General features: G+C 44.8%; 9 protein-coding genes across 15 annotated transcripts in view; 7 read left to right on the plus strand and 2 right to left on the minus strand.

The window, feature by feature from the left end:
- Positions 1–2,342: 2,342 nt before the first annotated feature.
- On the minus strand, positions 2,343–8,393 carry LOC139573132 (retinol dehydrogenase 12). Its single transcript, XM_071396265.1, has 7 exons — positions 7,922–8,393; positions 6,649–6,783; positions 6,210–6,401; positions 5,717–5,878; positions 5,508–5,627; positions 5,153–5,357; positions 2,343–4,870 (listed from the first exon to the last, which is right to left on the minus strand). The coding sequence occupies exons 1-7, from the start codon at positions 7,986–7,988 to the stop codon at positions 4,765–4,767; spliced, it is 987 nt and encodes a 328-aa protein (XP_071252366.1). The 5' UTR covers positions 7,989–8,393; the 3' UTR covers positions 2,343–4,764.
- Positions 8,394–12,039: 3,646 nt separating this feature from the next.
- Positions 12,040–32,711, plus strand: pogzb (pogo transposable element derived with ZNF domain b). Of its 2 annotated transcripts, XM_071396261.1 has the most exons (20): positions 12,040–12,172; positions 13,227–13,342; positions 15,393–15,545; positions 15,983–16,185; positions 16,299–16,398; positions 16,589–16,834; positions 16,936–17,049; positions 17,174–17,250; positions 17,368–17,609; positions 17,830–17,975; positions 18,110–18,210; positions 23,006–23,152; positions 23,683–23,817; positions 24,282–24,499; positions 24,833–24,973; positions 25,085–25,144; positions 25,244–25,356; positions 27,512–29,164; positions 29,490–29,526; positions 29,669–32,711. In XM_071396261.1, the coding sequence occupies exons 2-20, from the start codon at positions 13,231–13,233 to the stop codon at positions 31,434–31,436; spliced, it is 5,766 nt and encodes a 1,921-aa protein (XP_071252362.1). In that variant the 5' UTR covers positions 12,040–12,172; positions 13,227–13,230; the 3' UTR covers positions 31,437–32,711. The 2 variants fall into 2 exon arrangements, with proteins under 2 accessions (XP_071252362.1, XP_071252363.1); XM_071396262.1 differs by lacking the exons at positions 12,040–12,172; positions 13,227–13,342; positions 15,393–15,545; ... (1 more) ...; positions 16,299–16,398; positions 16,589–16,834 and having other exon boundaries at positions 17,174–17,246.
- A 602-nt stretch (positions 32,712–33,313) lies between these two features.
- selenbp1 (selenium binding protein 1) lies at positions 33,314–41,055 on the plus strand. The gene is made up of 12 exons (XM_071396263.1): positions 33,314–33,438; positions 35,825–35,881; positions 36,366–36,478; positions 36,647–36,832; positions 37,181–37,301; positions 37,880–38,062; positions 38,147–38,328; positions 38,432–38,510; positions 38,671–38,792; positions 39,124–39,216; positions 39,346–39,464; positions 39,913–41,055. The coding sequence occupies exons 1-12, from the start codon at positions 33,435–33,437 to the stop codon at positions 40,073–40,075; spliced, it is 1,422 nt and encodes a 473-aa protein (XP_071252364.1). The 5' UTR covers positions 33,314–33,434; the 3' UTR covers positions 40,076–41,055.
- A 1,061-nt stretch (positions 41,056–42,116) lies between these two features.
- pi4kb (phosphatidylinositol 4-kinase, catalytic, beta) lies at positions 42,117–58,064 on the plus strand. 3 transcript variants are annotated; one of them, XM_071396268.1, is made up of 14 exons: positions 42,135–42,271; positions 44,908–45,075; positions 45,820–46,556; positions 46,664–47,032; positions 52,794–53,021; positions 53,106–53,333; positions 53,434–53,543; positions 53,925–54,029; positions 54,157–54,280; positions 54,432–54,545; positions 55,155–55,306; positions 55,667–55,799; positions 56,116–56,236; positions 56,461–58,064. In XM_071396268.1, the coding sequence occupies exons 3-14, from the start codon at positions 45,843–45,845 to the stop codon at positions 56,640–56,642; spliced, it is 2,580 nt and encodes an 859-aa protein (XP_071252369.1). In that variant the 5' UTR covers positions 42,135–42,271; positions 44,908–45,075; positions 45,820–45,842; the 3' UTR covers positions 56,643–58,064. The 3 variants fall into 3 exon arrangements, with proteins under 3 accessions (XP_071252368.1, XP_071252370.1, XP_071252369.1); XM_071396267.1 differs by lacking the exon at positions 44,908–45,075 and having other exon boundaries at positions 42,117–42,271; XM_071396269.1 differs by lacking the exons at positions 44,908–45,075; positions 56,116–56,236; positions 56,461–58,064 and adding an exon at positions 55,953–56,107 and having other exon boundaries at positions 42,117–42,271.
- A 197-nt stretch (positions 58,065–58,261) lies between these two features.
- Positions 58,262–72,151, plus strand: myo1eb (myosin IEb). Its single transcript, XM_071396266.1, has 27 exons — positions 58,262–58,495; positions 60,975–61,112; positions 61,572–61,661; positions 62,501–62,595; positions 62,745–62,832; positions 62,939–63,028; positions 63,260–63,391; positions 63,474–63,608; positions 63,689–63,821; positions 63,930–64,126; positions 64,564–64,644; positions 65,338–65,424; positions 65,525–65,611; positions 65,758–65,925; positions 66,157–66,242; positions 66,343–66,424; positions 66,975–67,180; positions 67,409–67,553; positions 67,666–67,780; positions 68,151–68,320; positions 68,549–68,694; positions 68,801–68,947; positions 69,790–69,947; positions 70,058–70,132; positions 70,219–70,429; positions 70,599–70,774; positions 71,055–72,151. Exons 1-27 carry the CDS (start codon positions 58,493–58,495, stop codon positions 71,129–71,131), a joined length of 3,318 nt encoding a protein of 1,105 aa, XP_071252367.1. The 5' UTR covers positions 58,262–58,492; the 3' UTR covers positions 71,132–72,151.
- Positions 72,152–72,897: 746 nt separating this feature from the next.
- prune (prune exopolyphosphatase) lies at positions 72,898–82,363 on the plus strand. The gene is made up of 8 exons (XM_071396270.1): positions 72,898–73,164; positions 76,065–76,169; positions 76,273–76,475; positions 76,654–76,838; positions 76,951–77,109; positions 77,269–77,363; positions 80,372–80,530; positions 80,696–82,363. Exons 1-8 carry the CDS (start codon positions 73,075–73,077, stop codon positions 81,080–81,082), a joined length of 1,383 nt encoding a protein of 460 aa, XP_071252371.1. The 5' UTR covers positions 72,898–73,074; the 3' UTR covers positions 81,083–82,363.
- A 1,199-nt stretch (positions 82,364–83,562) lies between these two features.
- On the plus strand, positions 83,563–94,133 carry bnipl (BCL2 interacting protein like). Of its 4 annotated transcripts, none has more exons than XM_071396271.1 (10): positions 83,563–83,782; positions 87,493–87,573; positions 87,757–87,815; positions 87,908–88,165; positions 88,605–88,802; positions 90,079–90,181; positions 90,266–90,397; positions 92,417–92,503; positions 92,679–92,777; positions 92,888–94,133. In XM_071396271.1, exons 1-10 carry the CDS (start codon positions 83,739–83,741, stop codon positions 92,910–92,912), a joined length of 1,086 nt encoding a protein of 361 aa, XP_071252372.1. In that variant the 5' UTR covers positions 83,563–83,738; the 3' UTR covers positions 92,913–94,133. The 4 variants fall into 4 exon arrangements, with proteins under 4 accessions (XP_071252372.1, XP_071252374.1, XP_071252375.1 ...); XM_071396273.1 differs by lacking the exon at positions 83,563–83,782 and adding an exon at positions 84,177–84,317; XM_071396274.1 differs by lacking the exon at positions 83,563–83,782 and adding an exon at positions 84,883–84,957.
- Positions 94,134–97,894: 3,761 nt separating this feature from the next.
- cdc42se1 (CDC42 small effector 1) lies at positions 97,895–106,932 on the minus strand. Its single transcript, XM_071396275.1, has 5 exons — positions 106,743–106,932; positions 103,817–104,155; positions 102,011–102,115; positions 100,679–100,761; positions 97,895–100,343 (listed from the first exon to the last, which is right to left on the minus strand). The coding sequence occupies exons 2-4, from the start codon at positions 103,868–103,870 to the stop codon at positions 100,693–100,695; spliced, it is 228 nt and encodes a 75-aa protein (XP_071252376.1). The 5' UTR covers positions 103,871–104,155; positions 106,743–106,932; the 3' UTR covers positions 97,895–100,343; positions 100,679–100,692.
- A 2,840-nt stretch (positions 106,933–109,772) lies between these two features.
- The window catches only part of nek11 (NIMA-related kinase 11), a 77,118-nt gene continuing 45,071 nt past the window's right edge, over positions 109,773–141,819 (plus strand). Inside the window, exons 1-6 of the mRNA XM_071396301.1 lie at positions 109,773–109,862; positions 110,095–110,309; positions 128,788–128,953; positions 136,787–136,905; positions 137,122–137,186; positions 138,561–138,687. Of these exons, the coding sequence (XP_071252402.1) occupies positions 110,125–110,309; positions 128,788–128,953; positions 136,787–136,905; positions 137,122–137,186; positions 138,561–138,687 (662 nt within the window). The 5' untranslated portion in view covers positions 109,773–109,862; positions 110,095–110,124. The remainder of the gene's footprint in view (positions 109,863–110,094; positions 110,310–128,787; positions 128,954–136,786; positions 136,906–137,121; positions 137,187–138,560; positions 138,688–141,819) is intronic.

Here is a 141,819-nt window from a genome sequence, read left to right on the forward strand (position 1 = left end):
CTAAATCAACCATTTATCGGATCATCAAGAACTTCAAGGAGAGTGGTTCAATTGTTGTGAAGAAGGCTTCAGGGCACCCAAGAAAGTCCAGCAAGCGCCAGGACCGTCTCCTAAAAATTATTCAGCTGCGGGATCGGGGCACCACCAGTACATAGCTTGCTCAGGAATGGCAGCAAGCAGGTCTGAGTGCATCTGCACGCATAGTGAGGCAAAGACTTTTAGAGGATGGCCTGGTGTCTAGAAGGGCAGCAAAGAAGCCACTTCTCTCCAGGAAAAACATCAGGGACAGACTGATATTCTGCAAAAGGTACAGGGATTGGACTGCTGAGGACTGGGGTAAAGTCCTTTTCTCTGATGAATCCCCTTTCCGATTGTTTGAGGCATCCGGCAAAAAGCTTGTTTGGAGAAGACAAGGTGAGCGCTACCATCAGTCCTGTGTCATGCCAACAGTAAAGCATCCTGAGACCATTCATGTGTGGGGTTGCTTCTCAGCCAAGGGAGTGGGCTCACTCACAATTTTGCCTAAGAACACAGCCATGAATAAAGAATGGTACCAACACATCCTCCGAGAGCAACTTCTCCCAACCATCCAGGAACAGTTTGGTGACGTGACGAACAATGCCTTTTCCAGCATGATGGAACACCTTGCCATAAGGCAAAAGTGATAACTAAGTGGCTCGGGGAACAAAACATCGATATTTTGGGTCCATGGCCAGGAAACTCCCCAGACCTTAATCCCACTGAGAACTTGTGGTCAATCCTCAAGTGGACAAACAAAAACCCACAAATTCTGACAAACTCCAAGCATTGATTATGCAAGAATGGGCTGCCATCAGTCAGGATATGGCCCAGAAGTTAATTGACAGCATGCCAGGGCGGATTGTAGAGGTCTTGAAAAAGAAGGGTCAACACTGCAAATATTGACTCTTTGCATCAACTTCATGTAATTGTCAATAAAAGCCTTTGACACTTATGAAATGCTTGTAATTAGACTTCAGTATTCCAAAGTAACATCTGACAACAATATCTAAAGACACTGAAGCAGCAAACTTTGTGGAAATTAATATTTGTGTAATTCTCAAACCTTTTGGCCACGACTATATACTGAACCATTAGGCCTATAAAGACAGCATGTCTGCTGAACCATTAGGTCTATAAGGACAGCATGTCTGCTGAACCATTAGGTCTATAAGGACAGCATGTCTACTGAACCATAAGGTATATAAGGACAGCATGTCTACTGAACCATTAGGTCTATAAGGACAGCATGTCTACTGAACCATTAGGCCTATAAGGACAGCATGTCTACGGAACCATTAGGCCTATAAGGACAGCATGTCTACTGAACCATTAGGCCTATAACCACAGCATGTCTATTGAACCATTAGGCCTATAACCACAGCATGTCTGCTGAACCATTAGGCCTATAGCCACAGCATGTCTACTGAACCAGTAGGTATATAAGGACAGCATGTTTACTGAACCATAAGGTATATAAGGACAGCATGTCTACTGAACCATTAGGTATATAGAGACAGCATGTCTACTGAACCATTAGGTCTATAAGGACAGCATGTCTACTGAACCATTAGGTCTATAAGGACAGCATGTCTACTGAACCATTAGGCCTATAACCACAGCATGTCTACTGAACCATTAGGCCTATAACCACAGCATGTCTACTGAACCATTAGGCCTATAACCACAGCATGTCTACTGAACCATTAGGCCTATAACCACAGCATGTCTACTGAACCATTAGGTCTATAAGGACAGCATGTTTGACTCCTAACATTATTATAAACCCTTATAGTAGAGTCTATTAGACACTATGAATGTCATATACTTATGGTGGTATAGTGTGTGTCTCAGCTTCTTTATTTCAAAGCACTTGTTGTAAAATAATTTCTCTGACACTGATATTTTTAGACAACCATAGCTTATGAAATTAACCCCCTTTCCCACAATACAAAACAATTTCACACTATTTATGGGTCTCTGGATGTAAACTGCTTGGAACAATATTGGCTATTGACAAATTATATTTGAGAGGTTGTCACCATTGTAAAAATATGATTCATTGGGAACATGAAAGGACACCTGACTAGTATGTTTAAAACAATTCAGTTATTACTCAGTATCAGCAATCCTGGAAAAGGCTGTAGAGTGCTGACTGCGTGGTAAGTGGACTATGCTGCTCTTTAGTGGCTCAATTATAATGGACACATTACCCTCTGCTGGTTACTCCTGCTCACTGCATGCCAGAAAACCTTTACAGATGGAAAAAGAGAATCACATTTATACAGTTTGATGCAAACACACATTTTTGTTATTCAAATGACTACAGAAACAAAGCTCAGATTTTATTTGAGATAGTCCTTGTTGCTACTTTGCAAAATGACCTTGAAGATGATCCTTCCTTGAAAAACAGAACGACCATCAGTAGTTTCCCATTTCAGGAGTGAATTCCAAAAGACAACTACTCTTTACAGAGAACATTTAGTATAAACATGCTTTTACAGTGCCCTCGGGAAATAACCAGGTGAATACTTGGCAATAATTACCTGCAATCTCTAATGATGAAATATACTATTTACCTGCTTATTTCATAAACATGACACTCTAAAGTGTTAAACTGCAGTAAATGCATGATCACCAGTGTAATATTCATCCCAATGTACTAAGCTACCAAGTACAACACTCTCAACTGACATTCATATTGTCAGGCAGAGGCATAATGCCCACAGGCGGCACAGGGGCACGTGCCCCTTCAGATGTGTCCTATTTTTATAAATTAAAAAATAAATAGCCTCCTAGCAATTTTATGAAGTTGGCTTTAGCTAGCCCAGATAGGTTCCCAATCTCCCAACCTCATAACTAGCTATAAAGAAGCCATCTCAGGCTAACAAGTTAGAGTAGCTAGCTTGTCTAACTATCTTAGCTGGCATGCCTGCTGGCAAGGTTGGTAGACTTTAGAAAAGTGAGGAATTATTAAATGTACTGAATAAGACTCACATTCCTTTCAATCTTTTACCCAGATTTTTAGCAGAGATGTAGAGAAGAATATTTTGTTCCTTTAAAAAAAGAACCCCCAGTCAGGTGGATACAGACAGTTCAAAAAGTATGCTGAGATATGCAGAAAAATATACATATTTTTAACATAAAATTAAACATAATGATCATGGCTCTAGATTGCAGGAAAAAGCTGTTTCAGGTGTTTAAAAATTGCTAAATTATCCAACCACCCCGCCAGCCATCCTCACATACTTTGTGCCCCCTCAGATTTTTGGGGTACATGACGCCCCTGTTAAACCTCAGATTTTTGGGGTACATGACCCCCGTTAAACCTCAGATTTTTGGGGTACATGACGCCCCTGTTAACAGGGGCCAGAATTCTACAAGAATGACTGGCGATGGATGCTCCAAAAAATGTATTGGATATCTGATCTCCAGCATAGTGAGGTGAAAGGACTTTTTGTCCTGAGTTGAGTTCCTACAGGTCTGTTAGTCTTTCAGTCTGCAATCTCCAAGGTAAGCATGGACGCCCCAACCTGGTAACTATACATCACCCATGAATGTCTTTTTGAAGACTCCTTACAGGTTTTTCTATATTGAGAGGTCAGAGAAGGCTTGAGGATTCCTTGGTACCTGTCGTCCAATCTGTTGATGCTGTTTGTCAGAGAGGGTTGGGGCTGTCCTAAGTTCATGAGTTCCCTGTTTTCAGATGGAGGGGATTGTTCAGTCTTTCTCTATGGTTTGAAGATGGAGGGGGATGTTCAGTCTTTCTCAATAGTTTGATGGTGGAGGGGGTTGTACAGTCTTTCTCTATGGTTTGAAGGTGGAGGGGGTTGTTCAGTCTTTCTCTATAGTTTTCATGTGGTGGGGGTTGTTCAGTCTTTCTCTATGGTTTGAAGGTGGAGGGGGTTGTTCAGTCTTTCTCTATGGTTTGAAGGTGGAGGGGGTTGTACACTCTTTCTCTATGGTTTGAAGGTGGAGGGGGTTGTTCAGTCTTTCTCTATAGTTTGAAGGTGGAGGGAGTTGTTCAGTCTTTCTCTATGGTTTGAAGGTGGAGGGGGTTGTTCAGTCTTTCTCTATGGTTTGAAGGTGGAGGGGGTTGTTCAGTCTTTCTCTATAGTTTGAAGGTGGAGGGGGTTGGTCAGTCTTTCTCTATAGTTTGAAGGTGGAGGGGGTTGTTCAGTCTTTCTCTATGGTTTTCAGATGGAGGGGGTTGTTCAGTCTTTCTCTATGGTTTTCATGTGGTGGGGGTTGTTCAGTCTTTCTCTATGGTTTGAAGGTGGAGGGGGTTGTACACTCTTTCTCTATGGTTTGAAGGTGGAGGGGGTTGTACACTCTTTCTCTATGGTTTGAAGGTGGAGGGGGTTGTTCAGTCTTTCTCTATAGTTTGAAGGTGGTGGGGGTTGTACACTCTTTCTCTATGGTTTGAAGGTGGAGGGGGTTGTTCAGTCTTTCTCTATAGTTTGAAGGTGGTGGGGGTTGTACACTCTTTCTCTATGGTTTTCAGATGGAGGGTGTTGTACAGTCTTTCTCTATAGTTTTCATGTGGTGGGGGTTGTTCAGTCTTTCTCTATGGTTTGAAGGTGGAGGGGGTTGTTCAGTCTTTCTCTATAGTTTTCAGGTGGAGGGGGTTGTTCAGTCTTTCTCTATAGTTTTCAGGTGGAGGGGGTTGTTCAGTTTTTCTCTATAGTTTTCAGGTGGAGGGGGTTGTTCAGTCTTTCTCTATAGTTTTCAGGTGGAGGGGGTTGTTCAGTCTTTTTCTATGTAACCCACCAGACGGGCACTCTCCTTCCAAAGCCTCTTGGCCACCGCATCATCCCTCCCCTCTGGGGCGGTCTCCGTCATGGCACAGTCACTGAGACACACACACACACACACACACACACACACACACACACACACACACACACACACACACACACACACACACACACACACACACACACACACACACACACACACACACACACACACACACACACACACACACACACACACACAGACACACAGACACACACACACACACACACCAATAACACTTTACAAACCGGAGCTAAACAACCTTGGCAACAATTGAAAACAATAAAATACTTGATGTCCATGTCCTATCCAGCACTACTTTCACCACAGAGCTTACCTGAAGTAGCTGCCAGACTTGTGCTCCAGCCCTGGGGTGACAGCACAGTAGATGGAGGTCTGGGCACCCTGGGTGGGGGTCTTCATGAGGAGCACGGAGGGGGCTGACAGGATGGCCCTCAGCATGGGGAACCAGGTCTCCACGTGGCGAGTCAGCTCTGTCCTGATCACCCCGGGATGCAGGCTGTAGGACGTCACCCCCGTACCTACCAGGGGATCAGATCCCAGTGTTTTACACCTCTACACTGTGTCTGGGAAAAGTCCTATCTGACAGTGAATTAAAACTCTTATTGGTGACAATATTGTTGTAATAAATGTGTACAAGGCCAAAGACAACCGAGGGTATTTCTGTTTACCTTTCAACCTTCTGGCCAGCTCTCTGGAGAATAGCACGTTGGCCAGCTTGCTCTGCCTGTAACTGACCAGGGAGTTGTACGGCCTCTTGGCAAAGAAGAGATCATCAAACTGGATCTTACCTGGATGTAGGGAAATATACATTGTTTTTTTACATTGCATGGCACCTATATTATGGAAAGGCAGAAAAATGTCCAATAGACCTGTTTACCCCCTTTGTGTGCAATGCTAGACACATTGACCACACGGCTAGGGGCGGAGCTCTTGAGCTTCCCCAGAAGGAGATTGGTCAGCAGAAAGTGTCCGAGGTGATTGACAGCCAGTTGTGTCTCGAAGCCGTCCTCTGTTAGCCACTTAGGGCACATCATCACACCTGATGGAGACAACCATCATGATGAAGCGCTATATAACTGGAATCAACCATCCTTATCAGTCATAACGCCATAGAGCCAGCTTCCCATTCTAGGCTCGTATTAACAAAGCGTCTCAGAGTAGGAGTGTTAATCTAGGATCAGGTCCCCCCGATCCATGTAATCTTATTCGTTATGATCTAAAAGAAGAAGAAAAAATATCCCAGATCAGCACTTTTCCCTCTGAGACGTTTTGTGAATCTGGGCCCAGACATGGCTGTTCCAGTGGTTGCTGAAGCCATAGAGCCAGCTTTCCATCCAGACATGGCTGTTCCATTTGTTGCTGATGCTCACCGGCGTTGTTGATGAGTATATCTAGGCGATCCTCACTGGCAGTGAACTCTTTGGCCAACTCTCTGACAGAGTACATAGAGGCCAGGTCCAGGTGCCGCACTACGATGTTGCTGTTCCCCGTGGCCTGACGAATCTCGTCCGCCGCCCTCGCAGCCCGTGTCAGGTCCCGGCATGCCATCACCACCCGCGCCCCTGCAGCACCCCAAAGTCAGTTAGAGAAGGCACAAACACACAACACACGCCATCCCCCCACAGAGCACATCCTGTCCAAAGAGGAGGGTACCCTGCTCCCAGTATTACAACCATTTCCTGGGATGGGATGGTCGAAGGCAGCAATATAACACCCTGCCTTAAAGTAGGTCAAACTGTGTCTGTACAGTATGACACACACATACTTGTGACATTGTGTACATAGCTACATAATGTGATTGTGCCATACCTCTACGTGCCATGTCACGGCACGTTTCCTTGCCAATACCGGTGTTGGCACCGGTGACCAACACCGTCTTGCCGCGTAATTGGACTGAAGATTGACACACACCCCCAGCAATCCATTTTCTCAACAGAAAAACGCCTGGCGGTGCAACAAACAACATGGAAAGAATTGATTCCCTCCCACATTATCACTTGAAAGCTATACACTTAGAAAAAAAGGTGCTATCTAAAACCTAAAAGGGTTCTTCGGTTCTTCTTCCAGGTAGAACCATTTGGGTTCCATTTAGAACCCTTTCCACAGAGAGTTCTACATGGAACCCAAAAGTGTTCTACCTAAAACCTAAAAGGGTTCTACATGGAACCAAAAATAGTTATCCTTTGGGGACAGCCGAAGAACCATTTTGGAACCCTTTTTTCTAAGAGTGTAGTGGGTTAATTTGAGAGCAAAATATTATGGTGACCAGGAATATGGACTAGAACTCTGACAGTGAAGCTCTGGTGTCTGAGCTGATGATGTGTTTTTGGAGGAGGCAATGTAGGACTCTTAAAATCACATTTTTCTGGGTGGACTGACAGAAACTCTGAGCATTTTAACATGCCCCTGGAATGTATGAATAGGAGTTAACTGTGCACTTGATATTAAGACCTGTGATATGTTTGTAATAAAGAACTGTTAAAAAACATTGAATAACATCAAGATAACATCTTAATAACAGATGTCTGCAAAGAGAGCATAAATATATGTTGGCAAATTTAGTAAGTGTTCTTCACAAATTAGAATTAACACAACCAATTTTGTCTTGTTTAATATTCAATAGGAGTTAACTGTGCACTTGATATTAAGACCTGTGATATGTTTGTGATAAAGAACTGTTAAAAAACATTGAATAACATCAAGATAACATCTTAATAACAGATGTCTGCAAAGAGAGCATAAATATATGTTGGCAAATTTAGTAAGTGTTCTTCACAAATTAGAATTAACACAACCAATTTTGTCTTGTTTAATATTCAAAATAACAACAAAGTTATCGCTCTCTCTAATAAAACAATAATAAGTGAGACAAAAAGACAAACCAAGTTGAATGATGATAGAGAATGAAAATTATCTTTAGAGCCTTTTCTTTAAACCGTTAAATCGATTTCATATTCTGAGTGATTTCCTTGCCCCGCCTTCACATTTAATTCAAAGACTATTCTATGTTTTTTTACTTGGTTATTTCATTGTAACAAACACGCTTCAAATAGTACAATGAAAAACAAAGGCCATGACTTACAGATCACTGTGACCGCTATGACAGCGCCATACTTAACCGGCGCAGACGGATCAACTTCATCCCACATTTTATCCGTAGCCTAGGCAAAAACCTGCCAGACTTTAGGTGGACGGACCGAATACCGTCCGCCTTGGGAGTCACCTCGTTCTAATCGAGGAATATTACGATGTTTTGTCGGCTATGATGCTCTCATCTGAGAGCGAGGCTATTCATAGGTTTAAAGCAATTTAAGTAGAGGGATTTAGCGTCTGTCTTCAGATTACGAAGAGATTACAATCGTATTCTCTAATGTATCATGGGCAATACGAGAGCAGCAGTTGTGTCGAAATACAAAGTGTTATGTTACATCTCTAGGTGTGAACTGAGTGAGCCCAGTCCAGCGAATGAAAACGCTGCAAACAAACGTAAACATACCAATGCAAATGAATAGACAGAATTGTTTAACAATGCATTTTACGAGAATACAATTCCTAGAACGTGATCTGGCATAAAAACTATATCCATGTCATGCAATTTAGGCTAATCTGCTGCCTACAATGATAAACTTTGACATCACAATGACGGGCTAATATCCTTATGTTTATAGGCTGCTGTGATAGTTGTTTGGTTAGGTTATTTGAGGTAAGACCTATTGCTGCATAACACATATCCTTTTTGAAATGTAGAGGGACCAGAGGGAGATAGCATGCCTACTGCGCTGCACTGATGGGTTTTGTTTGCTACCTAACAGTAATATTACTGGTCAATTCAGTGTTACAATAGCCTAAACCTATAACCTAAGATAATAAAATAAAACAATATATATACACATTTCCAAATACAGTACCAGTCAAAAGTTTGGACACACCTGTCACGTTCCTGACCTATTTTTATGTTATTTTGATTATGTTTAGTTGGTCAGGGCGTGAGTTGGGGTGGGCATTGTATGTTGTGTGTGTTTTGGTTAGTCTATGGGTGTTGTATGTGTATGGGATAGAGTATTGTTAGGTTGTCTAGTCATGTCTATGGCTGCCTAGATTGGGTCTCAATCAGAGACAGCTGTCATTCATTTGTCTCTGATTGGGAGCCATATTTAAGGTAGCCATAGGCAGTAGGCTTTTGTGGGTAGTTGTCTTGTTTAACGTTTGTTGCTTGTCTGTGCACTTGCGTTATTTAGCTTCACGATCATTTTTTGTTTGTTTGTATAGTGTTTTCGTTTCATGTTCATCTTCGTTCGTTTATTAAAAGAAGATGGCTTATTTTCCTCATGCTGCGTTTTGGTCCGAATCTCTTCCACACGATCGTGACACACACCTAGTCATTCCAGGGTTTTTTCTTTATTTTTACTATTTTCTACATTGTAGAATAATAGTGAAGGCATCAAAACTATGAAATGACACATATGGAATCATGTAGTAACCAAAAAAGTTAAACAAATCAAAATATATTTTATATTTAAGATTCTTCAAAGTAGCCACCATTTGCCTTGATGACAGCCTAGGCCTATAGCCTATAAGCAGTCTTTTTGTAACATTGGTTTGTTGAGTGGAATACATGTACATGAATCCAAAAGTGAATAAATTATCCTGGATGATGACCCCGTCTTCCGATTTGGTCCTGCCGTACATACCTACACGTACGCTATGGTCACAAGACGCAGGCCTCCTAATTGTCCCTAGAATTTCTAAGCAAACAGCTGGAGGCAGGGCTTTCTCCTATAGAGCTCCATTTTTATGGAATGGTCTGCCTACCCATGTGAGAGACGCAGACTCGGTCTCAACCTTTAAGTCTTTATTGAAGACTCATCTCTTCAGTAGGTCCTATGATTGAGTGTAGTCTGGCCCAGGAGTGTGAAGGTGAACGGAAAGGCACTGGAGCAACGAACCGCCCTTGCTGTCTCTGCCTGGCCGGTTCCCCTCTCTCCACTGGGATTCTCTGCCTCTAACCCTATTACAGGGGCTGAGTCACTGGCTTACTGGTGCTCTTCCATGCCGTCCCTAGGAGGGGTGCATCACTTGAGTGGGTTGAGTCCCTGACGTGGTCTTCCTGTCCGGGTTAGCGCCCCCCCTTGGGTTGTGCCGTGGCGGATATCTTTGTGGGCTATACTCGGCCTTGTTTCAGGATGGTAAGTTGGTGGTTGAAGATATCCCTCTAGTGGTGTGGGGGCTGTGCTTTGGCAAAGTGGGTGGGGTTATATCCTGCCTGTTTGGCCCTGTCCGGGGGTATCATTGGATGGGGCCACAGTGTCTCCTGACCCCTCCTGTCTCAGCCTCCAGTGTTTATGCTGCAGTAGTTTATGTGTCGGGGGGCTAGGGTCAGTCTGTTATATCTGGAGTATTTCTCCTGTCTTATCTGGTGTCCTGTGTGAATTTAAGTATTCTCTCTCTAGTTCTCTCTTTCTCTCTTTCTTTCTCTTTCTTTCTCTCTCTCGGAGGACCTGAGCCCTAGGACCATGCCTCAGGACTACCTGGCATGATGACTCCTTGCTGTCCCCAGTCCACCTGGCCGTGCTGCTGCTCCAGTTTCAACTGTTCTGCCTGCGGCTATGGAACCCTGACCTGTTCACCGGACGTGCTACCTGTCCCAGACCTGCTGTTTTCAACTCTCTAGAGACAGCAGGAGCGGTAGAGGTGCTGTCCTGTTGCACCCTCGACAACTACTGTGATTATTATTATTTGACCATGCTGGTCATTTCTGAACATTTGAACATCTTGGCCATGTTCTGTTATAATCTCCACCCGGCACAGCCAGAAGAGCACTGGCCACCCCTCATAGCCTGGTTCCGCTCTAGGTTTCTTCCTAGGTTTTGGCCTTTCTAGGGAGTTTTTCCTAGCCACCGTGCTTCTACACCTGCATTGCTTGCTGTTTGGGGTTTTAGGCTGGGTTTCTGTACAGCATTTTGAGATATCAGCTGATGTAAGAAGGGCTATATGAATACATTTGATTTGGCTTGATTCTCTCTTTCACACACACACACACACACATTACATTGTTATGTCATTTTCTTGTGTTACTTTTAGATTATTATGACGTTTTTTTCAATTAGGTTTATTTCGTAAATATTTTTTGAACTGCATTGTTGGTAAGTAAGCATTTCACAGTAAGGTCTACACCTGTTGTTTTCGGCGCATGTGACAAATAAAACATTATTTGATTTGACACACGCAGTTCACTCTGTAAAAATGTAATGTGAGAACATAAAATTGCAATGTGAGTATGTAACATTAATCAGCACATCAATAGTTAGTTCTTGAGAACCCAGCTTTTTAGTTCTCAATTGAAAGTATGGACCACAGCTGGATCAATGAACTACAATCCTGTCACTGTTTTAAAGTTTAGAAACGTTAATAATCTTCACTTCCGATAGGCCTACAGTTTAGGAATCCTTTGTAACTTAACTTTCACATCAGGGTGGAAGAATCTTTTAAATACAAAATATACACTTACTGTATGCATTTTAGCAAAGTTGCATCATTTTTGCACACTGCACATTTTCAAAAACACAGCCCCCAGCCAAAGTACAAAACTTCCTCCCCTGTTCCGCGCCATTGGAAATTGGAGGGGAGGAAGTGTAGTCTCGGTTTGAGGCAATGTTCTTTCCTAAACTGCACAGTAAATGTAGCTTTTGTATTTGAACAATTATGTCTTGCTTACATGAAAGTAAAATTCCAAATGTTTCCAAAATTGTATCGCGTGTGAGGTGTATTTGCATTTAGACAGCATTTTGTTAGGGTCCGAGTGTCTGGGCATTTTTCTCACAAGGCGAAAGAGTAAGTCCAATGGCTCAATGTAATGCAATGGAATTTGAGTCATGAATAAGGGTTAATCAATAGCATCATGATATAACAAAATGGCTGCTTGCAGCTTCAATTAATTTGCCTTTAGTGAGTGTATGGATATTAGTATTGACATATATTTGGTTGAAATTAATACTATTTCATTTATTTGAGTATTAATGACCGTGTTAGAAATTAATTGAATTGAATTAATTACGTTTTTAATGTATTTTATGAAAACAACGCAGTTTTAGGGCAACCCTATTTCCTGAAAATTTGCTCCGCCTCTCTTCTTTACATTGATGGAAGCCAATCACAGTGCAGATTTTAAAGCGGAAATGACGCAAAACTTTGTTTTGACCAATGTAATTTGCTGAAAGAGGTAAACGTTTGTCTCCTTCTTGCGGATTAATATGCCTCCAATGGGGAACATGTAGCCCGCGAAGAATTTCTGTGTGTTCTAGTTTATTAGCGTTCTGTCTTCGTATTGGAAAGGGTAAGTATTTAACTGTAATAGTTTATGGTTTTACTTTTAGTTTGTGTGTCACAAATAATATATATTTTTGTGCCGTAAATATACCTAATATGCACGCTAAACGTTACAGTGGAAAGGCATCAATAGCGTAGCCTACACGTTTTGAGTCAGTAGTAACATTACGCCGACGCAGAATGTATTTTATCTTATCTCTTTGGAATGCGACTATTGCATTACGAGATCATGTCTTCTGCAATACATGTATATAACTTGTTAGACTCACGGAACGAACAGCTGTTTTATTTGAGTCATGCACCTCAAATCTGTCATGCATGTAGAGAACTATTTTTGTCCCCCGCCCCTTTCGTAAATTTCCTAGTGGTTGCCAGGGACATTTAGCGAGAAATTATATCACAATGAGCCAGAGAAGAATAATAGATGAAATCAATTATGTATATATATTTAAAAAAAATACTTTAATATATATTTTTATATCTTTAGAAATTCATTTTCATAAGATTATTTAAATCCTGGACAGATTTTCTATATTTCTGAAACCCAAGTCTCTGAGTCACATTGTCATCATTCAATCATTAGGCTTTGTTTTCTTCAATACTGTAGATTACATCAGGTAGCCGGCAGGTAGCCTAGTGGTTAGAGCGTTGGACTAGTAACCGGAAGGTTGCAAGATCGAATCCCTGAGCTGACAAGGTACAAATCTGTCGTTCTGCCCCTGAACAAGGCAGTTAACCCACTGTTCCTAGGCTGTCATTGAAAATAAGATTTTCTTCTTAACTGACTTGCCTAGTTAAATAACGTTTTTTTTAAAAGTACAATATAATAAATGTATGAAATAAATTAACTTTATAGTTTCATACAAGTTACACAATCACGTGACAGTTATAAAACACTGATATTTACTCAAGCAACAATGGCCTTTTTTTAATGTATGGTGTTCTGACACTGTTCATAGTTCTCTAGCGATAGATCTACACTAATGAGTGTACACTTACTAGACATTTTAACCATTCAGTGTGTTGTAGTTGTTTTATTAGACATTATTTGATCCGTTCAGCAATATGGATGGCGATTTATTCATGGAGTGTGAGGAGGAGGAGTTGGAGCCATGGCAACAGATGTATGATGACGTGGAGGAGGAGTTGGAATTCATAGAGGGCGACAACGACAACGGTGAGCATGCCCATTGGCCAACTATTGCCACAGAGACAGACTGGCACACCCTTTTGACTGTCAACTTGGTGACGGACTGATCACTGCGTCCCTTGTCGTGGTCTGAACATATATGAATAGTCAATGACCCAGTCATATAGTCTGTTAGCATAAGACACGCGTCAAACTCATTCCACGGAGAGCCGAGTATCTGCATGTTTTCGCTCCTCCCTTGTACTTGATTGATCAAATCAAATTTTATTTGTCACATGCGCCGAATACAACAGGTGTAGACCTTACAGTGAAATACTTACTTACAAGTCCTTAACCAACGATGCAGTTAAAAAAAAATACCTACAAAATAAAAATGAAGAAAAAAGTAAGAGATAAGAAAAACAAATAATTAAAGAGCAGCAGTGAATAACAATAGCGGGGCTATATACAGGGGGTACCGGTACAGAGTCAATGTGCAGGGGCACCGGTGTCGAGGTAACAGATAATTATGTACATGCAGGTAGGGTTGTTAAAGTGGCTATGCATAGATAATAACAGAGTAGCAGCGGGGGGTGCAGTAGTCTGGGTAGCCATTTGATTAGCTGTTCAGGAGTCTTATGGCTTGGGGGTAGAAGCTGTTTAGAAGCCTCTTGGACCTAGACTTGGCGCTCCGGTACCGCTTGCTGTGCGGTAGCAGAGAGAACAGTCTATGACTAGGGTGGCTGGAGTATTTGACGATTTTTAGGGCCTTCCTCTGACACCGCCTGGTAAATAGATCCTGGATGGCAGGAAGCTTGGCTGGGCTGTACGCACTACCCTCTGAAGTGCCTTGTGGTCGGAGGCCAAGCAGTTGCCATACCAGGCAGTGATGCAAAAATGTTGAGGATCAGCGTGGCGGATGTGTTGTTATCTACCCTTACAACCTGGGGGCGGCCCGTCAGGAAGTCTAGGATCCAGTTGCAGAGGGAGCTGTTTAGTCCCAGGGTCCTTAGCTTAGGGTCCTTAGCTTAGTGATGAGTTTTGAGGGCACTATGGTGTTGAACGCTGAGCTGTAGTCAATGAATAACATTCTCACATAGGTGTTCCTTTTGTCTAGATGGGAAAGGGCAGTGTGGAGTGCAATAGAGATTGCATCATCTGTGGATCTATTGGTGCGGTATGCAAATTGGAGTGGGTTTCTGGGATGATGGCGTTGATGTGAGCCATGACCAACTTTCAAAGCATTTCATGGCTACACATTCCCGAGTGCTACGGGTCGGTAGTCATTTAGGCAGGTTACCTTAGTGGTCTTGGGCACAGGGACTATGGTGGTCTGCTTGAAACATGTTGGTATGGGAGAGGTTGAAAATGTCGGTGAAGACACTTGCCAGTTGGTCAGGGCATGCTCGCAGTACACGTCCTGGTAATCCTGGTAAGCCTTGTGAATGTTGACCTGTTTAAAGGTCTTACTCACATCGGCTGCGGAGAGCGTGATCACAGTCTTCCGGAACAGCTGGTGCTCTTATGCATGTTTCAGTGTTATTTGCCTCGAAGCGAGCATAGAAGTGGTTTAGCTCGCCTGGTAGGCTCGTGTCACTGGGCAGCTCTCGGCTGTGCTTCCCTTTGTAGTCTATAATATTTTGCAAGCCCTGCCACATTCGACGAGTTTCGGAACAGCCGGTGTAGTACGATTCGATTTGATTGCTGAATTAAGGTCAGTAATTAGTAAGGAACTCCCCTCACCTGGTTGTCTAGGTCTTAATTGAAAGGAAACACCAAAAGCCAGCAGACACTAGGCCCTTCATGGAATGAGTGGCATAGGACTATGCTGTGAATGTAAATAAAATCAAAGTTTATTTGTCCTGTGCATAGGATACAACAAGGGTAAATAGTACAGTGAAATGCTTACTTGCAAGCTTTTCTTCAAATATGGAATATTCAATATCAATGGTAAATTAAGAAATACAGAATAGAAACTGAAAAAAAGAGCTCAGAATCAATACTAGGTCAGATCAAATAAAAACACAGGAGAATGGACGCTAATTCTCATGTAGTTCAACTGTACCTTGCTGTTTATGCCATTGTGTGTTTCCTGCAGTCTGTGAAGCCTCCTTTTTCTCCTCGACATCCCGAGAGACTCCAATTCCCAGCATACCCTCCCTCACTCCCTCAGCTGCACAGTGTGTCCCGGCAACGGTTTCCAACACATTCCCGTCCTCCTCCTCTGTCTTGCAGCGCACCACTACAGCACGTGAGTTGATGTTTTGGGGGAAGAATGGTGTCTCAAATGCATACTGCCCAAAGGTTAAAACAGCTGTCGCTACTTTCAGAAACACAGGAAAAGCTCAGGAATTAATTTTCATTATTAGATTGTACAGGAGTATTTATAAATGTGTTATACACCTCAGAATCAGAAACTAAAGAGAATGCACAAGCTGCTCCTTTTTAAAGTGGCAACACTGATTATAATATACAGTAGGCCTACCCTTAGAGCCGAGGGCTGAAGCAGTTGTAGCAGACATGAGTCCGGCTCATGGTCTCGTGATGAGGTAGCCCTGCCTACGACTTCAAAATCAGTGTTATTCTCAGCAAAGGGGGAACGTCCTCTTGGTCTAACGGTCAAGACATTGGATGGTCCCGCCCTGGACACTAACCACTAGGTTGTCCCCCTTCCTCTGTGTCCCTCAGCTCCTGTGTCGTCATCGGTGTTACCTCAATTTATGTTCCCCACGGGAGTCCCTGGTATGCCCTCTCTGGTACCATCTGGCATGGTCCAGGGACAACAGCTGATCCAGATCCAAACCCCTACAGGTCTGAGCACCATGCTACTGCCCACAGCTGTTAACCCTGGTGCCGGCCCGGCCAATGCCCAGCAGATCTACTTCACCCAGGTACGGACTGCATCAGTGCTCACGGATCTTCTCTGGCCTGCTTTGGTTCAGCTCAGCAAGGTGGAATGCATTTATAAATGTTTTTAACTTCATCTCATTACTATATCTCACAGGGTTTCCCGGTCCGAAACGTCAGGCCTGGGCAGAACCCTGTGGGGATAGTTCTGAATTTACAGCAAGGTCAGATGATTCGACCCATCACCCTACTCTCTGGTAATTTTATATCTTTCATTTCAGCATCTTTATCCAATGCTGTTTTCACAGAGCTACAATAGACATACAGGGGACCCAAACACTCATTTTTGAAAAGTCTCCAGGAAGCAAGTTATTGACAGCAGCCATTTTGGACAACATGGTGTATAGTAACACCATTTTGTTAACAGCCCCCTCTCTCCTATGGTAGGACCTGGAGGGCAGTTCTTTGCTCCGTCTATGGGGATGCCTCAGGTTGTGACCCAGCCTGCACAGATTAGGCCCACTGCTGGCCCCAGTGGTGTTTTACGGCAGGCGGTGCCCAGCACCTTTGCCACTATGCAAATCCCTGCCACCCTTACCATCCGCGGGGCCAGTCACGCCCCCCTCACCACCACGGCTAGCACCATGGGCACCCGGCCCACTCTACTCAACACTTCTTCACAGCCTCAGTTTTGTAAGTTCTTATTTTATGGGTGGGTCTAAATTCAATGAAGTACAGCTTTTGTATCTATAGTGAAATCTATTGAACATCCCCTGCTTTCCTTTGTGCTATAGTGAAATGGAACCAAGTCCCAGTCGCTCTCCAATCGCAGCTTCTGCAGATTGTCAAGAGCAACAGCCAGGCCAATGTACCCGTGGCCACGCCCCTGACACAGGGCAACACCAAAGGTACAGTAATTACATCCTTATCAGATCTATTGCTCATTGTCATATGCCCTCGCTGGTTCTAAGTGTAAAAATGTTGCTGAACAGAACATCGGGCAAATGTTTCCCTGTTCTGTTTGTTTTACAGTTGATCAGGAGGTGAAGATATGCCCCCGATGTGGAGCCCAATTCAAAATGCAAGAAGCACTTCAAGGACATATGTGTGTAAGAAGCTTAATCATATGCACCATAGAACATTCCAGATATTAAACCATGAACATTCACCACTAGTAGTGATGAGCATGATGGCAATTTAAACTGCATTGAATTTCCCCCTCATAGTTCTGCTGTCCAGACCTGGTCAATACTGCTGGGCCTTCCAGCAGCAGTGGCACTCAGAACCCCCTGCCAGAACGGGCTCCCAGCTCCAACCCAGACCCTCCGCCTAAGGTGGTTATGCTAGTGGATGATTTCTACTATGGCCACTTCGCGGGCAAACAGTCCCTGGTCGACAGCCAGCCCACCAAGCTGAACTACTCCTTCAAATGTGTCATCTGCCCCAAGAGGTCCAATAGCAACATTAGGTGAGAATGGGGTCACCTGCTCCACACACACACACACAGTATGTACACATACAGGCTGACCATAAAATGACAACATTTAGGGGCTGAAGTATCAATCAAATGTTTGCATGTGATATATTGCCACAAAAGTATCTGGACCACTTATTCAAGTGTTAGAACTATGCAAATGCAAATCTCAATTGATGGAAGGATGTTAACTGTGTGTGCGCGTGCTCGGCAGGCTGATGGACCACATGAAGCAGCACCCAGAGATGACTAAATGGGTGGACCAGCTGACCTCCTGCCAGCACTGCTTCCGCCAGTTCTCTACCAGCGCCCAGCTCCAGTACCATGTGGAGAATGCCCACGGGCTCACTCAGTCTTCCAGTACGCCCTCACATTACCATACTTACATATTCACCTGTTGTTAAATATGCATCCTGTGAGATATATTTTTTTATGATAAAACTAAGTTGCATTTGATGGATGATTTCTGATTGCTTTCTCTATTGACCGTGCAGCTTGTTGTAAGATCTGTGAGTGGGCGTTTGAGAGTGAGCCTGTGTTCCTGCATCACATGAAGAACACCCACAAACCAGGAGAGATGCCCTATATTTGCCAGGTTGGTAACCTTTTACCTCCAGTTAAACAGGATAGATGCAAATGCAAACATTTGATTGATACTTCTTCCCTTCCGGTGCTGACCGTGATGGCCGCCTCGCTTCGCGTTCCTAGGAAACTATGCAGTATTTTGTTTTTTTATGTGTTATTTCTTACATTGTTACCCCAGGAAATCTTAGGTTTTATTACATAAAGTCAGGAGGAACTATTGGATATAAGAGCAACGTCAACTCACCAACATTACGACCAGGAATACAACTTTCCCGAAGCGGGTCCTCTGTTTGGTCCACCACCCAGGACAATGGATCGGATCCCAGCCGGCGACCCAAAACAACGGCGCCGCAAAAGGGGCAGAGGAGCGGTCTTCTGGTCAGGCTCCGTAGACAGGCACATCGCGCACCGCTCCCGAGTATACTACTCGCCAATGTTCAGTCTCTTGACAACAAGGTAGACGAAATCCGAGCAAGGGTTGCCTTCCAGAGAGGCATCAGAGATTGTAACGTTCTTTCTTTCACGGAAACATGGCTCACTCGGGATACGTCATCAGAGTCGTACCGAGCCACCTGGCTTCTTCACGCATCGCGCCGACAGAAACAAACATCTCTCTGGTAAGAAGAAGGGTGGGGGTGTATGCCTTATGATTAACGAGATGTGGTGTGATCATAACAACATGCAGGAACTCAAGTCCTTTTGTTCACCTGACCTAGAATTCCTTACAATCAAATGCCGACCGCATTATCTACCAAGAAAATTCTCTTCGATCATAATCACAGTCGTGTATATCCCCCCCAAGCAGACACATCGACGGCTCTGAAAGAACTTCTTTTGACTCTATGTAAACTGGAAACCACATATCCTGAGGCTGCATTTATTGTAGCTGGGGATTTTAACAAGGCTAATCTGAAAACAAGGCTCCCTATATTTGATCAGCAAATCGAATGCGCGCCCCGGGCTGGCAAAACCCTGGATCATTGTTATTCTAACTTCTGCGACGCATATAAAGGCCTCCCTCGCCCTCCTTTTGGAAAATCTGACCACAACTCCATTTTGTTGCTCCCAGCCTATATACAGAAACTAAAACAGGAAGCGCCCGTGCTCAGGTCTGTTCAACGCTGGTGCGACCAATCGGATTCCACGCTTCAAGATTGCTTCGATCACGTGGACTGGATTATGTTCCGCATAGCGTAGGACAATAACATTGATGAATACGCTGATTCGGTGAGCGAGTTTATTAGCAAGTGCATCGTTGATGTTGTACCCACAGCGTCTATTAAAACATTCCCCAACCAGAAATCGTGGATTGATGGCAGCATTTGCGCAAAATTGAAATCAGGGCAAGGTGACCGGAAACATGACCGAATACAAACAGTGTAGCTATTCCCTCCGCAAGGCAATCAAACAAACTAAGCGTCAGTATAGAGACAAAGTAGAGTTGCAATTCAACGGCCCAGACACAAGAGGTATGTGGCAGGGTCTACAGTCAATCACTGACTACAAAAGGAAAACCAGCCCCGTCGCGGACTACGATGTCTTGTTCCCAGACAAACTAAACAACTTCTTTGCTCGCTTTGAGGACAACACTGACATGGCCCGCTACCAAAACCTGCGGGTTCTCCTTCACTGCAGCCAACGTGAGTAAAACATTTAAACGTGTTAACCTTCGCAAGGCTGCCGGCCCAGACGTCATCCCCAGCCACGTCCTCATAGCATGTGCAGACCAGCTGGCTGGTGTGTTTACGGACATATTCAATCAATCCTTATCCCGGTCTGCTGTTCCCACATGCTTCAAGAGGGCCACCATTATTCCTGTTCCCAAGAAAGCGAAGGTAACTGAGCTAAATGACTATCGCCCCGTAGCACTCACTTCCGTCATCATGAAGTGCTTTGAGAGACTAGTCAAGGACCATATCACCTCCACCCACCTGACACCCTAGACCCACTCCAATTTGTTTACCGCCCCAATAGGTCCACAGACGACGCAATCGCAATCACACTGCACACTGCCCTAACCCATCTGGACAAGAGGAATACCTATGTGAGAATGCTGTTCATCGACTACAGCTCAGCATTTAACACCATAGTACCATCCAAACTCGTCATCAAGCTCGAGTCCCTGGGTCTCGACCCCGCTCTGTGCAACTGGGTCCTGGACTTCCTGACAGGCCGCCCCCAGGTGGTGAGGGTAGGTAACAACATCTCCACCCCGCTGATCCTCAACACTTGGGCCACACAAGGGTGTGTTCTCAGCCCTCTCCTGTACTCCCTGTTCACCCATGACTGCGTGGCCATGCACGCCTCCAACTCAATCATAAAGTTTGCAGATGACACTACAGTGATAGGCTTGATTAGAGCCCTCGGAGTGTGGTGTCAGGAAAATAACCTCACACTCAATGTCAACAAAACAAAGGAGATGATCGTGGACTTCAGGAAACAGCAGAGGGAGCAGCCCCCTATCCACATCGACGGGACAGTAGTGGAGAAGGTGGAAAGTTTTAAGTTCCTCGGCGTACACATCACGGACAACCTGAAATGGTCCACCCACATAGACAGCGTGGTGAAGAAGGCGCAGCAACGCCTCTTCAACCTCAGGAGGCTGAATACATTCGGCTTGTCAACAAAAACACTCACAAACTTTTACGGATGCACAATCAAGAGCATCCTGTCGGGCTGTATCACCGCCTGGTACGGCAACTGCTCCGCCCACAACCGTAAGGCTCTCCAAAAGGGTAGTGAGGTCTGCACAGCGCATCACCGGGGGCAAACTACCTGCCCTCCAGGACGCCTACACCACCCGATGTCACAGGAAGACCAAAAAGATCATCAAGGACAACAACCACCCGAGCCACTGCTTGTTCACCCCGCTATCATCCAGAAGGCGAGGTCAGTACAGGTGCATCAAAGCGGGGACCGAGAGACTGAAAAACAGCTTCATCTCAAAGCCATCAGACTGTTAACCTTTCATGAGCCTCTACCCCGGGTCCGGGATCACCCCCCACCCCCCCACACACTGATTAGCATAGCTAGCATAGCTTCACAAGTAGATAGTAGCATCTAAATATCATTAAATCACAAGTCCAAGACACCAGATGAAAGATACAGATCTTGTGAATAAAGCCACCATTTCAGATTTTTAAAATGTCTTACAGGGAAGACAAAATATGTAAATATATTAGCTAAACACGTTAGCAAAATACACAATTTCTTTGTCCACCATTTTTTCTCTCCACCAGTAGCTATCACCAATTCGGCTAAACTAAGATATTGATAGCCAATAACCTATAAAAAAAACTCATCAGATGACAGTCTGATAACATATTTATGGTATAGGATAGGTTTTGTTAGAAAAAAGTGCATATTTCAGGTAGAAATCACAGTTTACAATTGCACCGACCATCACAACACGACTAGAATTACTATAGAGAGCAACGTGTATGACCAATTTACTCTTAATAAAACATTTCATAAGAATAGACAAAGCATAGCAATGGAAAGACCCAGATCTTGTGATTCCAGACAATATTTCAGATTTTCTAAGCGTTTTACAGCGAAAACACAATAAATCGATAAGTTAGCATACCACATGTGAAAACGTTACCAGAGCATCGATTCAAGCCAAAGAGAGCTATAACGTAATCATCGCCAAAATATATTAATTTTTTCACTAACCTTCTCAGAATTCTTCCGATGACACTCCTGTAACATCATTTTACAACATACATATACAGTTTGTTCGAAAATGTGCATATTTAGCCATACAAAACCGTGGTTACACAATGAAAATACTAGGAAATCAAGCCTCAAAATGTCGGACGTCATCTTTCAGAGTGATCTAGTTTAATCGAAAGCTAATCATATACTTGACTAAAAAATACAGGGTTGACAGGAATCGAAAGACAAATTAGTTCTTAATGCAATCGCTGATTTACATTTCCGATGTTCATCTTGCGTAAAACGCGCGAAGGGAAAGGACTGTACTTCCACGTCTTCTTGTTTTATAGTGGCTCTGATTGTGCAATCGACTCCATTCAAAGCGTGATGACGTACTGACACCCAGAGGAAGACGTAGGCAGTGTCGGTTTCTCTATAGCATCTACTGGCACCTTAAAACCGACCCCAGATCAGGGGTCAAAATTTCTGAAATCTGACTCCCTGTCAGGAAAAGTGCTGTAGAAGTAGTTCTGTACCACTCAGAGACAAAATTCCAACGGCTATAGAAACTAGAAAGTGTTTTCTATCCAATAATAACAATAATATGCATATTGTACGATCAAGAATTGAGCACGAGGCAGTTTAATTTGGAGACCAAAAAATGCTAATGCGGAACAGCACCCCCTATAGTTGCAAGAAGTTGCCATCACTAACATTGAGTGGCTGCTGCCAACATACAGACTCATCTCTAGCCACTTTAATAATGAAAAATGACTGTAATAAATGTATCACTAGCCACTTTATATAATGTTTACATACCCTACATTACTCATCTCATATGTATATACTGTACTCTATACCATCGACTGCATCTTGCCTATGCCGTTCGGCCATCGCTCATTCGCTCATATATTTTTATGTACATATTCTTATTCATTCCTTTCCACTTGTGTGTATAAGGTAGTTGTTAGATATTACTGCATGGTCGGAACTAGAAGCACAAGCATTTCGCTACACTCGCATTAACATCTGCTAACCATGTGTATGTGACAAATAACATTTGATTTGATTTGAATAAATGCTGGCCACCTTTCCATTTACTCTCAGAACCACACCTTCCTGAAATCCCATCCCTTCTTCTTTTCAAGGTGTGTCGGTACCGGTCTTCTTTCTTTTCTGATGTGTACAACCACTTCTGTACCAATCATGCAAAGACATGCAACCAGCTGTGTATCTACTGCCTGAAGGTGTTCAAGAGCCCCAACTCCTACCAGCAGCACTACATACGACACCAGGTAGAGGAACAACCCAGGCCCATTTTACGTCATTTAGCAGACGCTCTTTTCCAGAGCAATTTACAGTAGTGAGTGCATACATTTTCTCGTACTGGTCCTCCGTGGGAATCAAACCCACAACCCTGGTGTTGCAAGTGCCATGCTCTACCAACTGAGCCACACAGGACCATAAAAAAGTAAGGATCGTTCCCATTTAAAACTGTTGTAAAGAATTTACTTAAAGGAAGGTATTTTCTTAAGGTGCAAAAAAGTATTTATGGCCTGGTTTCCCACACTCATACCTAGTCTTAGATTAAACACCAATCTCAACAGAGAATCTTCATTGTAAGTGTGTATTTAGTCCAGGACTAGGATTAATCTGGGTCTGGGAAACCGGTCCCATATGTTTTATAAAGGCAGTGATACTGCAAAGTAGACGTTGCAAGAAAGAGTGTTTTGTAAACTCTTGTACAAAGACAAAAAGAGATCACAGTTTCTTCTGCAGTTTATGTATAGCCCTGAAACGCTGAACCCAACTCTTGATTTTTCAGGCCAGTAGAGCGAGTCACTGCAACAAGTGCCGTTTGCAGTTCCTCTCTGCCACGGACAGGATGGAGCACAAAACCCACAGCCACAGGACCTTCCGCAAACCCAAGCAGCTGGAGGGGCTCCAACCTGGGACTAAAGTGAGTTGATGAACAGCTTAATTTCACTGATTAGACCTTCTCTTAATTGTGCCACAAAGTGGCGTCATCCACAGAGAAATGTCTTGCCACTTTATCTACACTCTTAGTAGAAAAGGTGCTTTCAAGAACCTAAAAGGATTCTTCTGCTGTTCCCATAGGAGAACCTTTGAAGAAGCCTTTTTGGTTCCATGTAGAATCCTTACAGGGGGTTCAACATGGAACCCAAAATAAGGGTTCTACATGGAACCCAAACGGGTTCTCCTATGGGGATAGCTGAAAACCCCTTTTGGAACCCTTTTTTCTAAGAGTGTAGAGATTCAGGCAATTCACTTGTTGGACAGGACAACGGTTAACCAAAAATAAATGCATGTCCTAGACCAAGAAGGAGTTATATTAGTATAGGTATAGTATTCATAAGTAAAATGGGGTTAAAAACTGTGTTGTATTCTTGTCTGTGTACTTAGGTGACCATCAGGGCATATTCCCACCACAAGGGACAGTTGCCCAAGAATGTACCTATGGACTATAAGACGACAGGCCCCACTCCTCAGGCGGGCCAGACCTACACCAACATACAACATAAACTGCAACATCAGTCCAAACCACCTCCACAAACAACCAAAACCACCATGAGGAAATCCATCAAGCAGTTGGACCTGCTCACCAAGTTTCAGAAACGGAGGTGAATAATAGTCATATTGTTGTGCATGGACAACTACAAATCCCAGGAGGTCTTCTATCATTCATCTCAGACTTAGTTTTTGATTGAGAAGTGTGACAGTAGCGCTAGCTTGCCCTCTGAGAGCATGTATAAACATAATCATCATTTGGTGGGTGTTTGTATTTGTTATTTTTCACACATGTACAAGTGTGTATTAATACGTGTGTGTGTGAATTGGAAATCCGTTTTTTTGTTGCATATCCCAACTCTCCCTGAGACACCCTTGGAGGCCAGGGTGATGTATAAACGCATATATAGTGTCTGAAGTGTCTGACCTCTGTGTGACCTCTACAGTGTGTCTCTAGTCAAGCAGCGGTGCATGGAGTGCAGCTCAGACGTACCCAGCTTCCCCGACCACTACCCCACCTTCGTCCACTGTGCCGTGTGCCCCTACAGCACCTGCTGCTCGCGCTCCTACGCAGACCACATGATTACGTGAGTCAAGCTTCAATATAGATCATGTTTTATTAGTCAAACAAACAATGGTTCATTCATTGATCACAGATGACTTGGTCAGTTTGATAGTGTTCATTTGTCTTGTTGCAGAAATCATGCACCACGTATGAAAACCAACCGGGTCCCCCTGCACAAGCGGCCACCCCCTTGGTAATGGACACTTTTTCCTCTGTGTTGTGTTTTTGATATTTTTTGCCTTGCCAGTTACTAGGGACACGTTCCAACCTTCTCTCCCTCTGTTCCACACAGCTATTTGAAGCTGCGGTGTGAGGTCTGTGACTTCAGCTCTCAGACAGGTGACCTTATGGCCAAGCACCTGGCCCAGGACCCAAGTCACGGCTCCAGCACCTGTACACCAAACGGTAGGTGTCTTCAAGCTCCCCACAGAACTCCAAACAGATAGCCTTTGCATGTCAGTTTTACCATGGAAGGAGAGAGATGCTTTATATTTGCAGTTTAGAAAATGTTTTGAAATTGCTAGCACAATATATAAAGTGTATACTACTAAGTACAATGCATAAGCATTTAGACATTAACATTTATACACCATTAATGTTATTCATTAAACATACTATAACGTGTAACCAGGATGGCAACACCCTAACAAAATGTATCTATTCAGGGTGACATTTTGTGCAAAAGAGCCCCATGATTTGACAAAGATAACTAGTTGTGGTGGGTTGCTGTCGTTGTATTTTTCAGTTTGCTTTGTTGTTTAACTTGGCCTGATGCCAAATGTTTTATTGCACAAGGTGTTGAAGATATCTCCCCTTGTGAACACTGAAAGACATGGTAGGATTCACACCAGATGTTGTACAGTGAGAGACATGGTACACACCAGATATTGTACAGTGAGAGACATGGTTCACACCAGATATTGTACAGTGAGAGACATAGTACACACCAGATATTGTACAGTGAGAGACATGGTTCACACCAGATATTGTACAGTGAGAGACATGGTTCACACCAGATATTGTACAGTGAGAGACATGGTTCACACCAGATATTGTACAGTGAGAGACATGGTACACACCAGATATTGTACAGTGAGAGACATGGTACACACCAGATGTTGTACAGTGAGAGACATAGTACACACCAGATATTGTACAGTGAGAGACATGGTTCACACCAGATATTGTACAGTGAGAGACATGGTACACACCAGATATTGTACAGTGAGAGACATGGTTCACACCAGATATTGTACAGTGAGAGACATGGTACACACCAGATATTGTACAGTGAGAGACATGGTACACACCAGATATTGTACAGTGAGAGACATGGTTCACACCAGATATTGTACAGTGAGAGACATGGTTCACACCAGATATTGTACAGTGAGAGACATGGTTCACACCAGATATTGTACAGTGAGAGACATAGTACACACCAGATATTGTACAGTGAGAGACATGGTTCACACCAGATATTGTACAGTGAGAGACATGGTTCACACCAGATATTGTAGAGTGCCCATTAAATCCCCTCATAGGACACCAGAGGGGGCCTTCAATCATAAATATTTGTACATCTATATTGGTTAGAACAAGGCCTTATGTTCTGGTCATGCGGTCGCACTAAAGCTATTGGCCCTACCTAATGTAAATCTATTTTTACAAACTTGTAAACACAAAAAAAAAAATGAAATGGTGAGCGAGTATTGTGTGTGTGTGTCTACAGAAAGTAATGTGGCAAAAAATGAACCATACACTATTATTCACAACCACACACAACAGGTGTGTGTTACCACACATACCCCTTCTCTTCATTAATGAGGTAAAAGACCACTACATGGCTGCATCCCATGTTGCTAGTTCACCACTATAGCCGGGATCATCAACTAGATTCAGCCACGTGACGATTTGAGTTTTTCTTGAGGGGAGGGTCAGGGGGCCAAAACATAATTACAAATAATTTGTCGACTGCAAATTGACCTCAAAGCTCAAACGCATATAATATTTGACTAAAACATCATTTCAAACCTTGCTTACATTTGTATACTATCACATATCTCTCTATTATGCGTGGGAATACGTTGGAACAGAAAATGTAAATCACTTGGCGCTGATTTGCTGGTGTGTTTACAGTCTCATGTCCAACAAAGAGGCCTGCGGACTGCCACTTGTGGGACCCTGCATTACAGGAACTGACAGATTGTTGTACATCAAGACACACTCCAAAGCATGTTTTGTGCCAAAGTAAATAGTAAAATGTGTGGAGTCTAAAAATGACCCAAGTGCAGAGGAGGAATGTCTTACCAAGGAGACAGTCTGCATACCAATCTGTTTTCCTCTGCCGTTTATGTTGTCTTCAGACTACTGGCCAGTTGAGAAGGTCTTATATTTTTCCCTGTTCTCTTTCTATCCACATGGTGTTGTAAAAGTGGACTTGCGCTGACATAATAAATGGCCCAGGGTGTTTATAAAAGAAAAGTTGTGTCAACTTGGCTCTGTGGAGCAGAAGACTAACTGTTGTTCCTGTGATCCCCTTCCTTCCCCTCCCCCACAGAGTCTCTGGAGTCTGACATTGAGTTCTGCCAAGAGGAGGAGGAGGACAAATCCGGGGGGGATGTGGAAGTGGGGAGGTCTGAATGGGCGTTAATGCAGAACTGGAGAGAACCTCTGCTGAGAGGCACCGACTCCGCAACCATCCTCGACTTCACAGAGAGCTGCGGTCCTCGCCAGTCCTTAAACAAAAACAGCGATGCTGTCGACTACTTCAACATGCTCTTCCCGTACTCGCTCATGGAGCTCATCGCCAACGAGACCAACGCCAAGGCCAAGACTTGTCAGTTTCTTGGGCAGCGTGACCCGGACTGGGTCCCTGTCGCCGCTCACGAGATCAAGGGCTTCATAGGTCTCAGTATCCTCATGGGCCTTCAGAGCCTCCCAGAGCCTGCCAACTACTGGTCCTGGCAGCACTACGACAACTGCCACACCTTCTTCAGGGCCATGTCCATCAAGCGCTTCCAGCAGATCTCCAACAACATCTGGATGGGTAGTCTGCTCACCTCCATGGAGGAGGAGGAGGAGGGGGAGGGCAGTGGCAGCGACAGGCTGCGTCTCTTCAGACCTATGCTGAGCATCCTTGGCGACTCCATGTGGGAAGCCTACCAACCCAACCGATGCCTGGCCATCGACCGGGCCCTGCTGCCCAGCCTGGAGACGGAGGCCGGCCAAGCCAAAGGGAACCCCAAGGCCCAACCAGGGGTGTGGCTGCTGTGTGACTCCAAGTCGGGCTACTGCCACCGACTGCTCATCCACATGGGGAGGGAGAAGGAGAAGGAGCTGGGGTTCAGTGTAGTTCCCCCCTTAGTGGAGGGACTCCAGCAGAAACACCACCAGCTCTTCCTGGGTAGCTCACTGGCCTCTGCCCCTCTCATGCAGAAGCTCTTGGACAAGGGCATTTACGCCTCCAGCTCCTTTCCTCCACCAAGCCCCATCCTCCCCAGGGAGCTGTGGGAGCAGGGTCAGCTGGAGAAGCCTGGGGACTTCCTGCAGAGGCAGTTGGGTCCCCTGCTGGCCACCCGCTGGAAAGACACCAAGGAGATGGGCTGCCTGTCCACCAACGCCGGGCCGGGGCAGCCAGACACAGTGTGGAGGAAGTCTCAAACCAAAGTGGGTGAACTCAGCCCCATCGAGCGGCCCTTAGCCTTCCGACTTCTGCAAGAGAATATGCGAGGAGTGGACATCTGCAAACAGCTGCTTGCCTGCAACCCTCTAGGAGGGCTGCCACTAGACAAGCACTGGCGCAGTCTCTTCTGGTTCCTGGTCAACCTGAGCATAGTCAATGCCTTCATAGTGCTGCGGGAGAGCCGCAAAGAGAACCCACCATCATGGGTGCAGGGCGGACTCTTTACCCAGGCAAACTTTCGCAAGCGCTTAGGGCACCAGCTAGCCAAGTGTGCAGAGAGACAAGCACGCATCCACTCTGAGAATAAGGAGGGACTAGCGAGTGTGCGAGAGGTTGCCCTGCAAGGCAATCCAAATAAACTAAGGCACAGATTGGTTAAACTCACCGCCAAGACCAAGAGATGCAAGAACTGCAATCTGAAGAACCTGCGCCATGAGAGCGTGTTTGGATGCATCGTTTGCAAAGCCAACCTGTGCAAGCAGCCCAGCTGCTTCTGGGAATATCATGGCTTCTCACCCCACCACTCAGGTCAATCATTTATTTGATGCTTTGTAGATGCACACACAATAATATAATCTCTTGTGATACCAAAACACATACAGTATATAATCAATCCCAAGACTAGCTTCATATCTATGAGTATACAAGCGTCAAAAAAACATTGTCTGTGACTGCTTGACAGGGAAACTGTGAAGGTGAAGGATGATATTAATAATACATTATGATAGGGAAAACAAAGTCTACATAGTTCAACCTGAAACAGAAATGTTTATGTTGTAACACTTACATTTAGCTGCGTGCTCTTTCTCTTCAAATCTAAATCTCTTATCCTCTTTTTTTAAAATTTTTACAGGCTCCCCTAATGTTGGATTCATCATGGAGAACATGAGGTACTTTACGAGACACACTCCAGCCATTTCACCCTGGTTTCACACGATTTACTCCCCCCAAAATATTGTGATTAATTGAGATGTTTTATCTGTCATGCCTCAAATACCACTCATCTTTATTTCCTGCTTTGTCTTTCTGCAGAAACAACACGGGGGCAGACCGCTTTGACGACAGCAGCGAGTGGGGTCCCTTAGGGCCAGAGAGTGACCTGGACGAGGCAATGGCCCCAGTGGAGGACATGGGCTCAGACACAGACAATGAAGAAATGGAGGTTGAAGGTCTTGGCAAGGACGTTGATGAAATTGTTCATGAACGGGAGTCTAAACAGCAGCCTGCCACATCTGATCCTTCCGTCACCCCTCCGACAGTACGCCCGGTGGTAAAAGAACGAGAGGACACCCTCTCTGTGCGTCTGCTGAGGATAGTGCTGTTCGCTCTGTGCTGCGGGGAACGTCAAGCCGCCAAGCAGCTATCCACCCAGTCCAATCTCATCCGGGCCTGGCTGAAGGATAAGGAGAAGCAGCTGGAGCGTGATGGCCGGGGACCTGGCAAGGGAGAGGCGGTGGAGCGCATGGTGGAGTGGGTCATGGCCCAGCGAGAGCAGCAGCTGCCGCTCAACGAGAAGAACCTTTTTCAGAGGGCTTCTGAGATCCACAGCCAGGACGGTCACAGCAGCGCCTTCCGCATCTCTTACGACTGGGCTGTGAGCTTCATGCTACAGCATAGCCTTGGCTGGCAGGCTGTTGGGCGGACTGCCACGGTCAGCTGCCGCTTGCCACGCTCCATGGAGGACAACGCTAACTCCTTCACCAAGTTCACCCGCAAGCACATCCAGGCCCACAATCTGCCCCACACAGGCATAGCTGCCATGGACGAGCTGTCTGTCTTTGTAGACATTGAGGCGCTTGCGGATCCAGCCAAAGTGGACAAAGAAGAGGCTCTCCAGCTGGTGGGAACCAGGGAACCTCTGGTCACCATCTATCTGTCAGCGCTGGCCGATGGCACCATGCTACGCACCCTGGTCCTAATCAAGGGGCAGCTCCCCAAGATGCAGGGCACAGGCCTCCCCAACTCTGTCCTGCTGGAGGCCAAGGTAGAGGGATTCACCAGGGACGAGGAGTTGGCGCTGTGGGAGTCTCAGGTGTGGCGCCAACACATGCTGGACCAGAACAGGAGTACCAAAGGCATGCTGATCCTGGACGGCCACCGTGGACACGTGTCTAAGGACTTCCTGACCACCCTTGGTGCCACTGGCACCCTGCCGGCCGTGGTCCCCGCTGGCTGCACCTGCCGCCTCCAGCCCCTGGAGATGTGCCTGCGGCCCGTGCTGCAGAGTTTCTTGCTGGCCCGCTGGGCCCGGCTGGCTGCCGAGGGTGGGGTAGCAGGGGCCACACACAAAGACCTTGTGCAGCTGCTAGTGGCCTGGCTAGTGGAGGCCTTGTCCTACCTAGAGGAACAGCCTGATCTGCTGCGACAGTCCTTCCACCTTACTGACTTGGTCCCTGGGCAGCGGGACCAGGAAATGACCAAGACTCTGGCAGAAACCCAGTCAGAGCTGATGAGTACTCTCAGAGAGGCCCTCTTAGGTCCTGAGGTTCTGGAGCCAGAGTCAACAGCAGAGCTCGAGCAGGAAGACAGCAGGGGTACAGAGGACATGGAGGCTGGAGAAGAGAGGGTAGATGAGGAGCAAGAGGCTGGAGAAGAGAGGGTAGATGAGGAGCAAGAGGTTAAAGAAGGTAAGGTAGCTGAAGAGCAGGAAAGTGAAGAAGGAACGTTAGATGAGAATCACAAGGCAGCTATAGAAATGGACACAAGAAAGGATAACATCTTGGAAAAGGGAGAAGAAGAGATGGAGCCGCTGTCAGAGAGCCAGGAGACGGGAGGGTCCCATGAGGAGGTCTCCACTTAGTCCTTCCCTTTCACAAACTCTGAGTTGAATACTGCTCTTCGGTCCTACTCAAGAACATCTGCCGTGTCGCCTTAGGCCACACAGCCTGTGGGTCTTCCCTGCAAATGGCCACAGAAGATTACAGTGCATACTGTTAAAGTACAATTGGTCAACCTTTTAACCTTTTTTTATGTCATCAGTGTGGGGAAACTGAGTGGGGATCCCTTGTTGGACTTGACAGGTTCTATGTTTTGCTTTAATGAACACTATGACGCACAACAGACTGGATCCAAACTCCATCAACCGTAAGGCATGTTCTTGTCGTGGTAGAAATCAATTCTAAACAGATCATCAACTGAACACAAAACATTTTAAGGTGCTATACTGTACATTAATGCATTCTTAATTCAGTTTGAGAATATTTACTATGCATTGTTTAGTCTTTTCTAAAAGTTCAAGGCCTTTTTGACAGATTGGTGTTGGTTTACAAAGTTTCCCCCAACTTTTGCTTCCTTATCCCTTATTGCACTCAAATGACTTTACATACATTCTTTCCTTACCTTGAAAGTAGCCTAATCTATGGGCTAGAGAGACTCAGCCATATTGCTAGAAGGCTAGTGATGACTAGGCCTACAGCTATATAGAGTATTCAATTTATTTTAAGGACTTCTAAACAAATGTGATTTGGGTGAATTACCACGTTCTCTTGCCTGTGTCTGTCAATAGATTGTAGTACTGAGGAAGGATGGACAAGCTTGAGAAATGGTGGGAATGTTGAATTCCCTATGGAGTTACATAATATCTAATGCATTTTGCAGATGTCCAATATGTTCTTTAACAATGATCTGAACTGTACCTCATTTGTCACAGTCATGGACACACAGAGATGAAATTAAATTCATCCTTTTCTGATTTGTCTTTGGTCTGCTCAATACTTCCAAAGAGACATGGGGGATATTGGAATCGTGACAACCTCAGTCCTGAAGATTCTGAATCTCTTGTAAGAAAAACATTTCCTAATCAAATGCAGACGTGAGAGGCACAATCTGGGATATTTCCTGCAGCTCAATGGTCATTTTGATTAATGACATAGCCTACGCTTACAATTCTTGATAAAATAATACTTAAATGTTTTATGGGTTTGTACAATTATCTACTATCATATCATACGGCCTAATTCAAAATATAAGGTTGTAATACTCTACTGTTTATGTTTTTGATGTAATTTGAGTCTGTAATGTATATCTTAAAAATATGATTAAAAAAGCAGAGTCAATCTTATGGATTAAGTCCTTACATTCATAGCTGCGTCTCATTTGAAATAGTTTCTTTTTGTCTACGGACTGAAACACACTATTGTTAAAACTCCAGATTGTGGCTTTAACCTCACATTCCCCCATATCGAGTTATGCAAGAGATGACCCCTTGACACAGTTTAAGTAGGAAGGTAGCACGAGTTTAATAGACCGTATATCTAGTCAGTATGGACCATAGGAAATAAACTGTAAAACAACACTTTAAACTGCATATTTATTTTATAGTGCACTGAATGCAGAACATGTTACCTTGCTTTGCGCCAGAAACGTGTCAGATAAATGTTATGTTGCCATCAAAGCACTTGACGAAACCGGTTGTAGAAAGTCTTATCAAACTATAACAGAGGGCAGGACAATCTCGCTGGGGTATCTATCTCTTCGTTCATATATTAATGAATGAGTTCGTTTGGCATCGCCCTGTTCCCCGGTTGGGCGGGGTCTACGCATTTTAGATCAATCCATTGTCCATTGGTCGCTAAACGGAATCTCCACCACCGGGGCACCGGGCCATGCAAAACGAAATGCACTCAATACTTATTTCTACGTGCAACGTGTTAAGCTGATTAAAACACTCCCCTTTTTTCCCCTCAAGCCGTTTACCCTACAAAACCTGCACCAGGCATTGCTCCACCTCATACCAGCTGAAAGAAACTGTAGAAAGCGCGGATCCCTGTGGATACCTTGGACGAATAAAGTCTGCGAGATGGGTTTGTCTAATCTTCTTGCTTCTTCACTCATTTTCGTAACTTTTAGTAAATCTGTCAAAAAACGTTGAAATGGCTAGTGACAAAGTTAATGATTGAACGTGGACTAGAACATAATGCTAACCACTCCCATAGTGTCAACTTTTAATTAACGTAATTGTACCTTGAGCTGAATGTGTTATTGCATAATATAAATGCATATTTAAGTAAGACAACCAATGCAATATGTCAAACGAAAATTAGTGTGAGTAATTGAGCACGTACGTGCGGCAGTTCTTGTTGAAAATATGTGAATCCAAATGCCATTGCTGAATAGTCAGTTATTTTAACCGACATTTACGTATACAAATGTGTGTGTGTGTGTGTGTGTATATATATATATATATATATATATATATATATTGGCACTATTGCCTTACGAATGCAAAGGGACTGGATGAAATGGAAGTTACAGCGACATTTCAATTAGATTTAATGATGTAATGTTTCCCTTAATAAACTGCTTGCTATGTTTTTACTATAGGATACTTTGTCTTTCACACACCACTTTGAATTAATGAATGAAGTAATAATTGTTTTCAGCATGGACCTAAACACCTGGTCACACAATTGCATAGGTTTGGTGGTTTAAATCAGTGGTTCGTGGTACCCCTGGTTGGGAAACACTGGTTTAAATGATGCAGGCACTAGACTGCCAGCTTCACATTGTGTAAGTAGCCTATGCGTTTGAATGGGGTCCTGTTTATTCTCCTGTGCAGTGACGCTAAACTGGGGGGTTGGGGTTCAGTGTAAAATGGATCTTGCTCTAGTACTTGTTGCCTTGTTCATCTTAAATGATCCACTTTATCATGATGCTTCAGCAGAACCACTGAAACAACTTTCTATGCATTATTCAATTTTAATTTCTACAATTAAATGATAATGTCATTTTGACAGTTAAACTGTAGCCTATTTTCATAACAGAGAATTTGGTAGATCCAACAATGATGCAAGATGCCCATCCACATTTCTTTGGACCTGCAACAGTCAAACCCATTAAATGAACGGAAGCTGAACTTGTGGGCTTGTATATCTTAGAAGGAATTGTGTTGTGAAATGTTGGACTGGAGACTAGTTTCCTGGAAGATTGCTTGATATCTGTTGTGGTTTCCACATGTTTTTTTTCACTTTTGTTTCTTAGCTGCGACAATGGTTTAGGCCGAAACCATTGTTTGCCATGTGGAAGGAAAAAGGCACAGCTTCGATCATGACAAGCAATTGTTTATTCCAAGTAAAGGCAGCACTAAATTATGGCAGGATTTGGTACAATGTCAAAGACAACCAGCACTCTGGATCAGTCCTAAGTTCCACAGATATACGTAGACTTGATGCCATTATCTCACTTTGCTTTAGCAACAGTAGCCTTACCATTCATGCTAATGAAGCTTATCTGAGATCTATACAGTCTCTGAACCATTGTTGTCTAGACCCAGTCACCGTAGGAGTTTAGGCCCCTGAGATGGGCTTTAACCATTGTTGTTCTGTAAATCAAGGTTACTGACCCAACCCTGTCAGTCTCTTGTGAATTGATGTTTGCACTGTTGACAAGTGGATTGCTATTATTCTGTAAATCAAGACATACGTCCAAGTTGGCATAGCCTAAACCACTTCTGATTACCATGAATGTGGTGGCTGTGATTAGGGAGCAGGAACTCAGTGGGGTGTTGGCACCATAGTGGGAATGTCAATTTGTCTTTTTTTTAATATATTTTTTTGTTGTCAAATCTTACACACATAATTGGCCTAAAAATAGTTAACACTTTTTATCTGTATGACCTTGATATAGAATGTTATGATTCTGATGTATTAATGAACAGAATCTGCACACTGATATACTCTCAACAGTGCTCCGTTTATTTATTTTGACCCTATGGTCAAACATTGGCTGGGTAAATAAACTGTGCAATTTTGGGACCATGTTTTGCAGATTTGATTTGTCCTCTAACATTCACAGTCATAACATTGCATTACAGATTTGTACAGTAAAAGTGCATTTGTGTGTGTATTTACCTACGATTCTGATGGCTGCCAGTAACAGTAACCTTGGGAAAGGAAGACAAAGTGGACAAGTGAATGTCTCCTTTCACACACTCATTCTGCAACAGTTTTACAACAAAACATGTCTCTCTCCACGACTTACCTGTGATGAAACTTCTAGGTCATTTTAAACGTATGCCTAACAGCTGTATGATGAATGTATATATGACTTATAGGTGTGAACGTTTCTGTGGTTTTACCTGCCATAGATGTCCAGCAGTTATAGTAAACACAGAGATTGCTGTGTGTGGCAGTAAAGTTATTTTGAGCACTCTATGAAAAGGACACTTGCTGTTTGCTTGTGTTTTTCCAGCAACTAAATGCACAGGCTGTGGACCTGGCTACAAAAGCCCACTGGATGCCATGAAGGGTGAGTGTCGTTTTCTGGGGAACACAAGCTTAGCTCACCCCATGTGTTTTTAGGAGGGATTGACATTAAGGTCTAAAGGGCACTTGCCCATCGGACAAGTCGGGATTATTTATTTAAAAAATAAATAGTAATAAATACTTTTTGGTTGCATGAAAATGTTGTTTACACGCACAAATGCCATATATTGTCTGTATTTTACTTAAACATTGGGAGGAACCGGACATATCAGTTTTAGGCTACTGGAATTCTTTGTGGTTTGATTCTTTGTGTTTGGTTATATTCAGTAAAACAAAAAAACTCCTCCCCCGATGGGAAAACCACAAAGCAGGCTCAACTTACCCGACTGGTCAGTTGACTAGGAAATAGTGCAACCCTTAATATCAATCCCTCTTTGGGATTTGCGGATGTCATGGTCCTTGTTCTTGTGGTCAAGGAGGAGTGAATGACGGTAGTTTCTCCTGAAACGGGGATCTTGTTTTTGAAGGTCCACGTGAGGAGATTGTGTACCTGCCCTGCATTTATCGCAACACTGGCATCCAGAAGCCAGACTACCTTGCCACTGTCGACGTGGACCCCAAGTCTCCTACTTATTGTCAGGTACTGCTGATCTATATCAAACAACCGCTGCCTTGCTTTTGATTTTCACACCGGTCTTCATTAGTCACAGTGGTCGGTAGTTTAAATACTGAAGAGATGACAGTTTTATACATGATGACCTTTGACCTAGTGGATTAAAGAGTGACCTGGTAATGTCTGCGCCTACAGGTCATCCACAGACTGCCCATGCCCAACCTGAATGACGAGCTACACCACTCTGGTTGGAACGCCTGCAGCAGCTGTTTTGGCGACTCATCCAAGAAGCGCAACCGACTTATCCTGCCCTCGCTCATCTCCTCCCGGGTCTACATAGTGGACACTGGGACAGACCCCCGCGCTCCACAGATGCACAAGGTAAAGGGTCACCCTTCTACAGCAGGTGATGGGTTATAGTGATACCACACTACTCTGTGACCATGTTGCACAGCTAAGGTTATGCAACTTTATTTTTTCCTTCAGAACCTCAACAAATGAAACAGACACGTCAACACCACACAATGTCATACAGACACATCAAATCCAGTCAACAACCACACAATGTCATACAAGGAGCTCTGGCACACGACGAATCAAAAACAGACAATTGAATGTACAGATTTGGCCAAGCCTCGTACCCATCTCTCACCAACAGCCTGTAGCCATCTTCTCCAATATGCTTCCCATGCAGGTCGTAATCTAAAACAAAGGATTGCTTCCTCACAGATTGTGGAGCCCACAGATATCTTCTGGAAGACGGGCCTGGCCAACCCCCACACCACACACTGCCTGGGCAGTGGCCAGATTATGATCAGCAGCTTGGGAGATCCATCTGGCAATGGCAAAGGTAGGAGGAGACAACACGCTGCAGTAGGGGGACACAGTGTGTTCTGGGTGAAAGAAGGCAGACAACACCTGATGATTCGCTCCTTGTCCTCAGCCTCCTACAATGTATGAGACCTAGAAACACTTTACTTTGTATCATACAGATAAGGATGAATAAAACACGCCTATATTTAAGCAATAAGGCCTGGGGGGGGGGGGTGTATATGGCCAATATAACACGGCTAAGGGCTATTCGTAGTTATGACGCAACGCAGAGTGCCTGGATACAGCCCTTAGCTGTGGTATATTGGCCATATACCAAAAACCCCTGAGGTGCCAAATTGCTGTTATAAACTGGTTGCATACGTAATTAGAACAATACAAATACATTTTGTCATACCTGTGGTATACGGTCTGATATACCACAGCTTTCAGCCAGTCAGCATTTAGGGATGGAACCACCCAGTTTATAATAAGGGACTAAGAAGGCTCTACAATCCACAATGATAAAGAATACTGGGCGTGGCAAGGGAGTGTGTCATTTAGACGAGTTAATATTCATTTGGATTAGATGACTGATGCAGGATGTGTTTCTCTCAGGTGGCTTCATCTTGCTGGATGGTAAAACGTTTGAGGTGGTTGGTAACTGGGAGCTGCCTGGTGAGGCGGCACCTTTTGGTTATGACTTCTGGTACCAGCCCCGACACAACGTCATGATGAGCACCGAATGGGGAGCGCCCAAAGCCCTCGCCTACGGTTTCAACCCGGAACATGTCAAAGAAGGTGTGTAAATAGAGGTGATACGTGTGTTTGTATTACACTTGTTGAGTAGAGAACAATGTTTCAATGCTGCTGTTGTGTCTGCAGGTCTCTATGGATCGAAGATCCACGTGTGGGACTGGACCACTCACAAACGGCTACAGTCCCTGGACCTGGGGGAGGAGGGCGCCATTCCTCTGGAGATCCGCTTCCTCCACGATCCCGCCGCCACGGAGGGCTACGTCGGCTGTGCACTCCAAGGAACCGTCTTCCGTTTCTACAGGACCCCAGTGAGCAACACATTCATACATAGGACAAAATAGAATAACATGTCTGATCTCTCTTGCTTTTGTTTTTGGCTGAGTGTCTTCTAAAATGGTACTGTCTCAACAGAAAGGAGACTGGGCTGCTGAGAAGGTTATCCACGTCCCCAGTAAGAAAGTGGAGGGATGGACTTTACCAGTGATGCCAAGTGAGTGTGTGGGAAAATGTTGATGGGAGAGTACTGCAGATTAGGGATATATTTAACATTTGGAATTGGGTGTAGCTACCTGTTCCATAATCAAATGGAAATACCAAATTAAATGGGTTTTCCTGAATTTGATGGATGCTGTGTGATCTGTTCATCTCAGGTCTGATCACAGATATTCTGATCTCCCTGGACGACCGCTTCCTATACTTCAGTAACTGGCTGCATGGAGACATACGACAGTATGACATCACAAACAGGAGGAACCCACGTCTGGCTGGCCAGGTGAGATCACAAGTTTACAACATGGCTGATTTGAATTATTTTAAACCCACCAAAGATGTTTCATCTTACAGGCAATGGTCTTGGACAGAGAGGTATTAAACATGACAAGTGGATACTTAAATGAATCATCTTCATCAGTCTGCCTATGTGATGCGTACCTGTGTTAGGGTCAATCAAGTGGCCTCCTACATTTACATGTTGGTCATCTAGCAGACGCTCTTATCCAGAGCGACTTACAGTCAGTTCATTCAACTTAAGGTAGCTAGTTAGGACAGTCTCCTGAAATGGTTAAAGTTGTCCACTGACTGTTCACGTCTCCCTGTGTATTCAGCTCTTCTTGGGAGGGAGCATCCTAAACGATGGCCCTGTCAAAGTACTGGAGGACCCAGAGAATCAGAGCCAACCACCCCCACGCACAATCAAGGTATGTAAGAATAACAATCTATGCCCAAACTCACGCTCCACACACACTGGCAGAATGTCTGCAGTAGGTGTTTAGGTTGCGTTTGTAAGGCGCAGACAACGACTTGTGTGTACATGTGATCCACACCAGGGGAAGAGGATCCCAGGGAGCCCCCAGATGTTGCAGCTCAGTCTGGATGGGAAGAGACTGTACGTCACCACCTCTCTCTACAGTGGCTGGGACAAGCAGTTCTACCCGGAAATGATCAAGTGAGGACCTGTTCATCTGTCTTAGATTTTTCTATTACTCAGTGGTGTGAAGTACTTAAGTAAAAATACTTTAAAGTACTACTTAAGTAGATAATAGTCTTTTGATACTTAAGCATATTTAAAACCAAATACTTTTAGACTTTTACTCAAGTAGTATTTTTCTGGGTGACCTCTTACTTGAGTCATTTTCTATGAAGGTATCTTTACTTTTGCTCTATTACAATTTCCCACCACTTTAGGTACTTGTGGTCAATGCACACATGTCAGGGACAGGTTTCAGTTGTAAGCTATCAGAACGTGGATTTGTATGCTATCGCTCTTAAGTGTTATTCAATATCATGGGCTGCTTCAATAAGATCTTTTGAACACAAATAGCTGGAAACACTATCAAATGGAATACCTGACTCTCTTTCTTATTTGCCCTTGTCTGTTTCTCTCTTTGCCCTAGGGAGGGTTCTGTTATGATGCAGATTGACGTGAACACAGCCAACGGTGGCCTCAAGGTGAACGAGAACTTCCTGGTCGACTTTGGTAAAGAGCCCAATGGCCCGGCCTTGGCCCACGAGCTACGATACCCTGGGGGAGACTGCACCTCTGACATCTGGCTGTAAAGTTACGCAGGAGGCCCCAGTTTTCCCCCTCTCATTCCCACCATACTTTACATAGACTTCATGTAACTCATATTGGTTGGGAATGGGTGGGGAAGGAGGCATACTCTCGATCCTCATGCTCGATAATGCTGCCTATTCATTCCATGCTGCTTTGCTTTAAATGCATAATGGTGCCTTATGTCATTGTCTCATCTATGGACCCAATGTTATTATCTGGTCTTCGTTACTTCCAATGCCAGTGGTGAAACTGAGGTTTAAAAAAATAAAAAATAATCTAACATATGGAATTCATAGACTAACATCTGTTGGTGACGTATAGCCTACTGTTTTAAGAATATGGAGACGTTCTAATTTTTCATCATTCCTTAATGGCCTGAGTGTGTATGTGTTCAGCAGGGTTGAATGAATCTGTATGTCTGGACTATTGTTTACTCTTAATTTAATAGTAAAATAGATAGGTGTTGTGAAACATGTTGTTTTACAGGGTTAGCCATAGTAGTACAGTGCCCCTGTAGTAAATTAGGGTAAAGTGACTTGCTCAAATGCACATCAACAGATTTTTCACGTTATCAGCGCAGGTATGCAAACCAGCAACCTTTCAGTTACTGGCCCAACGCTCTAACTACTAGGCTAGCTACCAATTCTGCTACATTATTAATTGTTTCAATATTTATTTTATAGTTCATTTGATTTAAATACTCATTGCACTACATTATTCATACTGGTTTATAGAATGATGATTGATCACTGAGTCTCATAGCTATGGTTCATTACACTACATGTCTGGAATGACCTTGAAGCATGACCCTTCAGCAAATCTATCAAGTAATATCAAAAGCTTTCTCAAGCTTGGGTGAGTCAGTTACACTAGATAATATTTGGGTCAGTGGGTATCACTGCAATGATTTATTTTAAAGGACTTAACATTATGGCATTGCTGGTTTGCGTTGGAAAATAACTTCAATTAACTTTTGATGGTGGCCAAGTTGTGAACTGGAGCAAAGATCCTTTGGCTGGCTGGATTTAGTGGCTAGTGAGCCTTATAATTTATACTTGCTCAACAGCGCCTGCTACAGCCCAGATCAGGTGCAGGTGACCTATAAACTTTTCTCAATTTTACTCCAGGCATGATTTGGGCAGCTCCTTTCCTACATCCCTAAACAGAATCAAGCCATACTTCTTTCAGATCCAATGATGTGGTTAATTAACATCAGAAGTGAGAAAATAATTTTGTCAGATAATGCAAATAGATCATTGCTATCAGGAAGGCAATCCTATTTTCATGTCAGGCTGGGCTGTATGTGTGTGACAGAGTGGAAATTCCAGAGGGAGGCAAACTCCACACGAACACACCCAAGAAGCACCATGGTCTGGGGCAACAGGACTTCTAGGTCTCAGGAGAGCAGTAGTGATGCACCGCTACATCCTTCTGCATCCCCAGCAGCCAGGCAGAGCACAACTGTGTGATCCAAGTCAAAGCACTGTGACAAAGTGGGGAAATGAAGCATACTATTGATCCATAAAAGGCTTTTTTATATCTGTGGCAACAGTACTTCAACATCTCTGGAAGCTTCCAGCGAGGCACTTGGCCATCCGCTATGACACATTTCTACATCTCTGGAAGCTTCCAGCGATACACTTAGTCATCCTCTATGACACATTAAACAAGTGTAAAGTAATGAAAGGTATATTATCAATACACTGGTAAAGGATAGGCCTATGTCAGTGGAGGCTCCTGAGGGAAGGACTGGTCATAATAATGCCTGGAATGGAGTGAATGGAAACCATTTGTTTGTTGTTGATACCTTTCCACCCATTATTTTCCAACCATTACCATATGCCTGTCCTCCCCAATGAAGGTGTCACCAACCTCCTGTGGTCTATGTATAATATACTGGTAGCATAGTGTACCCTACTCTACCCTATTACGCACTTTTGGATGTAGCAAAAAAATTACACGTTCTTCATTCAGCAATTTTCCATACAGCAATATTAATAACACTTATTGTGGAGTAGTTTGTCATAATGCACAAATATATTTTACACAGGCACTAAGCAGGCAGCCCTAGTCTGTCACCTCTCCAAGAAGTTGTTCAGAGAACTCGGCATATTGAGGGACTGAACGTATTTTAAATGGAGCAGAGAAATTGGAGATGAAAAAAGCTTAAATAGCTAACCATCCACTACAATTTTAAGGTAGGAGTTATGTTTCTACTTGTTTATAGCACTCAACGAGTGGCGTGGCCTTCAAGCGAGGAGTTTGATACACAAGTTAGCTGGTGTAACGTTAGCTACTTATGTGCTAGCAAGCGAACAAGCTAACGTTAATCCCTCAGGTTTAGGTTAGCAGCTAGTTGGCTATTAACTTGGTTGCTAGCTATTCGATACAAGAACACCCGAGTAAAGAATTTGTCATAATGGTTAATTTAGCTACTATGATAAGACTGGTATTTCTTGTCATCATCGTTTAAGGAAGATGTGTAGCTAACGTTAGATAGTTAAATTTGACCAGGAATGAGAAGGAGGCGGCTATAGCTACTAAGTTATGCTAACTTAACTAAAATAAATAGTTTACTAATTGTAGCTACCTAGCAAATAACGTTACACTCTGAGCTAGTCAGCAAGCTCGACAACTAGCTGGCTAGTGAACTGTTAACAAACTACTGTTAGTTAGGTAGCTAGTGTTTGATTTTCTACCTAACGTTAACTTATCTGAAGCGAGTTAGCCATCTCTATCTAACGTTAGCGTTCTAGTAAATGTTTTGCCAACGTTAGTTGCTAGCAAAGTTAATTGCAACTGCAGCATATTTATAACGTTAACCACACGTGTCAAATGTTTGTATACCTATCTCCATGACACACCCCCACCCCTTGCCTAGACGGTGTTGGCTGGCTAGACACCTGTATGATTCTGTTTGGACGATTGGGATAACGGTACTAGCTATGCGTATTTCCTTGCCTTGTCCCTGCTTCTTGAAACGGCTAATTCAACAACAACTTGCTGCAGCCAGCTAGCGAAGGGTTAATTCATATTCCATCTGCTGAACACTGTATACAAACCTGACACTTATGTTCTACACCCGCAAGCCTTTTCTGAGATACCAGCCCAATGAGGAAGTACTTTGCTCCACCACCCACACAAGTCCTATACAGCAGGACCAGTGTTATACTGCACCCATTCTTCTCAATGATCGAGGCCCTTAGCCCACATTGTTGATTCAACAATGTGAAAAATGTATTGGTGTCATCTTAGTAGTCGTGAAGTTTCTGGTAGATCCATGTTCACTGTGTTCCATGATGGATGGGGTGCTATTAACCATGTTAATAAAGGTGAAATAAAATAAAATAAAAATGTTGAAGATTGACACCTGATGGATAACAGAGGTTTCAGAGAGACAACCCTCCCTCTCCCTGCTTTGGGCCTGTAGTGCATGGCACTTGGTAGTGCTGCTGTGGTGCTAATCTGCTCAGTAGAATTAGCAGGTGTGTATGGCCATGCGCGTTACATGGTAGGGCCTGCCGGAACACAGTGACCTCAGTCAGACGAACACGTTCATAGACGGACAGACAGATGGACAGTGACTCATAGAAATGGTCATTGGCCTACATTCACAGACAGTATGTTAGTTGACTGATGGGAAGACGGACACAGATTGTCAGATCCATTTTACACACTGAGCACTTTGTTCCACTTAGTCCAAACCTGATTCCTGTTCAATGTAAATGCTATATGAAGAATCAAAGGAGCTATGGGCTGTGTTTTCCAGACTTGCGGCCTGTCCAGGGCTGTTGAGGTGACCATATTACCGCCACTCCAGCAGTCATGATTCATGACCGCAGTAGAATTCCATGTGGCCGCTTAGTCGCGGTAATCTCCGCTTATGCACTCTGGACATGCTTTGATGGTACCCAACTTGCTAACGACCATCAGGTCGCTAACGGCCTGATATTCAGGGCTCTATTGTCCCTCCAACCACTCTAATATCGATGAAAATGCAGTCAAAAATCACATCAAAAACTTCTGAAAACAGTATAGTGCTTTTAAAACTCACCTCAATGGTGATTGACCAATTTGAAGAAAGAAGTTCAACAACAGGTTGAAACTGAGTGTAAAACATGATCATTGTGGATGTTGTTTCAAAGACTAACACAACGAAATGGACAGTGCTTTCTAAGGTGATGATTAATTCAAAACACCCATTCACATATTGCAGCTTATACATACCTATAGGTTTCTATTATATGAGCCCAAGCCCAAAACAAATGGAATTAAAATAATGATCGTGCCGTTATACAATACATAACCTACCGCATATTACGCATGGCAGAAAAACGTAAAACAAACTGATTTAAGATGTCTTTGGTACATAATTGGTCTAGCCTATACTCCAAAATTAAAAGAATTCTAGTAATGTCCTTTTAGTGTGGGCTGTATCATTATGCATACTGTATGGACTGGTTACCTTATGCTACGCTCCAACATTTCTATCCATGAGTCTGGGAGAGAACCTATAGGCCCTAAGTGATGCTGTTGGTCCCTTGATTGTGCAGGGCGGCTTACAGAGTTAACCTACAATTATAGTGAATTTGATTTTGAATAGCCTAGTAATAGGGCATGTTTTATATTTTAATAATGAATAAGCTGACACTACCTTTAGCTACAGAATATCTCACCATTGTCCGTTTCCATCCCCTCCTCTCTCTCCTTCATTCCTTTCTCCAGCCCGCAGGGAGAGGGTCTGTCTGGCAACAGTTAAATGAAATAGGTTTAGTTGTAAAAACATTACTGTCAATGTTCATGAACAGATTTCACTTGGTTTCCCAAATGTAAGCACTGGGTAGCTGCAGGAACGGGGTTAGAGAGGCCATGGCATACAGAGTTTGGGCAGAATATCACCTGTAGCACAGCGGGAGGCTGCATGCTCCTCAAACAGTAGTTGATGTGGGGAGTGAAATAACCGGAGTAGCCTACCTGGCATGATTGAAGCATTTAATGTCAGGTAAGCGGCCTCCAAGTTGCTTTTTTCTTTTTTTTCTCGACTTTCTCAAATCATCCATAGCCTATAGTCACATCATGCAGCCCATATATGTTTGGATTTCTAAGACATTCTAAGGTTTGTACCATTCACAGCTCAAGTTGCTAAATAACTCTAAATCTAATGTATAGGACCTGTTTCAAATGTTCACTTTTATGCTCAACACAGCCACTTCATTTGCACACTCACTCCGGAATGGGGAAAAATATAATTTCTATTTTATTCAGCTAAGTTCAATTATATTCTTCATACTATAAAATCATATCAAATAATGTCACGGGACATATAAGAATATATTTTCTGCTAAATGAACAAGCCTACAGCCTATGGCATGGCGCATAGCCAGATAACATGTTCTTCTGAAATACATTTTCTTCATATCATGTTTCTTAAGACCTGCCTAAAATACATAATGGATTCATTGTGATTGTGTATATTAAATAGATTATTATTATTATTTTTTTTTTATGTAGATGTTTCAAACGCTTTTATGCTGCTTGTATGCGTGGAGGCAGTCTTTTGCATGACAATAACCTGCTGACAAAATGTCATGACCTCCACAAACCTAGGCCTGTCACATGTTGAGGGCCAAAAAAATGATGATGAAACCTCTTTCTGTTTCCTATTCTCTCTCACACGACCACCCCCACCCTTTCTCCCCCTCGTCATCATCCTCTCCTCCCCACCTCTCTCTCTCTGTGGCCCCAGTGGGAGTGCGGTGAGCGGCCGTGATGGGTGACACGGTCCTGGGTCTGTCTGCTGTACAGCCAGAGGAACTAGAACCGCAGAGCCCCTCCACAGCCTCCTCCTCTCTGTCCATCTCCTCCTCTCCCTCCTTCTCTCTGCCCTCCTCCCCTTCCTCTGGATCCTACCACCATCAGCAGACCACCAGTCCCAGCCCCACTCACAGCGATGGTCCAGCCGCCTCCAGCCCACCCCTGGATGTCATCTCGGAGGGCGTGGGCGAGCTGACCCTGGTCATCGACCCCGAGGTGGCCAAGATGGCCTGCCAGGAGGTGCTGCAGAAGGTGAAGTTCCTCAAAGGCGAAAGTGAGGGGTCAGGTTCTGGGTCTGATGGTGGCAATAGCACAGACCAAACACTGGTCAACGGGACTGTACATACAGAGCCTATCAAGCCCCCAAAAATCCCCGGGGAGGAGGACTCTGAGGCACTGCCTCCAGGCTCGGTGAAAAGCGCGCGGCGGCGCCAGCGCCACAACCCCTCCAAGCAGTCGTGGCTGCTGCGGCTGTTTGAGTCCAAACTCTTCGACGTGTCAATGGCCATCTCCTATCTACACAACTCCAAGGAGCCGGGTGTGCAGGCCTACATCGGCAACCGTCTGTTCAGCTTCCGCCACGAGGAGGTGGACTTCTACCTGCCGCAGCTGCTCAACATGTACATCCACATGGACGAGGACGTGGGAGACGCCATCAAGCCCTATGTGGTGCGTATGTTACCTCCCTGAACTACCTCCGTGGCTAGCTACTCATCAGAGTTAGAAATGTATCCTCTCTAAAGCTCCTTTCACATCAAATCATTTTTTCCCACCAGGTGCACCGCTGCCGTCAGAGTATCTCCTTCTCGCTGCAGTGCGCCTGGCTGCTGGGCGCCTACTCCTCCGACATGCACATCTCCACACAGCGACACTCGCGCGGCACCAAGCTACGCAAACTCATCTTCTCCGACGAACTCAAACCAGCTGCGGTCCGTGCCCGCCAGCCACTGACGTTGGCCCCTTTCTGCCCACTTCCGACCGCTGCGCCATCCCTGCACGGGCACGGCTTGGGCGGAGAGCACGGTCTGTCGCCTACTAAGCGCACGCATCAGCGCTCCAAGTCGGACGCCACGGTCAGCATCAGCCTGAGCAGCAACCTGAAGAGGACAGCGAGCAACCCCAAGGTGGAGAGCAACCAGGACGAGGTGTGTACTGGGACTATATACACGTTTTTGTTTTCCACTAAGTCAGTTTGTTTTTCTTTATCTTTGCAGGTATCTCACTTTGGAAGCAACTGCTTGGTGTCCAACGGGGGGGGCATTATACAAGAACAGAAAGAGGTTCACAGTCCAGCACTCTTAATCTGTAGCTGTTATCACCAGTTGTCTGAAAAATAGGCCCGAAGATGACATGCTATTGGGGTTTGGGGTCAATGGAATGCACATATTCCAGACAGAGCAGGGAATAATACTTCCTCTTCTGTCTCTGTATAGAAAGTGTCATGGTTACATATCCACAGAGACTCACACGTGGTCCCATGTAGCTCAGTTGGTAGAGCATGGCCAGAGTTATGGGTTCTGTTCCCACGTGGGACCATGTAGCTCAGTTGGTCGAGCTTGGCCAGGGATAAGGGTTCCGTTCCCACGTGGGACCATGTAGCTCAGTTGGTCGAGCGTGGCCAGGGTTATGGGTTCCGTTCCCACGTGGGACCATGTAGCTCAGTTGGTAGAGCATGGCCAGGGTTATGGGTTCCGTTCCGACGTGGGACCATGTAGCTCAGTTGGTAGAGCATGGCCAGGGTTATGGGTTCTGTTCCCACGTGGGACCATGTAGCTCAGTTGGTAGAGCATGGCCAGGGTTATGGGTTCCGTTCCAATGTGGGACCATGTAGCTCAGTTGGTAGAGCATGGTCAGGGTTATGGGTTCCGTTCCCACGTGGGACCATGTAGCTCAGTTGGTAGAGCATGGTCAGGGTTATGGGTTCCGTTCCCACGTCGGACCATGTAGCTCAGTTGGTAGAGCATGGCCAGGGTTATGGGTTCCGTTCCCATGTGGGACCATGTAGCTCAGTTGGTAGAGCATGGCCAGGGTTATGGGTTCCGTTCCCACGTGGGACCATGTAGCTCAGTTGGTAGAGCATGGCCAGGGTTATGGGTTCCGTTCCCATGTGGAACCATGTTGCTCAGTTGGTAGAGCATGGCCAGGGTTATGGGTTCCGTTCCCACGTGGGACCATGTAGCTCAGTTGGTAGAGCATGGCCAGGGTTATGGGTTCCGTTCCCACGTGGGACCATGTAGCTCAGTTGGTAGAGCATGGTCAGGGTTATGGGTTCCGTTCCCACGTCGGACCATGTAGCTCAGTTGGTAGAGCATGGCCAGGGTTATGGGTTCCGTTCCCACGTGGGACCATGTAGCTCAGTTGGTAGAGCATGGCCAGGGTTATGGGTTCCGTTCCCATGTGGAACCATGTAGCTCAGTTGGTAGAGCATGGCCAGGGTTATGGGTTCCGTTCCCATGTGGGACCATGTAGCTCAGTTGGTAGAGCATGGCCAGGGTTATGGGTTCCGTTCCCATGTGGGACCATGTAGCTCAGTTGGTCGAGCTTGGCCAGGGTTATGGGTTCCGTTCCCATGTGGGACCATGTAGCTCAGTTGGTAGAGCATGGCCAGGGTTATGGGTTCCGTTCCCATGTGGGACCATGTAGCTCAGTTGGTCGAGCTTGGCCAGGGTTATGGGTTCCGTTCCCATGTGGGACCATGTAGCTCAGTTGGTAGAGCATGGCCAGGGTTATGGGTTCCGTTCCCATGTGGGACCATGTAGCTCAGTTGGTAGAGCATGGCCAGGGTTATGGGTTCCGTTCCCATGTGGGACCATGTAGCTCAGTTGGTAGAGCATGGCCAGGGTTATGGGTTCCGTTCCCATGTGGGACCATGTAGCTCAGTTGGTAGAGCATGGTCAGGGTTATGGGTTCCGTTCCCACGTGGGACCAGTACGAATAAAGTATAAAATTGTATGCACTCACTACTGTAAGTTGCTCTGGATAAGAGCGTCTGCTTAATGACTCAAATGTAAAAATGTTGAAGAGAGGACCTTTGGCCAATTAAGCTCTGTATGTGTGTGTCCGTGCGTGCGTGTGTATACGTGACTACCACACCAAACTTAATCAGCAGTTCAGTTTCAAGCTCAGTGATTTCCCTCGGGTCACTTCCTCCTTTCTCTCTTAGCTCCCTCTTCGATTTATGGTGGCATCATGACACCCTGACAATGTTATACAAACATGGAGATAGTGTTACTGTAGGGTCCACAGTGCTTCTAGAAACACCATGCCCAGAGGTCTCTATTGAGGTCTGGTGATATCTTGGAGAAACTAGTTCGCTATGGCGACTGACCATGTTGCAACATCATCAGTACTCGGCTATTAACCTGGTAGATACAAAAACACCAGAGTAAAGAATTTGTCATAATGGTTAATTTAGCTACAAGACCGGTAGTTCTTGTCGTCATCGTTGTAGGAAGATGTGTAGCTAATGTTTACATGCACACAATAGTACAATTATTGTAAATAATCAGATCAATATAGTAGTTTGATTTAAACATTTACATGCTTCGCAAGAAGAACGATTCCCCTAATAATCCAGTTTACATGGACACATCTGAAACCAGGCTGCCTGATGGGACTTTGATCAATGCAGAAAATCACCAGTCAAAATAAACGTTTGTGAACGATATTTGAGTCTGAGTTTGGACATATAAAGTTTGAATGTGAAAACTATTTCTAAGATGCATACTTTCAGTTTTTCTGACCTCACTTCACTGGCGCTAAAGGAGGAAGCTTGCGCTGCTCGTGCTAGCACATGTGCAGATCAGTAACACTGCTACAACTCTGATTAAGGCCTTTACATGTCCTAGTCATTTGAAAGATTGCTCAGAAAACCAGCTGTTTTAATTGGTGTATGCTTACTTTGATTATGACCGTATGCCGATTTGAGATAAGCAGAGTAATGTGTTTACATGACTGCTGCCGTGCTTGGCCTACTGCCATAATCAGTTTACTATCTAATTATTAGTGTGCATGTAAAGGTACTCAGTGATTCAGTCATCACCACTACAGGGTGCTCAGGGACTGTCCCTGAAACGACAGAGCTGTCATTATGTAAAAGCTAGTGCCCTCTCCTGATATGGGCTTTAATCTAGGATTAGGCAGTCTTCTCATGCATGAAAGGGTCTGTTATCAAACATTTGAACACTTTTTCATTGTTTAGTTAGTTGTTGGATACACAATTGAACATTGGGGTGCAAATCTCCTCATGAGTCACTGATACACCAGTTTAGTTCCTTTAGTCATCAATGAGTCATTGACACAACTTTCTTATCATTGTTCTTATAGAGGTACCCAAAACACAACCTCCCCACTCTCTTATTGAGACTCCACTATAGAGACATACTGCCCTATTATGGCGTGGATAATACAATGGCGCCAGGTCAGAATCAATTCCAGGCCAAGTCAGGAAGGGAATTTAAATATACTGTTATGTGATGGGCCAACTTCATGTCATCGTGCAGCAGAAAATGCTGTCTCAGTCTCACGTGACCTTCTGCAAAGGCTGGTAAAACACATGGTGTGAACGAAGACTGCTATTGCACCATCACTGTTGTTAAGCTGGGTGGAAAGTTCAAGGTGTCTAGTGATTGTGTGGAACCTTCAGAAAATATTCACACCCTTTGACTTGTTCCACATTTTGTTGTGTTACAAGAATTTGCCCCAAACCTAATGCTTTGTATTCAGGACATGAAGTTCATTTCTTTGCAACATTTTTTGTAGTTTTACTTTAGTGCCTTACTGCAAACAGGTTGCATGTTTTGGAATATTTTTTTATTCTGTACAGGCATCTTTTCACTCTGTTATTTAGGTTAGTATTGTGGAGTAACTATGTTTTTGATCCGTCCTCAGTTCTCTCCTATCACAGCCATTAAACTCTAACTGTTTTAAAGTCACCATTGGCCTCATGGTGAAATCCCTGAGCCGTTTCCTTCCTTTCCGGCAATTGAGTTAGTAAGGACGCCTGTATCTTTGTAGTGACTGGGTGTATTGATACACCATCCAAATTGTAATGAATAACTTCACTATGCTCAAAGGAATATTCAATGTCTGCTTTTCAATTGTTTTGTACCTATCTACCAATGGGTGCCTTTGCGAGGCATTGAAAAACCTCCCTGGTCTTTTGTGGTTGAATCTGTGTTTGAAATGCACTGCTCGACTGAGTGACCTTCCAGATAATTGTATGTGTGGGGTACAGAGATGAGGTAGTCATTCAGAAATCATGATAAACACTATTATTACACACCGAGCAACGTATGATGTGACTTGTTCAGCACATTTTTACTCCTGAATTGATTTAGGCTTGCCATAACATAGGGATTGAATATTCGACCTATTGACTCAAGTAATTTCAGCTCTTAATTTTTCATTAATTTGTACACATTTCTAAAAACACAATTCCACTTTGACATTATGAGGTATTGTGTGTAGGCTAGTGACCCAAAATAATTTAAAATTCAGGCTGAAATAAAACAAAATGTGGAAAAAGTCAAGGGGTGTGAATACTTTCTGAAGGCCCTGTATCTAGTTTGGACTATTCCCACCATCATTCCTCCTCCCCCTGATTAATGTGTAGTGAGGCACTGTCTGTTGTGCGTAACCATTCATAAACACTGGATGTCACTAGATTTTCATAATGGAAGCTTTTCTCTGCTCATCTCTCTTAATGTTTTCCTTGTCCTTGTCCTTGACATAGCTCTCATGTCTCTATTTCCTCTATTCCCCATGCTCTGTGACCTTTAGTATCATGTGAGGGTGTTAGTAGTAGTTCACCCAGATAACCGGGATCATTGTAGAGCTGCAGATTTGTTGTCACTCCTCACGACAAGACCCTGGAATACACAGGCACACAATGCAGCCTCTTCCCATTCACTGGGGGCATACAGTCTGATACTACCTAATTATGATTCTCATTGCTGGTAAAATAATAATAAAGTCATATTCTTATCTTTCCCTCCACCTCCCTTTCCTTTCCTTACTTTGTACTTTAACCTCTTACATTTCCCAGGATCTGAGCTCCAGCTCTGAAAGTCTTGATTGTTAGACTAAGACTGGTACAGTAAGTTAACGGCCTCCATCACCACAGACTTCTGTGGTGAATTCTGGGATGATGGCTGCCTGTCTCCATTGGCAGCCGGGTTGTAGACTACTCTCTGTATGTGAAGTGAGGAGTCGTAAGCATGTATCTCAATATGTAACTTTGGGCTCCAGAGCTAAATAGCCCACAGGGTTCAGGTCAGGGGTTGTTTTTTGGGTCATATTTCAGTTGTGTATCTATGGTTGTTACAGGTGCAGATTGTGATACATGCTTATAAACCTCTACTCTATTGGTTTAATTTTCTATTTTTCCTGTTTTAGAATAAAATATGTTTGTATGTGACGTTTTGGGGCTTGTGTAAACTTGGACTTCTTTAAACCACTGCTGCAATAATTTAGCCTCAAATTAATGATTTACTAATGGTTTCAAGTTCTGGTCTTTCATGTTTCCACTAGTCTTCTGACATTTGTGTCAAGTTGGTTGCTGAAGTGTTTCGGCTTTTTAAAAGGCTATTTTGAGACTACAGGCGATTATACACATTTGCTCACTTGAATCAGCTGCAATAATGGGCCTTGACTTCTGAATCATTTCAAACGAACTTGACACAAATGGACCAGCGGCTCATGGCTGTACATCTAAGTTGCTGTTGTAATTTGACATGGGAGTGGTGCTCTGATTTCCCTACTCTGGAGGTCAACACGAGAAGGTGTGTTGTTGTAGAGAGTATTTGGTTCCAACACAACACTGAACTTTTCTTACAAAACACTATTCCTCCAAAGGTCATTATGTTCATCTTATTTACTCTTGCCATGTTTCCTCCTCCTCTGTAGCCGGCGCGTCTGGCACCCCAGAGAGAGTTCATCAAGTCCCTGATGGGCATTGGGAAGCGGCTGGCCACGCTGCCCACTAAGGAGCAGAAGACGTCCCGGCTCATCTCGGAGCTGTCGCTGCTCAACCACAAGCTGCCCGCCCGCGTCTGGCTGCCCACCGCCGCCTTCCACCACCACGTGGTGCGCGTCCCTCACACACAGGCTGTGGTGCTCAACTCCAAAGACAAGGTGGGGGGGAGATCACACACACACAGTGTAGAATGAGACGACGCACCAACACAAACATGTAAACAATCACCTCTACCTCGTCAGGCGCCGTACCTCATCTATGTGGAGGTTCTGGAGTGTGAGGACTTTGAGACGTCCAACGTTCCGGTGCGGATCTCCGAGACGAGGATCCGCAGCACGCGCTCAGTGGAGAACCTTCCGGACTGCGGCATCACGGCGGATCAGCGAGCCGGGGGCTTCTCAACGGTTCACAACTACGATGAGGATAACGAAGCCTGGTCTGTGGACGACATCGGGGATCTGCAGGTGGAGGTAGGGGTCAGGAGCCCACCTACCCTTATCAGGTAGTGAAGGAGTGTGGGCTGTGGACTCACCCTCTCCTCTGTTCTTTCCCTCTCCTCTGTTATCCCAGCTCCCAGAGTTCCACACCAACAGCTGTGACAACATCTCCCAGTTCTCAGTGGACAGCATCACCAGCCTGGACAGCAAGGAGCCCATCTTCATCGCTGCTGGAGACATCAGGTACAGAGGAATAGCTGGGAGAGCGCTAGCTTTGGGTGGTATAATGTAGTCTTTCAAACTGTGATGTATATGATGCTTCTTCACTGGGTGGTATAATGTAGTCTTTCAAACTGTGATGTATATGATGCTTCTTCATTGGGTGGTATAATGTAGTCTTTCAAACTGTGATGTATATGAAGCTTCTTCATTGGGTGGTATAATGTAGCCTTTCAAACTGTGATGTATATGATGCTTCTTCATTGGGTGGTATAATGTAGTCTTTCAAACTGTGATGTATATGAAGCTTCTTCATTGGGTGGTATAATGTAGCCTTTCAAACTGTTTGAATATGATGCTTCTTCAGTAGTGATGGTGAATGTGTGCGTTTCCCCCACTACACAGGCGGCGTCTCTCAGAGCAGCTAGCTCACACACCAACCACATTCAAGCGGGACCCAGAGGACCCTTCAGCAGTGGCCCTCAAGGAGCCGTGGCAGGAGAAGGTTCAGTGCGTACTCAATCCCCACAGTGGACCGTGGAGGCGTGGCATGCCTTGATGGTAGCCTCAAGGCTAGAGGAAAGGTTTGAGCTTTGCTAATTGTATGTTTCTGTACTTGTTGTGTTGTTCTGAACAGGCGGATAAGGGAGGGCTCCCCATATGGACACATCCCTACCTGGAGGTTGTTGTCAGTCATCGTCAAGTGTGGCGACGACCTTCGGCAAGAGCTCCTGGCCTCTCAAGTGCTGCAGCAGCTCCAGGTCATTCTGAATGGACTCCCTCTAGCTCCACATACACAGCAAAGATGAACCTCTCTTTCCACATATCCACACCCAGCATTTACACGACAGTATAATCTCCTGTATATACTTTATCTGGACTAATTATGTAGCGCTCTCTCCCCTCCCCCAGATCATCTGGGAACAGGAGCGTGTGCCTATCCGGATCAAACCCTATAAGATCCTGGTGATCTCCTCTGACAGCGGCATGATTGAACCCATAGTCAACGCAGTGTCCATGCACCAGGTGAGTGGGCTCAGAAAGGCTCCAACAAAATCACATGCAAAAACAAACATTACTATTAGTAGTATTTAGCATTACTACCTTTCCCCCTCAGCCAGCTAGAGCAATACCTTTTCTCCCAGATATTAGGCTTCTAGCGGCACACGGCAGGTAGCTTAGTGGCTAGGGCGTTAGAGCATTGGGCCAGTAACTGAAAGGTCACTAGTTCTAATCCCCAAGCCGAAAAATCTCTTGATGTGCCCATGAGCAAGGCACTTAACCCTAATCAACGGTGACCCAGGAGCAATAATGCCCTGACCGTGACCCCACTATCCGAGAGTGTCTCAGGGGGAGTTGGGATATGTAAAATAAAATATTTCCAATTCACACATGTATATAATACACACTTGTACATGTGTGAAATCGGGCAAATATAAGCACCCACCAAATGATTATTAAATACGTCCTGCAAACTTCAATGAGTTGGTCTGATGGGATCCGCCCCGTGCTATGTCATGACTGGACCACCTATTAAGATGTGCCTTTTGTTAAGTATAAAAGGTGTTACATGATCTGAAAGGGAGACTGGAGTGGGACTTTGAATGTTAAAGTTCTCTGATATCCCTCCGCCAGGTGAAGAAACAGAGCCAGATGCCTCTGCTGGACTACTTCCTGCAGGAACACGGTACCCACACCACCGAGGCCTTCCTCACGGCCCAGCGCAACTTTGTCCAGAGCTGTGCAGGCTACTGTCTCATCTGCTACCTGCTGCAGGTCAAAGACAGGTCAGACACACCCACTACTTCTTCTCATTCACTCCTCTATCCTCTTTCTCTCTCTCATCACCTACATTCTGTTCTCATCTCTCCTCCCTGTCATCTCTCTCATCACCTACATTCTGTTCTCATCTCTCCTCCCTGTCATCTCTCTCTCTCATCACCTACATTTTGTTCTCATCTCTCCTCCCTGTCATCTCTCATCACTTACATTTTGTTCTCATCTCTCCTCCCTGTCGTCTCTCTCCTCCCTGTCGTCTCTCTCTCATCACTTACATTTTGTTCTCATCTCTCCTCCCTGTCGTCTCTCTCCTCCCTGTCGTCTCTCTCCTCCCTGTCGTCTCTCTCCTCCCTGTCGTCTCTCTCCAGACACAATGGCAACATCCTGTTGGACGCTGAGGGCCACATCATCCACATAGACTTTGGCTTCATTCTGTCCAGTTCGCCCCGCAACCTTGGCTTCGAGACCTCTGCTTTCAAGCTCACCAACGAGTTTGTAGACGTGAGTTAATTGACAGGAACGCTAATGCGACGTTCTTATTCAGATTTGCACTCTGTTGAACCAGGAGTAAAGCAGAGGTTTGAAACACTTTGCCATCTTCAACAAAGCTAATTGACTAATACAACACTGTTTCTTGTTACTGTCTCTTTCTAGGTGATGGGAGGTCTGGATGGAGAGATGTGTAATGACTAGAAGATACTCTGTCTCTCTCTCTAGGTGATGGAGACATGTGTAATGACTAGAAGATACTCTGTCTCTCTCTAGGTGATGGAGACATGTGTAATGACTAGAAGATACTCTGTCTCTCTCTCTCTAGGTGATGGGAGGTCTGGATGGAGACATGTTTAATTACTATAAGATGCTCATGCTGCAGGGCCTGATAGCAGCACGTAAACACATGGACAAAGTCATCCAGATAGTGGAGATCATGCAGCAAGGTAATTACTCTTCATTCTTACCTTGTCCTAACCCACAACTGTGTATCAGTCATGACATGTCTCTCTTGTCCTAGTCTGTATAGTAGTCATGTTAGCTTTAGTTAGTCCTGTAAAGTAGCTTTAACTTTAAGGAAAGTGCTTTATCGAGAAGTGCACTTGGTTGTTATAAGTACCAAACTGTACTACACTGTACTTCATCAGTGTCCCTCTCTTCTCCCTACCAGGCTCCCAGCTGCCCTGCTTCCACGGCTCCAGCACCATCCGGACCCTGAAGGAGCGTTTCCACATGAGCCTGACGGAGGAACAGCTGCAGGTCCTGGTGGAGCAGATGGTGGACGGATCCATGCGCTCCATCACCACCAAGCTCTATGACGGTTTCCAGTACCTCACCAACGGCATCATGTGAACGTGTGTGTGTGTGTACAGGACGCGTGTATGGAAAGGATACATGAGTGTATGTTTCTAAATGTGCAGTGGACATACATGGACTGGAGAGGCCGCACCACGGGCAGAGAACACTCCCCCTACTAGTCCCCATACCTCTACAGACAGAATACATTCATAGTTTATAGTTGTGTTTCTAACACCACCTCAACCTTTCGATTGATGTCTTTCCTCACAGGATTTAGACAGATTGGAGAGGTTTCAGCTGTGCTTTTCCTCTTTTCCTGCATCTTTATTCATCTCTTTGTCTGTTTTACCCCCTTATGTCTTTCAATGTGCTTTGTTTTCTCCAAGAGGAATGTGTTCTGTTTCTTCCCCACTCTGCAGTATGTAATGGTATAGTTTCCCTGTGCCTCAGATATACATGACACTCACCAGCCCTTTAAATCAATCTGTCTCACCCCAGTGTGTGATGGTGTTCAGTCTCCATATTTACCATCTCATTCCAAACTCTCTATTATAGTGGCTTTCTCTCCACTTTCTCAGTCATGGATTGAACACTTAGTGAAATGCTTAGGAAGCAGCTCTGTTTCCATACTCCTTGGACTGCCATACTCATGACTGTTCTTGGTTGTTGAGGAGTGACATTGTTTGCTAGATGCACATAGTTCCCTCAAAATATGATCCGACAATAGTGGGTTGGAATGAGGTAGCTCCACGCTACCGATGTATCTTCTATCAACCTAATTTCTTCTGTAAGCTTTTGTGCATCACTTTGTATGAAGGGACATGACTCAACTGTGAAGACTTGTATTTCTGCCTGGTATAATCTTGGAGGAAGAAGAAGAGCCTACTGCGGTCTGTATTGAGCCACAAGAAACTGGTACTTGTGGGAATGGTCTGAATAGACAAAAGGAGAGCAAAGCAGTTTTACAAGAACACCAGTGTGACTGAAGTACCTCAGAAGAACCCAGTATTTCACAAAAGCAGCAAAGGCTTTGAACATTGAGGAAAATAGTCAATTCACGAATGGTTGGCTTAAAGTGTTACTTCAACATTTCTAATTCAGAATACTTTTGGATCGAGGTTGATAAAGATAGGGTCTATGCACTGTATGGCTGATTTCCTGTGTTTTAGGGCAGGATAGAGATACAAAACCTGTTCTGTTTCATCATAACCGTTTTATGTCCATCCACCACTCTACATTCATCTCAATAGAAGATGGATTTTCGCCTGTTCCAGACGTCAATGTGTAAGGGCAAACCAATTACAAGCTAGAATCCTAATTAACTTTATTTCTCCCAATAGTTTTTCTACTACCTTAGTGTTTTGTCAAACCTTTTTATTTCTTTATGAACTGTTATTTAATGGACCAGCTGTTATGATCACGTGACCTCCCTTAACTTGTACATTTTTCTTTGTAATAAATTAAATTTGTCTGTCAGGCTGTTGAAAATGACATTTTCATTTTTACTGGATATTTCAATACGTTACTATCTACTACAACTACTACTTTACTCCATTGTCCTTGGGTGATTGGCTTTAAAAAACACCATAATGCCATCTGCAGAGGTATTCCCTTACCTGTCCACACTTGCCGCTATTAAGCAAATGTTTAAATTACTTACAAACTGACCACACCTCCTTAGAAGAAGTCAGGCTAGGCTATTCAATCAACGTTGAAGCACCGGGTGAAAGTTTTTACATTGATAGAAAACAGCATATAATACCAACAATTAAATTAACCCTCTTTAGATTTATAAGTATGATATTACGTTTGAGTTTCACCTGAGCTCGTGACACTCCTTGCTTAGCTCCTCAAGCTTTCCGTGTAAGGTGGATTTCTCAATCAGGAAGTAATATCAAGTTAAAATGGTAAGTAACCTATAATTTTTCTCAATCACCAACTACACACCGAAATTAATTTAAACATCATTAATCGAATGTTTAGCCTACTCGTCAAGTTCTCCCGAATCGAGAATATTTCCTTGAGCCAACAAGTCCGATTGCCTAGTGTTTGTGATACAGAAACCTGGTGGATGACAAGGATTGTAGACAAATATCCTTGGATGCCTGACCGGAGCTTGAAAAGCCGTTGTCCGTTCTTTGATTCATAAATCACTAACTTTAAACAACTGGCACTGTTGGATCCACACGATGCAAATATTAGTAAGTCTGCGCATTTTTTGTTGTTGCACAGACTTCCTTGTCGTGAACAGGTAGACAGTGTCTACATTTGATAAAATCAGTAGACTATTGCCTCAAATGTCCCAGTACTCCTTGAACTCCTTTCCAATAACTGAAAAGTATGGACAGGTTTTCACCGTAGTGCTGCTTCCACCTGTCAAGTCATGATCAGTGGTGCTAGGTTAAAGGAAAGGTGACAAGGAAAGCGGGCTATAGTATCTAATAACATTGGAATAGGCACAAAGTTTAGGCCAACCCACAGATGGAAACGCACGACTAGCCTGGGCATACACTTTTCCCAGGGGTCATTGCATGCACACCTAAATCACAGCCTAGGCATACCTGTAGTCTACTACACATAGCCACAGAGAGTAGGGGTGCTGAGGGTGCTGCAGCACCCACTGAAAAATCTGAATAAAAAAGGGTTTCTTTATTTTTTCTTCTCTCTCACAAAAGTGGACAGGTTTTCACCATAGTGCTGCTTCCACCCGTCAAGTCATGATCAGTGGGCCTTTAATAATCCTGTATTAGTGGACCAATTTGAGCATGCAAAACATTGTTTTCTCTGCTGCCACCCTGTCTACCTCCACAAACAATACCCCCAACTCTCAATTACTTCCCGTGGCTATGCTACTATAGTAAATGTTTTGCCTCTAAATGTTACTGCTCTCAGCTAGCAAAATTGTTTCCCTGTCAAACTGCATGTGAAGCTGATTCAAATGAATCACCCAGGAACAACGTGTCTGGGCAGTGTTATCCCCATTGAACAGGCCCTAGGAGGGAAATGGAATGTAGACAAATCAGGATAGGAAGATTTGTGTTCCACGGGGGACAGACCCCTCTGTGATGTCATGCATACAAAATTATACCTGGTCATAACTTTGGGACTCAACATCGGGACTCTGTATTGGTTGGACACATTCAGGAGGACAACGTGACAGAATATTCTTCCTCTCCCGATCTCATTTTTATCAGTACTGATCATGTTCGAGAAAAGGAGAACAAACCACTGCTGGTATTCACCCTGTGACCTGTTTGGTTCCTTGTTAAAAATTCCACAGACGCATGACTGTTCTACGAGAACTGGACTGTCTGTTGCAATACCCAAACCATCTGTCTGTCATGGTGATTCATGACTGATAAATCACAAGGTATTTCTCTCGTGGCATTGCCTCTTCTTGCCCATCTGACCATCACAGAGTGAATGAAGAAACAACACAGCCTACACACTATATTGCTGCTTAGCCTTGCTGTTTCTTTTATATGCAGAGTTTCTCATTCAGCACTTTGTATAATGTGATGTGTGTTTGACAATTACTTACACCACTGAATTGACAAGGGTATTTCAATCATAAACGTTTGTCTCTTGGTAGGCCGTCATTGTAATGAAGAATTTGTTATGAAGTGACTTGCCTAGTTAAATAAAGTTTAAATAATAAATAAAATGATACTGTTCTGATTCATCCTGGCATGCACACAGCTATGTTATGACAGTTATTACCTCACTAACTTGTGGTCAATATGGCAATATTCAAGGTGATTTTGGTTAGTGCGTACATTCACGTCAACGGTTGAGACATTTCTTTAGCTGTTTGAGTATGAACATAGTTCTCATCCTCTTTTGAAATAGAGGCTGCTGTAATTGTGTAATACATGTGTTATGGTCTTTTGTGGTGGGAACATCTTTATGGTCGTGAAGACTGTTTCTTTACTTTATGGTCATAACACTTACATTCAGCTTATTTGTGGCAGAAACAGTCTAACACGCACAGTCTAAAAAGTGTATTGATTACTACTTTTATGTAATTTATTGTGTACAAAGTTGGTGACCACTGGTGTACACTGTGCGGCCATTACTATTTGCACCACACAAACCGTTGTACATTTACAGAATTCCACAATGCGATCTTGAAGAGCTCACAGCCTCTTGTGTAAAGTAGTTGGTATGTCAGATTCCGGCATATTCAGTTTTCCCTGCTACCAGCCCATCACTGATCTTTCCAACTCCCACTCCTCAGTCAGTTAATGAGGACATGTGAGTGTTCCTTAATGGACGAGGAGAGGAGTTGAAACAGAAAGAGAGCCAATTTGAATTTGCACAGACTGGTTGCAATAAGTTTCTATCTCCCTCTCTTTCTTTCTCTGTCTCTCTGTTTCTCTGTCTCAGGGGAGTAAGGAGCGCTACCACTGGCAGACCCAGAATGTTAAGATCAGCGGGGTGGACGACATGGTCCTGCTCTCCAAGATCAACGAGGATGCCATCACTGACAACCTCAAGAAGAGATACATGGACGACTACATCTTTGTATCCTTCAGCTTCAACTTAGTAGTAGAACCAGGACACACACTTATATGTGGCAAATACACTGAGGTTTTGTAGATGTACACACACTGTAGTCTCTCTGTCACACACACACACACACACACACACACACACACACACACACACACACACACACACACACACACACACACACACACACACACACACACGCGCCCTATGGACCTACACACCTGTGTGATCACTTCAACCACATTAGCCTGTAATGAGATTAGCCTTAATAACATACTTTAAAAAGTGTAGAACAACATGGAAGGATAATATGTTTGTGTCTCAACCACCATATTTACAGTACACCACATGTAGCGTTAGGGACTAACACTGTGATCACAGCTACAACTACACACGTCAACGTTGTTGTGTTCCCTGGCGGTGGTGTATTCTAGATGGATATTCAAGTTTTTCTTAACGTGTCTTCCTCAGACCTACATAGGGTCGGTGCTGATCTCTGTCAACCCCTTTAAACAGCTGCCCTACTTCACGGACAGAGAGGTGGAGCTCTACCAGGGAGCTGTGAGTAATATACACACTACTAAAGCCGCTGGGCTTTCTGCTGGCTGGCTGGCTGCACCTACCTACCAGTTTCAGGATTTGTTTGCATCCCTCGATCTAGACGGAGAAACTGTAGTGTATAAAATGCTGCTTATCAATAGGTGATGCAAAGTATGCCCTCCCACATTCCCACTATCATGAAAATGATCTGTTCAATGCCATTAAGTTGTCCATTGTTTACCTCACCTCATAATCAGAGTTAATGAATAACCCCAAGGCTTCCTGTTTCTGTTACCTCCTTAATTTCTTTAGTTTCACTCGGGTCTGAGGGACCAGTAGACACTCGATTAACCACTTCTGTTACAAATATGTGAGAATGTATTCTACTGCAGAAGTTTTTGTGAATGCCTTTTTTTTTTTATCACTATCTAAAGTCCTGTAAGTAAGAAGCTTCATCTATTGTGAATGCTGTTTACCGAGCTGGACAAAAACACATCTAATAAAATACATGTTGAAAATAAACTGCTGGATGTTTGATAGCAAGTCACCTAGGGCTTGTAGAAAACACTCATATATATATATATATATATATATATATATATATATATATATATATATATATATATATATATATGAAAAAAGTATTTTCTTCGAATTAGTAATTTAGCAGGTGCTCTTATCCAGAGTGACTTACAGGAACAAATAGTGTTACGTGCCTTGCTCAAGGGCACATCGACAGATTGTTCAGCTAGTCGGCATGGGGATTCGAACCAGCGACCTTTTGATTATTGGCCCAATGCTCTTAACCGCTAGGCTACCTGCTGTGGACACTGGAATAATGCTTTCTCCTCCTTTTCCAGGCCCAGTATGAGAACCCCCCTCACATTTACGCCCTGGCTGATAACATGTACCGCAACATGATGATCGACTGTGAGAACCAGTGTGTCATCATCAGGTCTGACCAATCATCTCACTCCTAGAGATCAAACTTTATACTTCTTGTAACCTGAACTGTCACATAAACCATGCATTCTGTCAATGGGATACCATCACAATGATTTAGGGTGTTGCCCTGTTTCCCAAAGCTTTCCGTTGTCTTTGCAGTGGGGAGAGTGGAGCAGGAAAGACCGTAGCAGCTAAATACATAATGGGTTACATCTCCAAGGTGTCGGGCGGAGGTCCCAAGGTCCAGGTATAGGGGATACATTTGACTAATTCTCCCTTCCATTCTCTAATTTCTTCTTCTCAGACACATATTAGTGGGTTCATCTGTTCTCCTTTGTTCTTCTTCTTGACAGCACGTAAAAGACATCATCCTCCAATCCAACCCTCTCCTGGAGGCCTTTGGGAATGCCAAGACTGTGCGCAACAATAACTCTAGTCGCTTTGTGAGTAGAACCAGGAATCTGGGAATACCGATAGAATGGATAAGGAATTAGGGGTGCATTTCATTCCAAAATGTTTTGGCCTTCTGCCATTCACTCCCATTGACAGAGCTGATGGGACCAGATAGGTGAAAGCAATAGGGAGGATTTCTAGGTGGAGCTTTGTTGTTGCATTCCTGGTTTAGGCCTTATCTGGACAAGGAACCTTAATCACTGTGTCTGTTTTTACCACAGGGGAAGTACTTTGAGATCCAGTTCAGCCGTGGAGGAGAGCCAGATGGAGGGAAGATCTCCAACTTCCTGTTGGAGAAGTCCAGGGTGGTGTCACAGAACCAGGGAGAGAGGAACTTCCACATCTACTACCAGGTGGGACAGAATAACAATAACTAATTATGGAGAGAATTCCATCACTTAATTAACCTTTGACCTAACGACCTCTGACCCTTAGCTCCTGGGGGGCGCCACTAAAGAGATGAGGGAGAACCTTGGTGTCACCACACCTGACTACTACCTCTACCTGAACCAGTCTGGCACCTACACCGTGGAGGATGTCAACGATAAGAAGGAATTCTCTGACACCATGGTGAGCTCTCTCTCTCTCTCTCTCTCTCTCTTTTCACATGTATAGAGGCAGTTTGTCTTCATTGTGTGTCTGTGTTTTAGGAGGCCATGTCAGTGGTGGGCCTGTCTGTAGATGATCAGGATATGGTGATGCAGATCGTAGCAGGCATCCTGCATCTGGGTAATATCGCCTTCAGAGAGGAGGGAAACTACGCTGTGGTGGAGAGTGAGGACTGTGAGTTACACACACACAATCCCAAACCAACCCCTATCCTATACCCTCTTTGCACTTGTGATCTCTCTCGCTGTACTATATCACTTTCCCTCCTCCATGTTCCGGCAGTCCTGGCGTTCCCGACCTACCTGTTGGGAATCTCCCAGGAGGGTCTGAAAAACAAGCTGACCAGCCGGATCATGGACAGCAAGTGGGGAGGCAAGACGGAGAGCATCGCTGTCACCCTGAACACAGAGCAGGCCTCCTTCACACGGGACGCCCTCTCCAAAGCCCTCTACTCACGCCTGTTTGACTTTCTTGTGGATGTAAGTCTCCATTTAATTTCAGAAGGAACCTGTCAGTGAGGTTCCTTTTATCCTCATCAATTTGCTCACCTATATTTTGACTAATTAAATAGCAGAGGGAACATTTAACAGCAAAGCATGGCCAAACATGTTCACAATTACTACAAAGAGTCATCCCTCTTATCGGAACATGTATTGGACTTGCTGTCTGAATTCTAGTCCAGTTGTTTGTGTTTTGACTGCTGGTATGGGAGCCACACAAGACAGAACACGTCTAGAGATGGGAGCAGTAGGGAGGCAGCGCAGCTTACACATGTTCTGTCCTGTTGTCTCACAGGTTTACTGCAGTACTGTTGCTACGACCATGACACTTTATTTTATTGTAGTACTGTATCATGAAAATGTAGACTAGCAATTCAACTTGTTCATGGATTTCTTTCTTCTCTCCACTCCCCCAGTCTATCAACAAAGCCATACAGAAAGACCATGAGGAATTCAACATCGGGGTGCTGGACATCTATGGCTTTGAAATCTTCCAGGTGGATATTTCTGTGCTGCCTTATACAGGAGTTGTCCCACTGCTACTGTTGGACTAGCCTTCATTTCTTTTGTCACTGCATACATCATATTTCCACCTATAGGCTGTTAGACCACATATCATTTTGTTTAAGATTGCACACATATGTCCTGCACACCTAATTGCCACCTCCAGTTACGTTGAATTGTTACTGCTTTTTATTCATACAAAATGGTTAATGCTACGTATGCTCTCTGTTGTGGAAATGACCACCAGGGACACCTGAAGTCAATCTTAAATGAGTTATTCTTTATTATCATCAAGCTGGAGAGGTTCCAACAAACAAATGCACCAAGTATTAGCTCTGCCGTGGCAGTCCCGTTAGTTCTCTTATATACTGCTTACACAGACAAGTTATATTTGCATGATTTAGCTTATACATTATTTATAATTCATTCATCATTAACTTTTGGTTCATGCTTGTGACCGACCAATACCTCACAAGGCTTCTTCTCTCCAAGCTGAAACCTTGAAACTGAGATTTTCTTTCCTTTCTCAAAACAAGGTTCTGGGCGTACTGCCAAATTGCTTATACTGATAGTGAGGATTCCTCCCAGGCATGATCAATCAGTAACTTGCATCAACCCAGTCGAATTGGTTATTAGAAAAGCACATGCATAACATTTTCCTTCACATCTCTATTTAACACTAATAGAAAAACGGCTTTGAGCAGTTCTGCATCAACTTTGTGAATGAGAAACTGCAGCAGATTTTCATTGAGCTCACGTTAAAAGCTGAGCAGGTAAGTGATAACTCTACATTACTTGTTTCACTCTTTCGTCTTATGATACGTCTACATTACTTTGGCCTGTTTTCCCAGATACTGACGTTGTTTCTTGTAGGAGGAGTATGTGCAGGAAGGGATCAAGTGGACGCCAATCGAGTACTTTAACAACAAAATCGTGTGTGACCTCATTGAGTCAAAACTGGTGAGTGATCATATTCGGCCATTGCTGTAGTGCTGAAGTTGGGTGGCCATTTTGTCTGTAATTCAGGTGAACTAGTTACAGTACCAGTAGATGTTGTGTGTGTGTGTGTGGTACAGTTCTTGATATGCCCTGTTCTTATTACCCAGAACCCCCCAGGCATCATGAGTATCTTGGACGATGTGTGTGCCACCATGCATGCTAAGGGGGAGGGCGCAGACCAGACCCTGATCCAGAAGCTACAAGCGGGAATCAGCTCCCATGAGCACTTCAACAGCTGGAATAAAGGCTTCATAGTGCACCACTACGCTGGCAAGGCACGGACACCATACAGTACAACACTATGGGCCTTTTAGAATGCATCCTCTTTACAACCTGAACCAACATTCCAAACATTACAGCTCTCAGATTCCATTTGGTACATTGCCCCCTGGTGGGGGTTTGGAATACATGGAGCCCACATATCCTAAATATCACAATGTGTTAGAGGGAAAATGCTGAAATGAAAGACTGATAGCTTGTCCTCTCTCTCTCTCTGTCTCTCTCAGGTGTCCTATGACGTCAGTGGCTTCTGTGAGAGGAACAGAGATGTGCTCTTTAACGACATCATTGAGCTGATGCAGAGCAGTGAATTGTAAGTGTAGTGAGACGTGTTATAATAGGCATACTATATGATAATTCCATAGTCTGCCACTGACCAGCCGCTCACTCTCTGTCTGTCTGTGTTTGGGCAGTGCCTTCATAAAAACCCTTTTCCCAGAAAACCTAGAGGCAGAGAAAAAGGGCCGTCCTACCACCGCCAGTAGCAAGATCAAGGTAAGGATCTGACACGGCTGTGTGCTACTATAATCTCTGTAGACCCAGAACAAAGTCTCACGTAATTGGTCAGCTGCTTGATTAAGTTCTGGGTCCATACGTGTAAAGAGAAGAGATGCTAGAACGAGGTGCGGAACCAGAACGTGGAGCGGAACTCTCTCTACGGGCCGAATGTCCCCTTCCGAAATTCGAAAGATGCTAACACCTGCGAAATCGTGATTTATCCAAATAAGCAGTGAGGAAAGACCCACACACTGTAACCACTGCTGCTCATTAGCCCACCCATCCCATTCCTTCCCCACAGATACTACCATACCAGTTATGTTGATGTAGATCTGTCCACTAAATAGTATTGTTGCTATGGAAACAGACATGCCAGTCCAATCTCAGATGAGTGACTCCCCCACCCCCCCTGTCTTCCATAACATCCAGGCCACGGGTCACTGAATGTCTTATTGTACAGGGATGTATTTTCTTCCATCAGTCTGTTTACTACTCTGAGCGCCTGGTCTGTGCTACCAAGCTGTGATTGAACCTCCATGTCCTTCAGAAACAAGCCAACAACCTGGTCCAGACCCTGATGAAGTGCACCCCCCACTACATCCGCTGTATCAAGCCCAACGAGACCAAGAAGCCTCGGGACTGGGAGGACACTCGGGCCAAACACCAGGTGGAGTACCTGGGCCTGCGGGAGAACATTCGTGTGCGCCGCGCTGGGTACGCCTTCCGCCGAGCCTTCGCCAAGTTCCTGCAGAGGTGAGCCCTAAGGTCATAGGGGTCAGGGGTCCAAGAGATGGATTTCCATGCTGGCTTCACACATTTCAAACGTCAGTACAAATCTATTTGTTCATGTTGTTTTAATCAGCGTTTGGCTTGATCGGAATAAATTCCACCCAATATTTTGTTTCCATTTATTTAAAAAATGTATGCAGGACTTGAGGACATTCTGCCAGTCCAGTAAAATGGCTTTGTGTGGTCCTACAGGTACGCCATCCTGACCAGGGAGACATGGCCCCGGTGGACAGGGGAGGAGAGGAAGGGGGTTCTCCACCTCCTCCACTCTGTCAACATGGACCAGGACCAGTACCAGCTGGGAAAGACTAAGATCTTCATCAAGGCCCCAGAATCAGTACGTCTTTCTCTCGTTACCTAGACAACCTCTATACTGACACATAACAGTCTGGTTCTTCTGACTATAAAGATGATCATTTATAGAAGTATTGTGAAATATCTTTCTGTAGTTGTTCTTGCTGGAGGAGATGAGGGAAAGGAAATATAACGGATATGCTCGGGCCATCCAGAAGGCCTGGCGCAAACACATCGCCGTCCGCAAGTACGTCAAGATGAGAGAGGAAGGTAAGTCATTGGTTTTTCTCTGTGGGAATGAGCTTTTTGCCATGTACTGTCATAGTGCACTATTATGCAGTACTATCTACTGTATATGTTAAGCCCTGTATCACACTGTGTCATGTACTGTATCAGACTGTGTCATGTCCTGTCAGTTCAGTACTGTATCAGACTGTGTCGTGTCCTGTCAGTTCAGTACTGTATCACACTGTGTCGTGTCCTGGCAGTTCAGTATTGCATCACACTGTGTGGTGTCCTGTCAGTTCAGTACTGTATCACACTGTGTCCTGTCAGTTCAGTACTGTATCACAGTGTGTCGTGTCCTGTCAGTTCAGTACTGTCAGTTCAGTACTGTATCACAGTGTGTCGTGTCCTGTAGCCTCAGACATCCTACTGAATAAGAAGGAGAGGAGGAGGAACAGCCTCAACAGGAACTTTGTGGGCGACTACATCGGCACCGACAACCACCCCGAGATCCGGCAGTTCGTGGGCCGCCGGGAGAAGATCGATTTTGCAGATGTGGTTGCCAAATATGACCGCAGGTTTAGGGTAAGAGTCAAGTATGACCACAGTAACAAACCAACATTGACATTGTCACAGAACGCATAATGCTATTGTTGTTCATGTTAGATAGACGAAAGTGTTTCTACTCCATCAATGGTTTGGTGGATACTGCCAATGCTTGTCTGCTCAATGAACCCCCTATATATTGTGGTTCCTGGTCAGTAAGCCTATAATAGCAACAAGTTATATAATATCCCTCTCCCCATCTTGCAGACTGTGAAGCGGGACCTCATCCTGACCCCTAAGTTCCTGTATCTGATTGGTCGGGAGAAGGTGAAGCAGGGACCAGATAAGGGGCAGATCCACGAGGTTCTGAAGAGACAGATAGAAGTGGAGAAGATTCAGTCAGTCTCTCTCAGGTGCAGGTTTAGATACTCTGGAAGTGTTATACCAGTTGATGGTCATGATGCACAGTAGTAGAAATGGGGTTTTCATTGAAAAGATGTGTAACCTTTCCTCCCTCAGCACCCTGCAGGATGACTTCTTCATCATCCACGAGGAGCATTACGACAGCGTCCTTCAGTGCATCTTCAAGACGGAGTTCCTCAGTCTGCTCTACAAACGTTATGATGAGAAGACCCAGAGGAAGCTACCGCTCAAGTTCAACAACCTGTCAGTCAGTCTTTACTCTCAGCTTAGCCTTAGACCAATCAGTGGGGTCTTACTGTTAAACTAAAAGGGCCAATCCGCAGTTGAAACCATAACAGTGGTTTCTATAAAAAGCTGAGGGATGGGGCTGGAGAAATAAAACCACTCTCAAATTCATAGACAGATATGGATGCAAGGACTGATCATCCATGATATCAAAAAGAGAGCTTTAACCATGTTTTGAGGCTATGCAGTTTTACATTTACTTTGTATACAAATATTGGAGTAAAGTAAGAGTATATTTTGGGTTCTGACTGCAGTGTATTTATCAGCAACTTAAATGACTAAAACCACATATAAAGTATGTATAAAAGATGGATCTATATATTTTATAAGATCATGTACAACCACCAAAATGAAAACTAGACAGTCAGGGAGAATCTAAAATTCCAAAAATGTCATGGCATAGGTGCCGCTGTGATTTTGTTCTAATGTTTGAGTCACTCAGATAGCATAAGACCATGGCATAAGCCCCACCCCATATTGAAATGTGTAGAATGGCAGGAAATTTGATTTAAAACAGCAAAACCTGCGGCCAAGAGGAGGGCCTTTAAACATTTTGGCGGGAGACACCCCCAAGCTAGATTTATTATATTCTTCGAGAATCAATAGGTATATATTCATTTATAAGTCCAAAAAGGGATGTTGCAACTGCAGATTTCCCCTTAAAACATACCAGTGTCATGCTTTACGACAACGATCATGAATAATCTCAAAGATACATAATGCAAAAGTTATCCAGTTTTGAGTCTATCTTAACCCATATATCTTAACCCATTGCGCTTCTCTCTCCGTTCCTCGTTTAGACTGGAGTTTAAGGTGAAGAAGGGAGGTTGGGGGCCGTTCTCCGCTGCTGGCTCCAGGCAGATCCAGTTCCAACTGGGCCAAGGAGAAGAGGCGGTTCTGAAGCCCAGCAGCAAGGTCCTCATAGTCACCATTGGACCCGGGCTCCCAAAGAACTCCAGTGAGTCCATGCACTTTGAATGGAGACTTCTATTAGTAGGCTTAATCTGGGTCTGTGCAACCGTCCCATAGCATTTGACACATCACACCTTTTTGTCATGTGTTCCCCAGGACCGACCCGCAGGGACAACAGGAAAAGTCGCTACATGGGAAACCAGACTCCAGGCTCAGGACAGCATTCACAAGGTGAGAGAACTAGATATCTGAGCCTCTCCAATGATGGCACTCATTCCACTTTTGACCTGACTCAACATCTCCCTCATCTGTCTCAGGCGCCCCCAGGGGCAGAGGCCGGGGTGGTGGTCAGCGCGGTGGGCCGCCCTCGTCCAGGGCGTCTAGGGTCTCTCTGCTCCGCCGGCAGTCCAGTATGGAGCAGCCCACACTACCACGACAACAGAGGTCCCGGCAGACCAACAACCGCTCCAACAACCAGAGCCAGGCAGACACCGCTTTCATGAACGTGCCTGACCAGGGAGTGGCTGGGTGAGTTCTCAGGTCCTGTTTGAATACTTGTTAGGTTGTTAAAATTGATATTCTTCCTGTTGTTGCTGGTGTTTTTTTAGTTTAAAAAAAAATACTCAAATGGTATTATATACTGTAAACCAAGAAAGGCACTTTTTCTAAATCTCTCTTTCCTCCCAATTTCGCTCAGTATTCATCGTAGACGCTCGAAGGAGGTCAAGCCTTCCCCAGGAGCGGGCCGCCCCAAGCCTGCCCCCAAGCCCAAGCCTCGCTCCCCAGAATGCCGAGCGCTGTATGCTTACGACGCCCAGGACACTGATGAGCTGAGCTTCAACGCTGAGGATGTCATTGAAATCCTCACTGAAGGTACTAAACTCTTACAGTAGATCATCTCTGAAGTTATATTTATATAAACTGAGTATATTAATTACAGTAGTATAAAACTGCTATTAGTCATACACTATAAGTACTGATACATATTATATACTGCTAGTATTATAGCATTATTAAAGACATACTATAACCACATTTTCAACTGTGATGCAGTATTCCTGTGCTTCACCTGTAATTCCCTCTGAGGATAGAAAAGGGCTATATAGTCTATAATGGCTAGATTGACCGGTTTTCTCACCTGTCCTCCCTCCAGATCCATCAGGCTGGTGGTACGGTCGTCTTCGCGGGAGGGAAGGCATGTTTCCTGGGAATTATGTAAAGAAGATTTAGGCTGGAGCGATGAGGGACTTGTCTAAAGGTAGAAGATCTAGACTGGATCAAGGGACATAAGATCTAGACTGGAGCGATGAGGGACTTGTCCAATGAGAGAAGATCTAGACTGGAGCGATGAGGGACATGTCCAATGAGAGCGAGGAGTCAGGTGGCAACAGTAGAATTACAACCATACCAAGTCCATTACTACAGAGACAAAACAAAAAAGCATAATTAAAGCATTTCTCCATACCATCTCTCTTTGGAGTCAGAGACAAGGGAATGTGATGATTTTTGCCAAAGATGGTTTGAAGTGCAAATACTACTAACTTTTATCAATGGATTTTATCTATTGTTTTAGCATGGGATAGCTTTTTTTTTAAAGACTGAACAAATAGACGTTTTATCCGGCATCTTTTTATAGCCATTTACCTCGAGTGTTCAAATAAATCTTAGTTTTATTTGCTCTTTCACATTTGTTTAATACATAGGACCAAATGGCCATAAGAATCTCAGTTCAGGTGGAGTTGGGATAGAATGGGTAATTACAAAACATTTTTGAGAAGATATATATTGTAAAATATATATTAGTTGTGTATTTTATGTGATTCTCAACGTCTTAGGTAGATATTTCACAATTCTATATCAGTGAAGATTTGTAAGGCTGAGTTTACACAGCAGGCGCAAATCTGATGTTTTACCCAATTATCGGCAAAAGAGCTGATCTGATTGGTCAAAAGACCAATTAATGGGAAAATAATCAGAATTGGGCTGCCTGTGTAAACCCAGCCTTACCGATCTTCACTGATATAGAATTGTGAAATATCTACCTAAGATGACAATGAACCATATAAGACTTTAACAGAGCCTACCATTTCCCATGTTTTATAATAGGCTACATGGTACATGTTATTACCCAGAGATAGGCTACAGTTGTCTGTTAAAAAAATAAAGAAAAGACAGTTGATTGTTTGTCAACAGTTGACGTGCAAGGTCATCATGAACAAGAAATAAAAATAAAGAATGTAAACCATCATATATATTGAGGGGTTGTTTCTTTGGGGGGGGGGTCACCATGACACTCTTTTTACAGCATATGTACACTGGTCATGTCTAGAAGGGATGGCACTGATGTCAAAGTGACTATTGAGTTGCGTCAGGATAATTTTAGCTCACCCCAACCCTTTTCATAACCTTAACCTATTCTCCTAAACTGCTACGTTAATTTACGCAGCAGGTTAGTATAATTATCATAACCTGGTACTAAAAGTCACTTCTGACATTAGCGGCATCCCATCACAAACCTCTCGACACTGCTTACCATTGATTTTTAGAACTAACTCTACTACCACAGAACAACGAGACAGATATTTCACCGGATGTTTAAATGTGAAGCATCCGCTTGGCGTTTCCAATCACTACCAATGAAACATTTGATCTCAAGACAGTTTTCTGTTCCCAAAACTGGAATATGTTATGAACAGAGTGGACTAAGGTTTGTAGACTTTACCCTTTACAAAAGTTTTCAAACGTCGCGTTGTTTAGAAGGAGTGCAAACGCAAAATAATTTATTGCACACGCGCACTTCAGAGTAGGCGTTCCCTAACGGAAATATGAAGAAAAGAACGCTAGAACGCGCCAATAGGATCCCGCTAGCTCGTATTTGGCTCTGCCCCCCTTCTTGCTTGTTCTGCCCACTATGGCTCATTTGTTCCCATTGGAAACGGGAGGCTGTGGTCTATCTTGGTGTAGTTATAAAAATCTTTGCTACAACCGTTCTCTTTGAAACTACCAGTTTGTAAACCATATTTGATACTACACTACCCATAATACCACGTCCCGTCTTTGAACGTCACTTCAGCCCAAGACGAGTCACGCACGACTCTTGGACATTAACATTTCAAACTTACAGTGCAATCTTTTTATTCCTGAGACGTGCAGATACAGCTAACGTTAGCTATATGCAACAAAGACAACTAGCAAACTGTCATTACGCAGTGCACCCGATAACCATGGATACATTTTTAAAAAGCTGTCGCAATGTGCTGAAGGTAGGAACATCGACTGTCTGGTTTGCTTGCTTTATCCATTTTCAATGTTTAGTTTGTCTTAACGGCTAACGTTAGCTAGTTATGTAGTCTTGTAAATAACTTCGACATGTACATTTGATGGACAATTTCAATTAGTGGGGTTTTCAGAGATATCAGGAGAAAGCCAGCTAGACATTAAATTCCGACTAGATCAAGTCGAAAGACTTGTCATTCAAAAACAGTAAGGCAATGTGACAGCAGCCTGCCGCATGGTCACGGTGTTGCTTGTGGGCTCGTGCATGCGCATGAAATTAGATCAGACTGAGACAGTTGTCACCGTACACTAGCTACATTTGAACTGTACTGTACATAGACTGCGATTACAGCTAACTAGTTGGCTAGCCAAGCTAATTAGGATTGTCACGTGATCACAATTGTGTTAAATGTAACTCATACACTGCTGCATTATGTTACATGATATATTGCATTCATATGTTTCAGTGATATTCAAACAAATATAATTGTTCAATTGCAATGGACCATGAAAGTACATTTCTTGTAGGGTCAGCTGCCTGTCAGGTGCCTGTCAGGTGGCAATATGCCCACGTACATTTTTTTTGCTTTGCATGTCTGCCACACTTACATTTACACGATGGCTTTAATTTCAGGGTCTTGATGTTGTGCTCTTGACCTTAAGTGAAAAGAGCACTGTTTGGGTTCAAAACAAGCCCTGTCAAGATTAGTGAGATCATAGCGTGTTTATAGCGCCTCAGAGCGTCACACCTTATTTACTCAGTGTTCAGTGAGGCGGAAGAGAAGTCAGCACCAGCACACAGAGGGCTTTTATTGCAGATGTACTATCCAGTGTGTACATGGGTGAGGCTGGGTTGAGAGATGAGTCTAATGGGAAATGAAAGACAGGTGCGGTGCATTTCAATAGTTAACAGTGGCTTCCTCTCCTTCTGCATCAATCTGAAAACATCATGGATAGATGAGACTGGGTTATATTGTGGATATTTTGTATTTATTTAACCTTTATTTAACTAGGCAAGTCAGTTAAGAACACATTCTTATTTACAATGACCAAAAGGCAAAGGTTATACAGTATCATGGATAGATGAGACTGGGTTATATCGTGGATAGATGAGACTGGGTTATATCGTGGATAGATGAGACTGGGTTATATTGTGGATAGATGAGACTGGGTTATATTGTGGATAGCTGAGACTGGGTTATATCGTGGATAGCTGAGACTGGGTTATATCGTGGATAGCTGAGACTGGGTTATATCGTGGATAGATGAGACTGGGTTATATCGTGGGTAGATGAGACTGGGTTATATCGTGGGTAGATGAGACTGGGTTATATCGTGGGTAGATGAGACTGGGTTATATCGTGGATAGATGAGACTGGGTTATATCGTGGATAGATGAGACTGGGTTATATCGTGGATAGATGAGACTGGGTTATATCGTGGATAGATGAGACTGGGTTATATCGTGGATAGATGAGACTGGGTTATATTGTGGATAGATGAGACTGGGTTATATTGTGGATAGCTGAGACTGGGTTATATCGTGGATAGCTGAGACTGGGTTATATCGTGGATAGCTGAGACTGGGTTATATCGTGGATAGATGAGACTGGGTTATATCGTGGGTAGATGAGACTGGGTTATATCGTGGGTAGATGAGACTGGGTTATATCGTGGGTAGATGAGACTGGGTTATATCGTGGGTAGATGAGACTGGGTTATATCGTGGATAGATGAGACTGGGTTATATCGTGGATAGATGAGACTGGGTTATATCGTGGATAGATGAGACTGGGTTATATCGTGGATAGATGAGACTGGGTTATATCGTGGGTAGATGAGACTGGGTTATATCGTGGGTAGATGAGACTGGGTTATATCGTGGGTAGATGAGACAGGGTTATATTGTGGATGCTCCCTGAGAATTTTCTTTCACCTGTCTAGTTGAGTTACTTCAGTACTCTGTTTACTCTTGATCTACAACAGATGGCTGATGTCCCTTCCCTATACCTCCATACTGTACTACTGAGTGTTCAGGGGGGCAGCATGTTAATAATCCCCTCACTGACTGGGAACATTTTAGCAGACGCTCTTATCCAGAGCGATTTACAGGACCAATTAGGATTAAGTGCCTTGCTCTAAGGGCACATCAATTCTATTTTTTCACCTAGTCTGCTCGGGGATTTGAACCAGCAACGTTTAAATTACTGCTAGGCTACCTGCTGCTAGACTTCAGGCTGTAGACTGGCTAATTGTCACATGACCGGCTTTTGTTATCGCAACAAGCTGTCTCTGTTAGCCCCTAGCTCTGGCACCCATGACTCGTGCCGCTGTCACAGACAGCCATGCTCTGGGAAAATGAAACACCCTACTTGTTTCTCAACTCCACATTAAAACGTTCAACAAAAACATGTAGTGGAGTTAGCAGGCTGTAGCTTAGCCATTACATCACAGTCTGCTCTACTGAGGTCATTGATGGAATTATCCTAAGGCTATTTGACAAAGAGCTAGCCAGAGCCTTCAGGCAGGGGAAGGAAGTCAGCCCTTAGCTCATCCACTTTAGGCTACACTGGGATCTGCCATTGACCCTTCAGAAGGCTATTCAAACAGTGTCCAGGGTTTTACTCTAGGATGGGGGACATTATGCAGAACCAAGAGTACCTAATCTCCAGTGAACAGCATCATCGTGACGTGCATTGACATTACAACACACACACACACACAGCCTGTCCACATAGCACTGTCCACTCACTAAGACACATCTGATTGCCTTTGAAGGCCCATTACAAGAGTAATGGATAGACTGCCCTGTATTTTCTCATGGTAAATCCCCTCATAGGAGTTGGATATTCTTGTGACTGTATTCATCCCACTCTACCCTCCTCAGGGGAACGCAGAGGGCAGCCCAGGGTTCCATGTGGTCCTGGGGAACGAGGCCTGTGACCTGGACTCCATGGTGTCAGCTCTGGCCTACGCATACTTCCTGTCCAAGGTGAGAGTAACCCACCCCATCATTTGGACCCGACCCATGTGTTGAGAATGGTTCAACAGAACAAGCGTCAGGTGTTATAACACCTCTCTCTCCACCCTCCCAGACACTTGATTCTGGGAAAATTCCTCTTCCCGTTCTGAACATTCCCCGGCAAGAGTTCCCGCTGCGCACGGACAATGCCTTCCTGCTGAGAGAGAGTGGCCTCTCTCAGGATGACCTGGTGTTCCGGGACGAGGTGGACCTGGGGAGTCTACACCGGGCCGGCCGGCTGGACCTCACACTGGTGGACCACAACGTGCTGCCCAGGTCAGGGTCAACCATGACACCTTAACCCCTGTCCACTGACAGTCATCCAGGACGTAAACACTTCCCCATGTGATCATCACCTGTATCTCTATAAAAGCAACACTGACCTAGAGACTCCTTGAAATATCTTGACTAAAGTCCCTGACTGACTGACTGACTGTGTGGCTGTCTGTTGCAGCTCTGACCGTGATCTAGAGGAGGCGGTGTTGGAGGTGATCGACCATCACCTCCTGGAGAGGAAGCCCTCACCCTCCTGTCCCGTTACCGTGGAGATGGTGGGCTCCTGCACCACCCTGGTGACAGAACGGATCATCCAGAAAGCCCCTGAAGTCCTCGACCAACAGGTGGCCCAGCTCTTATATGGTAACCAGAAATATAACTGATGTATGTGGAAATCATGTCAGTATTTAGTGAACTATGTCTTTAACTGTGTCACTGTGTGAAGAGACTGACATCCTGTTCTTTGTGATCACAGGCACCATAGTGTTAGACTGTCTGAACATGGCCCCAGAGGCAGGGAAAGTCACCCCTAAAGACAGCCAGTACGCTGTCCTCCTGGAGACGCATTTCCCCAACCTGCCACCAAGGGGCGTCCTCTTCCAGTCTTTGCAGAATGCTAAATTTGACGTGTCAGGTAAACACCCCAGGATTAATACCTGAAGCTCAGCCTTGTGGGTGTGATTTTTGCCCCTCAGATTAGAACGAGGATCATCCCATGATATCAATGCCATGTTTAAGTATGAAGGAGAGGGAGACCTACAATGTTTTTTTGCTCGTATTCCCTTGTTCCCAGGTCTCACCACAGAACAGATGCTACTGAAAGACATGAAGGTGGCATCGGAAGGAGATTTAAAACTGGCAGTCAGTGTGATATATATGACACTGGAGGTGGGTGTGTATCTTAACTATTCAGTATGTGATACAACACAAGGTGATACCTACTACTGGTGGATAATAACATGGTTCAAATACTAGTTATCATGTACCCAGTTGTACTGCAGTATGCCATCTCACAACGCACATGTTTCACCAATGAATTCTTTGTAGAATCTCACTTCAGATCTAAACTGAACACAGTCCTCAAGTTATCAGAGCCTTTCCCTGTGTTACTGCCTGACGCACCCTTCAGACACTTCCCTGTGTTACTGCCTGACGCACCCTTCAGACACTTCCCTGTGTTACTGCCAGACGCACCCTTCAGACACTTCCCTGTGATACTGCCTGACGCACCCTTCAGACACTTCCCTGTGTTACTGCCTGACGCACCCTTCAGACACGTCCCTGTGTTACTGCCTGACGCACCCTTCAGACACTTCCCTGTGTTACTGCCTGACGCACCCTTCAGACACTTCCCTGTGTTACTGCCTGACGCACCCTTCAGACACTTCCCTGTGTTACTGCCAGACGCACCCTTCAGACACTTCCCTGTGTTACTGCCTGACGCACCCTTCAGACACTTCCCTGTGTTACTGCCTGACACACCCTTCAGACACTTCCCTGTGTTACTGCCTGACGCACCCTTCAGACACTTCCCTGTGTTACTGCCTGACGCACCCTTCAGACACTTCCCTGTGTTACTGCCTGACGCACCCTTCAGACACTTCCCTGTGTTACTGCCTGACGCACCCTTCAGACACTTCCCTGTGTTACTGCCTGACGCACCCTTCAGACACTTCCCTGTGTTACTGCCTGACGCACCCTTCAGACACTTCCCTGTGTTACTGCCTGACGCACCCTTCAGACACTTCCCTGTGTTACTGCCTGACGCACCCTTCAGACACTTCCCTGTGTTACTGCCTGACGCACCCTTCAGACACTTCCCTGTGTTACTGCCTGACGCACCCTTCAGACACTTCCCTGTGTTACTGCCTGACGCACCCTTCAGACACTTCCCTGTGTTACTGCCTGACGCAACCTTCAGACACTTCCCTGTGATACTGCCTGACGCACCCTTCAGACACTTCCCTGTGATACTGCCTGACGCACCCTTCAGACACTTCCCTGTGTTACTGCCTGACGCACCCTTCAGACACTTCCCTGTGTTACTGCCTGACGCACCCTTCAGACACTTCCCTGTGTTACTGCCTGACGCACCCTTCAGACACTTCCCTGTGTTACTGCCTGACGCACCCTTCAGACACTTCCCTGTGTTACTGCCTGACGCACCCTTCAGACACTTCCCTGTGTTACTGCCTGACGCACCCTTCAGACACTTCCCTGTGTTACTGCCTGACGCACCCTTCAGACACTTCCCTGTGTTACTGCCTGACGCACCCTTCAGACACTTCCCTGTGTTACTGCCTGACGCACCCTTCAGACACTTCCCTGTGTTACCGCCTGACGCACCCTTCAGACACTTCCCTGTGTTACCGCCAGACGCACCCTTCAGACACTTCCCTGTGTTACCGCCTGACGCACCCTTCAGACACTTCCCTGTGTTACCGCCAGACGCACCCTTCAGACACTTCCCTGTGTTACCGCCTGACGCACCCTTCAGACACTTCCCTGTGTTACCGCCTGACGCACCCTTCAGACACTTCCCTGTGTTACCGCCTGACGCACCCTTCAGACACTTCCCTGTGTTACCGCCTGACGCACCCTTCAGACACTTCCCTGTGTTACTGCCTGACGCACCCTTCAGACACTTCCCTGTGTTACTGCCTGACGCACCCTTCAGACACTTCCCTGTGTTACTGCCTGACGCACCCTTCAGACACTTCCCTGTGTTACTGCCTGACGCACCCTCCAGACACTTCCCTGTGTTACTGCCTGACGCACCCTTCAGACACTTCCCTGTGTTACTGCCTGACGCACCCTTCAGACACTTCCCTGTGTTACTGCCTGACGCATCCTTCAGACACTTCCCTGTGTTACTGCCTGACGCACCCTTCAGACACTTCCCTGTGTTACTGCCTGACGCACCCTTCAGACACTTCCCTGTGTTACTGCCTGACGCACCCTTCAGACACTTCCCTGTGTTACTGCCTGACGCACCCTTCAGACACTTCCCTGTGTTACTGCCTGACGCACCCTTCAGACACTTCCCTGTGTTACTGCCTGACGCACCCTTCAGACACTTCCCTGTGTTACTGCCTGACGCACCCTTCAGACACTTCCCTGTGTTACTGCCTGACGCACCCTTCAGACACTTCCCTGTGTTACTGCCTGACGCACCCTTCAGACACTTCCCTGTGTTACTGCCTGACGCACCCTTCAGACACTTCCCTGTGTTACTGCCTGACGCACCCTTCAGACACTTCCCTGTGTTACTGCCTGACGCACCCTTCAGACACTTCCCTGTGTTACTGCCTGACGCACCCTTCAGACACTTCCCTGTGTTACTGCCTGACGCACCCTTCAGACACTTCCCTGTGTTACTGCCTGACGCACCCTTCAGACACTTCCCTGTGTTACTGCCAGACGCACCCTTCAGACACTTCCCTGTGTTACTGCCAGACGCACCCTTCAGACACTTCCCTGTGTTACTGCCAGACGCACCCTTCAGACACTTCCCTGTGTTACTGCCTGACACACCCTTCAGACACTTCCCTGTGTTACTGCCAGACGCACCCTTCAGACACTTCCCTGTGTTACTGCCAGACGCACCCTTCAGACACTTCCCTGTGTTACTGCCTGACTCACCCTTCAGACACTTCCCTGTGTTACTGCCAGACACACCCTTCAGACACTCAAAACGTGAAGGTGGGATGTTGCACCTAGTTCATGAAGATCACCCCCCCCCACATGTCCAATCAGGTGGAACCACCCACAAGTAAAAAGGCACAAACCCTGTGCCTGCCTCTTCATGTGAACTTATAAAGGGACTCAACAGGTGCACTTGAGTTTATACTGAGATTCACAAACAAACTGTAATATCTATAAATGTTGTCCCTCAGGCTTTTCTACAGAGACAAAGCTTACAGCAAGAGCTCTGTGAGTTCTGCCACAAGCACAGCTACAACCTGGTGGTGGCCATGACAATCTCCTTCAACGATAACAAGGAGCCCTTCAGGCAGCTGGCCGTCTACAGCTCCAGCACCCTCTACAGGGGGGAGGTAGGAACTACACCATCCCAATCAGACATGATCCCATAGAGTTGACTATCTAGAGTTAAAGTAAGTCATTATGAAGAGTTGATAGTAAGCTTTGGGTTTCCAGTGTTGTTTTTTTTACAATCTCTATTTTATATGATCAACTGAATGGTCTTTGTTGTCCTGCAGATGAGCCAAGCCTTGGAGCAAGCCCGGAGCCCCAGTCTGAGCCTGAGTCCAATGAGCAGCCCTTACTCGGACATCAGGGCTTATCTCCAGGGCAACACGTTGGCTTCCAGGAAGAAGGTGCTGCCCATCATCAAGGACTTCCTGAGGGACAGGGAGCGAAGAGAGGTGCATTGTGGGAGCCTAGAGGAGAGCTACGAGGCACCATGGCAACGAGCGTGCACTGAGGACGTTGGGATAGAGGAGGACTCCTACTTCCCCCCCACCCCTATGAACAGTCTGGTGGAGGGCTGTCCCCTTGACAACGGGCTGCCCAAGATCAGCGCTGAAGCTCTGACGGAGAAGTTCAGCAAGATGGCCAGCGAAGAGGAGAACGCAGGGGGACACTGATGTCACTCACACTCCTGGTGGTCAGCGGAGCACCCAAGCTCACTAACTTGTATAACAGCTGGATGGCCAGAGAGTTCTCGTAACAGGATTCAGACCAGTCAGTACAGATTGTTTGTGACTGTGCAGGGTGTTAAGGTAGGCACAACATTGATCCGCTGGGACGAGGACTGGGAGTCACACTGTTCCCAATACAGAGGAGTAAACAATCCACTGGCAATCATATTGGAGATGATGGAAATGTATTGAAAATATTAGCGGTCCAAGGCACTGCATCTCAGTGCTAGAGGCATCACTACAGACCCTGGTTCGATTCCAGGCTGTATCACAACTGGCCGTGATTGGGAGTCCCATAGGGTTAGGGTTTGGCCGGGGTAGGCCGTCAGTGTAATAAGAATTTGTTCTTAACTGACTTGCCTCGTTAAATAAAGGTTCAATCAACAAATATTAGTGACACTGATGCTTTCCTCCTTGAATGGGAATAAGACATTTAAGTGGGAACCTTGTTAATGGAAAAATACTCCCGGTTGTTATGTTTCCGGGAAATACATTTTGCTGTAGATTTGAGAAAATAGATCCACTCTCTCTCTTCTCCCCAAGAGTGTGTGTGCAGCCTAGACTAATGTGTATATGAACATTTTTGTGATAGATGCCTAAACCAATATGTGGTCTTCTTACTAAGGAAACAGGGATCTTAATCCAGGAGGGCATTGAATGTCTCTACTGTAACCAAGAAGCTTGATCTTGACATCTAGGCACTGTGCCCTATACTAATGTGTATAGGAAGATTTTTGTTTGAGATGCCTAAACCAATTTGCGGCCCCACTTTATTTGGATAGTCCAGCTGTAGATGCTCTAAAGATGGTCAAACTATCTGTTGATAAGCAACTGCTTACTAAGCTTAGGGTAAGGGTTAATAGTTAGAGTTGGGTTTAGGGTAAGAGTTAAGGTTGGCGTTTAGTACATAGTTTGTTGAAATGTGATAGTCTGTAGAGCATCTACAGATGGACTGTCCAAGTAAAGTGTTACTCTGCATGATATGCAGTGTTGATTTGAAATAATTGATAAGCAGTTTGACGTTGAAGTGTTTGTGTTGAATAGTTATTGCTAGAGATAGCTAGACATTATTCCTTGACTGACTGTTTTATTGATAATAAATCAGTTTTGAATGTTCTTCTGACTCAAAACACCATTATAATACTGTATCTTCTCCAAATGAAAGATTTTGTATACTACAAATGTATGTAAACATAATTTAAAAAATATTATTTAAGAATTATCTGATTATATGCAATTGTATTGCAAGAAGATACAGTAACTTCCGTTTGATAGTGGTAAAGCACTTGGTACCAATGATATTGCTGATGTCATGTTAATTTGAATATAATACTTTGATCTCTTTTATCTGAAACTAGGACTCCCCAGAACCACTCAAGGTACTGCCAGGCCTGATGTAGTCTAATTAAATGACTGTTTATTTCATAAAATGCTCCAAACTGATGAGAACAGTGTTCTTTGAGATCTAGCTATAATCTGCACCAAAAGGTAGAGTAGATTTCAGTCAAGGTTAGACCATTGGCAGATGTTATGAAGGACAATCAAGTGAAAAATGTCAGTTTGACCTTTTTAATCATTTGGAAACCAACTGACTAAAGTTTTACAGTTAGAAATGTAATGGTTTCACCTGAAATGTTGAAAAGGGTTAAATCGTATTAAAGTTTCTTATCCTGTTTTGTCGTTATTTCAACTCAGTATTTGTGATGGGGAGGATGTTGGGACCATGGAGGCTCCTCCCAGTGTGGTATCTACTGTCTTCCTTCCTCTAGAGTTAGGCCGTATCCAAATGTTCATACCGTTTCTGTACCATACCGGGGTATACGTATTACCAGAAGTGCACACTTCTTTTTTAGGCACAAAACAAATGAGGCAACAGGGATCTTGATCCAGGAGGGCATTGAATGTTTCTACTGTAACCAAGAAGTTTGACCTTGACATTTAGCAAACCAAATGCATAGCTGGAGCCCTCATTTATTTCTTATAGTTATACTTAAGTTGCAACGCGGCAGGCCCTGCGAGGCGGGGGTGCCCCCAACCCAAATAATGGTATTGAAAATCATACCGTTGGTATTTTTCTAAATACCCTGGTATAAACGGTAAATCGCCCAAGCCTGCCTACCTCCCTCCTATCCTTAACTCCTCCCTGACTGTGGGAGAACTGAGGCACATTCAATGGGATGCAATGTTTAGAACACTGCAGATAGAAATGTAATGTATAGAATGGACAAGCCTCCATTATGCAGAGTACAAATGTTTCTGTTTATTCTATGCAGTGCATTTCTATCTGCGAGGCTCTAGCTAAACATGTTTCAATCTGCCGACTAAGCACCATAGCTGCCCAGGTGAGTTTAGCCTTAGGCAATAGGGAAACAACCACAACAGGTCCTGCTGAAATGCAGAAAAACCTGTAGGGACAGGAAGAGGGTGAATTCACTGACATAGACACACATCCACACAAACACACCCACCCACATCAACAGACTTCCTCATGAGAAAGGCAGATGAGCCAGCAGGCTGTCTTGTTTTGCAAGAAACTCTAGTTCCTGGAGGTATCCATTCAGTGCTGTAATAATCATCTGATCTCACTCACAGGGTGGACGATATGGGGACCTATACAGACCAGGGGGACCAGTATATGCTAAATGGGTAAGTGATTAGACTGAATGTATCTACCACTTTGCTAGTTTATTCTGTGGAAACCCATAGTTTCACAACCAGTGTGTGTAACAAATGTGAAGTGACGCTCATAGCGGTGTGGGTTTTCTGAAACTAAAACAGTGGTATCAGTGTTTCAGCTCATTTCAATTGCAAGAGGAAAAGATGGAGTAGTGAATTTCAATTGTTAGAGGGAAAGATGGAGTATTGAAGTGTGAGTGTTGTATCTATCTCCTTTACACCCCTCTAGACTCCATGTCATATGACCTGCTCTCTGGACAATGGACAGGGGTTAACAAAAGGAGAAATGGGAAGTCACAAGCCACTCTGACACTAACCAGGCCAGTAGTGACGATAAAGATGCCATCCGTCCTGGGAGTCTGCTCTAATGACTTCCTCAGTGCTGAATCGCTGGCTTTGCAAAGCTGACAAAGCTTTGATTCATGCATGGGCTTAGTAATTGCCCATGTTTGTTTTATAACTAAGATTTACATGGACTAAAGGGCAACTTCCACCACTGGATTTGGTGAGCTGTTGACAGGATTCACGAACAGTGTCTAGGGTGATGTAATAATGCCAGTAGATAGAAATTTGGTTTAGGCCTATAATTAATATACCGGTAATTGGAATGAAACATACTGATCTTAGTCTGTCTGATACTTGTACTGCGAAAGACAGCCACTGTATCTCTGATGTCATCATTAGTTGCCTCCGAATTCCTTCCATATCCCTTCTTCTGTATATTGTCATCGATCTATCTGCGGTGGGATAGATTAGATGTATTGGAGTTGAAGAGGCATTTTTCCCGTTGCTTTTTGGAAGTAGGCTACATACCGGCTGTAACGGGAGTAAATGAGATAGTTGCTCAGCGAAACTCCATATTTGGTGATCAAGGAACATATTTTGACATTACAATGCTGGCGGAAAGGGAGTTTGAATCGGAGCTTTCTTGGCGTTAGGTTAATCCCTGCTATCTACTCCTGTCCTCTTATAGGCAGAGGCTTCAATAACTGCCTCGACAGGCCGTGGCCATTACAAGATCAGGTTTCCTTAACATAGAGTATACACCCTAGGCATGCTTCATCGGGAACAATGCAAGAACAAAGGTTGTCTTCCCTTCCCACCACGAGCAGCTATTAACAGCTTTTTTTTACACGCGTCTACAGGTAACTGCCAAAATACACCAAACGTGTCTTAATATTGCGTTGGGCCACCAAGAGCCAGAACAGCTTCAATGCGCCTTGGCATAGATTATACAAGTGTCTGGAAAGCTATTGGAGGGATGCGACACCATTATTCAACGAGACATTGCATAATTTTGTGTTTTGTAGATGGTGGTGGGAAACGCTCTCATGAGCCGCTCAGAATCTCTCTTAAGTGTTCAATTGAGTTGAGATCTGTTCACTGGTTGGTTGCAACACAGAGACCCTTTAAACCCCCTATGCTCCAATCTCACAAGATGTTCAGGTATTCAGTGCCACAACGATCACGTCATAACGGGACGCCCACATTTTAAATAATTAAATAGATCATGAGTTTATACTCAGACCACATCTCACAAACCAACGCAGCTAAACCTTACTGTCACGAGTTCAGCTGGGTTGACTCATCAAACCATAGACATGGAGATGGATCTATTGATGTGTCATTCTCGTAAAAAACAAATCAGGAGAAGGCAATACCCTTTTTTTATGATAGTTGAGTAAACAGGAACTGTTATTGTTGCCGAAATGTGTTTCCTTTCAGTGTGGTAAGAGTTTGAGACTCTGCTGCATTGAGATACTCAACTATTTCTCTACGGATCTGCTCATTTTGATGTGTTAACAAGTTGCGATGAGTGATAGATCAGAAAGTTCTCACTCACTCAGGTGTGGTGAACGAGCACGTACAAAGCCCCCTGATTGGCTAAGCTAATGTATTGTTTGCTGTGTGGTTGGGTCGTCAGTCAGAACACTGCACTTGTGCGAACGTCGGAGTGTTCACAATTGGCGACATTGAAATTACTTATCTTCTTGATCAACATTTTAACGTTTTTTTTACCTCATCTTTTATTCATGATGTCTGCATGAGTGCGCGTTTATACAGAGGAAAGGGTGAAAGGTAGGCTATGCTCAGTTGCTTTGTGTATCGGTGTGTCTACCTTTATTTACAAAGGCATTGTGTAACTCCAGTAGAACTAGGTTGTTGGAGACGGGGAAGTTGATGTGGAAGCAATGTATAATCCAGTTGACGGCTTGAACACAGTTGTGCAAAGTCAGTTTACTACATGTTAATACTGTGTAATGACACTAAAAGGGCTTAAACTATATGGATAAACTTACTGTAGTTTCACGATTCTTAATTTCTTTCTATATAGGGCCTACAGTTGGACATATTATAATTATTTTATCATTGCCAATTTATTGGTGCATCTAGCATTTGCTTATCACTCTGTTTTGAATTTAAGTGACAGCTGGTGGTCTTCTAAACCAAGACAATCCCCCCTTATGACAGTTTACAAATGAGTCTATATTCTGTATCTGTATGTCCTTACAGTGTGATGCTATATTAACGTCATTACTTTAAAAGCCCAATTTCCTTTTATGGTCCGTAAAGTCTAATTCATATGACAGGTGAGCACTAATGAAACGTAAACGTAATATAGGGAAGTGTTCAGCAGACATACTGTACATATGTGCCAAGGGTGCATGCATTATGCATGCAGCTGGTGGGTCTAAGGGTGTGTTGGCCACTTTGTGAATCACTCTTCCATGGAGTACTGGAGGCACAGTCACAGAGGGTGCTGTTTGACTCTTGCAGTGGTCCTGAAACCTTGTCAAGTGTGTCCACTGGCAGAGGCAGTCTAGACCAATGACAGCCAGAGGACACACATGGAGTAAGACAAGTTGCAAGCTTCTACATTGTTAGTTTTTCTCTCTCGCTCTTCTGCACTTGGACGTGATTGTGTCTGTGTACTCTCTGAGCACTGGAGTGAGGTGAGGGAGAACTTGAGGACTCAGTGTGTGTGTGTGTGTGTGTGTGTGTGTGTGTGTGTGGGGCGGGTGCTTGCTTGCCAGGTGTGTCTTGACTGTGATAAGGGCTCGGGAAGTAAGAGTGGCTTGTCTGTTAAATGAACAAAACAATGCTATGCCATTGCACAGCCATAGGCTTCTGCTGAGGTTACTGCCTTTTTGAAGATTGTGTTCCACCTTATAATATAACCAGTTGATTTTACAGTTTCAATAAATTCATCTTAAATAGTACTAATGGTTATGATAAATTAGGTATTGTTTCACACTGGTGGCATATAGATAAATGCACATTATGCGTGTACTAGAACAATCAAAAAATGTCAAATGCCCATCCCTATAATCCTGTTTTCTGCTAACAATGCCTGCAGTACCACAGTCGGCCTTGAACTTCCTTGGTTTCAATGAGAGGGGGCAGTCATTCTCCCCTGGTGACCAATGAACATATTGCAATGATTCGTGCGTAATGTTTGACAGGCACTTTACAAATAAGGCTTTATTAATTTGGCATCATCACATTAAAAACATGGTACATGCGTTTGGGCAGTGGCCTTCATCAGAGTGTCTGTCACTTTGTCTTATTTGAGCTCTTAAGGACTATAGACTGTTGTTGAATCTTTTGATTATTACAGCATGTACAGCAAAGCATTTGAAGACTATTGAATGTACTGTGATATGCTGTCTGTTCTGTAGGAGTCCAGAGGGGGCGAAGGCTGCTTCCTACATCCAGGACATGGAGCTGAGGGAGGAATGGCAGGATGAGGAGTTCCCCAGGTCAGAGACAAACCTAACCCTGACCTTTAACCTTACCCCCTGAACACATGAACTGTAAACCCCAGCCTGTTCACCATGACAATCTTAAACGATATTTTAGGTTCCTGCAAAGAATGCTTTTTGGTTATGACCGGGTAAGAAAGCAGTACTAAGCTTTTTCAAGTATTTCGTATTCCCCCCTAGACCTCTTCCTGAAGATTCCCATAGTCCTGAGACCCAAGGAGAAAATGCAGAGAGACCAGGTATATCCCTAATACCCATATGTCTGCAAAGGCCTAATTCCAAAAGTACTGCACCATATCCCACAATACCTGTGTGTGTGCCACTCCCCCAGCTCCACCCACCAGCCTGGCCCTGTCAGAAAACCCCATAAGGAAGAAGCGTCTGGTGGCGCCCACCCTCAGCCTGACCCTGTCCCGTACCGACTCAGCGGACCGCAGCGTGAGGTCGGGGGACACCGGGTACTCTGCCGCCGCCCTCTCACCCGATGAAGATGACACGGAGCTGGACATCAACCTGGAGGCCCTGGAGACGCCCTCGGACAGCGAGTCCTGCAACTTCCCTGACAGCATGCACGAACTGGAGTGGGAGGGTGAGAGAAGAAACAAGAACTGGAGTGGGAGGGTGAGAGGGGAGACAAGAACTGGAGTGGGTGAGAGAGGGGACAAGAACTGGAGTGGGAGGGTGAGAGAGGACACAAGAACTGAAGTGGGAGGGTGAGAGAGAAATGGAGTGGGAGGATGACAGAGAAAGACGACTTGCACGAACTGGAGTGGGAAGGTGAAAGCGAGAGTGGGAGGTATGAGGGTGGGGAGAGAGACTGAGGGGGTGTGGGGTAGAATGAACTGTAGTGGGAGGTCAGAAAACAGAGAGAGTAGGAGAGAGATAAAAATACATTCCAATTTGGAACATAGTATTCTTCTATTCCATTCCATTTTATAATTCTGAATTCCATTCTGAAATGGAATGATATGATGCTTGCACAATCTAATCCCACTATTCTTGACCTTCATCTGACCTCTGATGACCAGATGACCTGCCGCGGCTGGGCCGGGGGAAGGATGGTGTCTCAGGCACCACGGTGATGGAGCAGGCAGAGATGGGCTCCATGGAGCTAGACCAGGTGGACAACAGGGGGCGCCGCTGGAGAAGGTTCTGCGTCACAGGACAGGAGTACCACGTCAACATGAGTGTCCTGGAGCCATACCTCCAGGTGCTCTCCCACGGAGGTGAGACACAGCTGATGCTGACTGTCAAGTAACTACTTGAACAGCCTGTAAAATCAAAGCTTCCATAACTGAGTCCAGCTGAGTGCATGTGACACAGCATCTGTTGTGTAGCTCCCACTATATGCATTTGCTGAAAATGACAGGCCTCAGTGAAAGGGAATGATTTTCAGTTGCACTATGTCATTCTATCTGATATACAAAACATTAAGAACAGCTCTTCCCATGACATAGACTGACCAGGTGAATACAGGTGAAAGCTATGATCCCTTATTGATGTCACTTGTTAAATCCACTTCAATCAGTGTAGATGAAGGGGAGGAGACAGGTTAAAGAAGGATTTTTAAGCCTTGAGACAATTGAGACATGGATTGTGTATGTGTGTCATTCAGAAAGTGAATGGGAAAGACAAAATATTTAAGTGCCTTTGAACGGGGTATGGTTGCTCCCGAGTGGCGCAGCGATCTAAGGCACTGCATCTCAGTGCAAGAGGTGTCACTGCAGTCCCTGGTTCGAATCCAGGCTGCATCACATCTGGCCGTGATTGGGATTCCCATAGGGCGGCGCACAATTGTCCCAGCGTCGTCTGGGTTTGGCCGGGGTAGGCTGTCATTGTAAATAAGAATTTGTTCTTAACTGACTTGCCTAGTTAAATAAAGGTTACATTTAAAAAAAAATATATATATCTTTAAATAGTAGGTGCCAGGCGCACCGGTTTGTGTCAAGAACTACAATGCTGCTGGGTTTTTCACACTCAACAGTTTCCCATGTGTATCCCATGTCCACCACCCAAAGGACATCTAACCAACTTGATACAACTGTGGGAAGCATTGGAGTTAACACCTTGTAGAGTCTTTCCCCAACAAATTGAAGATGTTCTGAGGGCAGGGGGGGGGTTGCAATGTTTGGTATACTCAGTGTGAATCCAGGTGAATCCATCTATATATTACTGTATATACCCCTAAAATAATAGTATGTTAGGTTGAGGAGGATGGCTTCCTTTGACTATACGATTGTATCTATTTTATGAATAGCCTTACTGTGCCAAATCAAGTTACCTCATCATGATGTCAAACAACAACAGAGTTCAAACAGAAATACATTTGTCTTAAGTATTTCAGTATTTTATTAGGACCCCCATTAGCAGTACTTAACACTATAGCAGTTCAACATGTACTCCGTCTATACTCCCACAGTTGGAACTTGTCATTCTTCACTATGTAATTCTATGTGATATACATGTGCTGTATCTCATGAGGTATGCCTCTGTGTTTCCTAGGTTATTACGGGGAGGCTATGAATGCCATCATCACGTTCTCCTCCTGTTACCTACCAGAGAACACGGTGGAGAACTATGAGTACGTCATGGACAATCTCTTCAGGTCAGTGTAGACGGACAAACACCCTCTGTGTTGAGGTCTCAATGAAAGTTTTGTTTCTTATTTGGGTGTGTGTGTACGGTGCAGGTACATAGTGGGGACGCTGGACCTGATGGTGTCAGAAGGCTATGTCATGGTGTACCTGTGCAGCATGGCTCCCAGGAATAAGATGCCCGCCATCAAATGGCTGCGACAGTGTTACACCTCCATTGACAGAAGGTACAGTACGTTCCTCTTGCTCTTTCTCTCACAAGGTTCCCTCTGCTGTTGTACTGAAAGAGTCCAGAGGAGGGGGCAAGTGGCCCTATGGTTCTCTGTATAGCACTGCTGTGGTCCAGGAATTGGATGTAATGGGAGGGCTCTTATTCCTGTCCTATCTCTGCTTCTCCTCCCCTAGTGTGGAATATCACAGGAATGCTATAATGATTCAGGGCTGTGAGGATCTCTACCACAGGGTAGTATAATGATTCAGGGCTGTGAGGATCTCTACCACAGGGTAGTATAATGATTCAGGGCTGTGAGGATCTCTACCACAGGGTCGTATAATGATTCAGGGCTGTGAGGATCTCTACCACAGGGTAGTATAATGATTCAGGGCTGTGAGGATCTCTACCACAGGGTAGTATAATGATTCAGGGATGTGAGGAGCTCTACCACAGGGTAGTATAATGATTCAGGGCTGTGAGGATCTCTACCACAGGGTAGTATAATGATTCAGGGCTGTGAGGATCTCTACCACAGGGTAGTATAATAATTCAGGGCTATGAGGATCTCTACCACAGGGAAGTGCCCAATCCGGACATTCCTCAGATAACCCTCTGATCCCTGACTGTGTGTGTGTGCCAAATCAAAATCATATTGTATTTGTCACGTACACAGTTTCCAGCAGGTATAAAAGGTGCAGTGAAATGCTTGTGTGCTGGCTCTCGCAACATCACAGTACAATAATCAATATCAATAATACAAAGTCCAATCAAAAATAAGTGTACTAAAGTATATCCACGTGTCGGTATATTTGCCATTTGTCTCATACTGTATCTGTGCTGTTGGTTCTACTGTAATGTAGTCCTCCTTATCACTGAGATGTTTCCATAGCCCATATAAAGGCAGCTCAGTGCTCAGTCTCTGCATGCCTGGCCACTGGCCACACTCCACAGCATAACGTTCCCATACATAAACCACCACATTCACTGTGCATACCACAGTGGCCTCCCAATGGAAGACACTATTCATGAAAAACGTCAGGTTGACCATCATCTTGCTCCTAATATACCTTGGCGGGGTTTCCCAAACTCGGGAGCACGTTTTGGTTTTTGCCCAGGCACTACACAGCTGATTCAAATAACCAACTCATCATCAAGCTTGGATTATTTCAATCAGCTGTGTAGTGTTAGGGCAAAAACCAAAACGTGCTCCCAGGGGGCCCCCAGGATCAAGTTTGGGAAACCCTGCCTTAGGGAATTATAGTGCCAAAGGTACAGATGTAGGATCTTCATTTGAGCCAGTTTGCTACAACAGGAAAACAATCTTGAAGCAACCGGAAATGTGAATTATTATGTGGATTATAATTGATGGACATTTGTGTAAGGGTTGATATATTTTTCGTAAGGGGAAATCAAGTCAAAACGTCAAAGCCTTTTTAAACCTCAAATGCACTACGTAAAAAATATCCTGCATTGCAGGAACGTTATCCTGCAAAAGGGTGATCCAATTTAGATCCTACATCTGTAGCATGTCTTCTGGTGAACTTGGACGAGACCAGACCTATTTCCAGACACTGGTGTCTTTGAGAAAACCAGCCCTCAGACGTTACCTCACGCGCTCAATTTGGAGGGAGGCAAATGCGGTTGCTATGCGACCGTGAGCTTTTGAGTCATATCATCAGAGTCAGGTCTCAAAGCCGTATATCACGGCACTCTTCCCAGGGCGTTAAGAGGAGACCTACACATAGGATGAACATTCTTATTGTATTCAAATAAGGTTGGTGTTTACTGAGGCGTCTAAGTGAATGATTTTCTTCATGTGACTCAGAGAAACAGACATTGACGTCAGGTTTCTGCCCATGCCTAGGGGATTGTTTACGAAATCAGACATTCGCCGTGTTCCATCCAGAGAATCTGCCTCAGCCACTATGTTACTCATATCATGTGGTTGTTTCCGCCTATGTATTTGACACGTATTGTAACTCGCCCTGGATAATGTGGATTCAGTGAGTCATGGTGATGGTTCTCCTGGCAGGTTGAGGAAGGATCTGAAGGGGCTCTTTGTGGTCCACCCTGCCTGGTACATCAAAGCACTCATCACTGTCGTCAAGCCTTTCATCAGGTGAGCAGAACCATTAAAGTCATATTTCATTTGAACCACATCAGTCCTCAGAAGATGATTCAACAAGTCACACTGATTCAGTGAGTCCCACTCTGTTGTGAAGATCCAGCTGCAGCATATGCCTTGACCATGCTGATGTTCACTCAAACCTCTGACCTCTCTGTGCCCTCCACAGTGAGAAGTTCAGCCGGAAGATCCGCTTCATTCACAGCCTGCAGGAGCTGTCCGAGTACATCCCCATGGAACGCCTGCAGATTCCCGACAGCATCCGAGAGTGAGTGACTGGCTTCTCTTGAGAGCTATATTAGCCTAGAAGTTATTACAATTTTACTTTTACTTTGTAGGATTATTATTCCTGTATTAAAAGTGCTTTGTTTTCTCTAGGTATGATGCGAGGATGAACAGGTGAGGTGAGGGACATATCGTGGGAAGCCAAAGAGCGGACATTGAGTGGATAGGCGAAGGAGGGGAAGACAGCAGACGACCAGGAACTATGGGCTGAATTACCATGGAAGTTCACAAGTCAACTAGTCCAGATGTCACCCTGCAGGTTTACTTGGACGTGCAGCACTTTAGTTGTACAGAAAATGAAAGACTTTGTGTGTACAGACACACCTTTTATTTATTCATCGTTGAATGTAATGTCACTAAAGAAGTTCACTTCCCCAAGCCACTGGCTTTGCAACAGTTTCATAACTGCCCCTATTTTGTGGTACTTGAATGCAACCCTATCATATGTATTGATGCCAGAGGGATTTGTGAGACCTGTCGTCAAGGAGCAACCTACAGTCAGTTTGAACACAACATTTAACACTAGAGTTAAATGAAAGGTCCAGATGGTTTTCTGTTACAGTTACCTTCACTGGATCTCACATTGACATTTACTGCTGCTTTATCTGTAGGGGCTTACTGCACTCTAGTGCCAAGTACAACACTTTTGACTGTCAGGGAGATGGGATGTCACCTTTTAATATTTACTAAAATGTGATTGATGCGCAACAAATACTTAAGAATACACTTAAGAGGGAGACACAAAGTGTATTTAAAAAAATAAATCAGAATTTACATCATGACATTCTGACGTATTTTACTGTATTATTCTGACCTTGTAAACCTAAGCCTTTTTATAGCCTACCCTCAGAGCAAATATTTATGTAAGAGAACTCTTGAACAACCTGTAATTTTCTAACCATACTTTCTATAGCTGAATGATCTTCTCACTTTTTAAGATATTTGTTTTAGAGCACTGCTTACCACGTGTGTAAGGGCTTTTACACTATTTAAGGAAGGGGTGTCACCATGGAAATGCTGCAGGCATTCAGGAAATGGGCTTTGACAGCCACAGGAAGTGAGGTAGCTATGGAAGAAGAATACTGCTGCCTGCATTTACTGTAACTCAGGAACAGTGACTTGTCCATTAATTAGGAATGATGATGAATATTAATCTGAAAATGAAAAACATTTTTCTGAAAAAGAGAGCTATTGAATGTATTGTTTTATGTTAGTCCTTTATGCTGATTAAAAAACATGATCTGGCGCACACACAGAAAAAATTGTTTGTGTGGAGGTGCTGACTAACAACGAATAACTTATAAGCTATCAAAATAAAGTCGCACACTCCATATATAAACTCTCAGTAATTTATTGGGAATTTACCAACGTTTCGGCACCACTGCCTTCTTCAGGGTAATGTCATGAGTACTTGAAACAGGTTATGTAGAGAAACAGTGCAATTAGTGCAACCAATGACAATGCTACCACTGGAAATTGTGTTTTTTTTCAATGTTACTGCTACTGAATTATAACACCACATTGGGGATGTTTTTAAATCTACAGAAGTCCTCAAAAGACTTCTTTAAAAGACTGGTGGTAGGTAACATTTATGGACACAACAGATCTTAAATACATGAGACGATGATGCATTCAGTATTAAATCAGATTAGTATTCAGTAAGATTATATGGTGGTTGGTATGTCAGCTGGGTGTTCTGAAATACTCTGAATTGTGGAGGAGGAAACGGAATGGCCTCAGATAGATATGGTGTCCTTCGTTAACACGACTGGAGTTGTCCTTCGTTAACACGACTGGAGTTTGGCTGCTTGTTTCTCAGGGATTATTTTGTACCCCTCTGCATTCACATCTTTGTCCTGGTGGTCTGTCTGCTCGTCAATTGTTCATGAAAATAAAGTTGCTAAAAATAAACTAAACTCGTCTTTGGTTTTTTTGTGTGTTTTTTTGTTGTTGAAGAGGCTTACGTAAATAAGTGAAGATGGAATAATAATAATCTTCAGGTGTCAAATACTACAAGACTGCTGGTTATTCTGAGCAGAGCTAGGACTGGAATTAAAGGTGGTAATACAAAGTACATTCAGTGAATATTACTGTTCAAAAACACTAGACACCCCGTAGCCTTCACACGTCCTCTACTCGACACCCCGTAGCCTTCACACGTCCTCTACCCGACACCCCGTAGTCTTCACACGTCCTCTACTAGACACCCCGTAGTCTTCACACGTCCTCTACTCGACACCCCGTAGCCTTCACACGTCCTCTACTAGACACCCCGTAGCCTTCACACGTCCTCTACTAGACACCCCGTAGCCTTCACACGTCCTCTACTAGACACCCCGTAGTCTTCACACGTCCTCTACTCGACACCCCGTAGCCTTCACACGTCCTCTACTAGACACCCCGTAGTCTTCACACGTCCTCTACTCGACACCCCGTAGCCTTCACACGTCCTCTACTAGACACCCCGTAGCCTTCACACGTCCTCTACTAGACACCCCGTAGCCTTCACACGTCCTCTACTAGACACCCTGTAGCCTTCACACGTCCTCTACTAGACACCCCGTAGCCTTCACACGTCCTCTACTAGACACCCCGTAGCCTTCACACGTCCTCTACTAGACACCCCGTAGCCTTCACACGTCCTCTACTAGACACCCCGTAGCCTTCACACGTCCTCTACTAGACACCCCGTAGCCTTCACACGTCCTCTACTAGACACCCCGTAGCCTTCACACGTCCTCTACTAGACACCCCGTAGCCTTCACACGTCCTCTACTAGACACCCCGTAGCCTTCACACGTCCTTTACTAGACACCCCGTAGCCTTCACACGTCCTTTACTAGACACCCCGTAGCCTTCACACGTCCTCTACTAGACACCCCGTAGCCTTCACACGTCCTCTACTAGACACCCCGTAGCCTTCACACGTCCTCTACTAGACACCCCGTAGCCTTCACACGTCCTCTACTAGACACCCCGTAGTCTTCACACGTCCTCTACTAGACACCCCGTAGCCTTCACACGTCCTCTACTAGACACCCTGTAGCCGTAGCCTTCACACGTCCTCTACTAGACACCCCGTAGCCTTCACACGTCCTCTACTAGACACCCCGTAGCCTTCACACGTCCTCTACTAGACACCCTGTAGCCGTAGCCTTCACACGTCCTCTACTAGACACCCCGTAGCCTTCACACGTCCTCTACTAGACACCCTGTAGCCGTAGCCTTCACACGTCCTCTACTAGACACCCCGTAGCCTTCACACGTCCTTTTCTAGACACCCCGTAGCCTTCACACGTCCTCTACTAGACACCCCGTAGCCTTCACACGTCCTCTACTAGACACCCCGTAGCCTTCACACGTCCTCTACTAGACACCCCGTAGCCTTCACACGTCCTCTACTAGACACCCCGTAGCCTTCACACGTCCTCTACTAGACACCCCGTAGCCTTCACACGTCCTCTACTAGACACCCCGTAGCCTTCACACGTCCTCTACTAGACACCCCGTAGCCTTCACACGTCCTCTACTAGACACCCCGTAGCCTTCACACGTCCTCTACTAGACACCCCGTAGCCTTCACACGTCCTCTACTAGACACCCCGTAGCCTTCACACGTCCTCTACTAGACACCCTGTAGCCGTAGCCTTCACACGTCCTCTACTAGACACCCCGTAGCCTTCACACGTCCTCTACTAGACACCCCGTAGCCTTCACACGTCCTCTACTAGACACCCCGTAGCCTTCACACGTCCTCTACTAGACACCCCGTAGCCTTCACACGTCCTCTACTAGACACCCCGTAGCCTTCACACGTCCTCTACTAGACACCCCGTAGTCTTCACACGTCCTCTACTAGACACCCCGTAGCCTTCACACGTCCTCTACTAGACACCCCGTAGCCTTCACACGTCCTCTACTAGACACCCCGTAGCCTTCACACGTCCTCTACTAGACACCCCGTAGCCTTCACACGTCCTCTACTAGACACCCCGTAGCCTTCACACGTCCTCTACTAGACACCCCGTAGCCTTCACACGTCCTCTACTCGCACCCCGTAGCCTTCACACGTCCTCTACTAGACACCCCGTAGCCTTCACACGTCCTCTACTCGACACCCCGTAGCCTTCACACGTCTTCTACCCGACACCCCGTAGCCTTCACACGTCCTCTACCCGACACCCCGTAGCCTTCACACGTCCTCTACTCGACACCCCGTAGCCTTCACACGTCCTCTACTAGACACCCCGTAGCCTTCACACGTCCTCTACTCGACACCCCGTAGCCTTCACACGTCCTCTACTAGACACCCTTTAGACTTCACATGTCCTCTACTTAGGACTGTATTTCACATGGTTAGACAGTTCATGGAGTCCACTCCCGTTAAATTGTAATCTTCTGTTCCAGTGGGTTTTGCTGCTGGAACATGATCCTTGCACCCATCTATTCACTCAACCCTGGGCTGCTCTTAGAACAAGATTTCCATACCAACTATTTGCATTGTTAGTTGCATCATTTAACATCTTTGTTATGCATGTTTTTTTAAAGAGCGACATACACACAGACTATAGCGTACATTCCATTTATTTTAGGGCATTTGTTTAGATTGCAATATTTGTGCTATACCAGATGGATTTCAGTGAGATGTGTTTGTTGAAGTAGTTTGAGATTAAAGCTAGAATCCTTAATTGAAACAATGACAAAGCAGTCACCCCGACTGTGTTTTGGTAAAAAGCTGATGGGCCTGGAGAAATGTAACCGCTCTCAAATTCAGACAGAGCTGTGGATGCAAGGACTTAACATCCATGATATCAAAAATATAGTTGAACTAAGCTCGTGAAGCATTTATAAGATATTCAAGAATCAATGGGTATATATATATATGTTATAAATCCCAAAATGGATGTAGCAACTATCGATTCCCACTTTCACTTCAATGAAAATGATACAATCTCCCAGAAATGTTCACAGCAGAGCCCACAGGGCCACTGAAACCAGGTGGGTGGAATGATAGTATTTCTGTACCAGGCAGTGAAAACTGAGTAACACATTTGGTGATAACATTCACCATCAGCAACAGAAGAGATTACGCACACAGAATTCTATTCAGAATGTGAACTGTATTTCCAGGAAAAATCAAGAGGTTGTACAAATAATTTCTAATGAACTCAAGCTTTGGTCTAACAACAATCATGATAAAGATGGGAAAGAAACTTAAATGCCAACAGACTCAAATTACTGACGTTACCAATGTACATCATTCAAGAAACGTCAAGGCAGCAGTCATTCTGTTGGGCTGAGAATGTACTCAGTATTACATGCTCTAACAAAGATAGGAAAGCCACCAAGCAATATGCAAAGTCACCCCTTCAGCTGTCTTCAGCATTAAGTAAACATTAGGCCCAGTGTATAAAACAGATAAGGTATTAGTGAAAGGGACAACATACTGTTCATGAATGACACCATCCATACACCATATGTTCTGGTATAGGATACTGGCCTAGCTAAATCACATAGGATACTGGTCTAGCTAAATCACATAGGATACTGGTCTAGCTAAATCACATAGGATACAATATTAAAAAAACATTCCAATTCAAACTGAGTTTTTCCCCCTATGGACACACTTAGCAAAAAAACTACAGAGAGTGAATAGTTATTCACAACAGATTGTGTATACTAAGCACGTCAGAAATACAGTTGTGTACAGGAAACAAACTTTCATTTCTACTGTATGATTTAAATCAGATTTTTAAAAACTCCCTCCTGGTTTCAGAATGTATGTCACCATGGTGTGGATGTCATGTGGGACACAAGCCAGCTTGGAGTGCACGTCGCCTACAACAAGCTCAAGTGGGAGGCCATATAGAAATTACAAGGGGAATGCACAGTGAAATGGTTGGAATTTTCCATTCTGATCAAGGGGGTGGACATCCCCCCCCCGACAAGAGAAAAAACGACCTTATGGAATGTTCCTTGATGCAGATTTAATGAGTGGCATTCCCGAGTAATTCCAGGATAGATCACTGGAAAGCCCCGTAACGGTCATGGTGTTTTGAATTTCAACAACAACCCCTGTTACTAACAGACTCTTCCCGCTGACTAATAGTTAGGGTTTTCAGAGTAGGTGCTAGTAAATTGTGTGTCACACTGACCAGCTACAGGTAACTGCTCAAATAAAGGAAACACTTGAGTAAATGAGGGTACTTATTGGCAGCTCTGTTATGGTGTGGAGGTGCATTTTCCTGCCATGGTTTAGGTCCACTCCACCCCATAGAGGACAAGGTCACCTCCAATAAATACACAGCCATTCTGAGTGATCACCTTCTACCTACTGTAGGGTGAAACAGATCTACCTTGATGGGAGTGGTCTCTTCCAGGATGACAATGACCCATCCACAGGGCACGAGTGGTCACAATAGTTTGATGAGCATGAAAACTATGTAAGCCATATGCCATGTCTGTCTCAGTCACCAGATCTCAACCCAGTTGATTCTGGAGCGGAGCCTGAGACAGCGTTTTCCACCACCATCAACAAAACACCAAATGATGGAATTTCTCATGGAGGAATGGTGTCGCATCCCTCCAAGAGTTCCAGACACTTGTAGAATCTATGCCAAGATGCATTGAAGCGGTTCTGGCTCGTGGTGCCCAATGCCCTATTAAGACACTATGTTGGGGTTTCCTTTATCTTGGCAGTTACCTTTATGCTTGCAACTGGGTAGCAGTCCAAATGGGGTTCTATGGCAACTGGGTAGCAGTCCAAATGGGGTTCTATGGCAACTGGGTAGCAGTCCAAATGGGGTTCTATGGCAACTGGGTAGCAGTCCAAATGGGGTTCTATGGCAACTGGGTAGCAGTCCAAATGGGGTTCTATGGCAACTGGGTAGCAGTCCAAATGGGGTTCTATGGCAACTGGTACAATCAAAATAACACTACTCAGTACTGGTATCTAAACAGCAACAAAATCACATAGCATTTTTCACTTATAAACACACACACGAAGACCTTTAACTATGCACTGTAGGAAAATAAAAGGTGCATCCTCATTCATTAGACAGATACAAAATATTTTGCGTATACTATTTGTTTGGCAGTAGGTCAATGGTTTGCAACATTCAGGTGATCCTTGAGAACATAATCTTCACTTCCTGAAATGGAATCAGCCATGTTAGTCAACAAGTTGTGCTAAACACTCTCACCGGCTCTCTCACACACGCTTGCTGGCCATGACACAGAAACGTTGTTGGCTGAAATACAGTGGAAGTCCAAAGTCCATCAGAAAGACAAAATACTTTTCTTTAAAAAGCATCAAAAACATGTCAGTCTATCCTCCTCTGAGCAGGGCGATTCTTGTGGTGACCACAGAAAGGGCATCGTCCTGTTTGGCTAAATGGATCCTGCAGACGTCAGGAAGAGCCTCTCTGCTCTCTAGGGTCCGCTCTCAGGTTTGCCAAGTGCTCCATTGGAAACAGGTTACGCTGCAGTGACTGCTTTTGATTTGGGATGAGAGGGGCGCATAGAGGAGGATGGAAATGGTTCTCCATGCCTACAGAGAGAAGTGAAAACTGTTAGTTCTACAAGTCTAGAGAAGTGAAGGTGGTTAGTTCCAGAGAAGTGAAGGTGGTTAGTTCCAGAAGTGAAGGTGGTTAGTTCCAGAAGTGAAGGTGGTTAGTTCCAGCAGTGAAGAAGGTTAGTTCCAGAAGTGAAGGTGGTTAGTTCCAGAAGTGAAGGTGGTTAGTTCCAGAAGTGAAGGTGGTTAGTTCCAGCAGTGAAGGTGGTTAGTTCCAGCAGTGAAGAAGGTTAGTTCCAGAAGTGAAGGTTAGTTCCAGAGAAGCTATTGCATTGCAGATATGGCGATAGCTTCATTAACTGGGTACTTACTTGGTAGGCAGCAGCTATAACATGCTCTTGCGGCCGTTGGCACTGGGTCCTTTTGACCTCATCTTATCCTGGACCGGCCCTGACTGCAGGACAGGAAGATAACGACAGAGTTTCTACAGATACTTAGTCATTTTCATATCAAAAGGCAGGTCATAACCTCTTCATGATAACATATGGATGGAGAGGCAGGATCCGAAGCCAGAATTCGAACTATGATTTAATGTGTTGTTTCTATACTGTATCATTGTATGCAACATATTTAACAGTCTGTTTCTGTGGGGTTCATATGAAACATGATCCCATTTGGACTGCTGACAACATTTGATCCATTTGGCCAGCAGCATTACTCATAACCTACGTCTTTACATAATGATGATAGTGACCATATGATGGGGATGGAGTGAGGAGGAATGGGACTTGCTTTATGCTGTGGTTTTTCCCCTTTACTTTTTAACGACGCAGTTCAGAGTTGGACGAACGCACAGGTGTGGATTAATCATTCTGACGTCAAGCGTTGCAGAAACGGCATGTGCCTGACGAACACTAGAATAACTACAGTCTGGCAGCTTTGGGTCATAACAGAACAATGGACATTAGAGGGTTACGCAATAGCAGTTGAGGAAATGGAATTATGTAACATGTTTCAGCAACATACTCCTCCACCTGACTGTTCTCAGCCCACGTCATGATAGAATGTGTAAATGTATCATTTCATTAAAAAAATCTGTTGACTTTCGCAATTGGAGGTAATGATCACGACGGAACAGTCAGTTGTTTATCAGTGAGACATTTAGCAGAGCGACATACAGTAAGTAGTCCATACATTTGAGTCATTTAGCAGAGCGACACAGAAGTCCATACATTTGAGTCATTTAGCAGAGCGACATACAGTAGTCCATACATTTTAGTACTGATAGAATCAACATCATGTAATAAATTCAGAAATGGACCATCACTCAATTTAACCTACCACTTTCCATACAGTGATTTAAACAATGACCAGACTAGTGATTGGCTAGTCTTCTGATAGTACTGTATCCAGCTTTATCCATCATAGCATAACAGGTTTCAAACTAAAGTTAATATCCAGATCCTACTAATAGATGAATGAATTGAGAAACATTTCCCAGCGTTTCTACATTTCCTCCTCTCATTCCCTGTCCAACGTGACTGTATTCCGTGGGAAACCAGGCCAACATTCCTAGCGGCAGGTTGGAAGCTGCAAAGCCCAGCCCATGTACTGAGGAGTAACACACACACACTACCTTCACAATATCTCAACACATTTTAAGACACACCAGCCCCAGTCAGTCTAGGTATCATCTCTCTTACCGGGGCCCGGCCCTCTGCCATCTCCCCAGAGCCAATGTGTGTCAAGTGGACAAAGTTTGTGGGCTCGCCGATCATGCTGCGGTCGATTTTCCTGCGCCTCTTTCTCTGGAAATAATAGAAAATATATAGAAATAGAAAATGGGGACTTAGACAGATATTATGCAATCAAGCCCAGTGGAAGAAAAGCCTTACAGACTTTACAGCTCACACACACTATGCATTTTGGAACCTGAATGGGATGATCTTCCATAAGAGTTTTGATCTTCTACTTGTTTTTTCATACTCAATGGCAGCAGGTCAGGCCGCCTGGCGGCGGTTAAGAGATTTGGGCTAGTAACTGAAAGGTCGCTGGTTCGAATCCCCCAAACCAGGTGAAAAATCTGCCCGGTGTGCCCTTGAGCAAGACACTTAACATGAATTGCTCCTATAAGTCGTTTTGGATAAGAGCGTCTGCTAAATGACATGAATGTAAGTGGAATGTTGAACATCCCCTTCTCTAATACTTGTTTTATTAGAGCATGTTCAGTTCTGTCAGTGTAAAGGCATGTCATCACCTGTCAGCAGTGCTGTGAATAAGCCCCACTTGTTACAACAGGCTACGCTGGGTGCAGACAGATGACCCAGAACTGACAGGAATTAATGAGCCATTTCACATTATGGATCATGACCATATTGACTGTATCAATATTCTGACTGTATAGTGCAAATGCCACATAGCAATTATTAATTTGAATAATTAGGGATTTATAAAAACTAAAAAGAATGTTAATTACATTATACACAGGTCCAACGACATGTAGTCATTGCACTGTTATCAGAAATAAACAATTGACAAAGCAAGCCTTTCTGGGAAGTAACACTTGTTAGTATGCCACCACATGCTATACACACATTCTAGTCTGGCCTTCTCTCGTCCCAACAATAGAATAAACAAGGACCTAAAAATAAAGGTGGGAGGAGGAAGGGAGGGAAAAGAATGAGCTCAATAGCAGCACATGCCAGAAGCCCACTTCCCCTCAGAGACCCCATTAATTGTTAGGGGAGGGTTCTGGAGTTACCATAGAGACATGCTGTGGAGGGATACAATCTCCTTATTTGACTTAATGCCAATTCTACGACGACGACGATGACGTGACGACTACAACAATAGTTTTACAGTCCCCTTAAGGTTAAACACAAGGTGAAAGTGTATGGGTGCTTGGGACAGCCTTGATATCTTCTGATCTGGTAATAGTGGAGTGTTTCTTTTTATGAAGTTACACGTCTGAGCTAGACTAAGGTTGAACCCGGCCTAACCTACGTCTTCTTAATCCTGATTCAAGAGGTAATGTCTAATGACAGAGCAGTTTTTGTCTGGACTGAAGTCTAGCCCTCCAGATAGGCAGACCTTCGGGACTATGTGGGTCACCCACTTCAAAACAACAGAAAACGCCAGAGTCATTCCTTCTTCCACTCCCTCACCATCTACCTGACCTATTTCTCAGGCGACTGACAGTAGCAGAGGGCTCTCTTCTAACTAGTGTTGTTGACTAGCTGAAGAATCAGCTAATGATACCCATGTCATCCCATGCCATGCATCTTGAGGATCCACAGCTGGCATGGCTGAACTAACTTCAACTAGTGAAGTTGTAGACATGGTGGTGTGGTGAATCTAATATCCAAACTCTTGGGAGGCAGGTAAACATCTTAAAATCAGGCAAACCCTTAATCTCGACCCATTGACCTTGGAGCTGTAAAAGCAGGGCTAGCACGGAAGCTAAAAAGTTACTGTGTGTTCCAGTAATTTCTCAGAAGGGACAAACTCACCGGTGGAGGTTTGGCCACCACGCAGCAGCCAATCTTGTGCCAGAACTCGCTCATCCCTGCTGTGCTGCTGCTTTGCTCTGAGTGGGTCCGGAGGCCCTGCTTCTCTCTGGACGCCCTGCAGGCAGCGGAGGACGTGGTGGAGAACAAGAACGTCGCTTAGGGTGGAATGGCGTTGCAACCAGTCCAGTCCCAAAAAAAGATGGGTGTCCCCCAAGGCTCAGTGCCAAGTCCGGTTCTATTCCTTTCTCTTAACGTTTAGAATGTCACCTCTTCCCTCTCACTGAATCTCCTGTGGATGCTCGTCTCCCCAGATTTCCACTGCCTCAGGTACTGTAGGGCCTGTCGAGTCAAAACCAGATTCCATTAGTTGAAGGCTGACAAGGTATAGGAAGTGAAACAATCTCCACCTGCTAGAATAGCACAATCAATTCAGATACAGTACTATGGGCATGTTAATTTCTACATTTCAGCATCCCCATGCCAAATAGGCCTACATCTCTACAGGCCTATTTGCGGTCAGTCAACATGCATCCCCCACACACTTGCTTATCACTCTTCCTGTCTGTGACACTCATGCAAGACGAGGGATTCACGCTGCAGTGGCAAGGGACTTCCTGTCATAATGGCAACACCCACTGAAAGATCAGGACCCGGGTCAACTGTCACTCAGAAAAGAGCTGCAGGCATACTACGGGGATCCTCTCCTCCATCCAGTCACAGTAAACACCAGTCAACTGTCCCTCAGAAAAGAGCTGCAGGCATACTACGGGGATCCTCTCCTCCATCCAGTCACAGTAAACACTAGTCAACTGTCACTCAGAAAAGAGCTGCAGGCATACTACGGGGATCCTCTCCTCCATCCAGTCACAGTAAACACCAGTCAACTGTCACTCAGAAAAGAGCTGCAGGCATACTACGGGGATCCTCTCCTCCATCCAGTCACAGTAAACACTAGTCAACTGTCACTCAGAAAAGAGCTGCAGGCATACTACGGGGATCCTCTCCTCCATCCAGTCACAGTAAACACTAGTCAACTGTCACTCAGAAAAGAGCTGCAGGCATACTACGGGGATCCTCTCCTCCATCCAGTCACAGTAAACACTAGTCAACTGTCACTCAGAAAAGAGCTGCAGGCATACTACGGGGATCCTCTCCTCCATCCAGTCACAGTAAACACTAGTCAACTGTCACTCAGAAAAGAGCTGCAGGCATACTACGGGGATCCTCTCCTCCATCCAGTCACAGTAAACACTAGTCAACTGTCACTCAGAAAAGAGCTGCAGGCATACTACGGGGATCATCTCCTCCATCCAGTCACAGTAAACACTAGTCAACTGTCCCTCAGAAAAGAGCTGCAGGCATACTACGGGGATCCTCTCCTCCATCCAGTCACAGTAAACACCAGTCAACTGTCACTCAGAAAAGAGCTGCAGGCATACTACGGGGATCCTCTCCTCCATCCAGTCACAGTAAACACTAGTCAACTGTCACTCAGAAAAGAGCTGCAGGCATACTACGGGGATCCTCTCCTCCATCCAGTCACAGTAAACACTAGTCAACTGTCACTCAGAAAAGAGCTGCAGGCATACTACGGGGATCCTCTCCTCCATCCAGTCACAGTAAACACTAGTCAACTGTCACTCAGAAAAGAGCTGCAGGCATACTACGGGGATTCTCTCCTCCATCCAGTCACAGTAAACACTAGTCAACTGTCCCTCAGAAAAGAGCTGCAGGCATACTACGGGGATTCTCTCCTCCATCCAGTCACAGTAAACACCAGTCAACTGTCCCTCAGAAAAGAGCTGCAGGCATACTACGGGGATCCTCTCCTCCATCCAGTCACAGTAAACACTAGTCAACTGTCCCTCAGAAAAGAGCTGCAGGCATACTACGGGGATCCTCTCCTCCATCCAGTCACAGTAAACACTAGTCAACTGTCACCAAATCATTATCTAATGTAAGCTACATTGACCAGTCAGTCTTACAAATGGATTTGATTCAGGATTGAAAGACAGACATTTAGGACTGTGACATACAAGACCTAAGAGCCCTGTGCAACATGGTGGTTTCAATAGGAGATTGATGAATAATTAAACTTTTATTTTGAATAAAGTCATCAGTATTAGCACTGAATTCAACTAGGTTGAGTAAGATCTCAACTATGCGTTGATCTTTGATGTACTGGTAATCATATTAGTTCACAGTCTTGTAAAATACTGGTAAATAACCAGACAAGGACATTCTTTCCCCAAACGAGTACCTACCCCCTTGCATCGTTGTAAAACCCAACACATTTATAGAGGTCAAAGAAAGAGGTTTGGGTATAATGTCTCTCTTTACAAACTGAACTCGACTTTGAACCAGGAGATCAAGGTAAAGGTAGTGTGTGTGTGTGTGAGTGAGTAAATGTGTAGCATATGTAGATCTCCAGCTTTTTAACTGTCTACTTAAAGATGCCTGGCCTGAGAACAACACCGGCCATTGATTTACCGTGTTCTGTTATAGCCTCAATTCAACAGGGCAACAGGCATGTTAAATAAAACTGAGTGACTATCCAATTGAATATCCTGAAAAGAGATGGTCATTGAATGTGTATTAATGTGTCCAATATCCAATCTTGATGAATGTGATTTTTAAAGAGTAGGGACATTGAATGTAGCCTAATTATCAAATGAACATTCTCAATATTTTCTATTGAGGCATTATTTTTGTCTTCAGGTACGCCACCATCTCGACGGAAACATCTGTAAGGCAACACCGTAAGTAACATCTGCATTTAACATTTTACTAACGACAAACACTGACGCGAGTTCTCACCCCAAAAACCGTCCACTCAATCCAGTCACTGCGAAATTAGCATAGCAATATATTTACATCTAGATCCCTGCCACAATTAAACAACCCATTTCAACCAATTTGCCTTTACCGTAACATCAGTGTGGAATCCGCTTTCTCCCTCAAACGAACATGATATCTTTAAAACGGTCAGCTCACGAGTCGAGATGTGGTAAAGTAAAACGTCTCCTATGTTCTGCGGTAGGCTACACTCCTTCTTCTCAGGCTTTTACGGTGGCAGAACTATAGCGCCACAACTGGAAGAAAATCAACAGGCTAATGAAAGCATTGCACAATCTGGGATATTTTCTGCTACACTGCAACCTGGTCTCAGAGCATTCAGAGCATTTCGTTTTACTCTGTACATAAATCTGAGACTCTTAATTTAATATGATATGTTATGTTTCGTATGGTATGTATTAATTAATTTGTGGATGTCCATCACCCATTTCATATGACATGTTACAAATTACAATTGGTATTATATGTTACGAATTTGCACAACAAATTAGTGAAACGTATGATATGTTACAAATTCTAGCCAGGTGGCGAGCTGGCTAGCTGGTTAATGTTAGCTAGGCTAGGAGTTAGGGGTTGGGGTTAGGTTAGCTACGGTTAAGGTTAGGGTAAGGGGAATGGTTAGCTAACATGCTAAGTACATTACATTAACAAAATTATGTGGACACCTGCATGTCGAACATCTCATTCCAAAATCATGGACATTAATATGGAGTCAATCCCCACTTTGCTGCTATAACAGCCTCCACTCTTCTAGGAATGCTTTCCATTAGATGTTGGAACATTGCTGTGGGGACTTGCTTCCATTCATCCACAAGAGCATTAGTGAGGTCAGGCACTGATGTTGGGAAATTAGGCCTGGCTCGCAATTGGCATCCAATTCATTCCAAAGGTTTTCGATGGGGTTGAGGTCAGGGCTCTGTGTAGGCCAGTCAAGTTCTTCCACACCGATCTCGACAAACCATTTCTGTATGGACCTCACTTTGTACATGGGGGCATTGTCATGTTTAAACAGGAAAGGGCCTTCCCCAAACTGTTGCCACAAAGTTGGAAGCACAGAATCGTCTAGAATGTCATTGTATAAATTAGCATTAAGATTTCCCTTAACTGGAACTAAGGGGTCTAGCCCGAACCATGAAAAACAGCCCCAGACCATTATTGTTCCTCCACCAAACTTTACAGTTGTCACTATGCATTGGGGAAGGTAGCGTTCTCCTGGTATCCCCCAAACCCAGATTTGTCCGTGATGAAGCGTGATTTATCACTCCAGAGAAGGCATTTCCACTGCTCCAGAGTCCAATGGCGCTGAGCTTTACACTACTCATGCTGACGCTTGGCATTGCAGATGGGAATCTCAGGCTTGTGTGTGGCTGTTCAGCCATGGAAACCCATTTAGTGAAGCTCCCGACGAACAGTTATTGTGCTGACATTGCTTCCAGAGGCAGTTTGGAATTCGGTAGTGAGTGTTGCAACTGAGGACAGACCATTTTTAAGCTTACGCGCTTCAGCACTCGGCGGTCCCGTTCTGTGAGCTTGTGTGGCCTACCACTTCGTTGCTGAGCCGTTGTTGCTCCTAGACATTTTCGCTTCACAATAACAACACTTACAGATGACCGGGGCAGCTCTAGTGTGGCAGAAATTTGACGAACTGACTTGTTGGAAAGGTGGCATCCTATGACGGCAAATGTTTGTCTATGGAGATTGCATGGCGGTGTACTCGATTTGATACACCTGTCAGCAACGGATGTTGCATAAATAGCCGAATCCGTTAATTTGAAGGGGTGTCCACATATGTTCATATATATATAGTGTAGTTGCTAGTAGTTTAAAATGAGATAATTAGCTAAAATTCTAAAGTTGTCTGTGATGAGATTCAAACTCGCAACCTTTGGGTTGCTAGACGTTCACGTTATACACCCACCCATCCATCCAGCCCTACCAACCATCCTACTTTAAATAACCATGTAACCATACCAAACATAATATATCATACTAATCTGAGATTCCCGGATTTACTTTTACTATATTACGTCTAGTCTATGAGATCAGACTGCAATGCAAGTCTCATTTCAATAATAGTAGGTCTATCTACAGTGCATTCGGAAAGTAGTCAGACCCCTTGACCTTTTCCACATTTTAAAATGGATTAAATGGAAGGTTCACCTTCCAACAGGACAACGACCCTAAGCACACAGCCAAGACAACGCTGTGAGCTGTCAGAGCCCATCTGTAAACAGCCCATCTATCTACCTCATCCCCTTACTGTATTTATTTGATTTATCTTGCTCCTTTGCACCCCAGTATCTCTACTTACACATTCATCTTCTGCACATCTACCATTCCAGTGTTTAATTGCTATATTGTAATTACTTCGCCACCATGGCCTATTTATTGCCTTATCTCCCTTATCTTACCTCATTTGCACTCACTGTATATAGACTTTTTGTTTTCTTTTTGTCTACTGAATTATTCACTGTATGTTTTGTTTATTCCATGTGTAACTCTGTGTTGTTGTATGTGTCGAATTGCTATGCTTTATCTTGGCCAGGTCGCAGTTGCAAATGAGAACTTGTTCTCAACTAAAGTTCTCAACTAGCCTACCTGGTTAAATAAAGGAGAGACCTGAAAATAGTTGTGCAGCGACGCTCCCCATCCAACCTGGCAGAGCTTTAGAGGATTTGCAGAGAAGAATGGGAGAAACTCCCCAAATACAGGTGTGCCAAGCTTGTAGGCTGTAATCGCTGCCAAAGGTGCTTCAACAAAGTACTGAGAAAAGGGTCTGAATACTTATGTAAATGTGATATTTACGTTTTTTATTTGTAATCAATTTGCTAACAATTCTAAGCTTGTTTTTGCTTTGTCATTATGGAGTATTGTGTGTAGATTGAGGGGGATTTTTTATAAAAATACATTTTAGAATAAGGCTGTAACATAACAAAATGTGGAAAAAGTCATTGACTATATTCTTCTGGTCAAATGCATTGTCATGAGAATTGAGACTAAAACTCCCTATCCCAAACAGGCCTTCACATCAGAAGGCTCTTCACTGACACCAGGTGAAATAAAAGGGTATAATGAAAGGGAGACAAGAAGTTTCCTATTACCATAGGAACAAGAGTAAACACGGAAGTTAATACAGTAGGCTATGGATGTTTTAAACTGGTGGAAATAGCCAACACCTGACTGCAAACAGGTGAGTTTGTTTGACAAAGTGGCAATAGTGAAATAGAATAAGCTAGCCAGGATTCTGCTTTCAGTAATCCTACACTGTAACAAGTGCGATGTGCTGCTATCTGACGCGATGTGCTGCTATCTGACTCTGTCTCCCCTGTATTAAATATGTATTTATTTATTTTCATCTGAATTGCGCAAACGTGCATAAAATAAGGAAAAGCAACATGTTTGTGTTTTGCTGAATTTTGCAGTTAATTCTCCTGTAAGAATCCCGCAACAAGATGCCCAAGTTTGAGGAGCTGGAAGCACATTCATCCTGCCATGTCCACTCCCCCTCCACTCCTATAACTCCTGGCCCCAGTAACCTGATTGCCAAAAGATACAGCATCCTACAGAGATTGGGCAGAGGGAGTTTTGGCACTGTTTACCTCGTACAAGACACTAGAGCAAGGGATGGGGAGAAACTGTGAGTATGCCTCCTGCTGTTGTCCTGCGCTGCTCTTCACATGTCAACTGCACAGTGCCCACCATGCCCTCTATTAGAAATGGGTAAAATCTTTCATATTCCGTACACCTCTCCAATCATTTTAGATAAGCGTGTTGGGGGTCGAGACCAATGACTAGGGGTGTAGGGGTGGTTCCTCTACCGTTGGTGCTCAATTAAAACAGCAGTTCTGTGTTCATCCTCTTGGTGGCAGCATTAGCCTGGGTATACAGATGCTTGAGAGCACCTCACATCTCTTCTCTTCCCCTCTCTCTTCCCCTCTCTCTTCTCTCTTCCCCTCTTCTCTTCCCCTCTTCTCTTCCCCTCTTCTCTTCCCCTCTCTCTTCCCCACTTCTCTTCTCTCTCTCTTCTCTCTCTTCCCCTCTTCTCTTCCCCTCTCTCTTCTCTCTCTTCCCCTCTCTCTTCTCTCTTCTCTCTCTCTCCCTCATCATATCCCCATGTATGGGGGAGAGAATGTTTGCTCTGAGCAGCTGGCTCTGTGCTAATCAAACACATTTTAGATTTTATTAGGATCCCCATTAGCTGACACCAATGGCGACAACTAGTCTTCCTGGGGTCTGACACAATGAAAAGACATTACGGACAAAAATACTTTACAATTTACATACATTTAAAAACAATTACGTAGACATGACAGACTTATAAATTGTAACTGCATTACACGGAACTACATTGCAGAACCCAAGGCATTATCTGGACAAACTTGAGACTCAACATGAAGAGAGTTGGCACTCTGGACTGAGTTGAATTGAATCCACTATAATGACTATATTCATCCACTGTCTGGAACATATACTGTAGAGTTACAACATCAGCGTATGTCTATTCATCCAATAGACTTTGATGGACTGCTTTTCCCACACAAGTCTGTACATACATGTAGCAGTGAGAATAGATTTCCCAGGAGGGATAGAGGGAGGAGTGTGTGTGTGTGTGTGTGTGTGTGTGTGTGTGTGTGTGTGTGTGTGTGTGTGTGTGTGTGTGTGTGTGTGTGTGTGTGTGTGTGTGTGTGTGTGTGTGTGTGTGTGTGAGGGGGGGGGGGTGTATGGGTCTGTGTGTATGTGTGTGTGTGTGTGTGTGTCAGTGTGTGTGTGTCGGTGTGTGTGTGTGCCTGTCACGTTTACCTCCTGACCTTGACATAACAAACTCCTGGCTCGCCGCCCAAATCAAAACAGCAGCAGGAGTTCATCTACTATGTCTACAAATACACATTTATCGATAAGCCTAAGCCTAAATGGGCACTGAAGGCACACAATGGTCTCACTACAAAGGACATACACGATGAAACTGGGTCTTGCCTAACCAACGCTGACGCATGATGCCTGCTGGCACAGTCCAACGAGCCGGGCCCAGAGTCCCGTGTCTCTTTGAGCACACAGATGCCACAGCAGGTACGCTTGGCCCCTGGGCAAGTATCAAGCCCCTGCCCTGTGCCAGACAGTAGGCTCTGAGACTCCTCTGGCATATCATGTAGTGTGCTGCATTCATAGAGTCTCAGTCATTAAGGAGAGCGTGACAGTAGCCCATCTTTAATCATGGGCCACAATCCAATCGTTGCAGATAGCAGATATGAATTGGAAAAAGTCCTCACTTTCATTCTCTGTCTCGCTGCCACACACACACACACACACACACACACACACACACACACACACACACACACACACACACACACACACACACACACACACACACACACACACACACACACACACACACACACACACACACACACACACACACACAGTAAAGAAATAAAGAAATGGAGGGAGATAGTGAGTTGAGAGAGGGAGACATTTCAGAGAATGCAGCACCAATTAGTTATGGCACCCAGAGGCAAGAGACGTCATGCCACGGGTCATTACACCCACGCTCCAGGCTCAGGGCAAGGCTTTCAACTTGTTACCACAGCCCAGCGGTGCCCACTAACCCCCTGACCCACCACACACTGGCACAGCACTGCCACTCAAAACCACCGCCATTCACAGGGAGGACAGCTCACCTCACACACAGCACACATTAGCAAGTTAGCTACTACCAGGGAGGGAGGGAGAGTTCTCTAAATGGTTTTTGTAGTCCAGATGAAATCCACTAAACATCTGAAATGAAATCCCTGAATCTTTTTGGGGGAATCATTACAATAGCATAACTCTTTTATAGCCAGATGTATAAAGAGTGCTAGCCAAGGTGCTGTATTTAGGATAACAAAGCTGTATAGTTAATAGACCGATCATAGAGCATCTGCTTGACACAGTTCCTCCCTTCCTGTGAGTGTGAGTGTGAGTGTGAGTGTGTGTGTGTGTGTGTGTGTGAGTGTGAGTGTGTGTGTGTGAGTGTGTGCTGAACATATTCATATTCAGTTTGAACTTCTGAGTCACTGCCTGAATTGGCTTTGTTCTGCCCATTGTAGCATATGGCTCCAGCTACCAGATGCTGTGGTATTTCTATTCTGACTCATTACGACTTCGCTATACAGCAGTCTAATGCGCCCTCCAACAACTGATTGTCAGTTAGCTGTATTCAAGCTATGTTTGGGATATATAGATATATGTGCCACGGATGCATTTAAAGCAGTGCATTCACATACAGTATACACATTCATTTCTCACATTGTTCTCAGATCATATGACTGCAGATTGTGGGTTGGTGTTGGAAGCCACACCCTTTCCCTTACTGAAGACATCAGGCGTCACCAGCCCCTCTGCAGTAAAAATACATATCAAATCGTCATCTGCTATGATGATCAATGTTCTCACTCTGCTCATGGATCACACCTGCTTTGAGCAAGAGGACTTTCTGAATGTCTGATGTTTGTTCCCCTGGGACAGGGGTGTCTGCTGGCCTAGATGGCCTAGTGTCTGTGGGTTTTTGTTTTCTCTTTTCAATTAAGGCCTAGACAACCAGGTGAGAGGAGTTCCTTACTAATTCGTGACCTGAATTCATCAATCAAGTACAAGGGAGGAGCGAAACCCTGCAGACGCTCAGCCCTCCGTGGAATGAGTTTGACATGTGTGCCCTGGGGGATTGATTCTGTTACCTGAACTGTCCATCAGACTGCCACATCCACACTGAGAGATGACTGATAGCTATCCTGTCCTCGTCACGTGAGACCAGTGTCAGTCAGGCTACTGTCTATCACATGCAATGATGACTCGTGTGTGTGTGTGTGTGTGTGTGTGTGTGTGTGTGGGGGGGGGGTTCTGAATGAATTTATTATGTCCAGCCAGAATTCCTCCTGCACTTGCTGAAGCCAGTCACTCATGACTTCTGGGTTTTGCTACCCTTCTTGGCACTCAAGCAGGTAGCTATGCACATAGCAAGAAAGTATTTTTAAATTGATGTTTTGTTGAGCACAGTAGATTAGGTAACCATTTTTGGTTCCAGGTAGAACCCTTCTTGGTTCCAGGTAGAACTCATTTGGGTTCAATGTAGAACCCTCTGTGGAAAGGGTTCTACATGGAACCAAAAATGGTTCTACCTGGAACCAAATGGGTTCTACTTGGAACCAAAGGGGTTCTACCTGGAACCAAAATGTGTTCTTCAAAGGGTTCTACTGTGGAAACAGCCGAAGAACCCTTTTTGGCTCTAGATGGCACCTTTTTTTCTAAGTGTACATGAGTCATACACATACAGTGTGCAACGTGACCTTATTGACTTATTCTGGTCAACAAGTCCATCAATCTGACCTCTACTCCACTGTGTAATCACATACAGTAGATGGCTTTGAACAAGAAGAAAGTGGACTTTAAAAAGAGCAGACTTCAGGCTACAACAGAGAGAGCTGCCTCAGGGATACAGCTGTTTCACATCAGCCCAAGACAAATGGCCTTGTCTTCTTCCCCTTTATTAACAATCCCCTCCTTATCCTTTAATTCCAACGTCAAAATGATTAACTCTGAATGAGGAGCGATGTGTTCTTCTGCCTGTTTCAATAACAGATAGGCAGAAATAGTTTCCCCCTTTATTTATTTATTTAGTTCCCCCCACCCATTCACTTAGTGTGTGCAGCATTCTGGGAAAATAAGAATTGCTCCTTCGGTTAGCTTAGTTGTCAACAGTTACTGTAAATGTTCCCCATCCAAAACATGTGTATTGAGTGTTTGTAAACTCAGTCATTACTAACAATGCTGGTCTTGTCTAGATGGTTTATTGTGTGCTTTCTATGCTAATTACAAAGTCGCAGCTGATGTGCAATCAGTCCCGAGTAATTATTGTATCATGCACACATATCTAATTCATTACCAGCACCTACCAGCAGGCTTTTGGAGTCCTTCTCCAATGTGTAAATAAGTATCAGCCAATAGCAGGAGACTTCTTGCTGAAGCAAGCACACTAATTAAATGCCGACCAGCTGACGTTGCTGAGTTGTGTGTATCCGCTAGCTCAATCAGTGTTTCTGTACCTTTTGGGAAGAATTACGGAGGTGAGGACAAACAGCTTGGTAATATTTCCTTCTGGGCTGTGGATAGATGTGGTTGGCAGCACCAATGCCTCTCGCCTCTCACACTCTCCCTAGCCTTGCCCGCCACCACACATCCATTTAGCAATATCCCCGCCACTCATTTCCCTGCAATGCGAGGTCTTTCACTTGGAAAAGAGCAATATACGGACGGTACTGATGCGGATAGAACATGTTTAAAGGCTCAACAAATGAAATTGAATTAGAAGCCCTGGTTGCATATTAGGGACTGACTGACTGACTGACTGACTGACTGACTGACTGACTGACTGACTGCTTCCAGGTGGATTTGTGGTGGTGTGGCCAGTGGATCAGAGATTGTCAGGTCTCAGACCTTTACTGTACATGGATACAGAGGGGTGATGCAGGTGTTCTTTACATGGAGCAGGTCTTGCCTGGCCTATTGCTATGCAAGGCCTACTGGAGGGGCTTCCATGCCAATAGTTGACACCTGTTCACCAGTTCTTGTATAACCTATTTCATGGACTTATAGTTACCAGCTTGCAAGTTACTATTTATTACACCATATTATTGTTTTATATCTGTATACACATACAGATCATTATATATACTGTATATACACATACAGATAATTACACACACATCATTATATATACTGTATATACACATACATATCATTATATATACTGTGTATACACATACAGATCATTATATATACTGTATATACACATACAGATAATTACACACACATCATTATATATACTGTATATACACATACATATCATTATATATACTGTATATACACATGCAGATCATTATATATACTGTATATACACATACAGATCATTATATATACTGTATATACACATACAGGTAATTACACACATCATTATATATACAGTATATACAGTATATACACATACAGATCATTATATATACTGTGTATACACATGCAGATCATTATATATACTGTATATACACATACAGATCATTATATATACTGTATATACACATACAGATCATTATATATACTGTATATACACATACAGATAATTACACACACATCATTATATATACTGTATATACACATGCAGATCATTATATATACTGTATATACACATACAGATCATTATATATACTGTATATACACATACAGGTAATTACACACATCATTATATATACAGTATATACAGTATATACACATACAGATCATTATATATACTGTATATATACATACAGATCATTACACACACACTCACATCATAACACACACATCATTATATAAACTGTATATACACACACACACACACACACACACACACACACACACACACACACACACACACACACACACACACACACACACACACACACACACACACACACACACACACACACACACACACACACACCTCTCAGTCTCCAGACCCCATACCTCTGTCAGATTTAGGAAACCTCCCAACCTCTTTAAGCCAGATTGGGTATCTCATCTGACTGCATGTCCCTCCCTCCCTCCCTCTGGACACGCTACGTTCTAAGTTATTCCCTGCAGGACCGGCTCAATGATTGATGTGATGTAAACGCCGCATGGCGATAACCTCTGTCCTATGAGATTGAATGGAGGACTTTATCTGAATTCTGAATGCCCTCCGCTGCAATGTGATATTATGAGGGAGACAGAACAATTGCATAAAACAAAAAGCAAAACACGAAGCACTGAGTCACAAAGACACATTTTTATATACTAAATCCATACTCTCAGTTATTTTTAATTCGCCAATCGTATTTATATTTCTGCTCAATTACCTTCTGTGACATAATATGCTAAATGTGTAGATGTGCAAAGGCATGGTAAAGTCGGCTGTTTGTTTGTTACATAACCAATGTGCCCTTGAACGGTGCCCCTGCCAGCCTGCCTCTGGCTAGAAGGAGCCTATTCTAGAGGCTCCATGTCACACCAACAGATGTGAGCCCTTCGGTGCCATTCTCTGGTCCTCTACGTCAGGGGTTCTTAAACTTTTTCAGCTCAAGATCCAAATAAGAAATGGACCGTTCTCCCGTGACCCAAATCGTCCTCCAACGACCCAAATTAAGATGAAATAGTGTGTGATTATAGACACATTCTGATAACTCGTGACCCACTTTGGGCCCAGGCCCATAGTTTAAGAAACCCTGCTCTACGTCAATCTCTACCACCAAGGACAAGGCCACTAAACTGCAAACCATTTATCGTATCATACTGTACATACTGTATGTATGAGAACATGGGAAAGGTGATGGCATGATATCTAATGAAGCACAGTATATGGAGGGTGATTTTGAATGACCCATTTATCACAATGTTCCACCAACATCTCCGCAACCAGCAGTCTTAGACAGTGTTGGAAATATCCACAAACAGCAGTCTTAGACAGTGTTGGACATCTCCACCAACAGCAGTCTTAGACAGTGTTGGAAATCTCCACCAACAGCAGTCTTAGACAGTGTTGGACATCTCCACCAACAGCAGTCTTAGACCGTGTTGGAAATCTCCACAAACAGCAGTCTTAACAGTGTTGGAAATCTCCACAAACAGCAGTCTTAACAGTGTTGGAAATCTCCACCAACAGCAGTCTTAGACAGTGTTGGAAATCTCCACAAACAGCGGTCTTAGACAGTGTTGGAAATCTCCACAAACAGCAGTCTTAGACAGTGTTGGACATCTCCACAAACAGCAGTCTTAGACAGTGTTGGACATCTCCACAAACAGCAGTCTTAGACAGTGTTGGAAATCTCCACAAACAGCGGTCTTAGACAGTGTTGGAAATCTCCACAAACAGCAGTCTTAGACAGTGTTGGACATCTCCACAAACAGCAGTCTTAGACAGTGTTGGACATCTCCACAAACAGCAGTCTTAGACAGTGTTGGAAATCTCCACAAACAGCGGTCTTAGACAGTGTTGGAAATCTCCACAAACAGCAGTCTTAGACAGTGTTGGACATCTCCACAAACAGCAGTCTTAGACAGTGTTGGACATCTCCACAAACAGCAGTCTTAGACAGTGTTGGAAATCTCCACAAACAGCGGTCTTAGACAGTGTTGGAAATCTCCACAAACAGCAGTCTTAGACAGTGTTGGACATCTCCACCAACAGCAGTCTTAGACAGTGTTGGACATCTCCACAAACAGCAGTCTTAGACAGTGTTGGACATCTCCACAAACAGCAGTCTTAGACAGTGTTGGACATCTCCACAAACAGCGGTCTTAGACAGTGTTGGAAATCTCCACAAACAGCAGTCTTAGACAGTGTTGGAAATCTCCACAAACAGCAGTCTTAGACAGTGTTGGACATCTCCACAAACAGCAGTCTTAGACAGTGTTGGAAATCTCCACAAACAGCAGTCTTAGACAGTGTTGGAAATCTCCACAAACAGCAGTCTTAGACAGTGTTGGAAATCTCCACCAACAGCAGTCTTAGACAGTGTTGGAAATCTCCACCAACAGCAGTCTTAGACAGTGTTGGAAATCTCCACCAACAGCAGTCTTAGACAGTGTTGGACATCTCCACAAACAGCAGTCTTAGACAGTGTTGGCCATGTAGTACATCAAACCACAGCTTTGTCATGAATGATCCCATCCCTCCACTGTCTCCTGGATGACCTCCCAGCCCTGCCCACTGATGTGGTAGTGACCCGGAAGTTACTTCAACCTGGGATCACTGGGTAGCTCAGAACAACAGTAAGCCCATACCTACGCTGACATTAACAAGAAGTCAAAGAACGCTCTCAATCTGCAGACAATCATTTCATTCCAGGAAGACAAATAATCTGACTGACTATCAGACACAGCCAAGCTTGACCATGACCCATTGCAGAGAGCCAACAGAAGAGGGTGTAAAATATGTTTTCCGGCAGGAAGGAAGAAAGTGGAAGTTAGGTCTTAAATGTCTTGCCAGTTGCCACCGGGAACCTGTGAAGAGAGCTGAGAAGACGCAACACCAGATGTAACACATATCACCAACCACACTAACCCTGGATGCCAACCCAACCCAACATGTGTCATAGTTAGGGCCATGTGTTTTGGTTAATCATGTCAGAAGCCTAAGGAGCTCTCAGTCTCAGAGCAGCATAGCAGAATGTAATTTAGGACATTGCGTTTCCGCTGCCTAACCTTTGCAGAAGGTGAGAGAAAGTGAAGTAGGAAGCTGAATAGAGAGAGACTAAATGAGAACGTAGACTTCACATCAATGACCTGAGAACCAATTTAGCCAGAGGCTCTTTGTGCTGCGACAGATCAGTCCTTTCTCTGGGTGGTTCCTGATGAGCTCCTTAAAGGTATGGAAGGAGAGAAGGAGGAGAGGAGAAGAGGTAGAGAGGAGGAGCGGTAGAGAGGAGGAGAGGTAGAGAGTATGAGCGGTAGAGAGGAGGAGAGGAGGAGAGGTAGAGAGGTAGAGAGGAGGAGAGGAAGAGAGGAGGAGAGGTAGAGGGGGAGGAAAGGAAGAGGGGGAGGAGAGGTAGAGAGGATGAGCGGTAGAGAGGAGGAGAGGTAGAGAGGAGGAGAGGAAGAGAGGAGGAGAGGTAGAGAGGAAGAGAGGAAGAGAGGATGAGAGGTAGAGAGGATGAGCGGTAGAGAGGAGGAGAGGAGGAGAGGTAGAGAGGTAGAGAGGAGGAGAGGAAGAGAGGTAGAGAGGAGGAGAGGTAGAGGGGGAGGAAAGGAAGAGGGGGAGGAGAGGTAGAGAGGATGAGCGGTAGAGAGGAGGAGAGGTAGAGAGGAGGAGAGGTAGAGAGGAGGAGAGGAAGAGAGGAGGAGAGGTAGAGAGGAGGAGAGGTAGAGGGGGAGGAAAGGTAGAGGTGGAGGAAAGGTAGAGGTGGAGGAGAGGTAGAGAGGAGGAGAGGTAGAGAGGAGGAGAGGAAGAGAGGAGGAGAGGAAGAGAGGAGGAGAGGTAGAGGGGGAGGAAAGGTAGAGAGGATGAGCGGTAGAGAGGAGGAGAGGAGGAGAGGTAGAGGGGGAGGAAAGGAAGAGGGGGAGGAGAGGTAGAGAGGATGAGCGGTAGAGAGGAGGAGAGGAGGAGAGGTAGAGAGGAGGAGAGGTAGAGGGGGAGGAAAGGTAGAGGTGGAGGAGAGGTAGAGAGGAGGAGAGGTAGAGAGGATGAGCGGTAGAGAGGAGGAGAGGTAGAGAGGAGGAGAGTAGGAGAGGAAGAGAGGAGGAGAGGTAGAGGGGATGAGCGGTAGAGAGGAGGAGAGGAGGAGAGGTAGAGAGGTAGAGAGGAGGAGAGGAAGAGAGGTAGAGAGGAGGAGAGGTAGAGGGGGAGGAAAGGAAGAGGGGGAGGAGAGGTAGAGAGGATAAGCGGTAGAGAGGAGGAGAGGTAGAGAGGAGGAGAGGAAGAGAGGAGGAGAGGTAGAGAGGAGGATAGGAAGAGAGGAGGAGAGGTAGAGGGGGAGGAAAGGTAGAGGTGGAGGAGAGGTAGAGAGGAGGAGAGGTAGAGAGGAGGAGAGGAAGAGAGGAGGAGAGGAAGAGAGGAGGAGAGGTAGAGGGGGAGGAAAGGTAGAGAGGATGAGCGGTAGAGAGGAGGAGAGGAGGAGAGGTAGAGGGGGAGGAAAGGAAGAGGGGGAGGAGAGGTAGAGAGGATGAGCGGTAGAGAGGAGGAGAGGAGGAGAGGTAGAGAGGAGGAGAGGTAGAGGGGGAGGAAAGGTAGAGAGGAGGAGAGGTAGAGAGGATGAGCGGTAGAGAGGAGGAGAGGTAGAGAGGAGGAGAGTAGGAGAGGAAGAGAGGAGGAGAGGTAGAGGGGGAGGAGCGGTAGAGAGGAGGAGAGGTAGAGAGTAGGAGAGGAAGAGAGGAGGAGAGGAAGAGGGGCAGGAAAGGTAGAGGGGGAGGAAAGGTAGAGGGGGAGGAGAGGTAGAGGGGGAGGAGAGGTAGAGAGGATGAGAGGTAGAGAGGAGGAGCGGTGGAGAGGAGGAGAGGTAGAGAGGAGGAGAGGTAGAGAGGATGAGAGGAAGAGAGGATGAGAGGTAGAGAGGATGAGCGGTAGAGAGGAGGAGAGGAGGAGAGGTAGAGAGGAGGAGAGGTAGAGAGGAGGAGAGGTAGAGAGGTAGAGAGGAGGAGAGGTAGAGAGGAGGAGAGGTAGAGAGGAAGAGAGGAAGAGAGGATGAGAGGTGGAGAGGATGAGCGGTAGAGAGGAGGAGAGGAGGAGAGGTAGAGAGGTAGAGAGGAGGAGAGGAAGAGAGGAAGAGAGGAAGAGAGAAGAGAGGAGGAGAGGTAGAGGGGGAGGAAAGGAAGAGGGGGAGGAGAGGTAGAGAGGATGAGCGGTAGAGAGGAGGAGAGGAAGAGAGGAGGAGAGGAAGAGAGGAGGAGAGGTAGAGAGGAGGAGAGGTAGAGAGGAGGAGAGGTAGAGAGGAGGAGAGGTAGAGAGGAGGAGCGGTAGAGAGGAGGAGAGGTAGAGGGGGAGGAAAGGAAGAGGGGGAGGAGCGGTAGAGAGGATGAGCGGTAGAGAGGATGAGCGGTAGAGAGGAGGAGAGGAGGAGAGGTAGAGAGGAGGAGAGGAAGAGAGGAGGAGAGGTAGAGAGGAGGAGAGGTAGAGAGGAGGAGAGGAGGAGAGGTAGAGAGGAGGAGAGGAAGAGAGGAGGAGAGGTAGAGGGGGAGGAAAGGTAGAGGTGGAGGAGAGGTAGAGAGGAGGAGAGGTAGAGAGGAGGAGAGGTAGAGAGGAGGAGAGGTAGAGGGGGAGGAAAGGAAGAGGGGGAGGAGAGGTAGAGAGTATGAGCGGTAGAGAGGAGGAGAGGAGGAGAGGTAGAGAGGAGGAGAGGAGGAGAGGTAGAGAGGAGGAGAGGAGAGAGGAGGAGAGGTAGAGAGGAGGAGAGGTAGAGAGGAGGAGAGGTAGAGGAGGAGAGGTAGAGAGGAGGAGAGGAAGAGAGGATGAGAGGTAGAGAGGATGAGCGGTAGAGAGGAGGAGAGGAGGAGAGGAGGAGAGGAGGAGAGGTAGAGAGGAGGAGAGGTAGAGGGGGAGGAAAGGAAGAGGGGGAGGAGAGGTAGAGAGGAGGAGAGTTAGAGACGAGGAGAGGAAGAGAGGAGGAGAGGTAGAGAGGAGGAGAGGTAGAGAGGAGGAGAGGTAGAGAGGAGGAGAGGAGGAGAGGAGGAGAGGTAGAGAGGAGGAGAGGAAGAGAGGAGGAGAGGTAGAGGGGGAGGAAAGGTAGAGGGGGAGGAAAGGTAGAGAGGAGGAGAGGTAGAGAGGAGGAGAGGTAGAGAGGAGGAGAGGTAGAGGGGGAGGAAAGGAAGAGGGGGAGGAGAGGTAGAGAGGATGAGCGGTAGAGAGGAGGAGAGGAGGAGAGGTAGAGAGGAGGAGAGGTAGAGGGGGAGGAAAGGTAGAGGTGGAGGAGAGGTGGAGGAGAGGGTAGAGAGGATGAGCGGTAGAGAGGAGGAGAGGTAGAGAGGAGGAGAGTAGGAGAGGAAGAGAGGAGGAGAGGTAGAGGGGGAGGAGCGGTAGAGAGGAGGAGAGGTAGAGAGTAGGAGAGGAAGAGAGGAGGAGAGGAAGAGGGGCAGGAAAGGTAGAGGGGGAGGAAAGGTAGAGGTGGAGGAGAGGTAGAGGGGGAGGAGAGGTAGAGAGGATGAGAGGTAGAGAGGAGGAGCGGTGGAGAGGAGGATAGGTAGAGAGGATGAAGGGTAGAGAGGATGAAGGGTAGAGAGGATGAGAGGTAGAGAGGATGAGCGGTAGAGAGGATGAGCGGTAGAGAGGAGGAGAGGAGGAGAGGTAGAGAGGTAGAGAGGAGGAGAGGTAGAGAGGAGGAGAGGTAGAGGGGGAGGAGAGGTAGAGAGGATGAGCGGTAGAGAGGAGGAGAGGAGGAGAGGTAGAGAGGAGGAGAGGAAGAGAGGAGGAGAGGTAGAGAGGAGGAGAGGTAGAGAGGAGGAGAGGAAGAGAGGAGGAGAGGTAGAGGGGGAGGAAAGGTAGAGGTGGAGGAGAGGTAGAGAGGAGGAGAGGTAGAGAGGAGGAGAGGTAGAGAGGAGGAGAGGTAGAGAGGAGGAGAGGTAGAGGGGGAGGAAAGGAAGAGGGGGAGGAGAGGTAGAGAGTATGAGCGGTAGAGAGGAGGAGAGGAGGAGAGGTAGAGAGGAGGAGAGGTAGAGAGGAGGAGAGGTAGAGAGGAGGAGAGGTAGAGAGGAGGAGAGGTAGAGAGGAGGAGAGGAAGAGAGGAGGAGAGGTAGAGAGGATGAGAGGAAGAGAGGATGAGAGTTAGAGAGGATGAGCGGTAGAGAGGAGGAGAGGTAGAGAGGAGGAGAGGTAGAGAGGAGGAGAGGAGAGAGGAGGAGAGGTAGAGAGGAGGAGAGGAGGAGAGGTAGAGAGGAGGAGAGGAGGAGAGGTAGAGAGGAGGAGAGGTAGAGGGGGAGGAAAGGAAGAGGGGGAGGAGAGGTAGAGAGGATGAGCGGTAGAGAGGAGGAGAGTTAGAGACGAGGAGAGGAAGAGAGGAGGAGAGGTAGAGAGGAGGAGAGGAGGAGAGGTAGAGAGGAGGAGAGGAAGAGAGGTAGAGGGGGAGGAGAGGTAGAGAGGAGGAGAGGTAGAGAGGAGGAGAGGTAGAGAGGAGGAGAGGTAGAGGGGAGGAAAGGAAGAGGGGGAGGAAAGGAAGAGGGGGAGGAGAGGTAGAGAGGATGAGCGGTAGAGAGGAGGAGAGGAGGAGAGGTAGAGAGGATGAGAGGTAGAGAGGAGGAGAGGAAGAGAGGTAGAGAGGAGGAGAGGTAGAGGGGGAGGAAAGGTAGAGGTGGAGGAGAGGTAGAGAGGATGAGCGGTAGAGAGGAGGAGAGGAAGAGAGGAGGAGAGGTAGAGGGGGAGGAAAGGAAGAGGGGGAGGAAAGGTATAGAGGATGAGCGGTAGAGAGGAGGAGAGGTAGAGAGGAGGAGAGGTAGAGAGGAGGAGAGAAAAAGAGGTAGAGAGGATGAGAGGTAGAGAGGATGAGCGGTAGAGAGGAGGAGAGGAGGAGAGGTAGAGAGGAGGAGAGGTAGAGAGGAGGAGAGGTAGAGAGGAGGAGAGGAAGAGAGGATGAGAGGTAGAGAGGATGAGCGGTAGAGAGGAGGAGAGGTAGAGAGGAGGAGAGGAAGAGAGGAGGAGAGGTAGAGAGGAGGAGAGGTAGAGGGGGAGGAAAGGAAGAGGGGGAGGAGAGGTAGAGAGGATGAGCGGTAGAGAGGAGGAGAGGAGGAGAGGTAGAGAGGAGGAGAGGTAGAGAGGAGGAGAGGTAGAGAGGAGGAGAGGAAGAGAGGAGGAGAGGTAGAGAGGAGGAGAGGTAGAGAGGAGGAGAGGTAGAGAGGAGGAGAGGTAGAGAGGAGGAGAGGTAGAGGGGAGGAAAGGAAGAGGGGGAGGAAAGGAAGAGGGGGAGGAGAGGTAGAGAGGATGAGCGGTAGAGAGGAGGAGAGGAGGAGAGGTAGAGAGGATGAGAGGTAGAGAGGAGGAGAGGAAGAGAGGTAGAGAGGAGGAGAGGTAGAGGGGGAGGAAAGGTAGAGGTGGAGGAGAGGTAGAGAGGATGAGCGGTAGAGAGGAGGAGAGGAAGAGAGGAGGAGAGGTAGAGGGGGAGGAAAGGAAGAGGGGGAGGAGAGGTAGAGAGGATGAGCGGTAGAGAGGAGGAGAGGTAGAGAGGAGGAGAGGTAGAGAGGAGGAGAGAAAAAGAGGTAGAGAGGATGAGAGGTAGAGAGGATGAGCGGTAGAGAGGAGGAGAGGAGGAGAGGTAGAGAGGAGGAGAGGTAGAGAGGAGGAGAGGTAGAGAGGAGGAGAGGAAGAGAGGATGAGAGGTAGAGAGGATGAGCGGTAGAGAGGAGGAGAGGTAGAGAGGAGGAGAGGAAGAGAGGAGGAGAGGTAGAGAGGAGGAGAGGTAGAGGGGGAGGAAAGGAAGAGGGGGAGGAGAGGTAGAGAGGATGAGCGGTAGAGAGGAGGAGAGGAGGAGAGGTAGAGAGGAGGAGAGGTAGAGAGGAGGAGAGGTAGAGAGGAGGAGAGGAAGAGAGGAGGAGAGGTAGAGAGGAGGAGAGGTAGAGAGGAGGAGAGGTAGAGGGGGAGGAAAGGTAGAGGTGGAGGAGAGGTAGAGAGGAGGAGAGGTAGAGAGGATGAGCGGTAGAGAGGAGGAGAGGTAGAGAGTAGGAGAGGAAGAGAGGAGGAGAGGAAGAGGGGGAGGAAAGGTAGAGGGGGAGGAGAGGTAGAGAGGAGGAGAGGTAGAGGGGGAGGAGAGGTAGAGAGGATGAGAGGTAGAGAGGAGGAGCGGTGGAGAGGAGGAGAGGTAGAGAGGAGGAGAGGAGGAGAACACTTGAAAAAACAGCTGCTCTCCGAGTCTCAGGCTCATTACCATGTATCCCCCTGGATTTGAGTACAGACCTATGCTGGGATTCAAGCAAACCCGCAATGTGAAAAGGACCCGCAATGTTCATCTGCTACAAAACTGTATTTCTTTTCTTTAGGTCATATGACCGGCAAGACTAGGTTAAGTTAATAAGAGTCGTTTTTGAAATGTCCAAAGACACTTGATGCAAATGTCTCTATGAGGGGATGATGGCATTTTTTCCCACAGTGCAGGTTTTATTTACCACACTTTCAATGTTTGAGAAAATATATATTTTTGTTGTTCCTTTTTGGGGGGTTTGATGAGAAGTACATGGAACTTGTTTTACATTTGTTAATTCCTGCAGCAAGATTACATGGACCCACCACTGTGAGGTGGATGTTTTTCCACTTGAAGGACAATCTTGGACAACAGGCTAATGTGTCCAGTTAGGAGAATAACAACAATGGCATCCTTTCCTTGTGCTGAGTCCTTCCCACAGGGTCCCTCCCCTGTCCTTCAAACACAACTCAACACAACTCCAGATTACTGTCCTGTCCTTCAAACACAACTCAACACAACTCCAGATTACTGTCCTGTCCTTCAAACACAACTCAACACAACTCCAGATTACTGTCCTGTCCTTCAAACACAACTCAACACAACTCCAGATTACTGTCCTGTCCTTCAAACACAACTCAACACAACTCCAGATTACTGTCCTGTCCTTCAAACACAACTCAACACAACTCCAGATTACTGTCCTGTCCTTCAAACACAACTCAACACAACTCCAGATTACTGTCCTGTCCCTCTGTACTGACCAAAGACCCAGACATCCTGTCCTGTCCCTCTGTACTGATCAAAGACCCAGACATCCTGTCCTGTACCTCTGTACTGACCAAAAACCCAGACATCCTGTCCTGTCCCTCTGTAATGACCAAAGACCCAGACATCCTGTCCTGTCCCTCTGTAATGACCAAAGACCCAGACATCCTGTCCTGTCCCTCTGTACTGACCAAAGACCCAGACATCCTGTCCTGTCCCTCTGTACTGACCAAAGACCCAGACATCCTGTCCTGTCCCTCTGTAATGACCAAAGACCCAGACATCCTGTCCTGTCCCTCTGTACTGACCAAAGACCCAGACATCCTGTCCTGTCCCTCTGTAATGACCAAAGACCCAGACATCCTGTCCTGTCCCTCTGTACTGACCAAAGACCCAGACATCCTGTCCTGTCCCTCTGTAATGACCAAAGACCCAGACATCCTGTCCTGTCCCTCTGTACTGACCAAAGACCCAGACATCCTGTCCTGTCCCTCTGTACTGACCAAAGACCCAGACATCCTGTCCTGTCCCTCTGTAATGACCAAAGACCCAGACATCCTGTCCTGTCCCTCTGTACTGACCAAAGACCCAGACATCCTGTCCTGTCCCTCTGTAATGACCAAAGACCCAGACATCCTGTCCTGTCCCTCTGTACTGACCAAAGACCCAGACATCCTGTCCTGTCCCTCTGTAATGACCAAAGACCCAGACATCCTGTCCTGTCCCTCTGTACTGACCAAAGACCCAGACATCCTGTCCTGTCCCTCTGTAATGACCAAAGACCCAGACATCCTGTCCTGTCCCTCTGTAATGACCAAAGACTCAGACATCCTGTCCTGTCCCTCTGTAATGACCAAAGACCCAGACATCCTGTCCTGTCCCTCTGTACTGACCAAAGACCCAGACATCCTGTCCTGTCCCTCTGTGCTGACCAAAGACCCAGACATCCTGTCCTGTTGGTAATTACATCTCAGGGCCTACACAATTAGTAGCAGGCTAATGACAGCCTCTGTGTGCGTGCGTGCGTGTTCTTACGTGCATGCGTACATGTGTGTGTGTACCCAGGACCAGACAGGGGACTGGAGAAAACATACATTTTAAACGATCTGTCTGAATGACGTTCCCTGTCCCTGTCCAGAATGATAATTGGGGTACGGTGGTCAACTTACGTCTATTGCCAGCTTTTCACATTTGCACTCCCTAATACGCTATATGGATATATGGGCGGCAGGTAGCCTAGTGGTTAGAGCGTTGGGCCAGTAACCGAAAGGTTGCTAGATTCCCGAGCTGACAAGATAATAACCTGTCGTTCTGCCCCTGCACAAGGCAGTTAAAACTTCTTATGGCTGCAGTCCCGGTAACGGGACCGATATGACAACAGCCAGTCCAAGTGCAGGGCGCCAAATTCAAAAACCAGAAATCTCATAATTAAAATTCCTCAGACATTCATGTGTCTTATATCATTTTAAAGGTAATCTTGTTGTTAATCCCACCAAAGTGTCCGATTTCAAATAGGCTTTTCAGCGAAAGCACTACAAACGATTATGTTAGGTCACCACAAAACCAAAATAATCCCAGCCATTTTTCCCAGCTAAAGATAGCTTCACAAAAACCAGAATAGAGATAAAATGAATCACTAACCTTCGATTATTTATCAGATGACACTCATAGGACTTCATGTTACACAATACATGCATGTTTTGTTTGATTAAATTCATATTTATATCAAAAAATCTGAGTTTACATTGAGGCTACAAGATTCACTAAATGCAAAAACATCAAGTGACTTTGCATAGCCCATCGTTTCAACATAGATACTCATCATAAATAGAGATGATAATACAAGTTATACACATTGAATTATAGATATACCTCTCCTTAATGCAACCGCTGTCAGATTTAAAAAAAACTTTACGGAAAAATTATTATATAATCTGAGACGGCGCTCAAAAGTAGCATACCACAACTGCAAAGATGGCGTCACTATAAACAATAAAATACATGATAAATATTCCATTACCTTTGATGATCTAGATCAGAAAGCACACCAGGAATCCCAGGTCCACAATAAATGTTTGTTTTGTTCGAAGAAATCCGTTATTTATGTCCAAATACCTTCTTTTGTTAGCGCGTCTGGTTTACATATCCAAACGCTAATTCTGGTCAGTGTTATATCGGACAAAAACTTCAAAATGTGATATTACCGGTCAAAGAAACATTTCAAACTAAGTACTGAATCAATCATTAGGATGTTTTTAACATATAGCTTCAATAAAGTTCCAACCGGAGTATTCGTTCTTGTCTGCGTGAGCAATGGAACGTCAGTGTCTTGCATGAAGAAAAAGCATGTTCAGGAAATGGCTGCTTGATGGACACCTGACTGATTCTGCTCTCATTCTCTCCCACAACATCATAGAAGTCTCGTTGGAATTTCTATTGATGGTTGACATCTAGTGGAACCCCTAGGCAGTGCAACATCATTCATAACTCAATTGGATTTAAGGGACTCTGGTGAATACAGACAAGCTCAGATTTCTGACTTCCTGTTTTGATTTCAACTCAGGATTTTGCCTGCCAATGTGAGTTCTGTTAATCTCACAGACATAATTCAAACAGTTTTAGAAACGTTAGAGTGTTTTCTATCCAATACTAATAATAATATGCAAATATTAGGAACTATGACTGAGGAGCAGGCCGTTTGAAATGGGCACCTTTCATCCAAGCTACTCAATACTGCCCCTTCAGCCATAAGAAGTTTTTAACCCACTGTTCCTAGTCTGTCATTTTAAATAAGAATTTGTTCTTAACTGACTTGCTTGGTTAAATAAAAAATAAAAAGAACTTGCTACTACGTACATGTGTTGCCCATTTTGGAAAAACCCCTTACTATGACCTTTCTCTCTCCTCTGCCCTCTGACCTTTGATCCCTAGTAAGGTGCTGAAGGAGATCCCTCTGGGGGACCTGCGTCCTAACGAGACGGTCCAGGCATCCCAGGAGGCTCAGCTCCTGTCCCAGCTCCACCACCCAGCCATCATCACTTTCTACAGCAGCTTTCTGCATAGAGACTCCTTCTGCATTATCACTGAGTACTGTGAGGTAGGACTGGCCACAAATATCCATTCCTTTGCACTTAAGGCCTAGATCTTTGCCTTTAAAAGGTGCATAGCTGAAAAGGGGCGATCTGATTGAATCATGGCCTAAGTCAAATACGTGTTGATAAAGTGCTGTTTATTTTTTATGAGGGTGAACGGGCCCCTGAAAGAACATAAATGATTTTAGTGAGTTTTTTTGAAACCTCTATGAATTCTCTAATTATTTCTGTTGTTAATTGAATGTTTTGTAAACCTGCCATGTCTCCAGATCTCTTGGAATCTTTTGTGCTGTTGCATTCTCATCCACAACCTTGAATAACGCATTCACTCTCGAGTTCCCTCTGTCAGCTGGACTGGCATCAGGTCAGGGCATCAACCATGCAGTGAGGAAATATTCTCCGCCATCGGTCCGTTTTCAGTTTCCTCGTTTGACCTTGGGCAGGGATCGTGTGTACCTTGCCACTGCATTCTCAGTTGTTATTTTCTGTCAGAAACCTGTGAAGTGGATTTATGGTTCTGACTGTGGTGGTTTAAAGCGTAGCTTGGTCTCTTAACCTATACTTCACCCCAGGTTGTTTCTCCTTTATTCAGAGCCTGGTGTTATACAGTAATGGCCAACAGCTGTTTTACCAATATTATTATATTTTCCCACTCACTCCAGAAGATTAAAAATACATTTAAAAAACAGTCCAACACAGAGCCTTCATCTTTCTGTGGTCCGTTGCTAGCTGTCTACCAGGGCTAGCCTATTACCCCCAGCTGTTAATAGTCAGGTTTAAAAATGGGAAAAGTTAGAAGTAGAAACTTGGTTTCACTGAAAAGTAATTCATGAAAATAAGACAACAAACACTATACAAAACATTAACCTTTACAGGATTGGTGGGTCCCCCTCGGTACGGTTGAGCTAACGTAGGCTAATGTGATTAGCATGAGGTTGTAAGTAACAAGACCATTTCCCAGGACATAGACATATCTGATATTGGCAGAAAGCTTAAATTCTTGTTAATCGAACTGCAATGACCAATTTACAGTAGCTACCTTGCTATTGTTTGAGGAGAGTGCACAGTTATGAACTTGAAAAGTTATTAATAAACCAATTAGGCACATTTTTAACAGAATGCAATGGTTCATTGGATCCGTCTAAAACTTTGCAAATACAAATATACGCTGCCATCTAGTGGGAAAAAAATCTAAATTGCGCCTGGGCTGGAATAATACATTATGGCCTTTCTCTTGCATTTCAAAGATGATGGTACAAAAAAACAAAAAAAACATGTTTTTTTCTTTGTATTATCTTTTACCAGATCTAATTATATTCTCCTTCATTCATTTCACAGTTCCACAAACTTCAAAGTGTTTCCTTTCAAATGGTATCAAGAATATGCATATACATTTGAAGTCGGAAGTTTACATACACTTAGACTAGAGTCATTAAAACTTGTTTTTCAACCACTCCACAAATTTCTTGTTAACAAACTATAGTTTTGGCAAGTCGGTTAGGACATCTACTTTGTGCATGACGCAAGTAATTTTTCCAACAATTGTTTACAGACAGATTATTTCACTTATAATAAATTTTATCACAATTCCAGTGGGTCAGAAGTTTACATACACTAAGTTGACTGTGCCTTTAAACAGCTTGGAAAATTCCAGAAAATGATGTCATGGCTTTAGATGTTCTGATAGGCTAATTGACACCATTTGAGTCAATTGGAGGTGTACCTGTGAATGTATTTCAAGGCCTACCTTCAAACTCAGTGCCTCTTTGCTTGACATCATGGGAAAATCAAAAGAAATCAGCCAAGACCTCAGAAAAATAATCGTAGACCTCCTCAAGTCTGGTTCAACCTTGGGAGCAATTTCCAATCGCCTGAAGGTACCACGTTCATCTGTACAAACAATAGTACGCAAGTATAAACACCATGGGATCACGCAGCCATCATACCGCTCAGGAAGGAGACGCGTTCTGTCTCCTAGAGATGAACGCACTTTGGTGTGAAAAGTGCAAATCAATCCCAGAACAACAGCAAAGGACCTTGTGAAGATGCTGGAGGAAACAGGTACAACATTATCTATATCCACAGTTAAACGAGTCCTATATCGACGTAACCTGAAAGGCCGCTCAGCAAGGAAGAAGCCACTGCTCCAAAACCGCCATAAAAAATCCAGACTATGGTTTGCAACTGCACATGGGGACAAAGATCTTACGTTTTGGAGAAATGTCCTCTGGTGTGATGAAACAAAAATAGAACTGTTTGACCATAATGACCATCGTTATGTTTGGAGGAAAAAGGGGGAGGCTTGCAAGCTGAAGAACATTATCCCAACCGTGAAGCACGGGGGTGGAAGCATCATGTTGTGGGGGTGCTTTGCTGCAGGAGGGACTGGTGCACTTCACAAAATAGATGGCTTCATGAGGAAGGAAAATTATGTGGATATATTGAAGCAACATCTCGAGACATCAGTCAGGAAGTTAAAGCTTGGTCGCAAATGGGTCTTCCAAATGGACAATGACACCAAGCATACTTCCAAAGTTGTGGCAAAATGGCTTAAGGACAACAAAGTCAAAGTATTGGAGTGGCCATCACAAAGCCCTGACCTCAATCCTATAGAAAATTTGTGGGCAGAACTGAAAAAGTGTGTGCGAGCAAGGAGGCCTACAATCCTGACTCAGTTACACCAGCTCTGTCAGGAGCTTGTGGAAGGCTACCCGAAACGTTTAACCCAAGTTAAACAATTTAAAGACAATGCTACCAAATACTAATTGAGTGTATGTAAACTTCTGACCCACTGGGAATGTGATGAAAGAAATAAAAGCGGAAATAAATAATTCCCTCTACTATTATTCTGACATTTCAAATACTTAAAATATAGTGGTGATCCTAACTGACCTAAGACAGGGAATTTTTACTAGGATTAAATGTCAGGAATTGTGAAAAACTGAGTTTAAATGTATTTGGCTAAGGTTTATGTAACCTTCCGACGTCAACTGTGCTTGCTTCAGGTCATGAGCTACAGGGAGTTAGATTTGGGTATGTCATTTTAGGCGAAATTTGAAAAAAGGGTCCAATCCTTAACACCTGCTCTTTCCATAACATAGACTGACCAGGTGAATCCAGGTGAAAGCTATGATCCCTTGTTGATGTCACTTGTTAAATCCACTTCAATCAGTGTTGATGAAGGGGAGGAGGCAGGTTAAATTGTTAAGCTTTGAGACAATTGAGACATGGATTGTCTATTTGTGCAATTCAGGCAGTGAATGGGCAAGAAAATATTTAAGTGTCTTTAAACGGGGCATGGTAGTAGGTGCCTGGTGGGGGGTGGGAGGGGTGCAACTCAATATTAGGAAGGTGTTCCTAATGTTTGGTATACTCAGTGTATATTTCAACATAGCATGTCATTGTTATTCAAGGTAGAACAAATGTACAGAATCGTCTACACACACCTTATTCAATACTGCATTATCACAGCATTAAAATGGGACTATAGAAGACCACAGATGTATGATCTTAATTTGATCACCATGTTGCAGGAGAACTTTCCAGGAAATGTAAAATGTGTAGTGTGTTTTTAAAAATACTTCTGAAGTTTGTAATTTCCCCTTTGAAATGTCATACTTGATTTTCCTTTATGAAAAATGTATCAACCCCTTCAAAAATTCCATTAATTATAATCCACATAATTCACATTTCCTGTTGCTGCAGGATTATGTTCCTGCTGTAGCAAACTGGCTCAAATTAAGATCCTACATGTGTATATGGTTGTTTTGATCCTGTCATGCACTTATCATGTTATAAAGTCATGGCTTCGTGATTTTCTTATATAACACCATGGCTTGGAATCACTCCATACAGCGCTAACATGATTACATGGTCACTGTGGTTCCCTGCACCAGAGCAGCACACCTCTCTTCAAACTGTAGCCCTCTAGGTGTTCCAAGCTAGAGAGAGGTCGCGGGGGAATGTCTGAAGTGTCAGAGCATGGAACAAGTGATTGATCTGTGCCCCCTCCTTCTCCGCCCCCCTTCTCTCGCTCTCGCTCTCTCTCCATTTTTCTTTTCATCTTGTCAAAGTGTTTGCTGTATAGATTACAACAGGTAGGGGTCCTGTCCTCCAGTCTTTCTCCTACTAGATTACAGCAGGTAGGGGTCCTGTTCTCCAGTCTTTCTCCTACTAGATTACAGCAGGTAGGGGTCCTGTCCTCCAGTCTTTCTCCTACTAGATTACAGCTGTAGGGGTCCTGTCCTCCAGTCTTTCTCCTACTAGATTACAGCTGTAGGGGTCCTGTCCTCCAGTCTTTCTCCTACTACAGTAGATTACAGCAGGTAGGGGTCCTGTCCTCCAGTCTTTCTCCTACTACAGTAGATTACAGCAGGTAGGGGTCCTGTCCTCCAGTCTTTCTCCTACTACAGTAGATTACAGCAGGTACGGGTCCTGTCCTCCAGTCTTTCTCCTATTCTCCTACTACAGTAGATTACAGCAGGTAGGGGTCCTGTCCTCCAGTCTTTCTCCTACTACAGTAGATTACAGCAGGTACGGGTCCTGTCCTCCAGTCTTTCTCCTACTACTGTAGATTACAGCAGGTAGGGGTCCTGTCCTCTAGTCTTTCTCCTACTACAGTAGATTACAGCAGGTAGGGGTCCTGTCCTCCAGTCTTTCTCCTACTAGATTACAGCAGGTAGGGGTCCTGTCCTCCAGTCTTTCTCCTACTACAGTAGATTACAGTAGGTACGGGTCCTGTCCTCCAGTCTTTCTCCTACTACAGTAGATTACAGCAGGTAGGGGTCCTGTCCTCCAGTCTTTCTCATACTACAGTAGATTACAGCAGGTAGGGGTACTGTACTCCAAGCTTTCTCCTACTACAGTAGATTACAGCAGGTAGGGGTCCTGTTCTCCAGTCTTTCTCCTACTACAGTAGATTACAGCAGGTAGGGGTACTGTACTCCAGTCTTTCTCCTACTACAGTAGATTACAGCAGGTAGGGGTACTGTACTCCAGTCTTTCTCCTACTACAGTAGATTACAGCAGGTAGGGGTCCTGTCCTCCAGTCTTTCTCCTACTACAGTAGATTACAGTAGGTACGGGTCCTGTCCTCCAGTCTTTCTCAAAAATATCATGGCGTACAAGACACCTGTCTGATTGGCGCCTGTCTGAGTGGACTGATCCATTGTGGAGGCCGTGGGGATGGCACAGTCCATCAGCTTAAGAGATGTGCTACTGAAATTGTGTATGGTTATATTATGTAAGAACCATGGTGCAACACAAATCAAAATGATATTATTTTATAACAAATGCTCTTTCTCCCACGTTGGATAGTGGTTACTGTCCTGAAACACATCAGGTTCTGAAACACATCAGTGTGCTGTTGAATTTGCATTTTTTCCTAGACCATGTTGCTATGTGCATAATAGCAAAGTTAACCAGCATATTGGCGTTGAGAACAATGCGGCCGAGGCAGCAGCAGAGTTAGGAGATGAGAAAACAGCCTTACTTGTCTAAGAAAAGTGAGGAGAGAGGAAACCCCAACTTAATTAGGTCTATAATCAACAGCCTAACTGTTAAATGTGCCTGGCTTTGTAAATCTTCCATATATATCTACAGAAATAACACAGATCCTGCTTCTGTTGTCTGTTTGATTGTTTGTTTAATAGCCTACTGATTCTGTGAGCAATAAGCCTTACGCAAACCACATGTCGGATAAACAATTCCACAAATTCGTCTGTTTTTAATCTTTGCTATGCTGTAATAAAGGTTTTACACCTTTTTTCATTAGACCAGCCTCTCTGGCATTATTTATCATTTATTTAATGTTGTTTACTCTGTTCCAAATTGTCCCCAAAATTATATTTATAATAATTTTAAAAAAATAACCCTCCTTTTTCCTTGATCTCCTTGTTGTTGTTATTATTACTATTATTATGATCAGCATTATTATAATAATAATGTCATGTCATTATCATTAGCAGGCTTATTAGTATAGCAGCCTTGTATAACCACCATCGAGCTGTAGGCCTAAGAGCACATCCTGTTTAGTCTTAATACTGTAACTTACTGAGGCCTTAGGCCTACATTTCAACACTTATATAGGCTACTCCAATAAATAGGCCTAAACTCCCCCATTGCGGAAATTGCGTTCTGAAAAAATGTGACTGTTTTTAGTCTTTGCTGTAATAAAGGCTTTAATAGAAAAAAAAAGGAAATTGTTACAATAGACTCTCTATTCAATTTTCAATTTTATTTTATATAGCCCTTCGTACATCAGCTAATATCTCGAAGTGCTGTACAGACACCCAGCCTAAAACCCCAAACAGCTAGTAATGCAGGTGTAGAAGCACGGTGGCTAGGAAAAACTCCCTAGAAAGGCCAAAACCTAGGAAGAAACCTAGAGAGGAACCAGGCTATGAGGGGTGGCCAGTCCTCTTCTGGCTGTGCCGGGTGATTACGCTTGTAATTTATTTTATGTTGTTTACATTGTTCCAAATGGTAAGAAATGTTGTATTGTAATCTAACAGCACCTGTTTAACACACATAATATGCGTGCAGCGCTTGCTCCTTACCTTCTTTTTCTTTATCTGCAGGATTTTCCACAACTTGTCAAATTTATTCCTCACATCTGAACTCCCCTTTTACCTCCTGAGCCACCAGTAAACATTCTCCCGTATCGAGTTTGTTTGTCACATCCTGTGCATCCATTTTGCTGTCATGCGTTACGGTGTTCAGAGTTTGTTATAACCAATTTATTGATGTGATTATGATATGCTATAGGTCAAGCCCTATTAGTCACGTGCATGCGATGCATACATGTGTCACGTAAAGAGAGCAAGGGTTGAGGGAATAGGGAATGTTTTTCCTGAACAAATTAGGAATTTCGGTAACATACCTTTGAGTCAGAAATGGCTATAGTTATGTTGCAGCAACACGGACAGCACAATACACACTGTTGATGTTCTGTGGTGGTCACTGCAGCAGGGAGGAGAGAGAGACAACGGGTGCTTTTTTTAACACAGCGCAGCAAGTCTGATCCAGGAGGCATAATCAAATCAATTGCGGTCGGACTCCCTCTAGTCATTTCTGTGTCTTAATGATTTAATTAAATAGTTCGCTTAAAGCATTTTTAGCCGGGGACAGCCCTACCTGACACAGATGCAGCTTATGTTGTTCCATCACCCCCCATATACACACATAATAGACTTTTCCCCACTACACAGAAGCTCAGATGCATGCCGGCATGCTCGTAGGCATGTACACACACACACACACACACACACACACACACACACACACACACACACACACACACACACACACACACACACACACACACACACACACACACACACACACACACACACACACACACACACACACACACACACACACACACACACACACACACACACACACACACACACACACACACACACACTGTCAGGGTTCTCTCTGGAAGTCCCATTAGAGAGAATGAAGCTAGCTCAGATCTCATTCCAGCTTATCCTCACACACAGTTAAATGGTCACAATGGCAGCTGACAGAGGACCTTTCTGTCTGGAGTGTAAAATAGAGACGAGGATTCAGAGCTCTCGTAGTGTTGATGCACTTAGCTCTTACAGTTAGAGTTGATGCACATTACCCCCAGAATGGAAATGAATGAACTTATGGACGTATCGGAATGGGTATTTTGTAAAAGGTTTTCTACAATGTGTATCCACAATAGTGTGTTGGTGGGTGTGTGCGTGCATGCGCCTGTGTACGCGCCTGTGTACGCTTGCATACATTTATTGTGATGTGGGTATCTGTATGAATATCTGAGTCTGTTGCTATAATACTCTATGCTCTAGGACAGGGACTTGGACTGTCATCTGGAGGAAGTGAGAGAAGCAGGGCAGAGCTTGCCTGAGACCCAGGTCACTGATTGGCTGATCCAGCTGCTGCTTGGACTCCACTACATCCATAACAGGTTCATACTGTATTTATACTTTTAAAGTCCAAGACTCCATTTGTCAAAAATTAAGAGTACATAAAGGGGAGGTCTAAGAACCACAGGGATCTAAACAAGGATATATTTTGGACTTCAAAGTATCACGATTGCATTGTGCAAGGTTTATTTCTTTATTGAACTCCTGCCTGTCTGCCTGTCTGCTGATGTCTGTTTGTCCTGCCTCCTCCGTCCCAGGCGTATCCTCCACAGAGATCTGAAGGCCAAAAATATCTTCCTGAAAAGGAACATAGTTAAAATCGGTGAGTTTCAATGCAGCAGGGGCCCATGGGGAGTTTTTTTGTTTGTTTGAAATCTTTGCTAGTCCTTAAAAATGCAGGGAGGCTGTGTCACTCCTGTTAAATTCTAAGGCTCTCTCCATATGTCTGCGGCATACAATTATCTACAAAGGTAATGGATGAATTGTCACGACTTCCGCCGAATTCGGGTACTCTCCTTGTTTGGGCCGCGCTCGGCGGTCGGCGTTGCCAGTCTTCTAGCCATCATCGATCCACTTTTCATTTTCCATGTGTTTTGTCTTGTTTTTCCTCACACCTGGTTTCAATTCCCTCAATCATTTGTTGTGTATTTAACCCTCTGTTCCCCCCATGTCTTTGTGTGGGATTGTTTATTGTAAGTGCTTGTGCACGTGCTGTTTGGTGCGCGACAGGTTTTGTACCCAATATACTTGTTATTTTTATGCCGTGGGTTTTGCTATTAAACTGGTTTTGTGCGTGTTTGTCCATTGTGAAGTGTTCGCTATTATCTGTGAGCTGGAGTATTTTCCCTGCGTGGAATTTATTTAGTTGTTTATTCGAGTAAAGTACGTTATTTACTCAGTTCTGTGTCCTGCGCCTGACTCCTTCCTACCCGCTGCACATTGACACTTGACAAGAACATAATAAGGGCATAATAATAAGGGCATGCACTTTAATATGCTAATGGTTCAATTCCAAACAGAAAACTGTCTACTTTAATGTGCTAATGGTTCAATTCCAAACAGAAAACTGTCTACTTTAATGTGCTAATGGTTCAATTCCAAACAGAAAACTGTCTACTTTAATGTGCTAATGGTTCAATTCCAAACAGAAAACTGTCTACTTTAATGTGCTAATGGTTCAATTCCAAACAGAAAACTGTCTACTTTAATGTGCTAATAGTTCAATTCTAAACAGATAACTGTCTACTTTAATGTGCTAATGGTTCAATTCCAAACAGAAAACTGTCTACTTTAATGTGCTAATAGTTCAATTCTAAACAGAATACTGTCTTTCTTTCCTCTTCCTATGATGACTCATCCTTGTCACTCGAAAGAGGACTGGATAGGTGAAAGCAATATGAAGGACACTTCTTTCAGCCTTTTTATTGTCCTTCTGCATAGTGTTCACACCCACCCCCCTGGTCCTTTCAGATGGGATCAATGAGGGCACAGAAAATAGGAACAGGTTCCAGTTTGGAAATAATCACCACATAATGCTTGATCAATTAATCTGCTTAAAGTCTAGATTTATCATTATTAGGTAATGTATTGTTGCTGTTTATTGTTCTTTGTTTTGTTTCCTACCTTATGCAAATTGCACTCTACAAATATAATATATGATTATTATTATTATAAGTGTTGTTCTTCCTCCGTTCAGGTGATTTCGGGGTGTCCTGTCTGCTGATGGGGTCATGTGACCTGGCCACCACCTTCACGGGCACGCCTTACTACATGAGCCCTGAAGTCCTGAACCACCACGGTTACGACTCCAAGTCTGATATCTGGTAGGAAGGTGGAGCAGCACACTGAGGCTCAAAGACAGAAAGGTCAAAGTTAGGTTAAAGTTGAAATGTAAAGAAAGGTAAGGTTAGATAGGTTGAACGGTGAGTGGACATGGACATTTATCTTGATGCTGCACTGTTTGTTTATGTGTGTACTAACTTTCTTAACACTTGTAACGCTTGTTTTGTGTTGTGGCAGCCACCACAAGTTTTATTATGTGAATGTTTGTCATGTTTAAAACTTTTGATGAAACAAACACCTGTTTAGAGCTCTGCATTTTGAAGATGAGTTCTTTTTTGATTCTCATTCCCCTCCGAACCTCAAGAGAGTTGTTGACATCCAGTTTCCTCCTCCGTCTCTCTGCTTCCTGCTAAGGCTACAGTGCTGAGTTCAGAATGCTGTGTAATGCTGTCACGTATCAAGGCAGACTCTCATTGTGAGATTTGGCTGGCATTTCCTGAGAACTTGCTACTCACTTCAAAGCAGTCCAGAAGGAGCATGGCTAAGAGGCACTTTGGATATGGACTGGAATATGTGATGAGTAATGAAGTGTAGAAGAGGGGTAGAAATGGATTCATGTATAATGATGAATGGAGTCGATACGGCCGTTGGTCTGATCAGCAGGAGAGCATAAAGAACACCTTTAATACCAAGAGCGACTATAGATCCCTCATTTCTCACTGCAGTCTGAAGTGCAAGCATCTACTGAACTCAAAGTGCTTTGAAAAGAATGCAACAGTGGTAACTGTACATGGCTTCCTTCAGCACCAGTGGTAACTGTACATGACTTCCTTCAGCACCAGTGGTAACTGTACATGGCTTCCTTCAGCACCAGTGGTAACTGTACATGACTTCCTTCAGCACCAGTGGTAACTGTACATGGCTTCCTTCAGCACCAGTGGTAACTGTACATGGCTTCCTTCAGCACCAGTGGTAACTGTACATGGCTTCCTTCAGCACCAGTGGTAACTGTACATGGCTTCCTTCAGCACCAGTGGTAACTGTACATGACTTCCTTCAGCACCAGTGGTAACTGTACATGGCTTCCTTCAGCACCAGTGGTAACTGTACATGGCTTCCTTCAGCACCAGTGGTAACTGTACATGGCTTCCTTCAGCACCAGTGGTAACTGTACATGACTTCCTTCAGCACCAGTGGTAACTGTACATGGCTTCCTTCAGCACCAGTGGTAACTGTACATGGCTTCCTTCAGCACCAGTGGTAACTGTACATGGCTTCCTTCAGCACCAGTGCTCCATGGTTTCAAATAATAGTCTTTTTGAGAAGTTATTCATGAAGAAGAATCTGATTTCTTGGAGAAAAATAAGTACAGCCGGTAGAACATAGTACTGAATGGAGACAAAAGCACTGGCAACTCTGCACTATCCCTCCCAGCTGCCAGCAGCTTCGTTCCACCCCTGGCCTTCCTTCCTCCCTTCTTTCCCTATTCATCTGTTTTCAAGAGGAAATTACCACTAATCCCAGAGTGGGAGTGGAAAATTGGCTTATTTTATCCGACAGAGAGGAAGAGAGACGGACAGAGAGGAAGAGAACAAGAAGCCAATTGAGGAGATGGTGGTGATCTCAGACACTGATACACAGCCCTCTGGGTAGTCTGATGCCTTCCACTCCTCACTCCGCAAGGCTCAGCGTCTCTTCCCATAGACCGCACTAATGAGAGAGGAAGTGGTCACCTCACGCCTCGACCGCTCTACTGTACCATGCATGGCCGTTTAGCTGATCTCACAGGAGGAGAGGGCTCACTGTAGGTAATAAGTAAAGACAGGAAGTGGTCACCTCACGCCTCACCGCTCTACTGTACCACGCACGGCCCGTTTAGCTGATCTCACAGGAGGAGAGGGCTCACTGTAGGTAATAAGTAAAGACAGGAAGTGGTCACCTCACGCCTCACCGCTCTACTGTACCACGCACGGCCCGTTTAGCTGATCTCACAGGAGGAGAGGGCTCACTGTAGGTAATATGTAAAGACAGGAAGTGGTCACCTCACGCCTCACCGCTCTACTGTACCACGCACGGCCCGTTTAGCTGATCTCACAGGAGGAGAGGGCTCACTGTAGGTAATAAGTAAAGACAGGAAGTGGTCACCTCACGCCTCACCGCTCTACTGTACCACGCACGGCCCATTTAGCTGATCTCACAGGAGGAGAGGGCTCACTGTAGGTAATAAGTAAAGACAGGAAGTGGTCACCTCACGCCTCACCGCTCTACTGTACCACGCACGGCCCGTTTAGCTGATCTCACAGGAGGAGAGGGCTCACTGTAGGTAATAAGTAAAGACAGGAAGTGGTCACCTCACGCCTCACCGCTCTACTGTACCATGCACGGCCCGTTTAGCTGGTCTCACAGGAGGAGAGGGCTCACTGTAGGTAATAAGTAAAGACAGGAAGTGGTCACCTCACGCCTCACCGCTCTACTGTACCACGCACGGCCCGTTTAGCTGATCTCACAGGGGGAGAGGGCTCACTGTAGGTAATAAGTAAAGACAGGAAGTGGTCACCTCACGCCTCACCGCTCTACTGTACCACGCACGGCCCGTTTAGCTGATCTCACAGGAGGAGAGGGCTCACTGTAGGTAATAAGTAAAGACAGGAAGTGGTCACCTCACGCCTCACCGCTCTACTGTACCATGCACGGCCGTTTAGCTGATCTCACAGGAGGAGAGGGCTCACTGTAGGTAATAAGTAAAGACAGGAAGTGGTCACCTCACGCCTCACCGCTCTACTGTACCACGCACGGCCCGTTTAGCTGATCTCACAGGAGGAGAGGGCTCACTGTAGGTAATAAGTAAAGACAGGAAGTGGCAGATGGACTTTAAGGTTTAGAAAGAGTACGAGGATTAGAGCAACAAGTAGAGTCACAACTCTGTTAGGTCACAATGAGACATTGACTGGTGATTGATGTTTGAAATCCCTGTAATACATGGTAGTCCACTCCTCTTCCCAATCCCTTCTTCTTATTTTACATCAAATAATACAATTATTACTTGATATAAAAACAATGGAACATTTGATATGGAAAATAAGATGGAGGCTTCCAGGGAAATGTAGATGATATTGTTTGTTTATCCTCCATTATACTATCTGGATACATTCATATTCATTGTAGAATCACTC

The sequence above is a fragment of the Salvelinus alpinus genome, chromosome 4 (assembly GCF_045679555.1).
Source record: "Salvelinus alpinus chromosome 4, SLU_Salpinus.1, whole genome shotgun sequence".
NCBI classification, from domain to species: domain Eukaryota; kingdom Metazoa; phylum Chordata; class Actinopteri; order Salmoniformes; family Salmonidae; genus Salvelinus; species Salvelinus alpinus.

Bases quoted from the DNA above. Each gene is read 5' to 3' on its own strand.
- LOC139573132 (XM_071396265.1), bottom strand. From the start codon at position 7,988: ATGTGGGATGAAGTTGATCCGTCTGCGCCGGTTAAGTATGGCGCTGTC. The intron at 5,879-6,209 runs GTGAGCATCAGC...TGTCTCCATCAG, and splicing joins TATACTCATCAACAACGCCG to GTGTGATGATGTGCCCTAAG. The intron at 4,871-5,152 runs GTAAGCTCTGTG...TGTGTGTCTCAG, and splicing joins AAGTCTGGCAGCTACTTCAG to TGACTGTGCCATGACGGAGA.
- pogzb (XM_071396261.1), top strand. From the start codon at position 13,231: ATGGATGGCGATTTATTCATGGAGTGTGAGGAGGAGGAGTTGGAGCCA. The intron at 16,835-16,935 runs GTAAGTTCTTAT...TTTGTGCTATAG, and splicing joins TTCTTCACAGCCTCAGTTTT to TGAAATGGAACCAAGTCCCA. The intron at 17,050-17,173 runs GTACAGTAATTA...TTTGTTTTACAG, and splicing joins GACACAGGGCAACACCAAAG to TTGATCAGGAGGTGAAGATA.
- selenbp1 (XM_071396263.1), top strand. The intron at 35,882-36,365 runs GTGAGTGTCGTT...TTGTTTTTGAAG, and splicing joins CCCACTGGATGCCATGAAGG to GTCCACGTGAGGAGATTGTG. The intron at 36,479-36,646 runs GTACTGCTGATC...CTGCGCCTACAG, and splicing joins AGTCTCCTACTTATTGTCAG to GTCATCCACAGACTGCCCAT.
- pi4kb (XM_071396267.1), top strand. From the start codon at position 45,843: ATGGGTGACACGGTCCTGGGTCTGTCTGCTGTACAGCCAGAGGAACTA. The intron at 54,546-55,154 runs GTGAGTGGGCTC...TCCCTCCGCCAG, and splicing joins ACGCAGTGTCCATGCACCAG to GTGAAGAAACAGAGCCAGAT. The intron at 56,237-56,460 runs GTAATTACTCTT...TCTCCCTACCAG, and splicing joins AGTGGAGATCATGCAGCAAG to GCTCCCAGCTGCCCTGCTTC.
- myo1eb (XM_071396266.1), top strand. The intron at 65,425-65,524 runs GTAAGTGATAAC...TGTTTCTTGTAG, and splicing joins TCACGTTAAAAGCTGAGCAG to GAGGAGTATGTGCAGGAAGG. The intron at 70,133-70,218 runs GTGAGAGAACTA...CATCTGTCTCAG, and splicing joins CTCAGGACAGCATTCACAAG to GCGCCCCCAGGGGCAGAGGC.
- prune (XM_071396270.1), top strand. From the start codon at position 73,075: ATGCAACAAAGACAACTAGCAAACTGTCATTACGCAGTGCACCCGATA. The intron at 76,839-76,950 runs GTAACCAGAAAT...TTGTGATCACAG, and splicing joins GGTGGCCCAGCTCTTATATG to GCACCATAGTGTTAGACTGT. The intron at 80,531-80,695 runs GTAGGAACTACA...GTTGTCCTGCAG, and splicing joins GCACCCTCTACAGGGGGGAG to ATGAGCCAAGCCTTGGAGCA.
- bnipl (XM_071396271.1), top strand. From the start codon at position 83,739: ATGGGGACCTATACAGACCAGGGGGACCAGTATATGCTAAATGG. The intron at 88,166-88,604 runs GTGAGAGAAGAA...TCTGATGACCAG, and splicing joins GCACGAACTGGAGTGGGAGG to ATGACCTGCCGCGGCTGGGC. The intron at 90,398-92,416 runs GTACAGTACGTT...TTCTCCTGGCAG, and splicing joins TACACCTCCATTGACAGAAG to GTTGAGGAAGGATCTGAAGG.
- cdc42se1 (XM_071396275.1), bottom strand. From the start codon at position 103,870: ATGAGCGAGTTCTGGCACAAGATTGGCTGCTGCGTGGTGGCCAAACCT. The intron at 102,116-103,816 runs GTGAGTTTGTCC...TATTATTTCCAG, and splicing joins TGGTGGCCAAACCTCCACCG to AGAAAGAGGCGCAGGAAAAT. The intron at 100,762-102,010 runs GTAAGAGAGATG...CCTGTCCTGCAG, and splicing joins TGGCAGAGGGCCGGGCCCCG to TCAGGGCCGGTCCAGGATAA.